At 37.3% G+C, this 144,179-nt stretch overlaps 3 protein-coding genes across 3 annotated transcripts; 2 read left to right on the top strand and 1 right to left on the bottom strand.

The window, feature by feature from the left end:
- Positions 1-14,145: 14,145 nt before the first annotated feature.
- LOC129232639 (ctenidin-3-like) lies at positions 14,146-14,730 on the top strand. Its single transcript, XM_054866770.1, has one exon. It carries the CDS (start codon positions 14,146-14,148, stop codon positions 14,728-14,730), a length of 585 nt encoding a protein of 194 aa, XP_054722745.1.
- Positions 14,731-28,446: 13,716 nt separating this feature from the next.
- LOC129232640 (uncharacterized) lies at positions 28,447-29,157 on the top strand. Its single transcript, XM_054866772.1, has one exon. The coding sequence runs from the start codon at positions 28,447-28,449 to the stop codon at positions 29,155-29,157; it is 711 nt and encodes a 236-aa protein (XP_054722747.1).
- Positions 29,158-35,099: 5,942 nt separating this feature from the next.
- LOC129232641 (WAG22 antigen-like) lies at positions 35,100-105,002 on the bottom strand. Its single transcript, XM_054866773.1, has 6 exons — positions 104,962-105,002; positions 94,248-95,714; positions 67,354-68,058; positions 52,484-52,917; positions 52,152-52,386; positions 35,100-35,622 (listed from the first exon to the last, which is right to left on the bottom strand). The coding sequence occupies exons 1-6, from the start codon at positions 105,000-105,002 to the stop codon at positions 35,100-35,102; spliced, it is 3,405 nt and encodes a 1,134-aa protein (XP_054722748.1).
- Positions 105,003-144,179: the final 39,177 nt, after the last annotated feature.

A 144,179-nucleotide genomic window follows, 5' to 3' on the forward strand; every position in this document is an offset into this window, starting at 1 on the left:
AGAGAGGGTGACAAGAAGTGACATCACACAGTTATTATTACAATATATAAAAAGTAGTCGAAAACTTTGTACTGCATAGTGAATAAAATATGACAACGTGTATAAAGTACAAATTGAGAATGAAAAAAGGTTAAAAAACCAGCAAACAGCTGTTTCGGCACTCTAAAATACAAGTGCCATCATCAGTGCAGTAAAACGAAGACAGGTTCACCCGACTAAAACACAGTCGAGGCAAACAATGGAATGAGAGACGAGTTGTAAAAGATATGAGAGCAGTACCGGAAACAATGACGTCAAGGTTACGTCAGAACTACAGAGGACAGTTGCACTCAGGAGAAAACGACACGGACAAAAAATAAATCAAATAACAGACTTCCAAACATTAGGAAAAGGGGGAGTGCTAGACAAATCATTGACGATTAAATTAGCATTTTTCCATATGTAATATGACTCCCAAAAATCTAAATCATGAATGGACGAACACTCGTGAATAACTTTAGCGGAAGAAAAAATAAAATTATGACCGCAGGACAAACAATGTTGAGCAATAGAGGAGCGTTTGAGATCCTGTTTTTTGACGTAATTTTCGTGTTCTTTTATCCGGAATTTGAGGGATCGTCGAGTCTGCCCAATGTAGGCCAATTTGCACTGGCAAGAAACACTGTAAATGCCCCATTTGTCAAGGTTCTGAACAGGGTGTTTAAGCTGTGAAAATTTTAATTTATCAACAGGAGAAAAAGTGACGGAAAAATGAAACTTTTTTAAGATGCTGTTTGCTGGTTTTTTAACCTTTTTTCATTCTCAATTTGTACTTTATACAAGTTGTCATATTTTATTCATTATAACAATATGTTTATAAAAATGACATGTGACAAGAGGAGGAGTAAGATGAAGCGTGACACTTTGTCACAAAGGGGGTAGAGGGTCAAAGATGTTGAAACAAAAAAGAAAGCGACAACATTTAAGGACAGCCCATTGGTATGTACTCCTTCAAATCCTCATTTTACTCCTTCAAAACTCCTCCAAAACTCTTCATTTAATTTCTGAAATTGAGTACGAACTCTGTTCGTGAGATGTGAATAGGGGTCCATTACCCTGAACCTTATTCAAGCAAGTTGTCACTGAGATCTGAGCATTCCAAATGGGCTACAGTAAACGAAATAACAGTTCTTACTTATTGGGCATTGACATAACGCCTATTTACAGTAAAACCCCGATTTTTCGTCCCCCGAGTCTGCGTTTTACCGCAGCATTTCACGTTTTTTCCGTCAGGTTTTCCGCATACGGATCATGTTAATTTAACCCGGACAGACGAATTTCCCGCATTTTACGTTTTCCCCCAGAAGTGGAAAGAAAGAAAGAAAAAATATTCTAAAATAAGCAATTTGTTTCCTTTGGTGCTTTTCTAAAGCTAATCCACGCTGTTGGAAGTTAGTCCATGAAAACAATTGCTGGTCCATCCCACTGCTCCATCCGTAGCCGACCTTATGGACTTTTCGTTCGCCAACGACCGTTGTTTTTTCAATTTTTCATTAAAGAGCTTACAAATAGTGAGAGGCTATTTTCTTAATCATTGAGACCAGGGAGGAAAAAACTTGCGAAGTATTTCAATCTTGGAAGATGCTGCATTTACTTTGAACTCAGTGACTAAACGAGCTGATGTGTGCATCACATGACTTCCTTTTACTCCAATTTAATGTCATTTGCACCATTTTGGCATTTTTAATGTGATTCAATAGTTTACTCTCTAATTATCACCAACAGTGGACAAATTGAAACCAGATTTGAAAAAAAAAATCCGCCAAATTTGTCGCCAAGTTAGTGACAAATCTTGGCGAAATACTGGCGATATATCGCCAAGTTATAACACCACTTGAGTTTACATCAGAATTAACAATGTTTTTCCCCCTAAAAAGAGACAAAAGACCCCTTTAGAATCTCCCGAATGCAACCAAAAGGGGAGGTGCACAACGAGACCCCCACTAGTAGTCTACGTACCAAATTTCAACTTTTTAGGACATACCGTTCTCGAGTTATGCGACATACATACGCAAATAGGCACATACAGACGTCACGAGAAAACTCGTTGTAATTAAAAATTCGGGAATTGTCAAAATGGATATTTCGCGTTTCTATACGTTCTTAGGCACTTATCCACGTGTGGTCGGGTCGAAAAAAAAACTCAACATTCATTCGGGGGTGAGCAAAATCGAAATGAAGGTCGATTTTTGAGTGAACATTTTTTCGCGAACACAATACTTCCTTTTATGTAAAAGGAAGTAAAAATAATCCCCTATAGCGGACTATATTAAACCTAAACGCAGGGATTCGCATGAGTTGAAATGATCCAAAATAGTATGCGCATAATACAGGGTGACAACAAACTGTCGTATGAGTTTGAGGTTTGCACCCTAATACTGTACAGGTTCAAGAGTTTTTATGACATCGAAAAAAAAAAAAAACGAGCTGATGTGTGCATCACGTGACTTCCTTTTACTCCAATTAAATGTCATTTGTCCGTTACTGGCATTTTTAATGGGATTCAATGGTTTACTCTCTAAATATCCCCAACAGTGGCCAAAATGAAACCAGATATAAAAAAAGAAAATTAATTTGAATTTTGACATCTTGAATTCAAATTATGTTTTTCGCAATCACAAGTGTGTGTATGTAGGCGGGTGTGTTTGTGTGTGGGTGTATATGTGTTTGTGTGTAGGGGTATGTGTATGTATGTGTTTGTGTATGTGTGCTGGCATAAGTGTGTGGGTAGTTGTGTGTATGAATGTGTGTGCGTGAATGCTGGGTATGTGTATGTGTGTGTAGGCATATGTGTTTGTGTCTGTGTGCAGACATGAATGTGTGGGTAGTTGTGTGTATGTTTTTGTGGGTGTATGTGTAGGTGTCTGTATGTATGCGTGTGTGTATGTGTTTGTGTGCATGTATGCAGTGCTGTGTGTAGACGTTCGTGTGTGTGTGTGTGTGCGTGTAGTTGTGTATGTATGCGCGTGTGTGTGATATATGGATGCAACCTGGAGACGGCTTTCGCTATAGGAGCAGCATCGTGAGGAGCCGGTCGACGGTGATGGTGCGGAGGGTGGCGGTGGGAAAATAAAATGATAGCACGCCAAAAAGAGCCAAATGAAAGCAATAAGCAATCGTGATTGCTCAAAAAAAAAAAAAAAAAAAAACACACCTGTGAACCGCTTCTTCCAATCAACTCTAATTTGAATTCTGAAACTTTGAATTCAAATTATGTTTTTCGCAAGTTGCGACAATACCCAACTCATTGGAGTTATTGTTTCTAGATACGGCTTCTCCCCCCCCCCAAGCATATCCCTCCTCCTGGGTGCTTACGTGTGTATAGTTGAGTGTGTGTGTGACTCACAATAAGCAATCGTGATTGCTCAAAAAAAATCGCCAAGTTGGCGACAAAACTTGACCTACCAAAAGACTGGCGATATATCGCCAAGTGTCAGCCAAATTATAACACCACGTGAGTTTACATCGAAATTAAGAATGATTTCCCCCCAAAAAGGGGCAAAGACCCCCTTTGGGGCATACGAATGCAGCCAAAAAGGTAGGTGCACAGCTAGACCCCACTAGGAGTCTACGTACCAAATTTCAACTTTCTAGGACATTCTGTTCTTGAGTTATGCGACACACATACGCACATATACATACGTGCATACATACGTCACGAGAAAACTCGTTGTAATTAACTCGGGGATCGTCAAAATGGATATTTCGGGTGTCTGTACGTTCCTAGGTACATATCCACGTGTGGTCGGGTTGAAAAAAAAAAACTCAACATTCATTCGGAGGAGAGCAAAACGGTAATTAAGGCCGATTTTTGGGTAAAATTTTTTTCGCGAATACAATACTTCCTTTTTTGTAAAAGGAAGTAAAAATGAAAAGGGGAAAAAAAGAAGAAGAAAATAGGCATTTCACGCAGTCAGGGTGTCAGTATATGCTATTTAAAAGTTACTTTTAAATCGTTTTTGTTGACATGGAAAACGCAAAAAGGAATGAAAATTACTAAACGAAGAATTACAAACATAGCATATACTCATACCATGGCTGCGAAATACCTTTTTTCTTCTTTTTTTCTTCCCTTTTTTTTTTTTGAGCAATCACGATTGCTTATTGTTCTCATTTGACTGTTTTTGGCGCCCTATCTTTTTATTTTCCCACCGCCACCCTCCGCACCCTGTCACCGTCGACGAGCTCCTCACGATGCTGCTCCAATAGCGAAAGCCGTCTCCAGGTTGCATCCATGTCCTACACACACGCGCATACATACACACACCTACACACACACACGCACGCACACACATATACACACGCATACATACACACACACACACAATTACATACTGACACCTACACATTCACACACACACAAACACATATGCCTACACACATACACATACCCCCAGGGGCGGCAAATAGGAGGGTCAAGAGGGGGCGGTTGCACCCCCAAATTTTTCCCTGAGAATAATAAAAAAATGGCTGAATTCAATTTTGATAACTTAGAAAATTATTTGCCTGCATTTTTAGAACAGAAAAAACTGATAGAGAATAATGGTTTGCCTTAACTAAAGTAATCTCTTCATATGGATTAAATATTTCAAAATTGTGTAATCTATGTTATGATGGTGCACCTTGTATGAGATGCCCGTACTATGTTGAGACTGCGCCATTTTTACACTTAAACTCCGTGTCATTTTACATAAATTTAATACTCATATTATAATTTAATGTTTAGCTAGTAAGTGTTTTAATTCCCTGTACTAGAAACAGGGGTGCCCACAGGGGGGGATTATGGCGCAAGTTGCGCCATCAAAAGTTTTGGGGGGGGGGGATTTTTTTCCCACAAGTTTTGTTTTTCTTTAGAACATGTAACTTTTGATTTTTTGAAATAAAATATATTTTAACTTATTCAACAAGAAATAGATGCATAAATAATACTCTTTCCACGTAATCTTTCCAAAATTTAATGATTGTGTCTCTTTTTACTTTCTTCTATATCTAATATATAGAAGAAAGTATTGGATTCGTGCAAATTTTCGAATTTCGAATTTTGACGGATTCGAACGTTTTGAGGTGTGCTGAGTTCATTTCGACTATTTTTGGAAAATGTCTGTCTGTCTGTGTGTGTGTGTGTATGTATGTGTGTGTGTATGTATGTATGTGTGTGTGTATGTATGTGTGTCACGTCTGTGTGTGACCAGTTTTTTGTGGCCGCTCTACAGCAAAAACTACCGCATGAAATCGAACGAAATTTGGTACACATATGTGCCCCTACGTGAACGTGTGCCCATTGGTTTTTGGCGCGAATTCCTCCAAGGGGGGTGGAGCAATGGGACGTTTTTTGAGTTACGCGTGCTTGCTATTCCTCAGGAAGTAACTGGCGGAATCAAACAAAATTTGGTCCATATGTTGCCATTAACAGGAGCAGGTGCTGATTCAATTTTGGTGTCAATAACTCAAAGGGGGTTGAGCTATAGAACGTTTTTTGTCGTCAATTGTGACTGCTGTATCTCAAGAAATAACGAACGGAATCAAACAAAATTTTTTTGACAAGTAGCCCATAGTGGGTATAAGAGCTGATTTTATTTTGGTGTCAACAGCTAAAAAGGGGGTAGCGCAATCGCCCGTTCTTTTTTTCCATTGTAAGTGCCCTATCTCAAGAAGTAATGCTACGTTCTGGTTGAAATTTGGAATATATGTGAATCCATACGTAAACAGGCTTTGGTTCAATTTTGACTCCAATCGCTCCAAGAGGTGTTGATTTTTTTTTTTTTTTTGCGAATAAAAATGGCTTTATTAATGCAACAATAAGAAAGATAAATCGTAATAGATTGTCGTCTGCGTATTTCTCGTGATTTTAATTGCATGGAAATGATCGGAAATATTATCTCAATGATTTAAAATTTTTAACTGCTGCCATCTTATGTTTGTTAATAAATAAAATATTTGTAATTAATTCAAGCAAGGCTTTTAAAATAACTTTCAATTTTCGCTCTTTGCTTTGCTTTTGCAATAATTCAGACATTGGGATGGTCGTCAAGTTTTTGCATGTGTAATTTTGTTTCTGTTAGGAATATTGCTTCCTCGTCAAGCATGGGGAGGGATCAGAAAAAGGAAAAATATAGAAGAAAGTTTCGTGATGGCCACAACATACTAGTTTAATAAAGGGAACATCAGAGACGGAATGGCGTTAGTGTCCGTTTCAAAGTTGGATCAGACTATTTGCTTTCTTCTTAATTTATTGTAAATTTTCTGGCAGTAGCAATTCTGCAAGATGAATACGTGTGACAATAATGAGAGGGAGAGAGATCAAAAATAAATATGAAAAAAAAAAGTTTTTCCCTATTCTTTATTTATTGTTTGTAATAATTCTGACCACTATGCTCTAGTCTTTGATTCATTTGCACCTTGACAATCGTTAGGAACTAGTTTTGAAGTTTGCGAATAACGTATTTTAAATCCCTCCAATCGACAATTACTACATTTTCTTCATGAACTAGCTTAAGTTTATGTAGAATTTTTCATTTCAATTTTATTGTCACCTTCTCTACCATTTTTAAACTGATTGTTTCAATTTGTCATTAGATGATTTTCATTAAAACTTTCAGTGATGTTGGTTTACGCTGATGGAAGCAGAACAGTCTGTTCTTAAGGTGTTTTAATTACTTTTCGTAAATCATTTTTACTTTCTTCTTTATCTTCACAGAAGGATATTTAATTCGTTAAAATCAGTGGCGTATATATATTAAAATTTTGGAGGGGTCGATATGACCAGAGACTTAGTCCCCCCTCTTTTCCCCCTTTTTTACAATCTAAAATTATTGGAAGGCTGTTGTGCCAGCTCTACAATTTTCCGGAGGTGGATAAATTTTTCCGAGGTCATAAAGAAAGGAAGAAAGGGGAGGTTTTAACTCCCTTCGGAACGTTTTTCAAAATTGAAGTTACCATCCGAAATTTCAAATTGAAGTCAATTCTATGCCATCTCAGGAAAGGAAGGGTTCGAGGACAGGCGACTCACCCCTCAGAGGTTTTCGATTTCTCAGTTTAAAAACGTAAGTTCTGGTTCAAATTTTCTTAACTGGAAACATAAAGGCGCTTTCAGCCCATCTTTGGTTGTGAAGTTAGAGCAATGGTGTTGGTTTGTAAACCTTCCTCCGGAATTGCTTTGGAATTGATGTCCTAAAAATGTATTTTAGGCTCTTTTAATGGCGTTAAGAAAAGGAATCAGGAGCTGCCTGCCGTAAATTTGATTACATTGAAGTTTTGAAAAACGCAAATGTTATGACTCGTTGAAAGGGTAAGGTGCTCTCTCTCGGAACTTTTTCGAAATTAAAGGCCTAAAAATTAATTTTTAGTCTATATTTGGTAATGTTAGGGGAAGGAAAAAGATTTAAGAGCTCTCCTGAAAATAAATTTTATTGGCGTTGAGGCTAAAAAATGCTATTTTAAATTGTCTTAAATGATGTTAGGGAAAAGGGGGAGAAATTCGGGATATATACATAAAATATATATAAAAACATATTTGGAAATTATCTTTGAATGCGTTGGAAACAGGTGACGGCAGGAGAGTAATCTTTACCAGAAATTGCTTAAATTTTAAGTTCCTTAAATGCGATTTTAGACTACTGACTAAATTATTGAAGAAGACGCGGGTAGATGAGCTCTCTCTCCCTAAATTTTTCGGAAATTGAAGTTGTAAAAATGGAATTTCTAGTTATCTTTGGTGACATTGGGGAGGACAGTGGGGATCAGGTGCTCTCACATGGACATTTTAAATAACAAAAAATCTAAAAGTGAATTTTAAGATCTCTTTGGTCTCTTGAAGGGGGTCAATGACCCATTTTTGCTTCCTTGCTTGGAGCCGCACTTAAATTTGTTGCCTTCTAAAATTTCCACCCGAGGTACTGGCCCCGAATTTCTGCCACAAAACCGACGCAGCGGCAGAGCATCTTTTTTTTTTTTTTTTTTCATTTCGCCACTGGTGAGGAAATAAAAAGTTGCGGACCACCTTTATCTCGGCTGCTCTCTCCTCTTGCCAATTTCTGTTCTTTTTTCATTTTTTTTTTTTTTTTTGGAGCTAAATGCTGGGAATTTATTTGAATAATCACCAACAAAATTATGTTTATTTTTGAAAAATTCTTGATTTTGGGAGGGACCCGGGCCCCCTGAGCCCACCCCTTACATAAGCCTTTGGTTAAAATTCTCGAGTTCTAATTTTTCATGTGTGCTGAACAGCTGAATCCATTTTTGAGGATTTCCAAAAAATATTTGTCACAGAGTATTTGTGTGTGATCCACTTTCTTCGGCTATGCGATTTCAATTTTGGAAAACTTCCAGGAGAGCTCCCAAACTCTAACGCCCGAATAACACCCTCTTTATCATGAAGAGTAATCTAAAACTGCCATTCTAGAACTGAAATTCTGAAAAATGTATAGAAGAGAGCCTCTGATTCTCTCCTCCCCCCCCCCCTCTCTCCTTAACACAATCAAAGAAAATCTTAGAATTGCGTTTTTGGAGTATCAATTTCGAAAAACTGCCGGGGGAATGGCACCAAAATTCACCTTCTACTAACATTATCAAGATCTATCAAAACTACAAGCTCGCAAATTTAAGTGGAGCGCATAGGCGGATTTAGAACCAAGTTCGAGGGGGGGGGGCAAGATTTTTTTTTAGTTGTATTGATTACAACTCGTTGGATTTAGACTCTACGTGTCCCTAAGCAATTTCAGGTTTTGGGTCTCTTTAGTAGACCGGACAACTTTTCTGTCGGTGACAAAAAAGGCCATTTTTTAAAGCCTCCTACTCCCCACTATACTTTAAACATAAGGTCTAAGGTGGATTAGAATATCCCTAATTTTAAGGGGTCCGGGGGTTTCTCCCCCAGAGGAATTTTTGTAAAACAGATATAAAATTCTGCTTTTTGAAGCCTTATAAGGGGTAATTGGAAGTACAAAAATATCGGAAACAAATAGCAAAATATTCTTTTTGCAAATTACAATAATACACAATAAAAATTGTTTTCGGGTTGACAAATCAATGACAGCAGTCCTCGGAGAGAAAAAAGCGAGAAAGAAGAGAAGATTATGCATTGTTATTTGCTTACATTGGTTGTCGGTTCAATTTAATTAGTTTTTGATCTTGCCTCCAACCCACCCACAAATACAACAATGAATTAAATACAAAATGATCAATAGTAAAAAATGCTTTAAAAGAAATGATGTATACATATAGGTAACAAGAGAGCAATATGCTTCCCATTTGGACAATTCATAATTTATACACTTGATAAGAAATAAAATTGAAGCACACTTTGCTTAGGAATTTCAAAGACTCATCTATAATCCGTTTCAAGGACTCGAGAACAATTAAATTATTAAAGGCACTTCATTTGCCCTTTCCAGTCCCTGAAATTTAGTATTAGATTGTAGTTTTCTATTTTAAATTTAAAAAGAAAAAAAAACTAGATTTCTCATTACAACAACTTTTTTTTTTCAACTAAAAGCAGTGCAAATAACGAAAAAAAAAAATAAATAAAAAAAAATAGAGGTAGGTTTTTCTCCCCCTGCGCTGATCAGATTAACAATATGCAGTAGACGCAAAGCAATACATAAGAATTTCCAAAATTACTCCATTTGGGAAACAGCAATATATGAAACATGTGAGCCACAAAAATTTATCTCAAGTAATGTGTTACAGAAACGTGAGAACCATGAGTTTTACATTTTTGATGCAGAATGTGGCAAGGAGCTAAATTTGACACATATCGACATTTCTCCCCTTACCCCCCCCCCCCCCCATATGTTATAAATTAAGTTTTTGGTTTGTAGACACACTTTTCCAAATTTTCAAGGTTTTCAATCACTTTAAAAAGAAATTTACTTTTTCAAGTACTTTTCTTTTTTTTTTTTTTAAGAACAAATGAAGAAATTTTCGGCAGTTGGGGACCTTCAACAAAACAGTTGCCCTAAACTATAGCTAGTTTAATTTACAGGTAAATCCGTTTTTTTTTTCTTAAATCTTTGTTTCAGTTTCTAATTTGTTGAAACAATAGTTGATTATTTTAAGTATTTTCAGCTGATTACATAGCTTGTTCAGCCGATATTTTTTACCCATGTACTTGCCCTAATGGTTTTCAATTCAAAGTAGTCGTTTTCAACACATTTCAGCAACCCGGTGACAGCTTTACTCTTTTGTAATACCAGTGTACGGTGCCCCCCCCCCATCAGAGAAGGACAGTCACTATTTTCTACATCTTCACTTCTGAACTATTCAAAAAAAAAAAGAAAATAAATCATGATTTTTTCTTTTATGATTTTGGAAGATGTGTTGTTACCATGTATCGAGTCCTTCCAAGACGGGGGGGGGGGGCATTGCCCCCTCTCGTCCCCCCCATAAATCCGCCCATGGTAGAGCGCCCCCCTCTGCCTTCCTCCACTCTCGTCGACATTGTTAAAGATCGTCTGAAATTTGACTTTCAGGGCTTCAATTTCGAGAAAATTCCGGGAGAGCTTCCGAAAATTCTTTTTCTTAACGTCACAAAGGTCGGATACAATTGCAATTTTAGAGGATCAATTTCAAAAAACTGCCTGTCTCCTAACCATAGATAGCGTAAAAGAGTGTTCTTAAAACTTAAAGCGCGAAAATTTTCTCGGGGCGAGTCCCCGAATCGCTTTTTCCCTTAACTTTACCACAGATAGTCGAAAACAGATAGTCTAGTTTTTAGAATTAAATTTTGAAAAACTTATCGGAGGAGAGTCCCGAACCCGTCCCCTGTCCCTAACACAACGGTAGATTATCTAAAATTGCGTTTTTGAAGTTTCAGTATTGAAAAATTACCGGGAAGGGGCCACCGAACCTTTTATCCCTCTAACATCACCGGAGAGCGCCTAAAACTGTGATTTTAAAACTACAATTTCGAAAATTTTCCGGGGGAGAAACCCCCGGACTCCTAGCTAAGTGACTATTATATTTCCGTTTCAAGGTTCATATTCAATACATCTAGTAATGACTCCATCTGAATCCAGAAAGCTGAATTCACTCTCCTTGTAATTATTCATGCATTTGCAAAATAAATAAATAAAGTGTAGCGAAACTCAGGGGTATGCAAAACTTGTTTACTCAAGGTCCACGTTGTAAATTTTGGGAAGGCGAGGCGGAACAATCCTACAATATTTCAGTTCAAATGGTATTTGTTAGTGCTACCCTCCCCCCCCCCAAAAAAAAAAAACTATGAATTTGACTGGAAATATAGACACTCTAAAAACTGTCATGTTTAACCAGATTCGAAAGCGAGATCATTTTTGGGGGGGAATTTGCGCCATTGAGCTTGGGGGGGATGGGCACCCCTGACTAGAAACACATTTTAGCAACTTGATGTATTATATGCTTTCATAGAAACGTTTTGTAAAGATATGCTATTTTTGAAAAACATCCCACATCAAAAATAGCTTCATATCAACAAATATATCTTGAGGCTCTTTAAAAATTTCAATCTCAATTATTCGATTGACAATTGAAACTCTTAGTAATTTTCGCACTAATGCATACTTGAACCAAGTGTGGAACTTTGTGACAGAGCTTTCTATAACAATTTTTACTGAATGCCAATGCAGAAGAGGTGACACAACTCACATGAGGTTGCAGTCAAAATATTAAATTAATATTTTGAATAAAACAATCAATTCAGTTTCTCAAGAAATTGAAGCAGGATTTGATGAGATGCATTTATCTTTGGTCTTAAGTTCAATATTATGTAAGTTGGTTATAGAAAACGAGAAAGAAAATATTACACTTATACACTAGCGCAGCCATAAATTCCTTCTGGAAGGGGTTTTTGATCAAAAATAACTTCTGGAGGGTGGATTTGGTGAAAAATAACTTCTGAAGGGGATTTTCTGATGAAAATTACCTTCTGAAGGGGAGTTTTTGATGAAAAATACCTTCTGAAGGGAATTTTTTTGATCAAAATAGCCCTTTCATATGCATAAACTACTGCATTAGAATTTGCGTTTATGTTAAAACCAATGGCTCTGGGGGGGGTATTTTCACGCCCCCCACCTTCTCTGTGCCACAGCACCAATGAGAAAAATTTATAGCATGAGGGAAGAGGAATTGTTTTGTGAATTACGACTATACTTTTTAATGAAGCAAAACAAACACCAGCCCAATTTAAAAAGCTTTCTTGGTTATTTTAAAGAGAGAAATCTGAAGGAAGTGCGGACGTGTGTTTTTTAACATAACTTTCTTGCTTCCATTGTTTTTTTTGTCTGTTTCAATCTGGTCAGTCATTTTAAAGATGACTTTTGTGTCTCAGGAGGTTAGAGAATTACTTTCGAAGCGCAATGTGGCAAGCAAGACCTTCATCTTTAGCTATACTGGAAATGAGGCAAACCACTGGATATTGATTAAGTATAGTTACAAAATTTTCTGTTGTTCCTGACCCCAAGAATAGCAGACTAAAACTTTACTAAAAAATAAAAACTAGTACCGATATATTTTTGAGATAACTTGTTACAAAATAAATTTAAAGCTTTGGTCGCAAAAACTTTGATTGTTCTTAACAAACTTAATTATTCTTAACATTAAAACCATTTTATTATTTCTTCCTGTTTACCAATATTTATTTTATACCGTACTGAGGAATTTCATGTTCAAGAAACTCGACCCCCCAAACGAAATGCTGAAATGCCGCCCCTGTATACCCCGCCCCCCACACACGCGCATACATACACAACTACACACACACGCACACATACACCTACACACACATTCACACACACAAACACATACACACACGCATACATACAGACACCTACACATACACACACAAAAACATAGACACACACATACACACAACTACCCACACATTCATGCCAGCACACAGACACAAACACACATGCCTACACACATACACATACCCCCTACACACAAACACACATTCCCCCACACACAAACACGCACGTCTACATAAACACACTCGTGATTGCAGAAAACATAATTTAAATTCAAGATGTCAAAATCCAAATTATTATTAATATTTTTTTTCTCGATGTCATAAAACATCTTGAACCTATGAAGTATTATGGTGCAAACCGCAAATTCATGCGACAATTTGTTGGTTTTCTATGAATTTTTTAAATGTGTCAAGGCTTTTTCGGACACCCTGCATTGTTCTTTTAGTAACATATAGGTATGACCAAAAGCAAAAGTTTCGAGTTTTTTTTTAATCTAGGTAATCGTTGTGTGTGTTTACATGGTTTTTGAAAACCTTGGAATTTTTGCTAGTAAAGATACATATCTAAAGTAATAGTTATTTTATTCAATAGTGTATATTTAGTAAACTGTGCTTTGGGTAAGCATTTTATCCTCTTCCAGAGCATGCTAAACAAAATATATGAAAGAATCTGCTTATTTTTTTTAACATAGTTGACTAAAAATATCCTCTACCAAATACGAAGCAAATAACAACAACGATTTGTAGGATTGATTTTGGGTTCATTTAGCGAAAAAATATTTCGAAATTTTTCGAAAAATAAATTGTTGATTGTTAAATTTATTTGGCGTGCAAAAAAGTCTCTAACTTTTCCTTTTATTTCACTCAATTTAAAAAACTTATGAGGGTCCTCAAAACTTGACGAACATAAAAAATCAAATTCTTCTATGCTATTTAAAATATAATTTTTTTCAACACTTATTTAATGCTGGAATATTGCCAGATTCCTATGTTTGTCGCGGAAGAGTAAGAAGTAACATTTTTCTTTCCTTTTTATTTTCCATCAAACATTGTTTAAAACTAAAATTGCGTAAAAATGTCAGCTTTGAATACAGTCATGAAACATGATCTTTAATTGCGTTTTTAAGACTTCAACATAAAAATTCTTCGGCGGAAGACCATCTAAGGTGCAACCACTTCACTATCGCCTCCCAAACAGCATTGAAGCTCATCGAAATTTTCGTCTTTCAGGACCTCGATTTCAAAAACTTCTCGAGATACGCCCCTCGACTTCCGCACTGCGCCAAAATTATTGAAAATCGTCCAAAAAGTACGTTTTTGAGGATTCAGTTTTGAAAATTTTCAGAAGGTAACCTGTATGTTCGTTTTCCAGGTTCGGGCCGATGACGGCATTAGTGGGACGAGCTGCAGGTGATGAAGTTAGAGAAGCAGTCGGTACAGGTGCAGAAGATGCTGGTACGCACTTCACACCTAGACACTCCAGAGTCCGCCGCTTCTACGCTGGTGGTGGAGGTCCTGGCGGTTATGGAGAATATGGCGGTTGGGGACCTGGTGGTCCTGGTGGTTATGGTGGCGGTGGAGGCCCCGTTGGTTATGGAGGTTATGGTTGCGGTGGAGGCGCTGGTTGGTATGGAGGCTACGGCAGTGGAGGCCCTGGTGGTCCTGGCAGTTTTGATGGCGGTGGAGGCATTCTCGGTTATGGAGGCTATGGTGCTGACGCCGGTAATGCCGGTGGTGCTGGTGGTGCGGGTGGAGCTGGAACTCCTGCTGATGCTGGTGGCGCTGGAGCTCCTGGTGGTGCTGGTGGAAGTGGAGGTTCTGCCGGCCACAGGACCGTAACAAGCGTCATAAGTGGCGGTTATGGAGGTTATAGTGCTGGTGACGCTTTCGGTTATCCTGGCGCTTACGCTGTAGGTTACCAATTCAGGAGGCCAATGCCCGGCAATCCTTGGTTTCCTCAACGCTAAAGAAGAAGCCGGAAGCTATTGTGGCAGTCCTGGAGGTCCTGCTTTGAGTCGCAACACACACACGGCGCTGGCGTAAATTATCATCATCCAAAGCGTTCGAACACCTCGGACCCCCCCTCCCCCTCCCTTGAGACGCCCAAGTACCAGGAGAACCAACAGGTTCTTCCAAGGACACTTCTACTTTTATGTTCTTTTACTGACTAATAAATCGATTTTTTGTAGTAGTATGTGTTTGCTCACTCATTCGTAAAACGACATTAACACGCTGTCAAAATGGATCGTTTTTTAAATAGGGTACTTTCAGTTCATACTGGCGAGGATTCGTGGGATGTGTCATGGGGTATCCCCAAATATTTCAAAAAATATATTTGAATTAACATGTTACAAAATCACAGGGAAAAAAAGTGATACTTTTGACACGTGAGACATTCCATGCAAAACAGATTAAACTCAACTTCGTAGATCGCAAATGGGTTTATGGGTTTCATAATCATGTGCGAAATTTCATGATCAAATCGCATTTACGAATTTTCATGAATTTTTAGGTGTTAAAAGGGGTGGCTCACCCTCTTACGAAATATTAAAAACTTTCGGAATAAATCCACATTGTGTTTTAAGATTTCTAGTATGGATTTGATTAACCCAGTAAGGATCTCCAAGACGAATCAGTTTTCATTAAGCAAAATAGACTTTTATTCTATAATTGTTTTAATGGGCCTTTTTTTTTTCAACAATAGCATGGATTCAATTGGAGTCATAAGAATTCCCAAATACCTGCTGTAAAAGTGTTCAGTATATAGAGAGGTAATAATTGAATGGGGTTAAAAATAGCGTTCATAATACTGGAGTGTTCATATAATAGGGTGTTCAGAGTACAGAGAGCCTATATCAAGTCTACGGAGTTTCGTCGGGACTATCAAAATGTGTTCAGAATATCGGGCTGTTCACCTTAGGAAGTGTTCAGATAGAGAGAATTCACTGTAATTCTGTATTGGCGACCTCAAATTGGTGCCAAGTAGATTGCGAATACGAATTCTTTTGGTTAACTCTTCTTTTTTTTTAAATTCTTATTATTCAAGAGTGACATAGCGGCAAACCTTTTGGTTGCAAACCTCTTTGCTTACTTTCGTTCTATGTATTTCATGAACAGATGGTAGATACTCTAAACTTTGAAGGGTTCAGCATGTAGAATATTCTTCTTAAATTTATTCAAAAAATTGAGCAGACTCACACTAAGACGGACTAGCTTCAAACACAACAAATAACATTTATTGACACATTACAAAGCAATGCATTTTAACCGCAAATGGTTCTTGCTGGATATAAGGCAAGCGACCCCCTCTCACGTTCAGAAATCAAAATCTTATGTGAACTAGGTTCTTTCAGCAGATACTTTTTTTCTTGGCTAAAAGACACTAAACGGGAGCTTTTACAGTCTGCAATATTTTATTTCAAGAGGTTTAATAGGTCCGAGCTACTTTTTCTGACTAATTCTCATGACATCTACGCAGAATCAGACGCTGCGAATTTGATCAATAATGCCTATTTTTGCCTTTCCTTCGAGTCACAAAGACGTTTTGGCCTGAAAGTAGTTCCCCTGAGCAATTCTTGCATGCGCCAATACTGCCAGGGCTAGAGACGTAATCTCCATGGCAACCTCCCAGAGCTAACACCAACAACCTGACCTTCATTTTATGTCTCCTAAAACCAGATTGGTCCAGTACGGTCACCAGCAGCATAACCTCCATAACTGCCAACATCACCATATCCTCCTTGACCGCCAGCGCCACCACGACCTCCACCACCACCAGGGCCGTAACCACCAGGGTCACCTCTAGCACCATAACCTCCTTGACCGCCAGCGCCACCATGATGAGAGAAACGGTGGACTCTGGAGTGTGAAGATGTGAGGTCCGAAACAGCAGCGCCTAGGCCTATACCTGCATCTGTTTCCGCTGATGACGTCATCTTTGGAAACCTGAAAAACAAATAAACTGGTTGTCGTAAGAAAGTTTTCTAAATTGAAGTCTCAAAAATGAAATTTCAGATCGTTTTTAATTATGTTGATGCAGGGCAGAAGTCAGGGGACTCCCCTGGGAAATTTTTGAAAATGGGGTGCTAAAAACAAAAACTTGGGCGACATTCAATGATGTTTATGTTATAATAATATGAAGGCAGCGCTTCAAGAGACACTCCGCCGGAAAGTTTTTGAAATGGGGTTGTTTCCTTCAGTCAAAAGTAATACTTTTATTCACTGAAATTGATAGAATAAGCAAATAATAATAATAACATGGAACCAGAAAAATACTTTTGATTTTCCAACAGTCATTTTTTATTTAAGTTTGTTAATTTTCGATTTTGTAAATAAGGCGTGTTCTTTATGACATCACAAGTGAAATACTTTGGCGTACCCTTTATTATCGTGCTAATCCATTGGTGCCCTGAATGTTTACGATTTGCTTTCAACCGCGCTGCTAGGACATGAAAATTTGGTCTGTGCGCCAATGGCATCAATGAATGGCATTTCATCACTTGTGATGGCATGTGAAGCAGTGTAAAAAAATTAATTTCATTATGAAGACCGATTAAAATAATTGTTAAAATGATTAAACTTTATCAAAATATTTGAACAATGGTTAAATCCTATAATGTTAAACAAGCTCTTTTAGAAAAAAGCTCTTTTAAAATTTTGTAAACAACCCAATTGAAGTAACGAAAACGCAATTGTATGACATCTTTATGCGGCCAAGAGAAGTGGTTTGGATTGCCTTTCTTCGGAAATTGATCGAAATTGAAGTCTAAATGCGAAATTCCAGAACAACTTTGACGACGTTGGGGAAATGGACGGAGTTTGGAAACTTTCCCTCCAGAAAGATTTTGAAGTTGAAGATTTTAAAAGGAAATTTTAAAATACCAAAATCTAATGTGGGAAGAAAACAGAAATGAATTTCTTGGAGCGATTGGCACCAAAATTTAATCAGCACCCTTTTCGTGTAGGTTCACTATTGTTCCAAATTTCATATCAATCGTAATATAATTTCTTGACTTATAGCAGTCACAACTAACGAGAAAGAATGTTTAATTGCAACTGCCCCCTCCCCCTTATATCAATTGGTGCCAAAATCAAATCTTTTCTTGCACCCTCTGAGTTCTGCCTACGGTCCAATTTTTGGGTGAATTCGCTTATATTTCTATTGTTACATTAAGCAAATGTAAACGATGACGTATCTATTTAATGAAGTAAGAAAATCGCTTATGGGAGTATGCTACGCAACTTCCTTGTATCCCTGTTGAATATTAGATGTATTTGAGGTAACTAAAAACAATAGCTGCGTTAACTCATATACGGGCATTGGAAATAATACGTCTTTAATTTATAATTTTTAACAGTAATAAAAAATGTATTGAAACGTAGAGTTAGATCCTTTACAGTTAGATTTCAAATTCAAGAATTTCGATGTTTTTCTTAGAGTCAGGTATACACAAATTCTGAAGGTATTCCGCTGAATTGTTTTGAAGAAATGATGTTCGCAACAACCAAGAAGTAAAACAATGCTGCTGATGTAGCACTGCGTTTGTACAATTTCTCGATTGCAAAAATTTCATTTTTCAGGTGAAATTGAAAAATAAATAAATGAAAAGTAAATTAGTAACAATAGTTTACGAAGAACATAAGTAAAATTATGATAAAAAGCATTTTTCGGAATTGTTTGTTCAGAGTAGATATTAATGGACAATGAACCAACACAATGTTCCCTAACATTCTATTTTTTTTAAAACTATGCTATGCTGTCGGGAAATCGACACATACTTTGACAAATGAACATTTAAAAATCAGCATATTTATTCTACTTATTATAAGTTATCTTGTGAAGAATTCTTGAGGAAGTTTACTTGATTATAAGAACTATATGATGCGGCCTGCGGCCGCCCCTTGCTTTGGCCGCCCTTGTGCGGCGCACATTCTGCACACCTGTTAGGATCGGCCCTGCCCGTGAGCCACAGCCACACATCGACCGTGCGAGAGAAGTATGACAGATTGCGTATTAAGAATAAGATTATTTTATACATTCGAAAAAAAAAGTAAGATACAAAAAATAATTACGTTCATCAAGTAAATACTTTTCTTAAATTATTTATTATTCACTGCTGAATTAGAGTCATTGTATGCTCGGTAATTGGGTATTTTCTGGCATATCATTACAGTCTGACCACCGAATGTATAGAAAGGCAAACTTCCGGTTTGCAGGAGGAAATGGACGCATCTATTAGTTTTCATTCAGTCTTAACTGGGCGTTTGCCAATTCCATATAATTCGCGAGCAAACTGTACAATTCCTTTTCCTTTGAAACAACGAAATCAAGTCAAAAAAAAAAAGAAAGAAAAAGATCAAAATATACTTTATCTAGGAAAAAAATAACTTGATACATTATTTTAAGTTCTTGCATATTATTCCAATAAGTAGTGTTATAAATACGCCCTAAAATCAACTAAATCTAGCATTTTTTGGTAAATTTTCGAAATTGTCTAAATTAAAGCCCTCGGATCCCTTGTTTGTCCTGGAAAGTGCCCTCCCTTCTCCCCCCCCCCACGGGTTCCCGTACTGTTGCACCTTCAAAATTCATTGGCAAAATTCGCCAATGGGCCTTATCCATTTCCTTCATCCCTAACGCATATTTCACAAGCTTCCGAAGTTTTTCCAAACTGAAGTCATTTTCAGGCAATTTTCTAGTGAGGTTAAAGGAGCCGGTGGCTCGTCCTGGAGATTTTGAAGTTAAAGTTTTAATAACGCAATGGTAGGTTATCGTTGGTAAGGTTAAAAGGAAATGGGGAATGCTCTGGGCTTTGTACGATTTTTATTTATTTATTTATTTGTTTAGCTCTAGAAACATAGTTTTAGGCTCTGTTTAGTCTTTGAGGAACTGTTAAAATGAAAGGAACCGTGCCCTCTCCTTGGAGGGGATACTGTTTCTCAGTTTGAAAAGATGTATCTAGAAGAGAAAATGTAAATAATACAAATTGTTCTGTGATTAAATGGCGTCTTTAAAGCTACAAATGTTTCTAGTTTATATTGTTTCCCTTTTATATTTTACTAGTGGTACCCCGCACGGTTTTGCCCGTAATAGAAAAATGAAAAGGTATTTTGGTTTGCCTGTATATTTACAAATAATGTATGGTGAATTTTCTCGCCAAGTGGCTTGTACCCATGTTACAGCTCCATGTTATGATAATTTCGTATCTCGCCAATTGGCTTGTGCCCATGTTACGGTTCCACGTTATGATAATTTCGTATCTCGCCAATTGGCTTTTGCCCATGTTGCGGTTCCACGTTATGAAAATTTCGTAATTTATTCGTCCGTCTTATGATAATTTTGTTCTTAAAATTGGAATAGAAAAAGAACAAAATCGAATTTTCGAAAAATCGCTTCGATGTGCACACCCTCATGCTACAAACTAACTTTGTGCCAAATTTCGTGAAAATCGGCAGAACGGTCTAGGCGCTATGCGCGTCACAGAGATCCGGACAGAGAGACTTTCAGCTTTATTATTAGTAAAGAAAATCATTGTCAATATTTTGTTCAACATTATCCAACAGCTATTTTTTTCTTCAAAAAAAAAAGTAAAAAAGAAAAGGATTTTTCTCGAAAGTACGGATTTATGTTACTATTCATTTGATTTTAAGAATTGGGGAGTGTTGTTTACCTTTCATTTTGGTGTTTATTTCACCCGGTTAAAACTAAACATGACTCAAATCTTCTGAGAACAGTCTTATGTGGATTTCAATCCTTTCGCAACGTCCAAAAATGAGAATTTAGTATTAAACAATTTCATAATTCTCTTGCTTCCAGTTATTTGGAGTAATTGCAAACACACTTACAATATATATAACATATGAAGGGAGAGAAATGGTGCTCGGACACATAGCGTGGATCCGGACCACGTCAAAATGAAATTCTTTCTCGTTTTCTTCGTCATCTGCAGCATCACGTAAGTTCATTGTCATTCGTTTCACTTCTCTGTACAAAGTACAGGAAGTACTGAATTCGCGAAAGAATGTCACTCAAATTTCGACATACACTTTTGTTTCACTCTTCCCATCACCAGCGAATTAATGCTAGGCAAAAAAAGAAGAAAAAAATGTGGGTTACAGTAAAATTTTGCTGCAATAAGTCCATTTAAAGCAGTGATTCACATGGATCCCCATTGGTCCACACTGGTCTCCAAGGGTTGCGTGTCAATAAAAGAAAATGATTCGGGGTTCATTAGATGTGAATAGGGGTCCATTAGCCTGACCCTTATGGTGACTAAGATCACTAAGATCTAAGTGCACCTTTTTGGTCACTAAGATCTAAGTGCACCAAAAAAGAGTTCTTACTTATTGTGCATTGACATAATGCTTATTTACAGTGAAAACCCGATTTTACGTTCCTCGAATCTGCGTTTTCCCCGCATTTTACGATTTTTCCATCAGGTTTTCCGGATACGGATCATGTTAATTTAACCCGGATAGATGAATTTCCCGCATTTTACGTTTTCCCCCCGAGAAGTAGAGAAAGAAAAGGATGTTCTGAAATAAGGAATATATTTTCCTTTGGCGCCTTTGGAGCTAATTCACGCTGTTGAAAGTTAATGCATGAAAACTGAAGTGCCACTGCTCCATCCGTAGCCGACCTTATGGACTTTTCGTCCGCCAACGAAGATGAACATGAAGAAGCAGAAGCACATTCTTTCAATTTTGCATTAAAGAGCTTACAAATTTTGAAAGACTCTTTTCTTTCTCATTGTGACCAGGGAAAAAAATTGCAAAGTATTGCAAAAAAAATTGCAAAGTAAATGCGGCAATCTTGGAAGATTGCCGCATTTACTTTGAACTCAATGACTAAGAAACAGTCCACTATTCCGGACTCTTTTTAACCTAAACGGCCGGATTCGCATATACTAAAAATAATATGTATGATAATGTTCTTTTCGTAAAATATGGGTGTTATGAGTGATTTCCGGTCACGCGCAGTAAATGACCCAAAGCAAAAGTTTAAAGTTTTTTTTTTTTTTTTAGATTTCAGTAATGTTTGTGTGCGTGTGTGTTTACATGGTGTTTGAATGCCTTGGAATTCATTGCTAGTAAAAATGCATATTAAAAGAAATAGTTTCGTTGTCAATAATGTATATTTAATAAACTGTGCTGTGGGTAAGCATTTTATCCATTGCCAGAGCAAGTTAAACAATATATATGAAAGAATCTGCTTGATTTATTTTTTTTTTTTATTTTTTTTTTACCGTAGTTGATTGCAAAATACCCTATACCAAATGCGAAACAAATGACGACACAGATTTGTATGATTGGTTTTGTGCTCATTAAGCAAAAAAAAAAAAAAAAAAAAATCGTTTTTTTTTTTTAATAAATTGTTGATTGCTGAATTAATTTGAATGCAAAAAAGTTTCCAAATTTTTTCATTTTACTTAATTTAAAAGGCTTATGAGGGTCATCAAACCTTGACGAACATAAAATTTCGAAGCATCAAGTTCGTCCAAGTATTAAAAATATTTCTTTCAACTCTTAATTTAATGCTAGAATATTACCAGATTTGTATGCTTGCTTCGTTTTATTTTATTTAATAAAAGTAATATGAGTAAAAAGTAACATCTTCGTCACCTTTTCATTTGCCACTCTGTAGTAAACCCATCAAACTGTGTTATTTATGCCACTGATTTTCAACGTGTGGTCTGCAGACCATTAGTCGAGTTTTTAAGACGTCAATTTTGAAATATTTCGGGGAAAATACCGCCGGAGTTCACTTTTTTAAAAGTTACAGCATTTTGTTATCCTTAACATTACCAAAGAAGCATAGAAATGTGATCCTTCAACAAACGCAGGAACAATTCCAGACAGAACTAGAGTTTCCAATCCCGAAATAACGATTATTAATCCTGTGATATCCCGTATGATATTTAGCGGGATTGCGGGGAAGATTTCCAATCCGGGAAATATTTTCCATGCAAACGTTTTCTAACTTTTGCCGCTCATAAAACAAATCTGTTCACAAGCATCTTGAAGTTTGAATCGCCATCCTCATTTCTGCAAGAAGAGCAAGATTTTTTTTTTTTTTTTTGAGCAATCACGATTGCTTATTGTTCTCACTTGACTGTTTTGATGTCCTCCGATTTTATTTTCCCACCGCCACCCTCAGCACCATCACCGTCTCCAGGTTGCATCCATGTCCTACATGCACGCGCATATATACACACACACAAACACATACACACAAACGTCTACACACACACGCACGCACACACTTATACACACAAACACATACACACACATACACACATACACACACAAATACATACAGACACCTACACATGCACACACACATAAACGCGTACACACACACATACAAACAACTACCCACACATTCATGCCTGCACACAGACCCAAACACATATGCCTACACACTCATACACATACTCCCCCCCCCCACATGCACACACATTCATACACACAACTACTCACACACTTATGCCTGCCTGCACACAGACACAAACACACCTGCCTACACACACATACATATACCCCTACACACAACACACATACCCCCCACACACATAAACATACACGCCTACATACACACACTCGTGATTGCGAAAAACATAATTTGAATTCAAGATGTCAAAATTCAAATTATTATTATTTATTTATTTATTTATTTATTTATTTTGTCTCATATCATGAACGGTGGATTTACCATTTAGGAACTCAAAAATCTGAGAGAATATTTTTCTGAGAATTACTTAGTATTATTCGGTTCGAGGTTTTTTTCTTCTTACATCAGCAATTCACGAAGTGAGTAAAATGTTGAAGCGTTTTCAAAAACCATTACAGAAGTTTTAAACACAGGTAATTGCGCTTTAGAAAAAAGTCAAGGAATTGCACAGCATTTAACTTACTAAAAAATGCACAATATTTTTTCTCCGAAGAAGCTCCGATAAAAAACCTAACATTATTTATGCTGCTCTCTAGCCTGTAAAAATGGACTGCCGATGTCTTTGTTACCATGAAGCAGTTATTATAATAGGGAAGTTTTCGATTTTTCAATTTTATTTTTATATGATAGAGTAACGTGTATGAACATCATTGGTGAAAAAATTTTTGCGATACGATAAGTAGTTTTTTTTAAATCAATTTTTTAAGTTCAAGCGCTTGTGACGTCACATGGCATAGGAAAAGACGTCATGCCCTCTTCCGATAGGGGAGAAGCCGAAGGTCACTCATTCGACTTCGAAGACGAAACGTAAAAGGCTTATCTCCTCGCATTTAACTCATCGCGTTTCTGGAACATTAAACCTCTCATCCTCTCGGAAATATTCGAATATCCTCATTGATGTTACATGAGGAAGATTATTAGATTGTGCTTTACCGAATCCGGCCTCCATAGCGTTTTTCAAAGGGATTTTTGAATTTCTAAAAAATAAAAATATCAGCGCGCTCAAAATGTCCCTAGCGAAAACAAGGGATCTTCGGCGGAATGCTGCCCATTCGCGCCCCGTGGCGTAGGCTCGTCACGTTTCAGAAGCGCGCACTTTTGCGCGTGGATTTTTAAAAATTCATTAAAAATCAACCACGGTGTTTTAAAATTCGGCGATGGTGAATTTTTTTAGTTTTGAGGATCAATTAACAATATCCAATAGCCAAAATATGAACATTTAATAGGTTGCAACTTCCCTATTATGCCACTGGCACTGTGAATGCTTTTGGAGAAGAAAATCTCCAGCGTACTTCTAATCGCAACCAGTTCACATGTGTAGTTGGAAGCTATTTTTCCTACTGGAATTGTTAACACTCGTGTTCATCGTCTGGACCTGTTTTAAATACCCCTGCACCTCCCCAATCAAGATTAGAGTCTGAGGAGCCGTCAGTGTAGGCGATTACTGGTTGGAGTTTTGTGGTGATTGTATTAATGGCATGGTCGCCTTTTTCTCTTAAAACTGAGGCTGGTTCTTTCTTAGTGCAGGGTCTTAGAAGGTTTAGATTTACAACTGTCTGCGGAAGAAGGTTCAAAGTGTGTGAAGGTTCTTTCATAATTTCAAGTGTATCATGCTAAAGGTTGATGTAATTTCTAATTTCTTGGTCTTGTTGCAAGGTTGAGGATCTTTTAAGCCTAGAATTTTCGCTCCATGCTCTGAAAGTTCTGCTGGAAGTATGGTTTTCAAGTAGGCTTCGTATCTTATTCGTAAATTTAACAACGGAGTGTTTTCTTCTATTATCCAAAGTTGTGAGGCCACATTCCTTTTCAGCTTTGATGTTATTTGTAGATGAGATAGCTACTGTAATGATTTTCGAGGACCTGTACTGAATCAAGTCTATCTTCACTTTTGAAGTAGGCTGGTGCCCAAAAGGGTGCAGCGTACTCCAGAATGGGTCTGACTATGAATGTACAGTGATCTCTCGCTTATACGCGACCTCTGTTATACGCGTTTTTCACTTATACGCGTTTTTCTCACGGACCCGGCCAGCGATATAGGAAAACAATGTAAACTCTTGTTCATTTATACGCGAAACCAAAAATGCACCTTTCACTTATGAGCGATAAAAAAAAATTCAAGTTTTAGTTAAATCGCCTATTCACGCTTTGCTTATCGGAAGATTTGTACCCTTCTTGATGTCTCTTGGAATGCTTTCACACACCTTTATTCCAATGTTCAAAATGTTTCCAAGAGCGCGTTTTTTTCGCGCAAGTGTGCGATGGGGGGTGCAGTTAGTCTTGTGATTGACATCGAGAGGGGAGAACGGGTAACATGCGAAAAGGTTGACCTTCCTAAAAGTCGTGGTGAAGCGGAAAGCATTGACATAGCCCATCGAGGATCTTTTGTATCCTCACAGACTATGACACTGATCACGCAAAAGTCTTTAGGTTTTGTGGAATTCGCTTACATACTGTACAGTGTATAAAAAATGACAAAACGTACAACTTCAAATTTTACATTTTTATTAAATTACAATACATAAATGGAAATTATGTGCGTATTTATTCATTAGTATCGGTTGTGTACTATTAGTACTACTATAACTGTTGATAACTTACTGTATTTAAGTTTATTTTTGGGATTTTTCGCTTATGCGTGAATCTCACTTGTGCGCGAAAATTTCGTTGTCCCCTTTGGACACGTATAAGTGAGAGGTCACTGTATGTGTAGTTTGGAGTGTCTTTGGATTTGATCCCCACGAGGCACCGCAAAGTCGCTTAAGAATGTTAAGCTTTTTTAGGGCTTTGTTTGAAATTTGAAAGAGATGTTGCGAGAATCTCAGCCCTGCATCAAGAATGAAACAGAGATACTATGGATTAGACATTTGTTTGATTTCCGAGCCAAAGAGCTTGATGGTGGGATGGAATGAATTTGGATTTTTCCGATCAGTTAAAAAAAATGCAAAAGTTTGTTTTATCCAGGGTTCGTACGCTCCTTCAAAACTCCTCCAATACTCCTTCATTTAGGAAATGTTTTTGAAGGACCCTTCTAACTCCTTCATTTTGGTTTTAACTCCTTCAAAACTCCTTCTCTTTTAGTTCAAGACTACATAATCTTCCTCTATGAGAGTAACTTAAAATACTTCGATCGACAACTAACTTCATCACAAGGGTGATTTAAATGTAGTATTTATTTTTTCATAAAGATATGATTAACAAATTGATTATAGTTGAGTCATAAAAGTTGAAGGTGAAAATATTACTAGATGACTAATACATTTCATATGTGAAGTTAACCATGCTTAAATGATGCTTGGACATTTTTTAAAGCTTTATGATGATTGTTATTCCCTCCACCATAGTAGCAAACGTCAGGTTGTCTAATTATTATTTAAATATTTAAAAATACATAAGCAGATCTACCATATTAAGTGGTTGTGTTAAAAAAAAAAAGATTTGTAGTTTAGTAAATCATAGTTATGATGTAGTAAAAAGGGTCACCCACATGTGATGTCATGTTTTAAGGAGGAGGCGGACTCATGAAATTATGACAAGGGGGAGAGAGAGGGTGACAAAAAGTGACATCACAGTTACAACAATATGTTCATGAAAAATATGACATGCGACAAGAGGAGGAGAAAGGTAAAGTGTGACGAAGGAGGAAGGGGATCGAATGTGTTTAAAAAAAGTGTTATTCCATTGGGCAGTTCCATTTAAGGATAGCCCAAAAGTACTCCTTCAGAATCTCCTTTTACTCCTTCAAAACTCCTCCAAAACTCCTTCATTTTATTTCTGAAATTGAGTAAGAATCCTGTTATCTGAATTAATAGTGAGGAACGCGTTTCAATACCTTGCATGCAAGCATTTAGCGCTTTTTGTGAATTTACCAAGTTTGCATGCGTATGCCACACTGCGATGTCATCGGCGTAGCACGCCACTTTAACGTCTCTGCTTAGGTTTGCGGTCAATCGCATTCATGTAGAGGAGTAAAAGAAATGGGCTAAGTACGGAGCCCTGGGGAACTCCTGCTTTCATGAGGTGGGTGTTTGAGAAGGTGCCATTCACCTTGACTCAAAATGTTCTTTTCCTGAGGAAATCGTTTATCCAGATCAGACCATTTGATGAGATGCCCAGTGAAAAATTGCGACTTCAATTTTGAAAATTTTGAGCAGGGTGGTTATAAAATAAAATAATCAGAGCCCTCTAAAGAGTGAAGTATTCGAAAAACCATTGCCAATTTTCTTGGACGTGCACAGTAGATCATGGGATTTTGATTTCTGAAGTAAGAAAATATAGTACGAAAAATCGCTAGGAGACACTGAAGATTAGACCAGTGATTTAACGATAATAATGAAAGAGTTTTAAGTTTTTTTTTTTATTTGATCGTCATTTGGTAAACAATTTTTCATCATTTTTTCCAGATAAGTAATCTACTTTAAGCAGCTTGATTTACTCCAAGGAATTAATTTACTAAATGGCTCATTAACTTTTATAGAGAATTTAGATTGGATAAATCCTTTGAGACATTATTTTAGAAGATGAAAAATTCTACGTCTAACGAAATAGACTTGAATTGAAAGCAACACGCCGTGGTGTTCGGTGTAAGAAACAAAAAATTGTCATTTGAAAGCACATGCAAACCTATATAATATTTAAATAAAATGCAACATGTATTTTTTTATTTATTTATTTATTTTTTTACTGTTAATCAGTTCCAAAGTTTGCGGGTTTTGAATTCAAAAACAAAAAGTGCTTTTATTTTATCATTAAACATTTCCATGTATTTAATACTTTTTTCTATATTTATCAGACATAAAAGAAATTTCATTTTAGGACTTCAATTTAGAAAACATTCCCGGGGAGAGTTCCCAAACTCCATCCCTTCCTCCAACGCCGTCAAAGATGCTCAAGCATAGCGCATTTAACACTCAAATTGCGGAAAATGTTAAGGTTCGAATTCAAGTCATCAAACATCTCTTCTTTAATTGCGTTTTTAAGACTTAAACATAAAAACCGTTCCGGCGGAGGACCACCTAAGGTGCAACCACTTCATTCTCGCCACCCAAACATCGTTAACGCTAATCAAAAGTTTCGTCTTTCGGGACCTCGATTTCAAAATCTTCGCGGAATACGCCCCTCGACTTCCGTCCTGCGCCAAAATTATTGAAAATCGTCCAAAAATTTCGTTTTTGAGGATTCAATTTTGAAAATTTTCAGAGGATAACCTGTATGTTTGTTTTCCAGGTTCGTGCCGATGACGGCATTGGAGGGACGAGATGCGGGGGATGAAGTTAGAGAAGGAGTCGGTAAAGCTGCAGGCGGTGCTGGTACGTACTTCACACCTTCACACTCCAGAGTCCGCCGTTTCTACGCTGTCGGTGGAGGTCCTGGTGGTTATGAAGGTTATGGCGGTGAGGGACCTGGTGGTCCTGGTGGTTACTTTGGCGGTGGAGGCCCTGGGTGGTATGGAGGCTACGGCAGTGGAGGCCCTGGTGGTTATGAAGGTTATGGCGGTGAGGGACCTGGTGGTCCTGGTGGTTACGTTGACGGTGGAGGCCCTGGGTGGTATGGAGGCTACGGCAATGGAGGCCCTGGTGGTCCTGGCAGTTATGATGGCGGCAATGGTGCTTGTGGTTATGGAGGCTATGATGCTGAAGTCGCTAATGCTGGTGGCGCTGGAACACCTGGTGGCAGTGGCCCAAGGACCGTAACAAACGTCATAAGTGGTGGTTATGGAGGCTATGGTGCTGACGCCGGTGGTGCTGGTGGTGCTGGTGGCGCTGGAAATCCTGGTGGTGCTGGTGGAAGTGGAGGTTCTGCTGGCGGCAGAACCGTAACAAGCGTCATAAGTGGCGGTTATGGAGGCTATAGTGCTGGTGACGCTTTCGGTTATCCTGGCGCTTTCGCTGTAGGTTACCAATTCAGGAGGCCTATGCCCGGCAATCCTTGGTTTCCTCAACGCTAACGGTGAAGCCGGTAGCGCTTGTGGTAGTCCTGGAGGTCCTGCTTTGAGTTGCAACACACACACATACCCGGCGCTGGCGTAACTTATCATCATCTGAAGCGTTCGAACACCTCGCCCCCCCCCCCTTCCATTGAGACGCTCGTGGTCCAGGTGAATCAACAGGTTCTTCCAAGGACACTTCTACTTTTATGTTCTTTTACTGATTAATAAATCGATTTTTTGTAGTAGTATGTGTTCGCTCACTCGTTCGTACAACGACATTAACACGCAGTCAAAATGGATCGTTTTTAAAATAGGGTGCTTTCAGTTCATACTAGCGCGGATTCGTGGGAGGTGTCATGGGTGTATCCCCAAATATTTCAAGAAACATATTTCAACTAACATATATTACAAAATCACAGAAAACAAATTGTTACTTCTGACACGCGAGACATTCCATGCAAACCGGATTAAACTCCACTTCGTAGATTTGTAAGAGGTTTACGGGTTTCATAATCATCTGTGAGTTTTCCTGTTCAAATAGCATTTGCGAATTTTCATGAATTTTCATGTGTTCAATGGGGGGTCTCGTCCCTTTGCAAAATATTAAAACCTTTTTGAATAAATTCGCATTGTGTTTTAATATTTCTGGTACGGATTTGATTAACCCAGTAAGGATCTCCAAGACGAATTAGTTTTTCATAATGCAAAATAGACTTTTTTCTTTTTATTTCAACAGGCCTATTTTTTTGTTAACAATAGCTACTCGACGTTAAATCTCGGTTATCACAAATTTGCCATTTCAACTGCGCTTGCGCGCGGACTTTGCTGATTTCAAAAATCTTGCTAAAATTAATTACAAACATTTTAAATTCGTTAATAATTATAAGATAGCAACAGATAAAAAATAGAAATCACAAAGCTTTCTCTGGTTTAGTTTTTAGGCCTCGGTGAAGATTGAGTTTTGCGTCTTAATTATCAATGGATTCGGAGTCTGATTTTTTACCAAACAAAGACCCTTTTCAGGGCCAAATTTTTAACCTCAGAAGAGCGTACTAGAATTGCAGCATCACTTCTAATACAAAGCCGAACGCACAACCTAAATAAAAATGTATAATACTAAGTTGTTTACGCCTGACCTAAAATATTCGCGAAAGACAGATATCTGTACTCATATTCCAATCATTTTTGAAGTACACAATGTGTTTTACGTTTATGTTAAATAAATATTTCCTAACCAATACATATTGAAGTGTCATTTTTCTCTTTACATTATAAAGATCATCAGTTAGTCATATCAGTAGTTTAATATATCACGAAATCGCTGTGAAAATATTCTAATCGCATTCATTAATTTGTTGGGACTCTAGCTCAGCCTAAAAGCAACACGAAATCTTAAAACAGAAAGCTCAAAAAGCTAAGTCCGCGCGCAAGCGCAGTTGAAATGGCAAATGTGTGATAACCGGGATTTAAAGTCTAGTACAATAGCATGGATTCCTTTGGAGTGGATTTTACACCCCCTGAAATTAGCGTCATATTCTGATTTTGTATAATTTCTAATTGCTCTAGAGCCTTACTCCTTGCTGAAATTAGTGGCTCGCAACAATCCTCATATTTATGATAGCCAATGATCGAGTAACGTGCGTGTTTCAGAAATGAAAATCACGCCACGGCGCGATAATTTGATAATGTGTTCTGATAATGTTTAACATGCAGGAAAGATTTTATTGTGACTAGGCTGGACTCGATCCGGTCACTTAACTGTTTTACCGGTAAGACTGTGTCATTTCAGGGTAATGAAGAAACGAAAAAACAGTCAACAGTGAACGCTACTAACTTCAGATTAAGGTTAAACCCATAGACTAATAATAAGAATAGACCGAGTTATGGCAACCCTTTTGCTGCTCATAAACCAAACCATGTGACTGGTGGATATCCTAGCAACAGCGGGCGTTGATCGTAGCAGACGATCAACGCCCGCGAGAAATAAAATAAATAGAATTGATGGAACACGGAAGAATGATCTTTTATGGAGTCCGATTTGTAAATTTGTTATTCTAAGTTGTAAATATTTTGTTAACATAGTGAGTTTTTCGTTCAGATAGTACTGTGCATTTTCTTCATTCAATTTCAATAACTCTCTAAGCAATTAAAGATGCAAGCGCCCAAAAAGAATCGGCAAACGGTAAGATTTTTACCTACAATTTCAATTTTAGATACCGATGAGTACATTTCTGCGTTAACGCAAAACGTTTACGTCATTACGTTCACGCCAACGCTGACGTAGCGGTTCCGAATGAAATAAAATTTACTGAAAACTGTGATCAAAAACTAATGTCAAAATAATGCATAAGTAAAAGAAAAACAGTTCAATCTCTGCACCTGGAAAAGAATTATAATGAAAACACATTGCGTCTTAAAATACATGTCGAGTGCCAAACTATAGATAATGTTGCCATCTAGCAACCATGCTGCCAAAGTTTTCGCCAAGCCTCCCACCAGTCACATGATGTATCCATAAACCAATTTTTTCATCAGCAAGTCTGGGAAAGCTCGGTCTACTCTTATTAGTCTATGGTTAATCCACTGATTTTAGGGTTAAAATCTCAACTCTCAAAATATCACCAAACAAGCAATTGCTTCGTTAAAATGTAGAAGAGAAGCAATTTTCATCCGTCATTCCTTGACCGGCGACTTTCTAGTAATTTAATAAGAGCAATACAAAGGCCTTATGCGTATTTTTAATTGTTGATCTGGCACAACCCCACAGGTAGCCGGCCAATCGCTTTGAAATTGTCATTCCATTGGAACAGCGTTCAACCATTGAATCCCCAATAGGGAAGTTGCAACCTATTAAATGTTCATATTTTGGCTACTGGATATTGTTAATTGACCCTCAAAACTAAAAAATTTACCATCGCCGAATTTTAAAACACCGTGATTGATTTTTAATGAATTTTTTTAAACCCTCGCGCAAAAGTGCGCTTTTCTGAGAAGTCACGAGCTTACGTCACAGGGCACTCATGGACAGCCTTCCGCCGAAGATCCCTTGTTTTCGCTACGGACATTTTGAGCGCGCTGATATTTTTATTTTTTAGAAATTCAATAATCCTTTTGAACACACTATGGAGGCTGGATTCGTTAAAGCACAATCTCAATAATCTTCCTCAAGTAACATCAATGATTATATTCGAATATTTTCGAGAGGATGAGAGGTTTAATGTTCCAGAAACGCGAGGAGTTAAATGCGAGGAGGTAAGCCTTACGTTTCGTCTTCGAAGGCAACTGCATTTCCTTCGGCGTCTCCTTGTCAGCTAAGCGTGGCGGAAAAGCGCATGACGTCACTTCCTGTGCCATTTGACGTTACAATAGCTTGAACTTAAAAAATTAATTAAAAAAAAAACTACCTATCGTATCGCAAAAATTTGGTCACCTATGATGTTCATACATGTTACTCTATCATATAAAAATAAAATTGAAAAATCGAAAACTTCCCTATTTAATTGTCAAATGTAGAGCCCAAGTATTTAAATTCGTCGGTAGCAGTGATGTTCCCATCAAATTTTCTGAGGGTATACTCCCAGTAATCCATTGCGCACAATACAGTGAAATCTCGTTACAACGAATACCAATACAACGAAATTTCCGTTTCAACGAAATGAATTTTTAGTCCCAATTTAACTGTTGTTACATTAATTGGATTCCATTACAACTAAATTCCTGTTACAACGAACAAAATAACGGTCCCTTGAAGTTTGTTGTAACGGGATTTCATTGTATGTGTATGTAATCATATAAGGCAGTGAGATGCAAAGGGATGCAAGTGGACATTTTCAAGTTTTGAGTGAAATACGTTTAAAAATTAGCTCCTAGGTATGCTTTCATTGCTTTTTTTTTCTAAATCATGCTGTATAGCAGCAACTACCAGGGCTACTAGTTCCATATCTTGTCCCAAGACAGAGGATAGGTTCACCTACCGTGTGTGTACTGGTTATCTCCAAATTTTTAATTTTGCCACTTACACCCCTTTGCTTCTCACTGCTTCATCTTCTTTACTAATAATAAAGCAGAAAGTCTCTCTGTCCGGAGGATGTCTGGATGTCTGTAGGATGTGTGTGACGCGCATAGCGCCTAAACCGTTCGGTCGATTTTCATGAAATTTGGCACAAAGTTAGTATGTAGCATGGGGGTGTGCACCTCGAAGCGATTTTTCGAAAATTCGATGTGGTTCTTTTTCTATTCCAATTTATAAGATTAAAAATTAACATCCGATGGACGAGTAAATTACGAAATTATCATAACGTGGAACCGTAGCATGGGCACAAGCCAATTGGCGAGGTACGAAATTATCATAACATGGAACCGTAAGATGGGTACAAGCCAACTGGCGAGAAAATTCACCATACATTATTTGTTAATATACAGGCGAACCAAAAGACCTTTTGATTTTTCTATTACGGGCAAAGCCGTGCGGGTATCACTAGTTACTAATAATAAAGCTGAAAGTCTCTCTGTCTGGATGTCCGGAGGATCTCTGGATCTAACCAACAATTCGATTAAAAAAATACATTAAAAAATGCTCTCAAAAATTATTTAAAAATATCCACAAAAAACCTTAATTTTTCTGCATCAGACAAAATTTGTTCCAATGTTCCAAGGAAATTAGAACATGAAATATAATTGTTTTTAACTGATTTCATGCCAAAATTTAGGTTAGCCTTCAATTGGAAATTCATTGCTGATCAGACTATTGTTGAACAGAACTTTTATTCAAATGCATCTCAAATTTTCAAAGTAATATAAATATGATTTCCGCAAACATACATCGATGGCTCACAGTAGCTTCCCATCGGTGTGCCCTTGGCTTAACTTTAAGAAATTACCTCGCACTCGTTTTGTAAATAATTTCGTCGCCTGAAAATTCTCCAACATAAGATTAAAAAACAGAAAAATAAAATAATAGTTTAAAAAATTAAAAAAACACGCTTTCGTAGCAAAATGAACTAAAAAGTGAAAAATAATCTTTGTAGTAGTTGACCAATCACTTAATTTAAATGTAATACAAAAAAGCGTGGGGGGCTTCTTATCAGTTGTCTTGAATTTCTTCCATTTGTTGTCCGAGCAAAAATGTAAATAGACAGCACCCCACGCTTTTTTGTATGACATTAAAATTAAGTGATTGGTCAACTACTATCATCCAAAGATTATTTTTCACTTTTTAGTTCATTTTGCTACGAAAGCGTGTTTTTTTAGTTTTTTAAACTATTATTTTTTATATTAATGCATGTGTTGCTTAAAAGCTATTACGATTCAAATAACTACGTTCTTTGTAGGGTTGGTTGGGGTAAGTGTTACCCCTTTTGAGAATAGTTCGTTTTTGAAACCTCGTACTAAAGTTTTGAAACAACAAAAAATTTAAACTTATTGTCTTATTTTATGTTGCACGTTATTAATAAAAAAAGTTTATCATTTTCTAAAATAATGCTTTAAATATTCTTAAAGGGTTGTATTTTTTAAAAATCACACTTACCCCAAAGTCAGGGGTAAGTGACCCCCCTTTTTTCAATTTAAATGATGCGTATCTAAAAAAGGTGTGAGGAGGCCAAAAATGATAAAGTATATAAATTTTTAGTGTGAATTACTTTGTTGTAAATGCAAATTTTGCTACGAAAGCGTGTTTTTTTAGTTTTTTAAACTATTATTTTATTAAAAACGATATACTTTGGCTGCGTGTTAATGTCGTTTTACGAATGAGTCAAGAAACTACTAAAAATCAATTTATTAGTCAGTACATTAACATGAAAGTAGGAGTGTCCTTGGGAAGTGCTGCTGGAAGTATCTGTTGGTTGACCTAGAGCAAGGTCGCCCGAGGGGTTCGGACCCCTAGAATGATGATTCTTGATCACACCAGCACACTAAAAACGTGACCTCCAGGACTAACACCAGCGCTACCAACTCCACCTTTAGCGTTGAGGAAACCACGGGTTGCCGGGCATTGGCCTCCTGAATTGGTAACCTACAGAGTCAGCGGGGCTAGGATAACCGTTAGCACTATAGCCTCCATAGCCGCCACTGATAGTGTTTGTTATGGTCCTGTGGCCACTAGAAGTCCCACCTCCACCACCACCACCACCACTAGGAGCTGGATCAGCAGCAGGAGGAGCAGCACCAGCATCAGCACCATAGCCTCCATAACCACCAGGACCTCCACCGCCATAGTTTCCATAACCACCAGGACCTCCACCGCCATAGTTTCCATAACCACCAGGACCTCCACCGCCATAGTTTCCATAACCCCCAGGGCCTCCACCGCCATAACCGCCAGGTCCTCCAAAATCACCAGGGCCTCCACCACCACCGTAGAAACGGCGGAATCTGGAGTGTGTAGGTGTGAAGTCCGAACCAGAACCGCCTCCAACTTTACCGGCAGCCTCTCCAACTCCTTCACGTACATCTTTTCCCTTTAATGCCGTCATCGGCCGAAACCTGAAAAACAAATAAACAGGTTATCCTCTGAAAATTTTCAAAATTGAATCCTCAAAAACGAAATTGGCCGAAACCTGAAAATAAATATTCCTGAATTATCAAATGAGGCAGTGAGAAGCAAAGAAGCTGGGGAAAACATAAAAATTTGCAGATAAACATGACCAGGAGCGCCGATTTGTCTAAATTATTGGGGGAGGGGGGCTAGGCGTCTTTGGGGGTCTAAGTCTATGTAATCCTATGGGGCATCTCCCAACACCCAAAAAAAACGGATTTTTGTAGCTTGAAAATGCTAATTTACACATTTTCTCGTGCATAATTTTTCAAACCAGCAACATGTTACATGGTTTTTTTCAAGCAAAAAGCTAAATAATCTAAAAATTGGTATACAAACTTTCTAGTTCTATCAGACCATTTCATTTGTCTTACTTGACTAGGATTGGGTCATTACTGAAATATGAGCACAAAAATTCCGGAGAATGGGGTCGTCTCCAAAATGTTAAATGTATTTTTTTCTGAAAGAGCATACTTAGAAACATAGGATCTGACCATATTTCGAATAATTTGTTACGTTTGATGTTTTTAAAAAATTACTTAAATCGGAGCACTTTCAATGTTTACACTTCTGTCTGATGACATCAAAAATGATGAAATGCCATTAACCCCTTCAGACCTGGTGTCCGGTATACCGGACATACACTTTAAACAGCTGCTAATCATTTAATAATTGATTTAATTAGTTGATTTTTTTTTTTTTTTTTGTAGTTGACTCTTTACATTCTACTTATTATAATCTGTGAAATAATTTTTCGTTTTGGGATTGACAATACTGACATATAAGGATTGAGAGGTAGACAGTGGCACATTTTTCCAGCCATTGATTTTCATCTGAAAAACAAGGTTTTTTTCCTGATTTTTTAAAAAATATATAATTTTTAATTAATCGTTCCAAACGCTTATATTATGTTTTATAATTGTTTGTAGAACATTTTATAATGAAGTTTGTTCGGTATTTTATCGGTTTTGTGTATGAAATATTGATTTCAAAAATGTCCGGAATATTGGACGTGCCATAACTCTTTTAATTTTTCTCCTACAAACTCAAAATTTTGTCTAAAAGATACCCTTTACCATAGTCCACTGTGTACCAAATATCAACATTTTTGGTCCAATATTTTATAATTCCGACTGAAGGGGTTAAGTGTCGACATTCACAGAGCAAAATATTTAATTTGCATCTTTACTCACGTGTATTGGCAACGATAGGGTTGATAGCAAGCGTAGAGCGCAATTTTAATTCGCTTCTTGATCATTATGACGTGGAAACTCGGTGAAAGATGCGCCTAAGTTCATCATTTGCGACGTCATCAAGACATTTGTTTGAAATATCGGACATTTTAAAAAAATAATTAATAAATAAGTGTTGAGAAAATAAAAGTATTTTTGGGTGCATGTTTTTTTTTTGAGAAATCACGATTGCTTATTGTTCTCACTTGACTGTTTTGATGTGCTATCATTTTATTTTCTCGCCAGCACCCACTGCAGCATCATTGTCGACCGGCTCCTCACGATGCTGCTCCTATAGCGAAAACCGTCTCCAGGTTGCGTCCATATACTACACACACGCGCATTCATACACAACTACACACACACACTCACGTGCACACACAAATACATACACCTATACACACATACACAAACACATACACATACACACACAAACACATACATACACACACACGCATACATACAGACAACTACACATACATACAGACAGACACCTACACATGCATACAGGCAGACACCTACACATACATACAGACACCTACACATACACACACACCTACACACTACCCACACAGTCATCACACTCATGCCTGCACACAAACACAAACACACATAACTACATACACATACCCCCTACACACAAACACACATGTCCCCCACACACACATAAACACACATGCCTACATACACGAACACACTCGTGATTACGAAAAACATAATTTGAATTCAAGACGTCAAAATTCAAATTATTTTTTCTTTTTTTTTGCTTATTCTATCAATTTTAGTGACAAAAAGTGCTACTTTTGACTGAAGGAAACAACCCCATTGCGTGAGACTAAATATGTGCGGAGAAAGAGAATGGACTGGTTTGCTACTAAAACGGGGTAGCTCCAATTTCAATGTTTTCAAAAGGTTTGCATAACACCAATATCCTTCTCGTATTTTTTCGTATTTTAATAACTCTCCTTGAACGTTTCTCAATCCAGTTTTTCATGAGAAATCATAAACATTTTAAAAGTTCAGAATGTGATTTAGTGCTTTAAGCTTTAATGCGATTCGTCTGAGGAAAGATATTTGTGTATTGGAAAGGGTTCAAAGAAGGGTAACTAGACTAGACACTTGACACGCTCAGAGACCACCCGCACCTACCAATTACTTGGTTTATCGGTTTTAAATGCTCAGATAAATCTGAGCAATCGGGTCTCTGAGAAACTTATTTAATTACATAAAAATACAGGAAAAATACATTATTATCTGTTACAATTTTGATTTGCTTTTGGCAAAAATTTTGGTAATTTAACATTATTATCTTTACTAATAATAAAGTTGAAAGTCTCTCTGTCCGGAGGATGTCTGGATGTCTGTAGGATGTCTGTGACGCGCATAGCGCCAAAACCGTTCGGCCGATTTTCATGAAATTTGGCACAAAGTTAGTATGTAGCATGGGGGTGTGCACCTCGAAGCGATTTTTCGAAAATTCGATTTTGTTCTTTTTCTATTCCAATTTTAAGAAAAAAATATCATAAGATGGACGAATAAATTACGAAATTATCATAACGTGGAACCGTAACATGGGCACAAGCCAATTGGCGAGATACGAAATTATCATAACGTGGAACCGTAACGTGGACACAAGCCAATTGGCGAGAAAATTCACTACACATCATTTGTAAATATACAGGCAAACCAAAAGACCTTTTAATTTGCTATTACGGGCGAAGCCGTGCAGGTATCACTAATATGTAATAATGTAGACAAAACCAATGCATAAAAGCTTTACAATGATAAATTAAACATAAACCACATTAGAGAGTTGTTGCGTTACAGAAGATAACGTGTTAAAGTGTAGAAAAAACCCTGAATTTAAACGGTATTAACTATTGAAGAAAGAAAAAATGTGTGTATTAATCAACGCCTTGAAACATGAAGCCTTCATTAGACAATAGACTGAAAATTGAGTTAAGTCTGATGCGGGTATGATGTTGTGAACAGGCAATTAATATGTTTTTATTGAGTGAAAGCAAAAAAAATAACTAGACTAAGTAAGGAGACCTTCATTTTTTCCTCATTTTTTGATAACCGAGAAAAGTAGATTGTAAATAGAGCCATGGTTCGCCTTATTAACACTTGTCCTTATAATATAGCACTGGACACCAGAGTATTTGGGAGGAGGACATGATTCTGTGCTGCATATGCTGCAAAAACTGTGCACAGGTGTCAAAAATAACAGCCTGAAAATACCGACTCATTCTTATTGTTTGTCTATATAATAGAGATGGTGCCGTGACCGTGAGAAAATTCTGAATCTTTAAAGGGAGCCGAGAGTAGTGCCCTGTAGATTAAAAAATGTTGTCACAGATTGGAGGGAAAAGGGGGGGGGGTCACGATTCCCATGCCCCCCCCCCCCCTTTCTTTGTATTCACCACTTCAAATAGTGCCCAAAAAATTGAAATTAAAATGATATTTACCTTTTCTCATAGCTTCGACATTTTTTTTTTCCTCGCAACCATTCACTATTTCACCCGCGGTTTGGGGGAGGTCATGACCCCTGTGACCCCCCTATTTTTATCCACCACTACTTAATTTCAAATTCGCCCCCCCCCCCCCTTTAACTGAAGGAACTGCCATTACCATAATAATGCTGAAATAAAGGAGTTATTTGTTTTTATTTCATCACGCCAAAAAATCAAGTTCTTCTAGTCCGGGTAAGTAACAAGTAACAAGTGTAGTAGTAACAAGTCCGGGACTTATGCCCTCCCTGTACAAAGCGAAAAATGTGGATCCTAAATAAAGTGCTTTGTTGTACAAGGATTGACTTCCCTACTACACTAGTCGCTGTCTTCTCATACAAATATGGTAAAACTTCAGCTAACTCAATTTTGAAAAAAAAAAAAAAAATGGGATTTATGCTCTTTCTGAAATAATCAATTCAAATAATGTCAGCCTAATGGACCCCTATTTACATCTCATGAACCCCGAATTTATTCTTTCGTTGACACCCACCCCTTGGAGACCAGCGTAGACCAATGAGGATGCATGTGGACCCCTGCTTTAAAGGGACTAATTCGCGCAAAATTTTACTTTAAGCAAAATTTTACTTCGAGCAAAATTTTACCATCAATGTGTTTAAAGATGAAGGAATTTTGCGAGTCAAGCCAAAAGTAAGGTATAATACCCATGGTATAATTTTAAGATGAAACTACTTAGAGACATTAATTTTATCATTAAAGTTCAATTTGGTAACACATGAAAGTTTTTAATATTTTAATGAGTTTTGATTTTATTTGTCAGATGAAAAAAAGAAAAAAAAAATCAAAAGGTGGGAGAATGTTGCAAGCCTTTGCTTTATTTTCCCATCCTTTAAGAGTTTGTACGTTTTTGTATGGCAACAGTGGATATGTTTTGTTAGAACAGCTAAGTTTCGATTTGAAATGTTTTAAGCAGTGTTTTAAGAAATATTATAAGAAATATTAAGGGATAAAACTATATGAATGGACAAAGTGGTGTACACTTAATGTCGTATCTAACATGTGGTGACCCGGACGTGATTTTTTTTTCTTGGCATTCATTCGCAGGTGATGGAAAGGGTGAAACGAAATTGTGTGTCGAAATCTGAGTGAACATTCCTTCGCGAATTCGGTACTTCCCGTACTTTGTACAAGGAAATTAAAAAAAAAAAAAAGCATTGAACTTACATGATGCTGCAGATGACGGGGAAAATGAGAAAGAATTTCATCTTGACGTGGTCCGGATCCACGCTATGTGTCCGAGCACCATTTCTCTTCCTGTATATATACACATACAGATTGCAATTATCCCAAATAACTCGAAGCAAGAGAATTACGTAATTGTTTAATTCAAAATTGTCGTATTTTTATTTGACGTTGCGAAAGGTTATGAAATCGGCACGCGACTGTTCTCAGAAGATTTGAGCAAGCTATGACTCATGTTTAGAAAATGAAACTCATGGTTTAAATTAACTGGACGAAATAAAAACGAAAATAAATGATAAATATCACTTTCCAATTCTTAAAAAATAAATAAGTAGCAATATAAATCCGTACTTTCGAGTAAAATCCTTTTTTTTTTCTTTTTTCGCCTTCGTTTCGAAATAAAAAAGTAGTCCTTATATAATGTTGAAAAAGAATATTTAATAATGACTTAAAAGTATAAAAAGGAAGTTATAAAACCGGAATAAGTAGAATATATTCCTCTTCAAAAATCCCGACTGAAACAACACATCAGAAAAGAGTGGTATTGATGTGATTGCTATAAAATTCTAGTTTAACAAATTTTGACAAGCAATACGAAGCAAATGAACTTTTCTGCGGAGTGTTTGTTATTGCAGAGAAACTTTGCAAAATGTGGAGTAAGTTGGCAATTCTGCTAATGCATAAAAGCTGGTAAGTGTGCAGTTATTGAAATTTCTTCCGGTGTACCGAATACCGGTATTTCGAGCAATTTCGGAATGCCGGTATTTATTGAGGTAAAATACCGGTATTTTTTGTGTTAGCTGAAAATAATAAATAGTTTCAATGGGGTCATTTCCAAAATTTTAAAAGTATTTTTTTCTGAAAGAGCATGTTAAAAAACATAGGCTCTGACAATTTTTAAATAATTTGTTTAAGTTTAATATTTTTAAAAGAATACATAAATCGGTGCGATTTCATTGTTTATGCTTCTGCCGATGACATCACAAATGATGAAATGCCATTCAGTGTTGCCATTCACGGAGCAAAATATTTAATTCACATCTTTACTTATGCGTATTGGCAACGACAGGGTTGATAGCAAGCTTAGAGCACAATTTTAATTCGCTTCTTGATTATCATAACGTGGAAACGCGATAGAAAGATGCGCCAAAGACCATCATTTGCGACGTCATCAAGACCACGCTTTGTTTGAAAAATCCGACGTTTTAAAAAATTAATTAAAAAATAACTGTTGGGAAAATAAAAGTATTTTCTGGGTCCATGTTATTATTATTTTTTTTTTTTTTTGCTTATTCTATCTATTTCGGTGACAAAAATTATTTATTTTGACTGAAGGAAACAACCCCATTTTAAAGAATTTTTCATTTAACTTATTAAATATCTACTGTACATTTCTTTTTCCATGATACAGAACCAAGATCAATCTACTGATGCAAAAATTTGGCTGCAAAAGCACGATTTACAGTAGTGATCAGAATTATAAAGGCAGCAGAAAATTGCATAGAAACAAGTTATTTCTGTAATAATTCAGTGAAATTTATACACAAAGTGCATTTTTATGCTAGAAATCGTTGTGGGAAACAAAATATTTAAAAATATTAATTATAAATGTTTTGCCGTGATTAGTAAAAAAAAATATCACCGTTAAAACTAGACAAAGGTATAAGGACAACGGGCATTTTGCCCTGAAAAACCCTAGTAATTAATAATTTTCCCCTTTTTACTTCCTTTTACGAAAAAGGAAGTATTGTATTCGCGAAGGAATTTTCACCCAAAAATCGGTCTTCATTTCCATTTTTCTCACCTCCGAATGAATGTTGAGTTTTTTTTTCAACTCGACCACACGTGGATATGCGCCTAGGAACCTACAGACACCGAAAATATCCATTTTGACGATCCCCGATTTAATTACAACGAGTTTTCTCGTGACGTCTGTATGTACGTATGTATGTGTGTATGTTGCATAACTCAAGAACGGAATGTCCTAGAAAGTTTAAATTTGGCACGTAGACTCCTAGTGTGGTCTAGTTGTGCACCTTCCCTTTTGGTTGCATTTGGATGTTCCTAAGGGGGTCTTTTGCTCCTTTTTTTGGGGACATCATTGCTAATTTCGATGTAAACTCAAGTGGTGTTATCATTTGGCGGACATTTGGCGATATATCGCCAGTCTTTTGGTCGCCAAGTGTTGTTGCCCATTTGGCGACAAATTTAGCGATTTTTTTTGAGCAATCACGATTGCTTACTGTTCTCATTTGACTATTTTTGGCGTTACGCTGATTTTATTTTAACGCCAGCACCCTCTGCAGTATCACCCGTCGACCGGTCGCCTCACGATGCTGCTCCTCTTGTGAAAACTTTCTCCAGGTTGCGTCCATATCCTACAAACTCACACACCTACAAACTCACACACCTACACATACACGCATACATACACAAACTAATGCCTGCACACAGACACAAGTACACATGCCTACATACGCACCTACACGAACGCCTACACGCACACGCACAGCACTGCATACACAACACTCACACACATGCATCCATACACTCACACACACGCACCCACACACACGCGCATACATACACACACACGCTCGTGATTGCGAAAAACATAATTTGAATTTAAGATGCCAAAAATTAAAATTAGGATTTTTTTTCTTTTAAATCTGGTTTCAATCTGTCCACTGTTGGTGATATTTAGAGAGTAAACAATTGAATCACATTAAAACTGCCAATAATGGGGAAATGACATTAAATTGGAGTAAAAGGAAGTCATGTGATGCACACATCAGCTCGTTTTTTTTTTTCAATCACTTTCATCAGTCTTGATGTCAAGGAAGTTGAAGAACGTTCTTGAAAATTTTTATCCTGGATTTTTCGATGGAGAAAATAAATTCTTGCTTGTTTCGACATTGAATTCCATTTTTTCATACTTCAGGAGCCAGAATGCATCGCAAAGTCGCCATTAAATTTAGATCGAGCCTTTTGCCGAGCTATTACAGCAATTTCATGGAATAAGCATTAAATGATGATTTTGAGGTTGAAGAAACATGCAATTGGGCGTGATTCTGTCGGAACAAATTGTTTAAAATACAGTAAAACCTCAATAAGTAGTCAACGGTTTAAGTGGTCACTCCGCTTAAGTGGTCGTTTTCCTTTGGTCCCGACAAGGTCTCATTCACAGTAATGTAGAATGATCCTCTTTTACTGGTCACCAAATTTAATTTTACCCCGGTTAACTAGTCACTCAAAAGTTGTTTTCTAAAATTCCCTTTTCTTATCGGATCTTAGAAAATAGCGTTAGACTTAGTTGAAATGCTGAGTGACAGTCATTTTTCCTTGAAATCTCGCTTCTCACTTCTGGTCATTCAAAGCATACTTCTTGCTGCGACTCTGTCTAGTACCAAGCATAAGAATCAAACTCCACCCAGCAAGACAGACAAAATTTAATACCTGTAAAACGTTTGTCAGTATTTAACATTCGTTAAAGGTACAGCAGACGCAGAATTTAAAGCTTGAAGCACGTTAGAAGACAGAGTTATTTTCAGTAAGCAACAACTTCATTAGTCAACACTGATGGATTGTTTTAATAAACAGTAAGAACATTAAAATGAGTTATTATGATTAAGTAATGTATAAGTGAAAGAAAATAAAACTAGGTAACTATAATGAGTGTTTTTTCCTTCTTTTTAATATTTCCACTAATTTATAGACGTGAATTACACAAGATTTTGGTTTTTCTCACTGAATTCTACAGCTATTCATGAAAGTACTTGTGAGAAGTTTTTTTTTTTCTTCATTTTTTCCGACTCCACATAAGCAGTCACTCCTAAGTGGTCAAAATTTTTTCGTCCCTCGAGTGACGGCTTAACGAGGTTTTACTGTAGTAATAATGGTGTTTTTGGTTTAAAAAAAAATACTGCTCAGTACATCAACATCACTCTCAGAATTAACTCTGTTATGCAAAAAAAAAAAAACATTGGTATAGTTTCCGTCCGTTGCGAAACTTCCACAGACCATTACTGAGCCGCCTCCAAATGTACGCGTTAAGATGTTTTTTTTTTCTCCTTCACATAGATCGCACCAGAAGTAGCAAAAACCATCTAGTCCATCCTAATTCAACTTTTTCGCATCAAAAAAGATTTCATGAACCCACTTTTTACCCATAAAAATACATTTTTGGCAACGATCTACCCTTGGTCTCTTATGATTTATTTTAGAGTCTGTAGTGACATTAGTTTCACATCATGAAAATATTTTTTTTGCTTCCTTTTACAAAACGAGCTGATGTGTGCATCACATGACTTCCTTTTACTCCAATTTAATGTCATTTCCCCATTATTGGCAATTTTAATGTGATTCCATTGTTTACTCTCTAAATATCATCAACAGTGGCCAAATTGGAACCAAATTTAAAATTAAAAAAAAAAACACATCGCCAAGTTCGTCGCCAAGTTGGCGACACAACTTGGCGACCAAAAGACTGGCGATATATCGCCAAGTGTCCGACAAATTATAACACCACTTGAGTTTAAATCGGAATTAACAATGATTTCCCCCTAAAAAGGGGCAAAAGACCCCCTTAGGAACATCCGAATGCAACCAAAAGGGAAGGTGCACAACGAGGCTCCACTAGAAGTCTTCGTACCAAATTTAAACTTTCTAGGACATACCGTTTTTGAGTTATGCGAGATACATACACACATACGCACATACATACGTACATACGGACGTCACGAGAAAACTCGTTGTAATTAACACGGGAAACGTCAAAATGGATATTTCGGGCATCAATGCGTTCTTAGGTACATATGTACGTGTGGTCGGGTCGAAAAAAAAAACCTCAGCATTCATTCGGGGTGAGAAAAATGGAAATTAAGGCCGATTTTTGAGTGAATATTTTTTCGCGAATACAATACTCCCTTTTTTGTAAAAGGGAGTAAAAAGGAAGTATTGTATTCGCGAAAAAATATTCACTCAAAAATCGGACTTAATTTCCATTTTGCTCACCCCCAAATGAATGTTGAGTTTTTTTTTTTTTTTTTTTTCGACCCGACCACACGTACATATGTACCTAAGAACGTATAGACGCCCGAAATATCCATTTTGACGTTTCCCGTGTTAATTACAACGAGTTTTCTCGTGACGCCTGTATGTACGTATGTATGTGCGTATGTACGTATGTGCGAATGTACGTATGTGTGTATGTCGCAGAACTCAAGAACGGTGTGTCCTAGTAGAAAGTTGAAATTTGGTACGTAGATTCCTAGTGGGGTCCGGTTGTGCACCTCCCTTTTTGGTTGCATTTGGGTGTTTCTAAAGGGGACTTTTGCCCCTTTTTGGAGGGAAATCATTGTTAATATCAAGGCAAACTCAAGTGGTGTTATAATTTGGCGGACACTTGGCGATATATCGTCAGTCTTTTGGTCGCCAAGTTTTGTCGCCAAGTTGGCGATAAATTTGCCGGATATTTTTTTTTTTTGAGCAATTACGATTGCTTATTGTTCTCATTTGACTGTTTTGATGTCCTATCGTTTTATTTTCCCACCGCCACCCTCAGCACCATCACCGTCGACCGGCTCCTCACGATGCTGCTCCTAGAGCGAAAGCCGTCTCCAGGTTGCATCCATGTCCTACACACACGCGCATACATACACAACTACACACACACGCGCACGCACACACACACACAACTACCCACACATTCATGTCTGCACACTGACACAAACACATATGCCTACACACATACACATACCCCCCCACACACACACATACACACATTCATATACACAACTACCCACAACTACGCACACATTCATGCCTGCACACTGACACAAACACATATGCCTACACACACATACACATACCCCCCCCCCACACACATACACACATTCATATACACAACAACCCACACACTTATGCCAGCACACAAACACACATGCCTACACACATACACATACCCCTACACACAAACACACATACCCCTACACACAAACACACATACCTCCACACACAAACACACATACCCTCACACACAAACACACACGCCTACATACACACACTTGTGATTGCGAAAAACATAATTTGAATTCAAGATGTCAAAATTCAAATTAATACTTGAATTAGAAGTTATCTTGAATTCTGTACAACAATTGTAAACACACACTACAAAGTGAGATCCTAATTAGCGACTATCGTTTGGTAAGCAAAAGTGTGCCGCTCGCAGGGCCAGATTTGGAAGTGTGGAGGCCCCGGGGCAACGAAGGAGTGGAGGCCCCTAATCACGGTTCGAAATGATAATCATATTTTCGAAAATATCCGATACTTTGATAGATTATAGCGGTTTCATCAACTTAAAGGGCTACATCCTTTCTTTGGTAAAGAAAAAAGAGCGCCCCCATGCAATCTATTGCTAATAGAAAATTATAACAGATTTTTAATGATTAAATCAGAATTCTATGTCATTATTAAAAAATGTTAAAAGGGGGGGGGGGGAGCGGGAGAAAATCGACTTGTTCAATAGATATTTTCGTTAAAAAATTCCCATTCAAGTCATTTCGTCAAATAATTTTTAAATTTTTGAGCTCAAGAAGCGAGAAGCAATGACCTGCAAAGTTAACCATTTTTCGGATTTTTTTTTTAACTTACTTTATTTCTCTTTAACTTATAGGAACAAACTACAAATTAAATGAATAAAAAATATATTGCCACTGAAATGCTCGATCAAATAAAAAATTGATAGTCAATGGATACTTGCAATCAGGGCTTTCTGATGTATCGATAATAATATTTTTGTGCAAGCATTCTTTGTAGACATTCCAAAAAAAAAAAAAATGTCGGGGAGAAAAAACGTAAAATTTGCTGCCCCGTGAAAGTTAGGATATTTTGTAAAAATTTTATTGTGGGGGGCCCTTTGTTGTGGAAGCCCCGGGGCAGTAGCCCCGCCTGCTCTCCCCTAAATCCTGCCCTGGCCGCTCGTGTGGGGGGTGGTAAAGGATTTTTACTCTAAAAATAATACGCATGATGAAAACACGCGCTGTGGCTCCACTGCAATTGGATTTACTAAAATTAAGAAATTGTGGACAATTAGAAAAAGATTCGAATGACCTTTCATCAACTTCTGAAATAGATTTTTCTTTTCTGGTGCTTGGTTTTTGCTCAACAACTGCGAACTCCGGACAATGTTGGATGTATCCAATTTAACTTACATTGATAATACTGTTTGACCGTGGATTGTATGTAATTTGGCAATCTGCCAAGTAAAGACGATTCCATCTGAATGAATCGAGCAGGGGAGAAGGGAAAATAACGATGGGATTTTGATGCACGTGTTTTATAACGTCACTAGTGCCTTATTCATTTATTGCATTCTCAAAAATAAAATGAGGGGAAACAAAAATAGTTGCCATGGAAACAACAAAAAGAAAAGAAAATGTTTTCATTTCGTTCAGGAACGTAAAAGCAAAATGGTAAGCTCAAAACTGTATTGTGAATAAATAAATTAATTTTTGCCGCGAGAATATAGATCGAATATACTTTAGATTTAAAAAATGTTGCTGTGAGCAAATTTTCATTTTTACGAAACTAAGGCTAAATAATAGAGAAGCAAAAGTGCACATCTGAAACCAACTAACATCCCTATAAACTAATAGATACTTCCATTTCCGCCTATAAACCGGGTATTAACCTTTCCATGTAATCGATGGTCAAACAGTGTTGCTTCAATAACGTTGTTCACTGTATCAGTGAATTTGATTCATTACAGCAATTGGTGAATACTGCTTGATTTCACCATTTCACCGAGTTGAAGTCTCAGTCAAAGTGTTTGGATAACTTCGCTAACTGTACCTCTCACTTTAAAGAGAAATTGAAAAACATGAGCAGCTTCAGGGGCGTGCTCAGAGGGGGGGGGGGGGGGGGATCCCGAAGCTGAAGGCGGCCAAATATTTTTTAAATGATGGGTGAAATAGAGGGGTAAGCAATATAAAGGCGGTGCCGTAAAATTTATATGTGACGGGCCCCAAAACTTGTACGCACGCCCCTGATGAACAACTTAACTTAATGCACTGTCATGAGAGCCATCCTGTGTTTCGTACAAGTTTATTGTCAACCCTTTTAAAGTCGTGCCGAATACATAAATAATGTCAGATTTTTCATTGCTTTCTTCTTTGGAGTGTAAGTTTTTTGTAACTTTTAGGTTTTGAGTGCATTACTAAAGCATACAGAAGTGCTTCAACATTACATTCAGGCTACTCAGCGGGTTTTAGAATGTGTAAAACACTTTCTCCATTTTTATTTCCTTTTACAAAAAAAGGAAGTATTGTATTCGCGAAAAAAATTTCAATCAAAAATCGACCTTCATTCCCCCCCCCCCCTTTTTTTCCTGTCTTTTCAATCGACGATTTTGCTCACCCCCGAATAAATGTTGAGTTTTTTTTTTCGACTCGACCACACGTGGATGTATGCCTAGGAACGTACGGACACCCAAAATATCCATTTTGACGATCCCCGAGTTAATTACAACGAGTTTTCTCGTGACGTCTGTATGTACGTATGTATGTGTGGATGTATGTCGCATCACTCAAGAACAAAATGTCGTAGAAAGTTAAAATTTGGTACGTAGACTCCTAGTGGAGTCTAGTTGTGCACCTCCCTTTTTGGTTGCATTCGGATGCTTCAAAAAGGGTCTTTTGCCCCTTTTCGGGGGGAAATCATTGTTAATTCCAATGCTAGCTCAAGTGGTGTTATAATTTGGCGGACACTTGGCGATATATCGCCAGTCTTTTGGTCGCCAAGTTTTGTCGCCAACTTGGCGACAAATTTGGTGATTTTTTAAATTTATTTTTCTTTAAATCTGGTTTCAATTTGTCCACTGTTGGTGATATGTAGAGAGTAAACTATTGAATCACATTAAAACTGCCAATAATGGGGAAATGACATTAAATTCGAGTAAAAGGAAGTCATGTGATGCACACATCAGCTCGTTTTAAGCGTAATTTATTGGATTTTAAATTTTAGTTGTGGTTTTTAAAATGCTTATAGGTTTTACGCATTTTCTCAATGGATGAAAGTACGAAAATTAAAACTTCGAATGAGAATACCAATTCATTCTCAGACAAATATACTCTTTATTTTTATTGTGTTTTTAAATGGTAAATCAATTGTTGGTCATATGAGACACAAAGTTTTACTTGCTCTTCTTGCAGATATACGAAGAAGAAGATTCAAACTTCGGATGATGCTTGTGAAAATAATCGTTTCATGAGCGGAAAAAGCTAGAAAGCACTTGAATGGGGGGAAAAATGCGGGATCGGGAATCCTGCTGGATCCTTCGGGATCGGGATTTCGGGATTGGAAACCCTAATTCACATCCCAAGTTGCAGATCATTCGTTTTGCACACGCTTTTGAGGTTAAATGTAATTGTCAGTTTTCAGGGATGATTTCATGTTTTTTTTATATGGTACAAGATTCGAAACAATGTTACAAGCATTGAGCAGTAAGTTACCATTCTTTCGCCAGGCCTACGCAGGGCCTGGTTACGTCACAGGCTAACTAGTCCTGGGCCTAGGGCCCCATCTTCCTCACGGGCCCCGATTTTTTAAAAACGTATGCATAGCATTACAAAACCACGCATTTTTGTGAAAATAATGAAAATTAATGATTTATTAATTGAAAACTTACCTCTTTTAAATAATGTTAAACATCATTTTGCATTGACTTAAAGTAACAGAATAGGGGGAAGGTGAGCCTCCAAAGCATTGTGGGCCTTGGGCCTCACATTTAGTTAGTCGGGCCTTGGGCCGACGGCAGAACTACGTGCGCAATATACCGACAATACGGTCGTACCATCCAGAGACTGCAGTTACGTCCTAGTTATAGACTCATCAGTCTGGAATCGAAAAATAACCAAGCCGGAGGCAAATGTCATTTCATTGGAGCTGAGAGTGACAACAAGCTGGTGGATGAAGTAAATGTAGCACAAACCAGCTAGAGTAAGACAAAACAACGTTAGAAGAAGCACAAATTTGCAAATTACAGCAGACACGTGTTTAGAGTCTGCAGCAATGGTACGGTTCAACTCGTCAACTGAAGGTAAAGCTCAAGTACTGGGCAGTACGTTATTACCCTTATGCCAGGGCTACGGCAGAACTGTAGAACAGCAGGCTCTGGATGGTATAGTCGAGCTGTCGGTTTATTTCGTTCTGCCTTATCCCTGGCTTAAGGAACTACAGTACCTCAAAAATGATGAAACGGTCAAAAAAAAAATTTATTGCTTATTTCAAAACTAAAAACTATTCTGAACACAGGGGAAAAAGTTTCATTGCTTTACTTCAAATATTTAAAAAGTTATGAGTGGTTTTAGGCCATGCTCGCCATGTGTTCTTATGCAAAAGAAAAACTTTAAATTGCTTTTTCTCGATGATGGTTTTTTTTTTGTGTTTTCATGGCATTAGAATCCCTAAGGATTTTTTCCTATTAAAGATACAGCTTTAAAGTAATCCTTTTTGCAATTGGGATAACCTATTTGACAAAACTGTGCATGGGATAAGCATTTTATAAATTGCTCAAGCGTTTAGAGCATGTTAAACCCTTAAAAACCAAATTTTTTTTTAAAAAAATTTGATTTTTACATAATGAATCACAGAAAATTTTCTAATAAACTCTTAAGCAAATGAATGCACAGATTTTTAGAGATGATTATAGTGATCGTTTAGCAAACAAAATTTTTTTAATTAGTTTAAAAATAAAAAAGCCTTGGGGATTTTAAAAAATGAAATTTTCTTCAATTTTTTGAATTTTCAAAAAAAGTATGCAATATTTTTAAATTTTGAAAATAAATTTTTGATTACGAAATAAGTATGCATGTTATGGTTTCAAAGAAAGATTAAATTTACTTAAATTTAAAAAAAATGTTTGAAAGGTGCTGTGACCCCCTTAAGGGTGGTAATTTACTACTTAATAATGAAGCTTTGCCACCAATTGACGAGTTGAACCATACCATGGCGGCGGACTCTCACCGGTGCGCTAGATTTACTTTAGCGACCAGTTTGATAGTACCTTCAACTTCAATGAGATGACATCTGCCTTCAGCCGCGTTGTTGTCTATCACAGACTAATGAGTCCATCACAAGGATGAAACTGCAGTCTATCTGGATGGCATGACCGGGCAGTCGGTGTATTGCATGAAATGTTTTACGTGTGAGAAGTATAAATTTGTGACACATTTTGCGGTGATTTTGAAAAATGTTTGAAAAGTATACTTGGGGATACCCCCATGACTCATCTAGCATGAACTGAAAGTACCGTATTTTAAAAACGATACATTTCGGCTGCGTGTTAATGTCGTTTTACGAATGAGTAAGCGAACTACAAAAAATCGATTTATTAGTCAGTAAAAGAACATGAAAGTAGAGTTGTCCTTGGGAATCGCTTTTGGAAGTACCTGTTGGTTGACCTGGAGCATGAACGTCGCAGGGCATGGGAGGATAAGTGGGGTTCTGTCCGCTCTGATGATGAACCTTGATCACACCAGCACACTAAGAACGTGACCTACAGGACTAACACCAGCGCTACCAACTCCACCTTTAGCGTTGAGGAAACCAACGATTGCCGGGCATGGGCCTCCTGAATTAGCTCCAGGATAGCCGCTGGCGTCACCAGCACTATAGCCTCCATAACCGCCACTGATTGTGTTTGTTATGGTCCTGGTGCTACTAGAACTGCCACCAAATTGACCAGCACCTCCACCACCACCACTAGAGCCTCCGTCGGTTGGAGGAGCACAAGTACTATCAGCACAATAACCTACATAAACACTGGGGCCCCCCACCACCGCCATAACCGCCAGGGCCCCCACCACCAAAGCCTCCATAACCACCAGGGCCTCCACCGCCATCAAGACTATAGCCTCCGTAACCGCCACTTATGGTGGATGTTATGGTCCTGGTGCCACCAGAACCTCCACTTATGGTGGATATTATTGTCCTGGCGCCACTAGAACTGCCACCAGGAGCTCCATTGCCACCACTAGAACCTCCATCACTAGGAGAAGCAGCAGTACCATCAGCACCGTAGCCTCCATAACCACCAGGGCCCCCATCACCATAGCTTCCGTAACCGCCAGGGCCTCCACCACCGCCATAGCCTTCATAACCACCAGGGCCGCCACCACCGCCATGGTGGTAGAAACGGCGGACTCTGGAATGTGAAGGTGTGTAGTCCGAACCAGCACCGCCTGCTTCTTCAACTTCTTCACCTGCATCTTCTCCTTCCAATGCCGTCATCGGCCGAAACCTAAAAAACAAATAAATAGGTTATCCTCTGAAAATTTTCAAAATTGAATCCTCAAAAACGAAATTTTTGGACGATTTTCAAAAATGTCGGCGCAGGGCGGAAGTCGGGGGCGCATCCTGTGAAGTTTTTTTAATCAAGGTCCCGAAAGGTGAAATTTTGAATGAACTTCAATGAGGTTTGTGTGGTGATAATGAAGGGCCTTAGGTGGTCCTCCGCGGAAAGTTTTTGAAGTTTTAAGAGTTGAAAACGCAATTAAAGATCATATTCGATGATTTGGGAAGAGAAGCAGTTTGGACTCTGTCCCTCCGGAAATTTTTGGACAGTTATAGCTTTAAATGCGCTATTCTTGGACATCTTTGACGACGTTGGAAGAAGGGATGGAGTTTGGGAACTGTCCCCCAAAACTTTTCCTAATATGAAATCCTAAAATGAAATCTTAAGCTTTTTTTTTCTTAAGTTTTTCTTTTTCTGATAAATATAGAGGAACGCATTGGATACACGGAGTTTTTGAATCATAAAACATTTGCACTTTTTGTATTTGAATTAAAAATCCGCAAACTTTTAAACTGATCTGTAGTAAAGAAAATTATTTTTAAATAAAAAAAAATCTCCTTCAAAAAACACCTAGAAACTAAAAAGCAAAAAATAACTGATTACATTTACATACTGTTTCCTACCCTAATCTAGAAATGAAATTCATTTTACAATTCCAGTACAAAAATCAACTAAACTAAACACCTAATTATTAAAAATAAACGTTGATTTTAATTACTGTACGGGAAACTATTTTAATAACTAACTAATTACATACCATTTCTTAATTACCCTTCTTAATTTTACCTATTTAATTAACCTTCTTAATTTTTGTTCTCTTTTTGAAGTCGGTGCCTCCTATAAACTACTTAACTAAACCGACTACCCATCGAATCCTAAGTTAAACACTAATTGAACTATATACGGAATTAATTTTTAAAACCAAACTTAATCAGTTACGTTAGGTAGTAGTTTTAAAGTTGCAGTAAATTGTAAATTATTAGTCGTAAAATTTTAAATTGAAAGTTGTAAAACTGTAAATAGAGTAAAATTGTAACATTGTAAATGATAATTTATATTTTACAATAATACGTATCACACAACCCTCGACAGAGCTGTCATAGATTTAGGAAAAAGGAACTTCGCGTAAAGACGAGTATACGTAGCTCTCAGCAAAGACTGAGATTGATGGACGAGTAACGATATTTTAATTCAGAAAGAAATCACATTTTTGAGGATTAAAAACGTTCATGCTTTCTTAAGTACAGGCTGAACGCAGCTATTAAATATGATACTTAGATTTCGGCATAAAATCCCTATTTTTCGAAGTCTTTCCTCAAAATGTTACTGATTTATTTTTTTATTATTTTTTATTATTATTATTTTATTTATTTATTTATTTTATTTTATTTATTTATTTTTTTTCTTTTGTTAAAGCGTGATTGTTGAACACGCGTCACTTGACATAACTTTTATTTTCGAGGTGGACCGTGCAAAGCCGGACGACGCAGCTCGTAAGAAAAATAAATGTCGTGTTACCGGGGTAGTCGAGTTACCGAAGTTTCCATGTATTCACATTTCGTCTTACTATTCCTTTATTCGCGTTTAGTGCAGAAAGGGCATAAGCCCGGGGCTAATGCATTCCGTGCAAAAAACGAACAATGTGACCTGTAAATTAAGTGTTTTGTTGTTCAAGGATTGATCCTGCTACACTAGTCGATTTCTCTGTATACAAATACGGTAAAATCGCAGTTAACTTAATTTTGAGAAAAAAAAAGGGGGGGGGGACTTACACCCTTTCTGAAATAATCGATTCAAATGCAATTCAGGCGAATGGCTAATGAACCCTTATTTACATCTCATAAACCTCGAATTTATTCTTTCATTGACACGCACCCTTGGGTAGTTCAAAATCACATGTAAAAAAAATATATATATATTAATTTGAATTTTTGGCATCTTGAATTCAAATTACGTTTTTCGCAATCACTAGCGTGTGAGTGTCTATGAATGCACGTATGTGTTTCTGTTGGCGCATGTGTGTGTGTTTGTGTAGGCGCATGTGTGTGGGTGCGCGTGTGTGTGTGTGTATGCATGTGTGTGCGTGTTGTGTATGCAGTGCCTTGTGTGTGTAGGCGTTCGTGTGTGTGTATGTAAGCATATGTGTTTGTGTCTGTGTGCAGGCATGAGTGTGTGTATGTGTGTGTGTAGGAGTGTGTGTTTGCGTCTGTGTGCAAGCATGAGTGTGTGTTTGTGTGGGTGCGTGTGTGTGTCTGTATGTATGCATGTGTGTGTGTTGTGTATGCAGTGCCTTGTGTGTGTAGGCGTTCGTGTGTGTGTATGTAAGCATATGTGTTTGTGTCTGTGTGCAGGCATGAGTGTGTGTGTGTACGAGTGTGTGTTTGTGTCTGTGCGCAGGCATGAGTGTGTGTATGTGTGTGTAGGTGTGTCTGTGTGTGTGTGTGTGTAGGACATGGACGCAACCTGGAGACGGTTTTCGCAAGAGGAGCAGCATCGTGAGGAGCCGGTCGACGGGTCATGGTGCAGAGGGTGGCGGTGGGAAAATAAAATGATAGGAATTCAAAACAGTCAAATGAGAACAATAAGCAATCGTGATTGCTCAAAAAAAAAAAAAGTTCCTCCTTGATACCCCAGGACACCCCTCAATATTTTTATACTTGTGGATAGTTATGTACAGGAAGAATTTTAGTTTCCTATTTCAACTGAAAGGGGGTGCTCAATCCTATGCCCCAACTTCATTAGTTTGGGGAGGGGGTTAAAAAATGCATTGAATTGAAAAAGCAACGCTACATTGTATTGTAATATACACTAGTACAGTCGAACCTCCATATATCGAACTTCCACATATCGAGATTTTCTATATATCGAAATCCTAGCAAATTTCTATGTTTATTACATAGAAAAATTGTTTCTCTATATCAAAATATTGCTATGTATCGAAATTTTTTTCGAGACATTCGTAGATTTTTTTTTTCCACTTCAGACTGTATCATGAAAAATGAAGGTTAGGAGAGAATATTATGTTCACTAAAGGTTGCTACGAAACCTCAGAAGGAATCTGGGGTTGAGGGGTGTGTAGATAGGTCGTTGTTTCGTTCTTTGTTCTTAAATTCCCTCAAGTTTATTTCAAATCTATGTTGTTACCAGCAACACTGTAATATCCGTTCTCAGTTTGTCCCTTTTGTCTTTTAATTGTCATTCCTAGTCTTTTTAGCTTCAGTAAAAATTATTCAAGTTAAGTATTGATTTTTACTTTTCTCTCGATTACGTTGTCAAAACGAAACACTCCTAATGCTGCGGATCAAGTTAGTTGCCGAAGAATGAATTTAATCCGATGCTCGTATACATTAGAAACTGGGTTTCGTACACGAAAATTAGCTTTAATTTTAATATTTTAGGAGATTTGTACGATATAATAAGATCTTTTCTATATATCGAATTTTTTCCGGTAATTTGCTGCTTCGATGTATGGAGGTTCGACTGTAATATGCATATACAGTATACTCCCGATTATCCGTGCTAATCACCGGGCGGCGTAGCACGGATAATCGAAAAACACGGATAATCCGGAAAATCATTTAAGGAATATGCAGGTTAACTATCTACGGGGAAATTAAAAAAAACTAAATAATATATATATATATACTCACACAAACCAGGAACTTTTCTTCGAAATTTATTTTGCTTAAAAAAAATCGGTGATACATTTTTTTTTCTTTGTTTGTTTAAATTGTTGCTTATGACCGTACGATTTTTTTTTACTACAATTATTTCTCCGTAATCGTAACTTCTTTCACTCATGTAATCCAATAAATGTTCTACAGATTGTAGAGCAGTAGAATGTGAAATTGTATTTTCTTCATATTCTTCATCTTCGTTATCATCACTTGCGTTTGATTCAGTAAGTAGTTCAACGATATTTTCGTCAGTTAGACATTGAAATCCTGATTCACATTCGTCGCTTTTAAACCACTCTTCGACATGTTCAGCGTCAAATGATTCGAAACGTTCGATTTCTTAAACTTCCTCAATGATGTTATCGATAACATCATCGAAGCTTTAGAAAAGTGTGATTCCGAAATGATGCACGGATAATCCGCAAACCGGATAATCCGCACACGGATAATCGGGAGTATACTGTACGTTGCAATAAAATATAATTATTTACAAAAAAAATCAGCTGGGGAAATTACATGTTTCTAAACTTATGGCATTTTCTGTGCTACGGCTAATGTTAAATGAAGGGGTCATTGAGCACTGACTTAAATTTGAGTTAGAAGCTGAAACTTTTACAGCACAATACTAATAGTAAGTCTACAAAAATAGAATGTGTCCTGGGCTCTTGCTGAAAAAAAGTTCTTTTGAAACACCCTAACACACCCCTTGGAGACCAATTTGGACCAATGGGGATCCATGTGCACCACTGCTATATTGTACTTATTCGAGCATAGTTTTACTGTAATCCTTGATTTTTTTTGAGCAATCACGATTGCTTATTGCTTTTATTTGAGTGTTTTGATGTGCTATCATTTTATTTTCCCGCCAGCACCCTCTGCCAGCACCACCGTCGACCGGCTCCTCACGATGCTGCTCCTCTAGAGAAAGCCGTCACCAGGTTGCGTCAATATCCTACACAAACACTCATACATACACAACTACACACGTACACGCACAAACACATACACACATACACCAACACACATACATCTACACACACATACACAAACACACAACTACCCACACATTCATGCCTGCACACAGACACAAACACATATGCCTACACATACATACACATACCCCCCCCACACACATTCATACACACAACTACCCACACACTTATGGCAGCACACAGACACAAACACACATGCCTACACACACGCCTACATACACGCACTTGTGATTGCGAAAAACACAATTTGAATTCAAGATGTCAAAATTCAATTTTTTTTTTTTAATTTAATTTTATTTATTTATTTTTTTTCGCTTAACAATCATTCGTGGGTGACGGAAAGTGTGAAAAAGACTGCACATTCCTTCGCGAATTCAGTATTTCCTGTACTTTGTACAAGGAAAAAAAAAACATTGAACTTACGTGATGCTGCAGATGACGAGGAAAATGAAAAACAATTTCATTTTGACGTGGTCCGGATCCACGCTATGTGTCCGAGCTCCATTTCTCTCCCTGTATATATATATGTATATATTGTATGTGTGTGTGAAATTATCCCAAACAATTGGAAGCAAAAGAATTATGTAACTGTTTAATACTAAATCGGCGTTGTTTTTTTATATATTTTTTTTCTTTCTTTTTTCTTTTTGACGTTGCGAAAGGTTTGGAAATCAACATGCGACTGTTCGCAGAAGATTTGAGCAAGCTATGACTCATGGTTGGCTGAATCAAGTTGTGCTAAGTTGTGAAATGTTCTGGCATAAAAAGCGTAAAAATAGAAATCGGTCAGTTTAATAATTTAATACGAAATACTGAACTTTGATCTTTGTTTCTCATGCTAAACACAATAGAATATAAGTTAGTTCCAACGTTAGATAATATTCGTCAAAAAATTGTTATTGAAGTTGTTTTCGTTATGCGAACCTACGCGCACGGGACGCGTTGGTGCGCTTTACAGAGTTCCGTTAAAAAATGTAATGTAGAAAAAGATAATGAATTGAACATCTTTAAAAACGAGCTGATGCGACAAAACTTGGCGACCAAAAGACTGACGATATATCGCTAAGTGTCCGACAAATTATAACACCACTTGAGTTTACATCGAAATTAACGATGATTTCCCCACAAAAAGGGGCAAAAGACCCCCTTTGGAGCATCCGAATGCAACCAAAAGGGAAGGTGCACAACTAGGTCCCACTAAGAATCTACGTACCAAATTTCAACTTTCTAGGACATACCGTTTTTGAGTTATGCGAGATACATACACACATACACACATACATACGTACATACAGACGTCACGAGAAAATTCTTTGTAATTAACCCTGGGGTCGTCAAAATTGATATTTCGGGTGTCTGTAGGTTCTTAGGCGCTTATCCACGTGTGGTCGGGTTGAAAAAAAAACTCAACATTCGTTCGGGGGTGAGAAAAATGGAAATGAAGGCCGATCTTTGAGTGAAAATTTTTTCGCGAATACAATACTTCCTTTTTTTGTAAAAGGAAGTAAAAAAAGCTGGAAGCATTTGGAATATTTAGTAAAGTTTATGAGTGTGAGAAAATTTGTAAAACGCTATGGATTTAAGAAGTATTGCTTCTAACGCTTGTACATTACATGCATCCATTCTTTTGAATTATTTTAAAAAATGATTATTTAATAATCGGAAAAGGAAGTAGTGAGGGGTCCACACTAGATTATAATTTTTTGCTATAATTTAGCTGTTAAGTTTTTTTTTTTTTAATTTGAGGCATAAATTAGAAACTTTATCAATTGCAGTCATGTAATGGTCATATGTTTCATTCATAACTTTTGTGCAACTTTTGATTCTTGGTTTAAAAATTCTGCTTTGAAGGTACAGTGGAACATAGTGCTTTGCAGTTGCTTACATCCTCAGCAGTCCACCGCAGCCGCCTTCGGCTGCTAGTTATCTTATACAATTAAAAACTGAGCGTATGTACCTATGTATCTATGTCCAAGCTTCTTCTCCCGAACGACAGTGAACTGGCCATCGAACCAGGTATCGATAGATTCGTAATCTTCCCGTCTTTATGTTTGGCTTTTTAACATACTCCCCCGATAATAATTAGCGGAGATATCTATTAAAAACTATTAATTATGACACTTAGATTTTGACATAAAATCCCTATTTTTCGAAGGCTTTCCTCCATTTAAATGATTATTCAGTGCTTCATCTCAACTTTCTACAACAATGCTTTTATTAAAATTTATAGTGTGAAGCATAGACTAATAATAAGAGTAGACCGAGCTATGGCAACCCTTTTGCTGCTCATAAACCAAACCATGTGACTGGTGGATATCCTAGCAACAGCGGGCGTTGATCGTAGCAGACGATCAACGCGAGCGAGAAATGAAATAAATAGAATTGTTGGAATACGGAAGAATGATCTTTTAGGGTGTCCGATTTGTAAATTTGTTATTCTAAGTTGTAAATATTTTGTTAATATAGCGAGTTTTTCGTTTAGACAGTATTGTGCATTTTCTTTATTCAATTTCAATAACTCTCTAAGCAATTAAAGATGCAAGCGCCCAAAAAGAATCGGCAAACGGTAATATTTTGACCTACAATTTCAATTTAAAATACCGATTAGTACAATTTTGCGTTAACGCAAAACGTTTACGCCATTACGTTCACGCCAGCGCTGACGTAGCAGTTCCAAATGAAATAAAAGTGACTGAAAACTGTGATCAAAAACTTATTACTAATGTCAAAATAATGCATACCTAAAAGAAAAACAGTTCAATCATCTCTGCACCTGGAAAAGAAATTATAATAAAAACACACTACGTCTTAAAATGCATGTCGAGTGCCAAACTATAGATAATCCTGCCATCTAGCAACCATGCTGCCAAAGCTTTCGCCAAGCCTTCCACCAGTCACATGATGTATCCATGAACCAATTTTTTCATCAGCTAGTCCGGGAAAGCTCTGTCTACTCTTATTATTAGTCTATGGTGTGAAGAAAATCATTGAGGCGAAAGATCCGTTGCCATTTTTCGTCTCGAATATGAGCAAATAAAATTCTAGGTTTTTTAAAAAAAACTTCTCCTGTATTTGGGGGATTTAAAATGTTTACTTTTTGGTTATTGTTCCGCAATCTGCCGCAATTTTTTTTCCCCCAAGCCTAAGTGCTGAACACGTGTCGCTTGACATAACTTTGATTTTCGAGGTGGACCGTGCAAAGCCGGGCGACGCAGCTGGTAAACATTATAAGCAGTGATGTCCCCATCAATTTTTCTGAGGGTATACTCTCAGTAATCCACTACGCACAATATGCGTACGAGGGCCGTTCAGAAAGTATCGAGACTGAATGTATTCTATTTATTACAGAAAACCCCTAGCGGGGGGACTGTGCGCATCACGCACGCGCATGTTTCACCTATTCCTATTCCTATTCAGAGTCACAACTGACTACAACTGTATTTATGTCGAGGACTGCATACTAAGTGCCTTGCCTCCGTTATTTTATATACCGATAGATGGCAGCACCATCACCGGATCGAATAGTTAATGAGAATTTAGAACTAGTGCAAGAGCTAATAGCTACCTGGTGCTAGCACCCCCAGAGGTATCGTTTCACTTGGAGGACATGGAGACCACGAGCCTATTTAACGTCGCCCAGTCCCCTTTAATGACGACGGTGGGTCTTCGACCATCGAGGTTCGAACTCAGGACCCTCCGGCCCCGAATCCGACACTCTACAGATCGGGCTACCACGGCCCATGTATTCTATTTATTCCAGAAAACCCCTAGCGGGGGGACTGTGCGCATCATGCACGCGCATGTTTCACCTAGTCTCACAAAGATCGGCAGGTTGCACAGCGAACTATTCAGTCACGCTGACTTCTTTCATGTGGAGTGTTTGCGTGCGGTCGTCGAAAACGGAAAATGTGTGAAAACACGGAGCTGCGAATCTGCATCAATTTTCACTTTAAGCTCGGTAAAACCGGCAACAAAACCTACAAGATAATGAAAAAACGATCTGCAGAAAACGACCAGTGTTGCGGGCGTCCTCTCGCTGGATGCTTCACCTCCAGACTTCTTCCTCTTTCCCAAGATCAAGAACACCTTAAAATGACACCGGTTTCAGGACATTGAAACCATGAAACAGGACTCGACGCAGCAGCTTCAGGCCATCCCAAAGTCTGAGTTCCAGAAATGTTTCGAGGGACTGGAAACATCGTTGGGTCAAGTGTGTTACTGTCAAAGGAGCATATTTCGAAGGAAATTGACTCAAAACCTTTTTATGTATGTGTGGAAAACACCTCAGAACTGAACTGAACTGAGTAGTTAAGTTTCTATAAATTAGCCGGATTCGGCCGTGGTAGCCTGATCGGTAAGGCATTGGACTCGGGCCCGGAGGGTCTCGGGTTCGATCCTCGATGGTCGAAGATCCACCGTCGTCATTAAAGGGGACTGGGCGACGTTAAATAGGCTCGTGGTCTCAATGTCCTCCAAGTAAAACAATACCTCTGGGAGTGCTAGCACCAGGTAGCTATTAGCTCCTGGACTAGTTCTAAATTCTCATTAACTGTTCAATCCGGTGATGGTGCTGCCATCTATCGGTATATAAAATAATGGAGGCAAGGCACTTAGTATGCAGTCCTCGACATAAATACAGTAGTAGTCAGTTGTGACTCTGAATAGGAATAGGAATAGGAATGTATGTGTGGAAAACACTTAAGAACTGAACTGAACTGAGTAGTTAAGTTTCTATAAATTAGCCGGACTTGCGCACCTCGTGGCAGTTGTTCCTAGTATGTGGCAGTCTTTAGAATTTTATCGCTGTATGTAACAGTTCACAGTCCTTCACATTTCGCGCGAGTTCGTTATAAAAATCTTCATGTTGTATTTATTAACTAACAAGTTTTGTTTGCAACTAACATTGCAGTTTATGCGCTATAATTAAATTGTTCTCAGCTAAAAGTTCAAGTGTTTGTCCAAGTTGCTTGTGTCACAATTTCTACACGAAGAAATGGAAGGAATATCTGAAGACCATAGTTCATTGCCCCGCGACTTTTGGAAGCGTTGAAGAAGTTAAATGTATGGTAAGAGTTTTTGAATTTAGAAACTTACTTTGACGCCCAACAGTATGTATGTTTTTTCATGAAAAATTCAGTCTCAATACTTTCTGAGCAGCCCTCGTATGTGATCATACACATAGTATGTCAATATATGAAAATTTATGAAGCTTGAGGGTACGCGCTATATGTCTAAAAAAAATGTTTGAGAGAGTATACGGCGCATATGGAGTTATACCCTATGGGATTACCACTGATTATAAGATGTCGTCAAACCGGTTTGCCGGTTGCAGTACAAGGGCGCCCATAAAGGGGGCAGGGGGGCTTGAACCCCCCTTTAGAAATTAGAGCTTCCTTGCTTTTAGTACTTTTTTCTTTCCATAAATGCAAAAGCATTTCTTCTCCAGCCATTAATGAATTAGTTATTAAAAATGTCAAATTTAAATGACTCTAATATGTCTTTAAATCGGCTTCCACGGGAAAAATATCCTGCTAAACCATGGTTAAAAAATCTTAGCCCCCCCCTTACAATTTTGCATATGGGCGCCCATGTTGCAGTAAGGCGGAAATAATAAAACTATCTTGGTGTAAATATAGACTAAAATTGGAGTGGTTCTGGGCTTTGCAAAAGAGATTAAATTTTCTAGAAAATTAAGAGATTAAATTTTATAGAAAAAGAGGATTTTTTTCGTAGATTTAATATTGACATCTTGCTTTTTTGTGCGATATGAAATGAGTCCAATTATAGCTTCACTTACAGGCTTGGTGCGCCCCTAACGTTGGTGCCCTGGGCCTGTGCCCCATGGGCCTTTAATTTCGCCTTGATTCTTGTCGTTTAAAGACTGCTTCCATATGTTTTGCGTACGATGTGCATTCGAAGCTCTATTTAATAGAAATAACATGTTGCCGTGATACAACTTTTTTTTTTTTTTTTTTTTGAGCAATCACGATTGCTTATTGTTCTCACTTGACTGTTTTTGATGTTACGCTGATTTTATTCTCCCACCAGCACCCTCTGCCAGCATCACCGTCGACCGGCCGCCTCACGATGCTGCTCCTATAGCGAAAACCGTCTAAAGGTTGCGTCACTTACTTGCCTACACTTACACATACACCTACACACACACACACGCACACACATACACCTACACACACAAACACATACACACACGCATACATACAGACACCTAAATATACACACACAAACACACACCTAAACATACACACAACTACCTACACTTACACACACACACACATACACCTATACACCTACACACACAAACACATACACACACGCATACATACAGACACCTAATTATACACACACAAACACGCACCTAAACATACACACAACTACCCACACATACACATACCCCACACGCACAAACACACATACACACAACTACCCAAACACACAAACACGCATGCCTACAGACACCTAAATATACACACACAAACACACACCTAAACATACACACAACTACCTACACTTACACACACACACACATACACCTATACACCTACACACACAAACACATACACACACGCATACATACAGACACCTAAACATAGACACACAAACACGCACCTAAACATACATACAACTACCCACACATACACATACCCCACACGCACAAACACACATACACACAACTACCCAAACACACAAACACGCATGCTTACACACATACACATACCCCCCACACACACAAACACACGGGCCTACATACACACACACACACTCGTGACTGCGAAAAACATAATTTGAATTCAAGAGGTCAAAGTTCAAATTATAATTTTTTTTTCTTTAGAGCGTCTCCCAATATCCCACTGTTCCCTTACCAGTGGCCCATTCATAGAGAGGAAAAAATGATTCTTGTTGTAAATGTACCAATCACGTTCAACATGGTGAAAATTTCAATCCATAAACGAGAACTTGATCCCTCTCAAGACTGATTCACCGTCTCAAGTTTCGAAACCGCAATAATACAAAATTTTAATAAAATGGCAACGTTAACGAACAGCCGTGGTAGGTTCACATCCCAAGTCTCAGATGATACGCTTTTGAGGTTATGTGCCATTGTCAGTTTTTAAGGTTGATTTCATTTTTTTTTTTTTTTTTTTGAGCAATCACGCTCATTGCTTATTGTTCTCATTTGACTGTTTTGATGTCCTATCATTTTATTTTCCCACCGCCACCCTCCGCACCATCACCGTCGACCGGCTCCTCACGATGCTGCTCCTATAGTGAAAGCCGTCTCCAGGTTGCATCCATGTCCTACACACACGCGCACTCATACACAACTACACACACACACACACAAACACATACATACAGACAACTACCCACACATTCATGCCTGCACACTGACACAAACACATATGCCTACACACACATACCCCCCCCCACACACACACATACACACATTCATGCCTGCACACTGACACAAACACATATGCCTACACACACATACCCCCCCCCACACACATTCATATACACAACTACCCACACACTTATGCCAGCACACAGACAAACACACATGCCTACACACATACACATACCCCTACACACAAACACACATACCCCCACACACAAACACACACGCCTACGTACACACACTTGTGATTGCGAAAAACATAATTTGAATTCAACATGTCAAAATTCAAATTAATTTTTTTTTTTTTGAGCAATCACGATTGCTTATTGTTCTCACTTGACTGTTTTGAATTCCAATCATTTTATTTTCCCACCAGCACCCTCTGCCAGCACCACCGCCGCGTCGATTGGCCTCACGATGCTGCTCCTCTTGCGAAAACCGTCTGCAGGTTGCGTCCATATCCTACACTTACACGCATACATATACACACACACTCACGCCTGTGCACGGACACAAACACACACTCCTGCACACACACGCATACACACACTCATGCCTCCACACAGAGACAAACACATATGCCTACATATACACACACACACACACGAACGCCTACACACACAGCACTGCATACACAACACGCACACACATGCATACATACACACACACGCACCCACACACATGCGCCTACACAAACACATGCGCCTACACAAACACATGTTCCTACACAAACACACACGCGCATTCACACACACACACGCTCGTGATTGCGACAAACATAATTTGAATTCAAGATGCCAAAAATTCAAATAATTTTTTTTTTCGCTATGTTAGAAGATTTGAAACAATGTAACAAGCATTGAGCATTAAGTTACCATCCTTAAGCCCGACCTACGGCCCCAGAACTACGTGCAATATACCGACAGTCCGGTCGTACCATCCAGAGACTGCAATTACGTCCTTGTTATAGACTCATCAGTCTGGAATAGACAAATAAGCGAACCAGAGGCAAATGTCATCTTATTAGAGCTGATAGTGTCAACAAATTGGTAGATAAAGTAAATCTAGCACACACCAGCTAGAGTCTGCAGCAATGGTACGGTTCAACTCATCAATTGAAGGCAAAGCTTGGGTATTGAGCAGTAAGTTATTACCCTTAAGCCAGGGCTAAGGTAAAACTGCTATTACATGCAGAACTGCAGTCTCTGGATGATATAACCGGGATGTCGGTTTATTGCGTGTAATTCTGCCTCAGCCCTGGCTTAAGGGTGGTAACTTACTGCTTAATACCCAAGCTTTACTCCCAATTGACGAATTAAACTATACCACGGCGGCGGACTCTTGCTGGTGTGCTAAATTTACTTTAGTTACCAGTACGTTGGTACTTTGACAACTTTGGCTGTGATGTTTCACGTGTGAGAAGTACCAGTTTGTGACATCCTTTGCAGTAATTTTGAAAAATGTTTGGAAAGTATATTTGTTGATACCCCCATGACTCGTCAGACGAAGACGTGGCTTACTGCCACGCTAACATGAACTGAAAGTACCTTATTTTAAGAAAGATTCATTTCGGCTTCGTGTTAATGTTGTTTTTCGAATGAGTAAGCGAACTACAAGAAATCGATTTATTAGTCAGTAACTGAACATGAAAGTAGGGTTGACTTTGGCAAGCGCTGCTGGAAGTACCTGTTGGTTGATCTGGAGCATGATTCTTGATTCCACCAGCGCCGTTGCCACTAAAAGCAGGACCTCCAGGACTACCACCAACGCTACCAACTTCACCTTCACCGTGCAGGAAGCCAAGGATTGCCGGGCATTGGCCTCCTGAATTGGTACCCTACAGCGTTAGCGCCAGGATAACCGTAAGTGTCTTACATGTGAGACAAAATGTGTGACAAATTGATACAATTTGTGACACATTTTGCAGTGATTTTGAAAAATGTTTGAAAAGTATATTTGGGGATACCCCCATGACTCGTCTAACATGAACTGAAAGTACCGTATTTTAAAAACGATACATTTTGACTGCTTGTTAATGTCGTTTTACGAATGAGTAACCGAACTACAAAAAATCGATTTATTTATCAGTAAAAGAACATGAAAGTAGGGTTGTCCTTGGCAAGCGCTGCTCGAAGTACCTGTTGGTTGACCTGGAGCATGAACATCGCAGGGGATGGGAGGATCTGTGGGGTTCGGACCCCTCTGATGATGATTCTTGATGACACCAGCACACTAAGAACGTGACCTCCAGGACTAACACCAGCGCTACCAACTCCACCTTTAGCGTTGAGGAAACCACGGATTGCCGGGCATGGGCCTCCTGAATTGGTAACCTACAGATTCAGCGGGGCTAGGATAGCCGTTAGCACTATAGCCTCCATAGCCGCCACTGATAGTGTTTGTTATGGTCCTGTCGCCACTATGACTACCACCAGAAGCTCCACCACCACCTGCATCGGCAGGAGGAGGAGCACCAGCACCATCAGCACCATAGCCTCCATAACCACCGGGCCCTCCACCACCGCCACAACCACCAGGGCCTCCACCGCCATAACCACCAGGGCCTCCACCACCACCATAACCGCCAGGTCCTCCATAACCACCAGGACCTCCACCGCCATAACCGCCAGGTCCTCCATAACCACCAGGACCTCCACCGCCATAACCGCCAGGTCCTCCATAACCACCAGGACCTCCACCGCCATAACCGCCAGGTCCTCCATAACCACCAGGACCTCCACCGCCATAACCGCCAGGTCCTCCATAACCACCAGGACCTCCACCGCCATAACCGCCAGGTCCTCCATAACCACCAGGACCTCCACCGCCATAACCGCCAGGCCCTCCAAAACCACCAGGGCCTCCACCACCACCGTAGAATCGGCGGACCCTGGAGTGTGGAGGTGCGAAGTCCGAACCAGAGCCACCTCCACCTTTGCCGGCTGTCTCTCCAACTTTTTCACCAGCATCTTTTCCCTTTGATGCCGTCATCGGCCGGAACCTGAAAAATAAATATACCTCTGAAATATCAAATATCCTCTGAAATTTTTCGAAATTGAACCCTCAAAAACGGTATCTTTGGACGATTTTCAATAATGGTGGTGCAGGGTGGAAATCGGGAGGGCGGATGCATCCCGCGAAGTTTTTAAAGTTCAGGTCCCGAAAGTTTTGATGAGCTTCAATGACTTTTGGCTGGTGATAATGAAGCGGTTGCAACTTAGGTGGCTCTCACTCGGAGAGTTTTTTGAAGTTTAAGTCTTGAAAACGCAATTAAACATCATCTTTGATGACTAAAGAAAAAGAAGTAGTTTGGGTTCTGTCCCCCTGGAAATTTTTCGACAGTTAATGTTTTAAATGCGCTAAACTTGAACTAATATTTGACGACGTTGGAGGAAGGGATGGAGTTCGGGAATTCTCCCCCAGAACGTTTCCTACATTGAAGTCCTAAAAAGAAATTTTAAACTCTTTTTTTTTATTTCTTCTACTTATGATTAATGTAGAAAAAAAGTAGCATAAAACATGAGCACGCATTTTTGTATTCCAGCATTAAAAAAGCTTTGAAAAATAAATGTATTTTTAATAGCATGGATGAATTTGATGCTTTGAATTTTTATATTCGTCAAGGTTTGAGGAACCTCATAAGTTTTTAAATTTAGTAAAATAAATAATTTTTTGAAACTATTTGCATGCAAATTTGTTGCAAGCAATCAACAATTTATTTTTAAAAAAAATCAATGGATGTTTTTCGCTAAATAAACACAAAACCAATCCTACAAATATGAGCAGTCATTTGCTTAGTATTAGGTAAAAGATGTTTTGCAGTCAACTGCATTCAAAAAAAATCAACTACAAAAACTATTACTTAAAAAAAATGTCTTTACTAGAAAAAAAAATCCAAGGTATTCAAAAACAGACACTCACACACAAAGATTACCGAGATCTAAAATGGGACTAAAATCATGGACGCAACCGTCTCCAGGTTGCGTCCATGTCCTACACACACGCTCATACATACACAACTACACACACACGCACGCACACACACATATACAAACACATACACCTACACACATACACACACGCATACATACAGACACCTACACACACACAAAAACATACACACACACAACTACCCACACATTCATGCCTGCACACAGACACAAACACATATGCCTGCACACAGACACAAACACATATGCCTGCACACACATACACGTCCCCCACACACACATGCACACACAACTACCCACACACTTATGCCAGCACACAGACACAAACACACATGCCTACACACACATACCCCCACACACAAACACACATACCCCCACACACACCCCTACATACACACACTCGTGATTGCGAAAAACATAATTTGAATTCAAGATGTCAAAATTCAAATTAATTTTTTTTTTAATTGGAAAATGCCACGACACCGTAATTTACCGGATTCCATGGCTTGACGTTTTATCGGGGGACTGGAACCCGGACAAACGCAAAGAACTGTAGCAGACGATGTTGGAGAGGCATCATTTCATGTTTGTTAAAAGTGAAGTTCCCAGTCGAATGTTTTCTGCTTCTTTTTTGCTGTATTGCATCTTAACACACTTGTATGGGTCATTCTCCAGAAAACGTAACATTTGAACGCAAATATTTTTCAATTTCGAATCCTTTTGTTATCTTTTTTTTTTTTTTTTTTTTTGAGCAATCACGATTGCTTAGTGTTCTTATTTGACTGTTTTGATGTCCTATGATTTTATTTTCCCCCCGCCACCCTCTGCAGCATCAGCGTCGACCGGCTCCTCACGATGCTGCTCCTCTTGCGAAGACCGTCTCCAGGTTGCATCCATGTCCTACACACACACGCACGCACACACACATATACAAACATATACACACATACACCTACACACATACACACACGTATACATACAGACACCTACACACTCACAAAACCATACACACACACAAACACATACACACATGCATACATACAGACATCTACATATACACACAACTACCCACACGTATACATACAGACACCTACACACTCACAAAACCATACACACACACAAACACATACACACATGCATACATACAGACATCTACATATACACACAACTACCCACACACTCATGCCTGCACACAGACACAAACACATATGCCTACACACACATACACATTCCCCGCTCCCACGCACACAAACACTGATACACACTACTACCCACACACTCATGCCTGCACACAAGCACACAGACACAAACACACATGCCTACACATACATACACATACCCCCCTACACCCAAACACACATCCCCCCCTCCATACACACATGAACACACACGCCTACATACATACTCACTCGTGATTGCGAAAAACATAATTTGAATTCAAGAGGTCACAATTCAAATTAATTTCTTTTTATTTCGTTCTTACGTGAACGTGTTACTCACTAGAAGTTACCATAAACAATGGCCCAGCTAAGTTCCAATTATTTTACTCATCATTATACTTAAGATAACTTTAAAAAATGCCTTGTTCATAGAAATTTAAAAAAAGAAAAAAACATTTAATATTTAAAAATCGAGGCTAATTTAATAACAAAGTAGTCATTTTGTTAATTGTGCAAACAATCAGCTATTTTAATGATTAGTGGGAATATAATATTAAGGTCTCAATCAAAATACGGCTTAATTAGTAGTTTCAAATGTATATTAAAAATATTATTTAGTAAATTTAAGGATATACTGGCGATTTTTAATTTTGGTAGAATGCCTATTATTGATGTATTTCTTTATGACAGTGCACTGATAAACGGATCTAAAGGCGTGTTCTTTAATTCTATCTCAGACATTGCTCTGTTTTTTTCCACATATGGATCATCATCCAGAAAACGTTACTTTTGACGCAAATATTTTTCAATTTCGAAATCTTTTTTTTAAATTCTTACATGAAAGTGTTACCTACTAGAAGCAACCATAAACAATGGAGCAGCTAAGCTCCAATTATTTTACTCATAAATAAAAAAAAAATTAAATGCTTGCTCACGGAAATAAAAAAAGAAAAAAAACTTTTAATATTAAAAAATCGAGGCCAATTTAATATCAAAGTAGTCATTTTGTGAATTGTGCAAACAACCAGCTATTTTTATGATTTGTGGGAACATAGTAATAATAAGCTCTCTTAATTGAAGTACGGCTTAATTAGTAGTTTCAAATGCATGTTAAAAATGGTATTTAGTAAATTTGAGGATATACTGGTAATTTATAATTTTTGTAGAATGCTTCATATTGATGTATTTCCCCTTCATCATTTATTTTCACCTCAGAAATTATGACATTGATGAGGTCTGTCACGGAGGTGAGATTCACGGAGATGAAGAATTTTCCAAATGGATACATTTTTCAGTGAAATATGTTTTTTTTTTCGTTGCTACAATCATACATGTTGAGCGTATGAAAACATGTTCACTTCTTTTTTTACATTAACTTACATCCCAGAAATTCAAATACTAAGCTTTTGAAGCAAAATCTATTTTTTTGTTTTTCGACAAAAATCTCACAACTTCAACTAAGGCTGAAAATAAACAAGGGGGCTCCCTTGTGTCATAGAAAATAAAATGTGATGTCATTACTGTCACGTGTCAACGAGGAATGGCATTTTGTGTTTAGGTAACGGAGGTAAGCATTTATTGTGTGACTTCTTGTCCTACTGAAACGAGCTAAAACACAATATGAAAATATTAAATATACCTAAACAATTAGTATTTGAGACACTTGTAAAAAGAATAATCAATAAATAAGTATATACTTTTAATGAAACAAGTTATTAAGCAACATTAACAGTCACACAAGGTGTGCGACATGCCACGGAGGCGAGAATTCGCATGTTGTGAACCAAAAATATACTAAGATAATGTATTAAAAAACTGTTGGCAGGTTTAAATAGATATATTTTTGAAGAAATTAAAAATCATTGTGAACTGAATTGTTCCTTAAAGTTTTTACTGTAAAAGGCGTGTGACAGAAAAGTTACACTTTGTAAAGAATGACCCGTATACTCTATTTTATACCTTGCAACGCTACACAATGGTTTCTTCACGTTAGTGTGATTGCTCCCCTACTTGTTTTGAGCAGTGAAGTTTGAATATCAATAATCAACAAATCTAAAGTGGGGGCATTTTTTCTATGTTACCACTACCTTAATTTTTCTGAGTTGTCACTGCGTTTGATGACTGAAATGTTAATTAAATACTAGAGACGTATCGAGTAGCACTTTGGCCGAGTAGCCGAGTACAGAGTACTCGGTCTTTCACTACTCGGCCGAGTACCGAGTTACAGAGTACTCGGCTTTTCACTACTCGGTCGAGTTACCGAGTACCAATTATGTTTTAAGAAGAACCACCGACACACACGTAATCAATTTTGAACTTATTGGAATAGTAGTATAGACCTCTTTGTATATATAAAAGTTTTTAAAACTAAATTCCTGCTGAAATTTAATTTCGCATTATTTAAAAAATTTTGTTTTTGTCAAAAATTTTAAAATTAAAAATAAATAAATAAAAGGTATGATTAATCAAGTTGGAATTAAGACAAACTATACCTATCTATTTTAGTTCTAGTCCGCCAAACATAAATAATTTTTAAAAGCAAATAAAACAAATGTGCAGGAACACTGCACACACGTGTTTCTGCGTTACAAGGAACGTCTTTATCAGTGTATAAAATGTGAGCTAAAGAATGTAAAGACATTCGACAAAAAAATCCGACTTTTGTCGGATGCCTTTAAATCTACAAGTTCACATTGAAAAAGGAATTCCCTGTAACGCCAAAACACGTGTCTACAGTGTTCCTGCACTATGCTTTTAACGTTGTTTTATTTCCTTTTATTTTTTAAGCAAAGGAATTTTTATATATCTTATAACTAATTTTTGTTTGAAGCAAAAATCTATTTTTAATATAAAAATTCCATATTTTCTATACTTACCTTTTTGCACAATTTTTAATAAATAAGTTTTATTAACTTTGGAGACATTAAAATAAAGATTTATTCCGTTGAAGCATTAAAAACTTCATTATTCTCAAAATTTAAATTTGAATTGTAAATGATTGCAGAATATTAAATATGCTTGCGCTTTTTTATAAATTTTAATATCTGTCTTGGACAATATTCAATTTTTTGCAACTACTCGGTATTGGCCGAGTATCTGATCAAAATTTGACCGAGTACCGAGTACTCGGCAAATTGGCCGAGTATGCCGAGTACCGAGTAGTTACGGAGTACTCGGTACGTCTCTATTAAATGCAGACAAAAATAACGAAAACATATTTTTTCCCTTAAAACGAGAGGGATAAAATGAATTTTCCCCAACTTAGAAATAACACTTTAAAACTAATTTTGGCTGAGTTTGTTTCCTGTCATGTAGCATCTTCTGTTCTTATATTATACTGTGAAACTCCGATTTTACGTATCTCAATGGACTTTATTTCAAGAAAACATAAAATCCGGGAAATACATATGGGAAGCAAAAATCAAATAGAAAAATACTAAGGTAGTCAAGATGACTCTTGTAATTTTACGAAAAGAGAACATTACTATGCAGACCATTTTAGATCATTTTAACATATGCGAATCTGGGCGTTTAGATTTATAGTAGTCCACAATAGTGGATTGTTTTTCAGCCATTGAGTTCAAAGTAAATGCAGCGTCTTTCAAGGTTGAAATACTTTGCATTTTTTGAGCAATCACATTGCTTATTGTTCTCATTTGACTGTTTCTGGTGTTCTATGATTTTATTCCCCCCCCCCCCGCCTCCCTCTGCAGCACCGTCGACCGGCCGCCTTACGATGCTGCTCCTTTGCGAAAGCCGTCTCCAGGTTGCGTCCATATCCTACACACAAGCGCATACATACACAACTACACACACACACGCACACACAAATGCATACACCTACACACACATATACAAACACATACACACACACAAACACATACACACACACAAACACATACACACACACAAACACATACACACACACAAACACATACACACACACACCAACACATACACACATGTCATCTAAAGACCCTCAGATTTTGACGCAACCGTCTCCAGGTTGCGTCAATATCCTACACTTACACGCATACATACACGCACGTACACACACACATACACAAACACACATACATACATACATCTACACATAAACACACAAACATACACACAGACACAACTACCCACACACTCATGCCTGCACACACATACACATAGCCCCCTACACACACAAACACTCATACACACAACTACCCACACACTCATGCTTGCACACAGACACAAACACACATGTATACACACGTACATATACATACAAACACACGTACCCTCCCACACACACACACACACACACACACACACTCGTGATTGCGAAAAACATAACTTGTATTCAAGATGTCAAAATTCAAATTATTTAATTTCCAGATTGCGTCCATACCCTACACACACACACACGCATACATACACACACACATGTCTGCACACATGAATGCCTACACACACAAACACGCCTACGCACACACGTGCGCAAATACACACACACACACAAACGCTCGCATACATACACACGCACACGCCTACCCAAACACACACGCCTACATACCCACGCACATGCACATGCCTACTTAAGGACACACACGCCTACATACACACAAAGACACACACCTTGCTTAAATGAATCGATTATTTCAGAAAGGGCATACGTCCCACTAACGCAACATTTCCGGGATCAACAAAAAATAAATTGTTTCATTCATAAATAAACTCAATTCTGCAAAAATGTTTATGACTAATCTAGCAACAAGTAGGACCATTACCTCACGTAAAATTACGTTTCATTTCGTCACTGAAATTGATTAAAACTTTAAAAAATTTGGACTTATTCCCTTTCTGCAATGAATATCCTTAAATAATAGTTTAGAATGATGAAAATGTAAATCAAGTGAAACAGGTTTGTTTCAAACTGATTTATGATAATGAAAAATAATGTAGCAAAGTGACAAAAATAAGTAATGAAGCCCGTATGCATAAATTCAATATCTTAAGAAAATACATCTTGTATTTTCCTCTTTCTCCCGTCTTGTTTTTGTCAAATAATAATGTCTGGTGCAAAAATATATTTAAAAACGAGCTGATGAACATCACACGACTTTCTTTTACACCAATTTAATGTCATTTCCCCATTATTGGCAATTTTAATGTGATTCAATTGTTTACTCTCTAAATATCACCAACAGTGGCCATATTGAAACAAAAAAAAAATCTCAAAATTTGTCGCCAAGTTGGCGACAAAACTTGGCGACCAAAAGACTGGCGATATATCGCCAAGTGTCCGACAAATTTTAACACCACTTGAGTTTACATCGAAAAATTAATAATGATTCCCCCCCCCCCGGTGATGCTGCAGAGGGTGCTGCTTGTGGGAAAATAAAATGATAGGACGCCAAAACAGTCAAATGAAAGCAATAAGCAATCGTGATTGCTCAAAAAAAAATCGCCAAATTTGTCGCCAAGTTGGCGACAAAACTTGGCGACCAAAAGACTGGCGATATATCGCCAAGTGTCCGACAAATTTTAACACCACTTGAGTTTACATCGAAAAATTAATAATGATCCCCCCCCCCCCCGGTGATGCTGCAGAGGGTGCTGCTTGTGGGAAAATAAAATGATAGGACGCCAAAACAGTCAAATGAAAGCAATAAGCAATCGTGATTGCTCAAAAAAAAATCGCCAAATTTGTCGCCGAGTTGGCGACAAAACTTGGCGACCAAAAGACTGGCGATATATCGCCAAGTGTCCGACAAATTATAACACCACTTGAGTTTACATCGAAAAATTAATAATGATTCCCCCCCCCCCCCCCCCGTGATGCTGCAGAGGGTGCTGCTTGTGGGAAAATAAAATGATAGGACGCCAAAACAGTCAAATAAAAGCAATAAGCGTGATTGCTCAAAAAAAAAATCGCCAAATTTGTCGCCAAGTTGGCGACAAAACTTGGCGACCAAAAGACTGGCGATATATCGCCAAGTGTCCGACAAATTATAACACCACTTGAGTTTACATCGAAAAATTAATAATGATTTCCCCCCCGCGATGCTGCAGAGGGTGCTGCTTGTGGGAAAATAAAATGATAGGACGCCAAAACAGTCAAATAAAAGCAATAAGCGTGATTGCTCAAAAAAAAAATCGCCAAATTTGTCGCCAAGTTGGCGACAAAACTTGGCGACCAAAAGACTGGCGATATATCGCCAAGTGTCCGACAAATTATAACACCACTTGAGTTTTCATCGAAATATACGATGACTCCCCCCCCCCAAAAAGGGGCAAAAGACCCCTTAGTAACATTCGAATGCAACCAAAAGGGAAGGTGCACAATTAGGCCCCACTAGGAGTCTACGCATCAAATTTCAACTTTGTAGGGCATACCGTTTTTGAGTTATGCGAGATACATACACACATACGTACATACAGACGTCACGAGAAAATTCGTTGTAATTAACTCGGGGGTTGTCAAAATGGATATTTCGGGTGTCTGTAGGTTCCTAGGCACATATCCACGTGTGATCGGATCGGAAAAAAAAAAAAAAAACTCAACATTCATTCGCGGGTAAGAAAAATGGAAATTAAAGCAGATTTTGGAGTGAAATTTTTTTCGCGAATACAATACTTCCTTTTTTGTAAAAGGAAGTAAAAAGTTAAAATTTATAAACTGAGAAAAGAAGCAAAAGTTTCACATGAGTATGAAACTATTCATATTCATCAAATACATCCTCCGTGGAATTCTTCTAGACAATCTAGTTTTGTGTCCCAAGTTCGATGTACATATTAGTACAGTTCAAAATTTTACTTAATAATCATCTTGATGTCTGTCATTTATGCCTACAGTATGAAAATTTTCCTTTTTTACTCAATATTAACAAAGGACATTCAGCCGACTGCCGACAAGCGTTACTGTGCAGTATGCTCTTGAAAACCGTCTATGAAATAGTTAGTCTGAAGTGTCCTCCCATCCTTCAGGCTGTCGTCACCTGTGGTGTTCTATGGAATATTTAAATATCATGAAAGTCGAGAATCGAAAATATTCGACGCCCAGTAGAACCTTTTTCCAAATTCTCAGTTTGGAAGATAAGTCCTCTTAAAAAATAAAGGGCACCTGTTTTAACAGTTACAGATTTCATTGTTTTCAACAGATTTGATGGTTAAACTTGATTTAGTTTCAGAATTTCCCAGAAAAGGAGTGCATAAGTCCGGAACTTATGCCCTCTCTGAACAAAACGAAAAATGTGAGGCCCCTACACTGTAAAAAAAATCCGTAAAATTTACAGAAAAAAACTGTCAGCCAGGACGCCAGTTTTCTTCCCTTTATTTTACAGAAATCTTCCGTATTTTTATTATTTATTCAAGCTGATTTATTATTTTATGAAGATTAAAAAAAATGAAACTATACTTTCATAAATCCTTTTCAATATTTACTATACTACTACGAAATACATGTATACAAAGGTAAATTTCCGAATATGCCTCTGTAACAGATGACAAAAAAACATAATAATAAAATATTGATTAGGATGCAATGAAATGGAAGTTGCAAACGATTTAAGACTTACTTGCTTTAAATAAATATAAGATCAAAAACTCGAGCACGAGAACGAAAATCCAAACACGCGGGCGAAATTTCGAAGATTCGAAGAAAGACAAAGTATAACCGGTTACAGATTCAAAAAAAAAAAAAACAGAGAGATCCTGTATTTTATTACGAATAGTTTTTTCTGTAAAAAATACGGATAACTTCTTCAAAATTTACAGTTTTTTTTACAGTGTAAATAAAGTGCTTTGTTGTACAAGGACTGACTTCCCTGCTACACTAATCGATTTCTCAACATACAAATATGGTGAAACCACATTTAACTCAGTTTTGAAAAAAAAAAAAAAAAAAACGAGCAGATGTGTGCATCACATCACTTCCTTTTAACTCCAAATTAATGTCATTTTCTCATTATTGGCACTTTTAATATGATTCAATAATTTACTCTCTAAATCAGTAGCCAAACTGACCCAGATTTTAAAAATATAATTTTTAAAAAAAATCGCCAAATTTTTCGCCAAGTTGGCGACAAAAACTTGGCGACCAAAAGATTGGCGATATATTGCCAAGTGTCCGACAAATTATAACACCACTTGAGTTTACATCGAAATTAACAATGATTTCCCCTAAAAAAGAGGGGCAGAAGACCCCCTTTGGAGCATACGAATGCAACCAAAAAGGAAGGTGCACAACTAGAACCCACTTGGAGTCTACGTACCAAATATCAACTTTATAGGGCATTCCGTTCTTGAGTTATGCGACATACATACACACATACGCACGTACATACGTACATACAGACGTCACGAGAAAACTCGTTGTAATTAACTCGGGGATCGTGAAAATGGATATTTCGGGTGTCTGTACGTTCCTAGGCACACATCCACGTGTGGTCGGGTTGAAAAAAAAAACTCAACGTTCATTTGGGGGTGAGCAAAATGGAAATTAATTCCGATTTTGGGGTGAAAATTTTTTCGCGAATACAATACTTCTTTTTTTTGTAAAAGAAAGTAAAAATGGGACTCATGCCCTTCCTGAAATACTCGATTCAAATAAGGTTCAGGCGAATGGACCCAAATTTACAGCTATTGAAACCCCGAATTTATTCTTTCCTTGACACGCACCCATTGGAGACCAGTGTGGACCAATGGGAATCCATGTATATCACTGCTTTAAATAGTAATTTTTTTCAAGGAGAATCTTACTGTAATGTTTTTATTTATTTATTTTTTCTTTTTTTAAAGATTCATTCGCGGGTGATGGAAAGGGTGAAACGAAAGTTTATGTCGAAATTTGAGTGAACATTCCTTCGCGAATTCAGTACTTCCTGTACATTGTACAGGGAAAATATAAACAATAACAATGGACTTACGTGATGCTGCAAATGACGAGGAAAATGAAAAAGAATTTCATCTTGACGTGGTCCGGATCCACGCTATGTGTCCGAGCACCATTTCTTTCCCTGTAAATATATATATAGAGAGAGATTGTAAGTGTGTATGCAACTATCCCAAATAATTAGAAGCAAGAGAGAGTTATGTAATTGTTTAATACTAAATTGTCGTATTTTGTTTTGACGTTGCGAAAGGCTTGAAATCATTACACGATTGTTCTCAGAAGATTTGAGCAAACTGTGACTCATGTTTAGCTTTAACTGGGAGAAATAAAAACGAAAATGAATGGTAAATATCACTCTCTCAAATTCTTAAAAAATAAATAAATAGCAATATATATCCGTACTTTCGAGTAAAATCTTTTTTTTTTGGTCTTCGTTGAAAAAAAAATAGTCCTTATATAATGGGAAAAAAATATATTTAATAATGACTTCTTTACAAATAATAAAGCTAAAAGTCTCTCTGTCCGGAGGATGTCTGGATGTCTGTAGGATGTTTGGATGTCTGTAAAACGTCTGGATGTCTGTAGGATGTCTGTGACGCGCATAGCGCCTAGACCGTTCGGCCGATTTTCATGAAATTTGGCACAAAGTTAGTTTGTAGCATGAAAGTGTGCACCTCGAAGCGATTTTTCGAAAAATCGATGTGGTTCCTTTTTTATTCCAATTTTAAGAAAAAAACTATCACAAATTACGAAATTATCATAACTTGGAACCGTAACATGGGCACAAGCCAATTGGCGAGATACGAAATTATCATAACGTGGAACTGTAACGTCGGTACAAGCCAATTGGCGAGAAAATTCACCATACATTATTTGTAAATATACAGGCGAACCAAAAGGCCTTTAATTTTTCTATTACGGGCGAAGCCGTGCGGGTGCCACTAGTGAAAGTATAAAAAGGAAACAACAAAACCGGAATAAAAAGAATATATTCCTCTTCCAAAATCCCGACTGAAACAACGCATCGGAAAAGAATGGTATTTATGTGATTGCTAGAAAATGCTCGTTTAAGAAATTTTGACAAGCAATGCGAAGCAAATGAACTTCTCTGCGGAGTGCTTGTTATTGCAGAGAAACTTTGCAAAGCACTTTAAAGTTAAGTAAAGAGAAACTCTACAAAATGTGGAGTAAGTTGGCAATTCTGCTAATGCATAAGCTGATGACTGTGCAGTAATTAAAATAACTGTCAATCAAACTGAAACATTAACGACCAGTTCTTCTGAGCAATTAAAAATAAATGATCAGTTTTTAAGAGAAAACGGGAGCAGGGAAAGCTTTAAAAAAATTAATAAATATTTTGGAGAAAAAATAATTTGAATTTTGACATCTTGAATTCAAATTATGTTTTTCGCAATCACGTGTTTTTTTTGCGTGTGTGCAGGCATGTGTGTGTGTATGTATGTGTGTGTGTGTGTGGGTATGTGTGTGAGTGTGTGTGTGTGGGTATGTGTGTGAGTGTGTGTGGTGTGAAGTTTTGTGTTTGTGTCTGTGTGCAGGTGCAGGCGTGCATGTCGGTACGTGTGTGTGTGTGTGTAGCTGTGTGTGGGTATGTGTGTGAGTGTGTGTGTGGTGTGTGTTTGTGTCTGTGTGCAGGCGTGCATGTCGGTACGTGTGTGAGTGTGTGTGTGTAGGTGTGTGTGGGTATGTATGTGTGTGAGTGTGTGTGTGGTGTGTGTTTGTGTCTGTGTGCAGGTGTGCGTGTGGGTACGTGTGTGAGTGTGTGTGTGTAGGTGTGTGTGTGTGTGTAGTTGTGTATGTATGCGCGTGTGCGTAGGACTTGGATGCAACCTGGAGACGGCTTTCGCTATAGGAGCAGCATCGTGAGGAGCCGGTCGACGGTGATGGTGCGGAGAGTGGCGGTGGGAAAATAAATTGATAGGACGCCAAAAACAGTCAAGTGAGAACAATAAGCAATCGTGATTGCTTAATAAATTCGTAACATTCATAAAGATGAGCAGTTTTCTTTAGTCATTCATCAAATTTCGTCAAAATGCTTTCATCATGGGCTTGGAAATTAAAGAGAGAGGTGACTGAAAAAAATAATATTTTTTAAGTTCTTGCTTTAAAAAAGAAAAATAAATAAATAAAGCACATTGTCAAATAATGTGCTTGAATCAAAAATTTGTGTTCAAAATTAAGCACTTTAAAGGGTCCCTTGCAACAGGTCCGTAAAGTAAAGCACTTTTAAGGACCCGTGGGAGCCATGATATATGTCGCTTGTGATATGCAAGTACAATAAAAAAAATTTTCGTTTCACTGTATGGTATGAGGGGGGGAGGGAGGGGGCTTAAATAAAGTTCGTGCTAAGTGCTTTCAAAGCACTGTTTCGACCCTGCTTATATCATTAATTTTAATACAGTTAAGATTTTTTATTTTAATTTTAGACCAAGAAATAGTCCACATAGTCCTACAAATCCTATAACAAATTCACGTGGTACAGTTATATTGAACAAATGTTGTTTCAGAAATAAATTTTTGAGCGATCACGATTGCTTATTGCTTTCATTTGACTGTTTTGATGTACTATTATTTTATTTTCCCGCCAGCACCCTCTGCAGCATCCCCCCCCCCCTTTATTTGTAAAACCTATACATTTCAATTTAAAGGGTGGGTAAGTAGGCAGTTCAGTATCTCTCTTTTCTCAAATGCCATTGGAGAAAAATAAATTGCCTTGAAGATTAAAGAAGCTGGAAAAAATCTCTGAATAGAGAAGTATATTGGAAATTTTCATGCATAAATCATTTGCTAAAAGTTTACGAACTCAGGTTTCCAGGGATAGCAGTTCATGCGACAGAAAGAGCTAATGTTGAGAGAGAGCATGGAACGCAAAAAAAAAAGTTTTGGAAGTGACTAAAAATTCAGGATTCTTTGTCTTACGAATGGTGTTATTGGTGATTGCAATACATGTATACCGGTATACCGAATACCGGTATTTCGAGCTATTTTGCAATTTTGTAATACCGGTATTTACTGAGGCAAAATACCGGTAGTTTCGATATTAGCTTAAAACAATTATTATTTTATTAACACTAGAACGGCTAGACCGGTCATTTTGACCGTAAAAGAATTTAAGATGCACTTTTTTTTTTTTTTTTTGAAGACTAACTCGTTTGATGTGCTATGGCTTTGTCTACAAATTGATGAACATCTTCCACTAAAAAATTCATCCATTTATCTTATTTTGTTTCTTTGCATAGTTCGAATACACCTAGAACGGCCGACAGCGGTCAAAATGAGAGTGAGTTTACTTTGTTTATATTTTTGTTGGATAAACGAAAAACGAAAAAAGGAGGGATATTAAGTTCTTTGAATCAGGGCTGTGTTTAAAAAACACGCCTTGTTTGAAAAATCGGATAGTTAAAAAAATTAATTAAAAAAAAACTGGTGGGAAAATGAAAGTATTTTCTGGGTCAATGTATATATATATATATATATATATATATATATATATATATATATATATATATATATATATATATATATATATATATATATATATATATTTATTTATATTTTATCATTCTATGCATTTCTATGACTATAAATAGTACTTTTGACTGAAGGAAACCACCCCATTATTAAGTATTGTAACCAAAAGAAATCATATACTTATTTTATTTCATATTTTTTAGTGAGAATCAAGAGATCCATTCCTTTTACAATTTTATAACTGAGATCCAAGTTTAAAAAAAAGGTTATTATTTTCGTTTAAAAGTGATCATCATAAAATGTTAGGTAACAAAACCATTTGCTGACAGTTCCTATTAGTTCAAGAATGTTCAAAAACAAGCAAACTTGGGAACAGCGTAGGTAGCTATTACAGAAAATTCGATAAACAATCGAGACCGCTGGTTGCTAATGACGGTTATTTTCTTATTAGTAGAGTTTTGAACATGTAATAGAACCAATTAGTAGTCAGTTTTTAAAAAGCAAGGAGAGTCAGTAAAAATTAAAGAAAAAAAAAGCCCGGAGTCGGACTCGACATGTTTTCTAACGACTCCGACTAATTTACCCCAAAATCTTCCCGACTCCGACTCCACAGCTCTGCTTTGAACTTCAGTCATTCGTTTTTAATAGAAATATTCGCTTGCGCAAAGTTTTGGAACTTTTTGAGCAATTACGATTGCTTATTGCTTTCATTTGACTGTTTTTGACGTTCCTTTGATTTTTCCCACCAGCACCCTCCGCAGCATCACCAAAGACCGGCTCCTCACGATGCTGCACCTCCAGCGAAAACCGTCTCCAGGTTGCATCCATGTCCTACACACACGCGCATACATACACGCACCTACATACATATACATATATACACCTACACACATACATACACGCACCTACACACATACACACACACCTACACATTCACATACACACAACTACCCACACACTCATGCCTGCACACAGACACAAACACATATGCCTGCACACACATACACATTCCTCCCCACACACACCTACACACAACTATCCACACATTCATGCCTGCACACAGACACAAACACACATGCTTACACACACACACACATACCCCCCGCACACAAACACACACGCCTACATACACACACACACACACACACACACACTCGTGATTGCGAAAAACATAATTTGAATTCAAGATGACAAAATTCAAATTAATTTTTCTTTTTTCTTTTCTTGTTCTCTAACGTTGTAAGTCACGTTTCCTCCATTGGATTTGAGTTAAGCGCACATGAAAGATGTTTGAAAAATATTTTTTATTTGTTTTATCTAAATGCGTCTAGTTAAACAGTATGATTTATAATTTGTATTAGAACGAAAATTAATTGCTTTTCTTCGTTATATGCATTTTTATACAAGGTTTAAAAATTATTGAGCAATCACGATTGCTTATTGTTCTCATTTGACTGTTTTGGCGCGCTATCATTTTATTTTCCCACCAGCACCCTCTGCCAGCACCACCGTCGACCGGCTCCTCACGATGCTGCTCCTCTAGCGAGAACCGTCTCCAGGTTGCGTCCATATCCTACGCTTACACGCGCACATACACGCACTTACACACACACTCCTACACACACACACACACACGAACGCCTACACACACACACACACGAACGCCTACACACGCGCGTGTACACACACGAACGCCTATGCACACACATGCTTACACACACACACACAGCACTGCGTACACAACATGCACACACATGCTTACACACACACACAATCACGCACCCACACACCTGCGCCTACACAAGCACACACGTGCATACATACACACACACGATCGTGATTGCGGAAATCATAGTTTGAATTCAAGATGCCAAAAATTCAAATTAATTTTTTTTCTATTTTTAACTGTCATTTTGACCATTTCCGGCAGTTCTAGGTATAAATGCCGTTCTAGTGTTAAAAGAGATTTTAATTTAACTTATTATATATCTACTGTTACTTTAAAATGTACATTTCCTTTTCGATGAAACGGTGCCAAAATCATACTATTGATGTAAAATTTGGCATGAATAAAAGAAGCGAAAAGATTACAAAATGATATTTTCATCATTAGATGGTGTGATGAAATGCATTTTCGTGCATTTATGTGTGTCACATGTTTTTGTTTTTCAAATATCACTCGCTTTTGTAAAAGTTAATTTCAAGCGTAATTACGAAAGTATTTGTGCTATGAGTAATTTATTCTAAACTAGCAAAAATACCCGGCGTTCCCTGGGTCAGTAATAATTATGAGAAAAAATCGTTACTTGCTTTTGTTTTCTGGTTTAAGTGAAAGAATTTAAAACACATCTTTTTGACGTGATTAAAAATCGAGTTTCTTCCTTACCCATAAAAGTAAAATAGCAATAAGTATAAAGAACAAAATAGTATTGATTTTGAAACGAAAGCACTATATTTAAGCATATGCAAATTTCCAAAACATGAAATTATTCTTCTCATGTTTAAAAAGATTAATCTGTTGATACTTTTTTTTTTGTTACATGGAGTCTAAAACCTTTTCTGTATTGCTATTGAAGTTGCTCGTAATCCCCTTATACTTGCTTTAGTTATTTTGGGAAATTTCAATCATTGTGGGTCCTTGGTGCGATTTTACTGAATTTGCGGGAATCGTTTTGGGATACCTTCGATGATGCTCCCTCCTTCTTTCCTTACTTTGTAAAACGATCTATTAATTTTCGTTACAAAGATATTATCGCCAGGTGCTGAGATACTTTTGGTCACCATAAAATGGTGCTAAAGAGTTTCATTCGAAATGCTTCCAAAATAAGTAGTAAAATTTGGCGATTGTTTGAAATTGTGCAAAAAGGAAAATTAATGGAAGTTTTTGTGCTGTTTATGGATTTGCCTAATTTAGTTGCTGGATTATTTAACACAGTAAAGAAAGTTTTTTTAAAGATTCTTTGATTGGCGATATTTTGTTTACATGGTGAAAGCTGAGAAACATTATGACGTAGTCTTCGGCTTCAAAAACAGCGACGTTGAAAAAAACTGCCAAATGCATCAGCTACGGAAATCTTTCTGCAAAAATTTTGGCGATCTGCTGGTTGAATGAATAATGAGTAAGTGTTCAATCAGCATAAATAATAATAAAAATCATTAATTACATTAAAGTTCCGTTTAAATGGAAAATGATCAGCCAAATCATGTATTATTTGCCAATCTTGTGCAAAAATCTTACTTCAAGATTTGACTTGAGAAAAGCCTTGAACAGTCACGAAAAGCAAGATAGTCAACAATACAACAATTGTCGCTATCGACAGGGAGTTGAGATGATACACTAAATACTGTATTAAGTTTAGGAAAGCCTTCGAACATGGAACTAAAAAGCTCATAACTCGTTTTTTATTCTACTTAAAAATTTCGAATAGGTGCCATCTTCAGCAGAAAAATCAGAGCTTTAGATGGACATATAATGTAAATATGTGCAAGTATTTTTTTCATCCCTATATTAGAGAATTTATACGAAAATTGTATTTTATTGCTCCCCTAAGGGGGTTTTGTGCCCCATAACGGGACAAAAACTACCCTATGTGTTATTCTGATGCATAAGCTATATTATTGTAAAGTTTCATCAAAATCCGTTCAGTAGTTTTTGCGTGAAAGAGTAACAAACATCCATACATCCATCCATACATCCATACATCCATACAGACAAACTTTCGCATATATAATAGTAGTAAGATAATAAATTGCAGAAAAATTTTATGATATGTTTTGTTTGTTTTTTTAAATATTTGACTCCACTTTACTGTATTTTGAGAACCTCCCTTTTTTTCTCCCTTTTACAAAAAAGGAAGTATTGTATTTGCGCAAACAAAGTTTACTCAAAATCGACCTTCATTTCCATTTTGCTCACCCCCGAATGAATGTTGAGTGTTTTTCTTTTTTTTTTTTTTTTTTTCAACCCGAGCACACGTGGATAAGTGCCTAAGAACGTACAGACACCCGAAATATCCATTTTGTCGATCCCCGAATTAATTACGACGAGTTTTCTCGTGACGTCCGTATGTATGTACGTACGTATGTGTGTATGTGCGTATGTATCTCGCATAAGTCAAAAAAGTTATGTCCTATACAGTTGAAATTTGGTACGTAGACTCCTAGTGGGGTCTAGTGGTGCACCTTCCTTTTTGGTTGCATTCCGATGTTCCTAAGGGGGTCTTTTACGCCTTTTTCGGGGGGGAATCTTTATGAATTTCAATGCTAACCCAAGTGGTGTTATAATTTGTCAAACACTTGGCAATATATCGCCAAGGTTTTGGCCGCCAAGTTTTGTCGGAAACTTGGCGAAAAATTTGCGTTTTTTTTTTTTTTTTAATTTGGTTTTGATTCAGCCAATGTTGGTGATATTTTAAGAGTTAACTACTAAATTACATTAAAGTTGGAAATAATGGGGAAACGAATCTTTATAAAACTTTTTTTTTTTTTTTTGAGCAATTACGATTGCTTATTGCTTTCATTTGACTGTTTTTGGCTTCTTTTGATTTTTCCCACCGCCATCCTCCGCAGCATCACCGTCGACCGGGTCCTCACGATGCTGCACCTCTAGCAAAAACCGTCTCCAGGTTTCGTCAATATCCTACACTTACACGCATACCATACACGCACCTAAACGCATATACATCTATACACCTACACACACATATGTACACACACAAACATACACACTCATGCCTGCACACAGACACAAACACACATGCCTACACACACATACCCCCTCACACAAACACACACGCTTACATATACACACACACTCGTGATTGCGAAAAACATAATTTGAATTCAAGATGACAAAATTCAAATTATTATTATTATTATTTTTTTTTGAGCAATCACGATTGCTTATTGCTTTCATTTGACTGTTTTTGGCGTCCTATCATTTTATTTTCCCACCGCCACCCTCCGCACCATCACCGTCGACCGGCTCCTCACGATGCTGCTCCTACAGCGAAAACCGTCTCCAGGCTGCGTCCATGTCCTACACACACGCGCATACATACACAACTACACACACACACGCACACACACACATACACTCACAAACACATACACACGCTCAAACACATACACCTACATGCACAAACACACACACAAACACATACACACAACTACCTACACATTCATGCCTGCACACATACACAAACAAATATGCCTACACACACATACACTTATCCCACCTCTACGCACACAAGGACTCATACACACAACTACCCACCCACTCATGACTGCACACAAACACAAACACACATGCCTACACACGCATACACATACCCCTTACACACAACCCCCCCCCCCCACACACACACACTCGTGATTGCGAATAACATAATTTGAATTTAAGATGTCAAAGTTCAATTTTTTTTTTTTTTTTTTTGAGCAATCACGATTGCTTATTGCTTTCACTTGACTGTTTTTGGCGTCTTATCATTTTATTTTCCCACCGCCACCCTCCGCACCATCACCGTCGACCGGCTCCTCACGATGCTGCCCCTCGAGCGAAAGCCGTCTCCAGGTTGCATCCATGTCCTACACACACGCGCATACATACACAACTACACACACACTTACACACACATACACATACACACACGCATACATACATACAGACACATACACAAACATACACACACACAAACACATACACACACATACACCTACAGACACATACACACACCTACTCACACACATACATGCAGACAACTACACATACACACACAAAAACATACACACACACATACGCACAACTGCCCACACATTCAAGCCTGCACACAGACACAAACACATATGCCTACACACAAATACACATACCCCCCCACACACAGACACAAACACACATGCCTACACACAAATACCCCTACACCACAAACACACATACCCCCCCCCCCCACACAAACACACACGCTTACATATACACACACTCGTGATTGCGAAAAACATAATTTGAATTCAAGATGACAAAATTCAAATTATTATTATTTTTTTTTTTGCTTCGGTTTGCAAGAAACTACCGGTGAAAATATTTAGTGCTTCCTTGCTTGCTCCAAGGAGTTATTATCAACAAATGGGTGTAAAAGAAAGTCATGTGAAGCTCACATCAGCTCGTTTAGACCGTAGAAGTTAACTCCATGCGGAAGAAAACAATGAAGTTTTAAAATTTTCATTATAAGAAAAAGTCAACACTGGATTTAAAAAGAATTTTCTGAAAACCTAGAAAAACCTAGACTCCTAGTGGGGTCTAGTTGTGCACCTCCCTTTTTGGTTGCATTCGGATGCTCCAAAGGGGGTCTTTTGCCCCTTTTTGTGGGGGAAATCATTGTTAATTTCGATGTAAACTCAAGTGGTGTTATAATTTGGAGGACACTTGGCGATGTATCGTCAGTCTTTTGGTCGTCGAGTTTTGTGCCAACTTGGCGACAAATTTGGCGATTTTTTTTTTTTGATCTGGTTTCAATTTGGCCAATGTTGGTGGTACTTAGAGAGTAAACGACTGATTTACATTAAAACTGCCAATAATCACCTACACTAGTGAAACAAAAACTTTTTTTTAACTTTAGGAAAATGGTAACAAGAGTAAGAAAGGAGGGCGGGGGGAGGGAGAAAAATGGTACACGAAACAACTTATTGCTCATCACAGGGGTGGCTTTATATGTTGCAGAGTTTACTTTTATTTCTCACTAGTGGTACCGGCACGGCTTTGCCCGTAATAGAAAAATTAAAGGTCTTTTGGTTCGCCTGTATATCCACAAATAATGTGTGGTGAATTTTCTCGCCAATTGGCTTGTACCCATGTTACGGTTCCACGTTATGATCATTTCGTATCTCGCCAATTGGCTTGTGCCCAAGTCACGGTTCCACGTTATGATAATTACTCGTACATCTAATGATAATTTTGTTCTTAAAATTGGAACAGAAAAAGAAACACATCGAATTTTCGAAAAAACGCTTCGAGGTGCACGCCCCCATGCTACAAACTAACTTTGTGCCAAAATGCATGAAAATCGGCCGAACGGTCTAGGCGCTATGCGCGTCACAGAGATCCTTACAGACAGAGATCCGGACAGACAGAAATCCTGACAGACAGAGATCCAGACAGAGATCCTGACAGACAGAGAGATCTAGACAGACAGAGATCCAGACAGACAGAGATCCAGACAGACAGAGATCCTGACAGACAGAGATCCAGACAGACAGAGATCCTGACAGACAGAGATCCAGACAGACAGAGATCCAGACAAACAGAGATCCTGACAGACAAAGATCCGGACAGACAGAGAGACTTTCAGCTTTATTATTAGTTAAGATTCATTACAAGAGTTCTCTGTTTCAAAAGAAGTAAGAGGTATTTCTGTTTTCTCTGTTTTGAGAGTAGAAAATCTATCCGACAACGTTGGATCACATGGTTAGTGTATTCCTTGTGGAAGGTAAGCGATTTTCCTTTTCCATCATTTTGTTTGGCCCCTTGACTTGGACAAAGAGTGAAATTGTTTTTTAGCGTATTCAGTTTGAAATAATTCCGGTTGGGGTCCTCTGCTCCTACCACCAATCGAACACCGTGAAAGATAGCTTCAAAATGTTTTTTCGAGAGAGAGCTCTCGAATTTTTCCTCCCTTTTCCTGATATCCCCAAAGATATAGCTTAGAAATACGGTTTTAGACATCAGTGTTTAAAAATTTCTGGGTAGAGCCCCGAACCCTGTCTTTCCCTCTACCGTAACAAACACTGCCAAAAAGTACACATTTAGGCCTTTAAATTCTGAAAAATTTCCTGGAGAAAACTCTTCCCCTTTCTTCTAAGGTCTCAACATATTGAATAAAATTTGGAGGAAGTTGCCTTTGTTGCTTATGGATATTTTACTGTTATTACTTTATTTTAAACTCATTTTGCGTATGTTAATTGATTTTCTTTTTAATTGGAAAGTCACTTGGCGAATTTGGCGATGAACTATGGAGTTTTTTACATTTGAAAGCTACTGCAAATGTAATTTTGATGTAATTTGTTTTTTTTTTTTTGTTTTTTTAATTCAACGGATATTCTTTAAATTTTTAGCACAGGCATCTGTGCTAAAAATTTAAAGAATATCTGTGTTTTTAGCAGCCCGCTGTGTGGGTAATGTATTGGACATAGCAAGATACGCAATTCAAATAGACCTATCGTTTTTGTCCGAAATTTGCAGTTCTTGAACAAAATCCAAACATGAACTCCATTGGGAAAGAAAAATTCATTTTAGAAGGTGGATCTTTTGCTGAATGTCCACAATTATTTAATCGCTATATAAAACCAATTGCAGTAGAATCACAGCACACGTTTTCATCAAGCTCATTATTTTTTGAGCAAAAATCCTCCCCTCCACAATCGATACTTTATTAAGACGCATTGGACTTTTTAGGGAGTACTTTTGCGTTCCAATTGGGATGTGAATTCTTCGAGGAAACTACTAATTCAAGCAACAATCATTTCTTCCAAAAAAAAAACACAACTACTTCTATTTGAAGTTAAAACCTAACTTTTTGAATATAAAGTCAATCCCGCGGGATCCGAAGAACCCGGTATTCGGATTCTAAAATAATTCGATATTCTAAAATTGGAGCGGTATTGGATCCCTAGTATACATCTAGTATTACCAAATAGACCACGTATAACGAAAAAAGTAACATCAAATACATCGGTAGCTCAGACGGAGTACTGGATAACTTAATTTAGAAAAAGACTCGCCTAAATATTAGGGAGCTTCAAAATTATTCCACAGTAACCGATGAGAACAGAAAAAAAACGAGCTGATGTGTACATCACGTGGCTTCCTTTTGCTCCAATTTAATGTCATTTTCTCATTATTGGCAGTTTTAATGTGATTCAATTGTTTACTCTCTAAATATCACCAACACTGGCCATATTAAAACCAAATTTTTAAAAAAATCGCTACATTTGTCGCCAAGTTGGTGACAAAACTTGGCGACCGAAAGACTGGCGATATATCGCCAAGTGTCCGCCAAATTATAACACCACTTCAGTTTACATCGAAATTAACAATGATTTCCCCCAAAAAAGGGGCAAAAGACCCCCTTTGGAGCACACGAATGCAACCAAAAAAAGAGGTGCACAACTAGACCCCACTAGGAGTCTACGTTCCAAATTTCAGCTTTCTAGGACATTCCGTTTTTGAGTTATGCGACATACATACACACATACGCACATACATACAGACGTCACGAGAAAACTCGCTGTAATGAACTCGGGGATCGTCAAAATGGATATTTCGGATGTCTGTACGTTCCTAGGCACATATCCAAGTGTGGTCGGGTTGAAAAATAAACTCAACATTCATTTGGGGGTGAGCAAAATGGAAATGAAGGCCGATTTTTGGGTGAAATTTTTTTTGAGAATACAATACTTCCTTTTTTGTAAAACAATACAATACTTTTGTGTATGTATGTCGCATAACTCAAGAACGGAATGTCCTAGAAAGTTGAAATTTGATACATAGACTCCTAGTGGAATCTAGTTGTGCACCTTCCTTTTTGGTTGCATTCGTATGCTTCAAAGGGGGTCTTTTGCTCCTTTTTGGGGGGAAATCATTGTTAATTTCGATGTAAACTCACATGGTGTTATAATTTGGCGGACGCTTGGCGATATGTCGCCAGTCTTTTGGTCGCCAAGTTTTGTTGATAACTTGGCGACAAATTTGGCGATTTTTTGAGCAATCACATTGCTTATTGTTCTCATTTGACTGTTTTGGCGTCCTTTGATTTTATTTCCCCCTCTCCCGCCTCCCTCTGCAGCACTACCGTCGACCGGCCTTAACAGTGCTGCTCTTCTAGCGAAAACCGTCTCCAGGTTGTGTCCATATCCTATACACACGCGCATAAATGCACACCTACACACACACACACCTACACGCATATAAACACACCACTACACACATACACACACCTACACATACACCTACACATACACATACACACACCTACACATACACACACCTACACACACACACCACTGCACACACACACATACACACACATTCATGCCTGCACACTGAAACAAACACACACGCCTACATACACACGCAAACGTTATTGCGAAAAACATAATTTCAATTCAAGATGTCAGAATTCAAATTCTTTAATTTTTTTTTTTTTAATCTTGTTTCAATGTGGCCACTGTTGGTGATATTTAGAGAGTCAACTATTGAATCCTATTAAAACTGGCAGTAATGAGAAAATGACATCAAATTGGAGTAAAAGGAAGTCATGTGATGCACACATCAGCTCGTCATTTTTTGTAAAAGGAAGTAAAAACCACACGACTACACTTTTTTAAATGGGAAAAAAATTAGACGGCAATAATCCTTTTTAAAATCCCTGGATATTGAATGCGACTTAGAAGTCGTCAAGTAAGTTAAAAATAATGCAAAATCAATATAGATGGTAGTTAATATGGATGTAATAGAAAAACAAAAGTGTGTCCAGAAAAGTGATAAAAGGAATTTTTAGAAATAATTTTAGCGACAGAAAGCGTGAGAAGAATTTTGGAAGTTGCGTGGGACAGAAAGTGGGCATCTTATTAGTAACCCTAACATTCTGTTAGTAGCCCAAAAAAGTTACACACAATATTACTAATAGATAAATTGGAAAATTGATAAGGAATTTCAACGGTTGAAGAAAAATCTTCTTTACTAATAATAAAGCTGAAAGTCTCTCTGTCCGGAGGATGTCTGGATGTCTGGATATCTGTAGGATCTCTGTGACGCGCATAGCGCCTAGACCGTTCGGCCGAGTTTCATGAAATTTGGCACAAAGTTAGTTTGTAGCATGGGAGTGTGCACCTCGAAGCGATGTTTCGAAAATTCGATATGGTTCTTTTTCTATTCCAATTTTAAGAACAAAACTATCATAAGATGGACGAGTAAATTACGAAATTATCATAACGTGGAACCGTAACATGGGCACAAGCCAATTGGCGAGAAAATTCACCATACATTATTTGTAAATATACAGGCGAACCAAAAGACCTTTTAATTCCTCTATTGCGGGCAAAGCCGTGCGGGCACCACTAGTGATGAATAAAAAGCAGAAAGAGAGAAGGTTTGAAATGATATACTGTACTGCACTGAGAAAAAGGAAATTTGAGATTAAATGAGAGTTAAATATTTGAAGATTCATGTTTTTTTTTTAATTCGATTTTATCACAAATACATCAATATAACGTTCCAAACTGCTCACCATTAAAAAGATCTGTCGTTCCTTTTAAAGGATTCGTTCTTTTTGACCAGTTCGTTCATCTCTAATTGTATGCAATGTTTCACGTGTGAGAAGTATCGAATTGTGACAACTTTTGCTGTGATTTTGAAAAATGTTTGAAAGGTATATTTGGGGATACCCTCATGGACAAATCCCATAAATCCATGCTAGCATGAACTGATAGTACCCTATTTTAAAAAAGATACATTTTGTCTGCATGTCAATATCGTTTTACGAATGAGTAAGCGAACTATCAAAAATAGGTTTATTAGTCAGTAACAGAACATGAAAGTAGGGTTGACTCTGGCAAGCGCTGCTCGAAGTACTTGTTGGTTGATCTGAAGCATGATTCTTGATTCCACCAGCGCAGTTGCCACTAAAAGCAGGACCTCCAGGACTACCACCAACGCTACCAACTTCACCTTCACCGTGCAGGAAGCCAAGGATTGCCGGGCATTGGCCTCCTGAATTGGTAACCTACAGCGTTAGCGCCAGGATAACCGTAAGCGTCGCCAGCATTATAGCCTCTATAACCGCCAGTTACTCGTAAGGTGGCTGTAAAGGTCCTGCCGGAATTACCACCACCAGAAGCTCCACCACCACCACCGCCATAGTTTCCACCACCACCATCGCCATAGCTTCTACCACCACCAGAAGCTCCACCACCACCATCGCCATAGCTTCCACCACCACCAGAAGCTCCACCACCACCAGAAGCTCCACCACCACCACCGCCATAGTTTCCACCACCACCAGGGCCTCCACCACCACCACCACTATAGCCTCCATAACCGCCACTGATGTCGTTTGCTATGGTCCTGTCGCCACTAGTAGTTCCACCAGAACCTCCACCGCCATCACCATTATATCCTCCATAACCACCAGGGCACCCTCCAGCATAGTCTCCATAACCGCCATGGCCTCCTCCGCCAACAACTCCATACACTCCATAACCACCAGGGCCCCCTCCACCATAGTCTCCATAACCGCCAGGGCTTCCGCCGCCACCAACTCCATAGACTACATAACCACCAGGGCCCCCTCCACCATAGTCTATATAACCGCCAGGGCCTCCTCCGCCACCAACTCCATACACTCCATAACCACCAGGGCCCCCTCCACCATAGTCTCCATAACCGCCAGGGCCTCCTCCGCCAACAACTCCATAGACTACATAACCACCAGGGCCCCCTCCACCATAGTTTCCACCACCACCAAAAGCTCCACCACCACCACCGCCATAGTTTCCACCACCACCAGGGCCTCCACCACCACCACCACTATAGCCTCCATAACCGCCACTGATATCGTTTGCTATGGTCCTGTCGCCACTAGTAGTTCCACCAGAACCTCCACCGCCATCACCATTATATCCTCCATAACCACCAGGGCCCCCTCCACCATAGTCTCCAAAACCGCCAGGGCCTCCACCGCCACCAACTCCATACACTCCATAACCACCAGGGCCCCCTCCACCATTGTCTCCATAACCGCCAGGGCCTCCTCCGCCACCAACTCCATAGACTACATAACCACCAGGGCCCCCTCCACCATAGTCTCCATAACCGCCAGGGCCTCCTCCGCCAACAACTCCATACACTACATAACCACCAGGGACCCCTCCACCATAGTCTCCATAACCGCCAGGGCTTCCGCCGCCACCAACTCCATAGACTCCATAACCACCAGGGCCCCCTCCACCATAGTCTCCATAACCGCCAGGGCCTCCACCGCCACCAGCTCCATAGACTCCATAACCATCAGGGCCTCCACCACCACCACCGTAGAATCGGCGGACTCTGGAATGTGAAGGTGTGAAGTCCGAACCAGCACCGCCTGCTTCTCCAACTTCTTCACCTGCATCTTTTCCCTCCAACGCCGTCATCGGCCGAAACCTGAAAAACAAATAAACAGGTTACCCTCTGAAAACTTTCAAAACTGAATCCTCAAAAACGAAATTTTCGAAAGATTTTCAAAAATGTTGGCACTAAGCGGAAGTCGGGGGTCCGAGAAGTTATTAAAATCGAGATCTCGAAAGGCGAAAATTTGGATGAGCTTCAATGATGTCTGGATGGTGATAATGAAGTGGCTGCACCTTAGGTGGTCCTCCGACGGAAAGTTTTTGAAGTTTAAGTCTTGAAACGCAATTAAAGATCATCCTTGATGACTTTAAGGGAAATAGGAGTAGTTTGGGTTCTGTATCTCTGGAATTTTTTGGACCATTGTAATTTCAAATGTGCTATTTTAGGACATCTTTGACGGCGTTGGAGGAAGGGATGCAGTTTGGGAACTATCCTCGAAAACGTTTTCTAATAAGAAGTGTTAAAATGAAATTTTAAACTTTTTTTTTAAATTTCTTCTATCTTTGATAAATATAGAATTATACGTATTGGATACATAGAATTTTTTAAGTATAAAACATCTGCACTTTTTGTATTTGAATTTAAAAAACACAAACTTTGGAACTGACCTATAGTAAAGCAAAGTAATTATATTTTGCATTTCATTTAAAGCTTGTATTTAAAAGCTTTTGCTTTCAAATGAAAATTTGTTTCTTAAATAGATTGCAATGGCGTGTTGCACTCAATACAAATCTATTTCGTCAGACATTGATTTTTTTCAGCTTCTAAGGTAATGCCCCAAAGGATTTGTCCAATCTAAATCTATCTACATAAATGGCTATGTCTGTATGTAAGTATGTCCGGGGTAAACTTCAAATTTACTGGACCGATTTTAACCATTTTTCACCACGGATAGCTACATTATCAGGAAGCAACATAAGCTATAATTTATTTCTAAAAAACTTAGTTTCAAAAAGTTATGATGGAAAACAGTAAATTTCATGTAATTTCCCAATTAAATGATGAAGTATAAAACCCATTGCAACCGAAATTCGTTGCCTTACAACAGCAATATTAATAGTAATCATAATGAAAATTTTTAATCAAGGCTTCTCCGGAACAAACATAAATTTAAAGTTATTTAAATATTTGGAAACTCTACTTTTTGCACTCTTTGGAAAACATTGTAGAGACTTTGTGTGTGTGTGTACTATTTAATTAAATAAATAAAGCACACTTTTTTTAATGATCTTTGTTTTTGTTAGTTCATATTTTGGAAATTATTCGAATTTTTATGCTTCAATTCGTGCTTTCGTTTCTAAATGAATACTCGTTCGTTCTCCAAACTTATTGCTATTTGATTTTTATGGGTTTAAGGAAGAAGCTCGATTTTTAATCACGTCAAAGCGGTATGTTACGAGTTCTTTCAGTTAAAACAGAAAATGAATGAAAGTAGCGATTGTTTCTCACAATTATTTCTGACCCAGGCAACGCCGGGTATTTTTGCTAGTCTTTTCTTTTCTTTACTAATAATAAAGTTGAATGTCCCTCTGTCTGTCAGGATTTCTGTGACGCGCATAGCGCCTAGACCGTTCGGCCGATTTTCATGAAATTCGGCACAAAGTTAGTTTGTATCATGGGGGTGTGCACCTCGAAGCGATTTTTCGAAAATTCGATGTGGTTCTTTTTCCAATCCAATTTTAAGAACAAAAATATCATAAGATGGACGAGTAAATTACGAAATTATCATAACGTGGAACCGTAACATGGGTACAAGCCAATTGGCGAGAAAATTCACCATACATTATTTGTAAATATACAGGCGAACTAATAGACCTTTTAATTTTCTGTTACGGGCAAAGCCGTGCGGGTACCACTAGTTATCTATAAAAGTTAATGAGTGTTTTAATAAATCAATTGCTGGGTGTAAATGAAGCTGCTTAAAGTGGATTACTTATAGGGAAAAAATGATGAAAATTGTTTACCAAATGACGATCAAATACAAAAAATTAAATGATCGTAAATTCACTGATCTCTCTAGTGTATATATATAGTTATATGTATTTCCAACCGTTTCCTGAATACTTAATAAAGCATAGTAAGTATATTTTATTTAAAAGTTATACATTTGAAGGATCTCTACAACTCTTTATTTCGTTTTTGTTATTATAACTCACCAAAAAGTATACGGTGCCAGGGCCGTATTTGGAAGTATGGAGGCCCCGGGGCAACGAAAGAGTGAAGGCCCCTAATCAGGGTTCGAAAAGATCATCATGTTTTCGAAATTATCCGATACTTTGATACATGTCCGGATATTTTGATATATTTGTACTGTCTGACCATCGTTTTCGTGGAAAGGCTAATATCCGGTTTATAGATGGAAATGGATGTATCTTATTAGTTTACAGGGATGTTAGTTGCTTTGTTTCACATGCGCACTTTTGCCTCTCTATTATTTAGCCTTAATTTTGTAAAAATGAAAATTTGCTCGCAGCAACATTTTTTACATCTAAAGTATATTCGATGTATATTCTCACGGCAAAAATTAATAATTCATTTATTTATTCACAACGAAGTTTTGAGCTTACCATTTTGCTTTTACGTTCCTGAACGAAAAGAAAACATTTTCTTTTCTTTTTGTTGTTTCCATGGTAACTATTTTTGTTTCCTCTCATTTTATTTTTGAGGATGAAATAAATGAATAAAGCACTAGTGACATTATAAAATGCGTGAATCAAAATCCCATCGTTATTTTCCCTTCTCCCCTGCTAGAGTCATTCAGGTGGAATCGTCTTTACTTGGCAGATTGCCGAATTACATACAATCCGTGGTCAAACAGTAATTTCCTTTAAAATCGGGATTTCTTTGATGGAGGAGCTTGACTTTGCTAAAACCTAGAGCCGCTATATAGACAGGCCGAATTACATACAATCAGTGGTCAAACAGTATATATCCTATATTTTCGATCAGCACTTTAATAACCCCATGCAATCTATTCCTAATAGAATATTATAACAGATTTTTAATAATTAATTCAGAATTCTTTGTTATTATTTTAAAATGTCAAAAAAAGGGGGGGGGGGGGGGTAGCGGGAGAAAATCGACGTGTTCAATAAATATTTTCGTTAAAAAATTTCCATTCAAGTCATTTCATCAAATAATTTTTAAATTTTTGAGCTCAAGATGCGAGAAGTTGTAAGGACAGACCTGCAAAGTTAACCATTTTTCAGATTTTTTTAAACTTACTTTATTTTTCTTTAACTCATAGTAGGTAAAAATTACAAATTAAATGAATAAAAAAATATATATATTGCCACTGAAATGTTCGATCCAATAAAAAATTGATAGTAAATGGATACTTGCAATCAGTGCTTTCTGATATATCGATAATAATGTTATTTTTGTGCAAGCATTCTTTGTAGAAATACAAAAAAAAAAAAGTCTGGGAGAGAAAAATGTAAAATTTGCTGATCCGTGAAAGTTAGGATATTTTGTAAAAATTTTATTGTGGGGGCACCGTTTGCCCTCCCCTAAATCCGACCCTGTACGGTGCGCAGAAATGCGTCAGAAGAAGGTATGAGGCGAGGATAGCTTCTCTGAAAAAGTTTCGAAATCGAAGATTTAAAAAGTTGTAGTACAGCTTTGTTGGTGATAGAAGAAAAGGTTCTGGTGGGAGGGAGAGTAAATTCCCTTCCCCGGAGAAATTTTCGAAACTGAAGTAAAAAATGGAATTTAATTCAATATTTGTAGCGGTAGAAGAAAGGGAAGGTTGGGATCCTTTCGATTTTTTTCTCCTCAAAATTGAAGTTACTATTAGGCTGTTTTTGGTGACTGACTAAGAATTTGGGCTCCTCCCGGAAATTTTCAAAAATTGAAGTTTTAAGAACGTAATTTGACTATGTTCGGTGACGTTAAGAAACTTGTGATGGTTCGTGGGTTCTGTCCAGGGTTTCCAATCCGTAATTTGACTATGTTCGGTGACGTTAAGAAACTTGTGATGGTTTGTGGGTTCTGTCCAGGGTTTCTAATCCCGCAACGAATTCATCCCCGTGAGATTTCGGGATTGAAAGGACCCAATACCGCATGATTGACTTTGTTCCTCTAAAAGTTAAATTTTAGTATCAAATACAGAAAAAGTTGTGTTTTTAAGGTTGTGGTTTTTAATAACTATCGTTTGGAAAGCTTAAAAGCGCCCTTAGGAGAGGGGAGGATTTTTGCACAAAAAGTAATGCAATTGATGAAAACGTATGTTGTGACTCCAACGCAGTTGGTTTAACAGAAATTGTGGACATTTAGCGAAAAATCCCGATAAACTTCTGATCTTTTTTGAAACTTTTTGGTTAACTTTGCTAATTTTATTGTCACTTAAAAGAGAAATGCAAAAACTTGAGCCTCTTAACGTACTACGCGTCATCCTGCGGTTCATCTAAGTTTCTGTCGCCTCATTTAGAGTCGTGCCGAATGATACAGATTCGTCAGTGAATTCATCCAACGTATTTTTTTCAAGGTACCACTCGCATTTATAATATCAGCTTCATAGTGACAAAGGCGCCGACGCCATCAGGCACTACCTACAGGTCGATTCCGAGTCACATCTGACTACAACTGTATTTATGTCGAGGACTGCATACTAAGTGCCTTGCCTCCATTATTTTTTATACCGATAAATGGCAGCACCACCACCGGATGGAAACAGTTATTGAGAATTTAGAACTAGTCCAGGAGCTAATAGCTACCTGGTGCTAGCACCCCCAGAGATATCGTTTCACTTGGAGGACATTGAGACCACGAGTTTATTTAACGTCGCCCAGTCCCCTTTAATGACGACGGTGGGTCTTTGACCATCGAGGTTCGAACTCAGGACCCTCCGGCCCCGAATCCGACACTCTACCGATCGAGCTACCACGGCCCATATTCTACAAAAACATAACGACAGAACTGATGCCAATCGACTTCTCGGAAGCATGAAACTTTGGTGTTGCCACACAACAACTTCAAACTTATCTTTAACAGACAGAAACCTCAAATGAGAATACCAGTTCATTCTCAGAAAAATATACTCTCATTTTATTGTGTTCCTAAATCCAGGGTTCATTCTATGAGGCACAAAATTTTTCTTGCTCTTTTTGCAGAAATGAGGAAGGCGATTCGAACTTCAAGATGCTTGTGAAAAGATTCGTTTCATGAGCGGCAAAAGTTGGAAAACGGTTGCTTGGAAGTTATTCGCATGATTGGAAATCTTGCGGGATTTTGCTCTCGATCCAGCGAAATATCATGCGGGATATCGCGGGATTCGTGATCGAGATTTCGGGATTGGAAACTCTAGTTCTGTGTGGAAAATTTTCCTGCATTTGATGAAAATCATTGTTATGTGAGGGATAAGAAAATGCCCTAACTTTAAAAAAAAATAAATAAATAATTGAATTTTGACATCTTGAATTCAAATTATGTTTTTCGCAATAACTAGTGTGTGTATGTAGGCGTATGTAGGCGTGTGTGCTTGTGTGTAGGGGCATGTGTATGTGTGTGTAGGCATGTGTGTTTGTGTCTGTGTGCTGGCATAAGTGTGTGGATAGTTGTGTATATGAATATGTGTGTGTGGGGGATATGTGTATGTGTGTGTGGGGGATATGTGTATGTGTGTGTAGGCATATGTGTTTGAGTCTGTGTACATGCATGAGTGTGTGGGTAGTTGTGTGCATGTGTGTGTATGTTATTGTGTGTGTGCGTATGCGTAGGTGTCTGTATGTATGCGTGTGTATATGTGTGTGAGTATGTGTGTGTGTATGTGTGCGTGCGTGTGTGTATGTGTAGTTGTGTATGTATGCGCGTGTGTGTAGGACGTGGATGCAACCTGGAGACGGTTTTCGCTAGAGGAGCAGCATCGTGAGGACCCGGTCGACGGTGATGGTGCAGAGGGTGGGAAAATAAAATGATAGCATGCCAAAAGCAGTCAAATGAAAGCAATAAGCAATCTCGATTGCTCAAAAAAAAAGTGAAATCCGGCGGCGTTTTCCCAGAAATATTTCAAAATTGACGTCTTAATAAGTCGACTAATGGTCCACAGGCCACATGTTGAGAGTCACTGGCATAAGAAACAGAAGCTTGATGGTTTTATTGCAGAGTGGAAAAGGAAACGGAAATGTAACCTTTTACTCATACTTTTATAAATTACTAGTCGCACCCGCACGGCTTTGCCCGTAGTAGAAAATTAAGAGGTCTTTTGGTTCGCCTGTATATTTACAAATATGATGAATTTCACGCCAATTGGTTTGCCCATGTTACGGTTCTACGTCATGATAACTTGGTAATTTACTCATCTGTCTTATGATAGTTTTGCTCAGGAAAATGTTCTTAAAATTAGAATAGAAAAAGAACAAAATCGAATTTTCGAAACATCGCTTCGAGGTGCAAACCCCCATACTACAAACTAATTCTGTGCCAAATTTCGTGATAATCGGCCAAACAGTCTAGGCGCTATGCGCGTCACAGAGATCCTGCACTGTTAAAAATTTTCCGGAAAATTTACGGTAATTGTTACTGGCATCCATGTTGCCAGTAACTATTACCGTAAAAATCAAATGTTACTGTAAAATTTTGCGGTTTCCTCGGTAGGCCACAGCAACCAGTTGGCGCTGGGATCGCTTATTTCTCCGGTATAAATTACCGTAAAAATCAGCGATGCGTCAGCGATGCAATTTTACAGTAACAATTACCAGAAAATCTTCCTGAATTTTTAACAGTGTGACAGACAGAGATCCGGACAGAGAGAGATCCAGACAGAGAGACTTTTAGCTTTATTATTAGTAAAGAAAATAAAACGACACAAACGTACGAATCCGGTAATATTCTTGCATTTAATAGGCGTTGAAAAAAATTACATTATGAGTTCGATGGTTTGTAATTTTTTCATTCGTCAAAGTTTGAGGACCCTCATTAGTGTTAAAAAAATTAAGTAAAACAAATAATTCTTTTAAACTTTTTTGCATGAAATTTTTTCTAGCAATCAACAACTTATTTTTCAAAAAATTTCGAAATATTTTTTCGCTAAATACACACAAAACCAATCTTACAAATCTGTGCCGTCATTTGATCGCACATTCGGCCGAATCTGCGTTTTCCCGGCATTTCAACCGGAAGAAAAATAAATGCCTGGGTAGTCGAGTTACCGAAGTTTTAATGTATTCACATTTCGTCTTACTATTTTTTATTCGCGTTTAGTGCAGAAAGGGCATAAGTCCGGGGCTTATGCCCTTTCTGCACTAAACAAAAAATGCGGCCCCTAAATAAAGAGCTTTGTAGTACAAGGATTGACTTCCCGGCTACACCAGTCGATGCCTCGACGTACAAACATGGTAAAACAGCAGCTAACACAAATTTAAAAAAAAATTTCAAAAATTGGTTAAAAATTCAAATTGACTTCAAAAAGGAGGCGGTTATCAGTTCATACCGTATGTATGTTTTTTTTTTTTTGTTTGTCCACTCATAGCGTCTCACCTAGTGAACCGATTTTGATGATTCTTTTTTTAATGGATAGGGGATGGCTCAACTTAGGTCCCATTACTTTGTTTGACCATATTTGTTCTTTAGAAAAAAAGTTATGGCAAAAAACAGTAAATTTCCCTATTAAATGATTAAAATGATATTGTAGCGAAGTTCGCACTTTTCATCCGTGGATAACGGTGGCTCAGTGGTAGAATTCTCGCCTTCCACACGAGCGACCCGGGTTCAAATCACTTTTAGGACAAAGTGAATTTTACTAAAATTTCGTTTCTACTGTTTCCCGTATTTTCTCGAATGTTCTATTAATTTCTGTATCTTTCCGAGTCCGGAAAGTTCCAGCACTTTCTCAAGTTGTATATAAGGAGATGTAACGTTCATTCGTGGTTCTGAATAAAGATCTCGAGTTGAGACTAAAGAGTATTCGCTTCATTTGGCTTTCACATTGTCTTCGCTATCTTCATCTACGCGACAATTAAAAACTCATTGTTATAAAAGTTTTGTGCCATATAACAGTAACATTAATAGTAATTGTAATGATAATTTTGAATAAAGGCTTTTCTAAAGCAATACAGTGATATGGAGCCGAACTTCTTACTAGGTAACTTTTTACTTTTACTGAAATATCTACATTTACACTAAAAAGAATGAAATAAAAAAATTTTGAAAAAAAAATAGAACCGACTTCAAAATTGCTCTAAAAAGTGAAAAATAATTTTATTCTTTAAACACCATCGATACTACTTTTAAACATAATTTTTAAATTTGGCGCAAAAACAAAAAGTAAAATCCATTGTAACCATGCTTCGTTCATATTTTTATCAAAAAATCATCCAAACTTAGGAACGAAACATTTATATCGTTACTCAAATATGCTGTCATCAATGCGTAATGCATGTGGTAGTGAAGAAACTGGGCCTGATTTAAGTTATAGTTGTAACTGAGTTATGGCTGTGAATGATTTTATCGATCGTTTTTGCGCCAACTTCAAAAATTATGTTTAAAAGTATTATCGATGGTGTTTAAAGAATAAAATTATTTTTCACTTTTTAGAGCAATTTTGAAGTCGGTTTTAATTTTTTTTTTTTTCAAAATTTTTTTGACATCTTGAATTCAAATTATGTTTTCCGCAATCACGAGTGTGTGTATGTAGGCGTGTGTGTTTGTGTGTAGGGGTATATGTATGTGCCCAGGCATGAGTGTGTTTGTGTGTGTGTGCTGGCATAAGTGTGTGGGTAGTTGTGTGTATGAATGTGTGTGTGGAGGGGGTATGTGTATTTGTGTGTAGGCATATGTGTTTGTGTCTGTGTGCAGGCATGAATGTATTTATATGAACATGAATGTATTTCTGGTGAAACAATACTTCCTTTTTTGTAAAAGGAATTAAAAAAGAAAAATAAAACATGTCTCGGGGGGCCGTTTGCGTCCGAAATGATACTTTACAATTTAAATAGGGAATAAAACCTAATTTAAACGGAAGTCTTTTATTCAAATATTTAAGAATTTTTAGAATGGAAAAGATTCGTTTATTATCCGTCAAAATAGTAACGGATGCGGATACAGATCTTTACTTTTCCTCGGATATCCGGAACATCACTAATGAGAACCACTGCTTTAAATGGATTTATTCGAGAAAAATTTTACTGTAATAAAGGATTATTTTTTTACCTAAGTATTTATTCGCGGGTGGCGGAAAAGATAAAACGAAGGTTTATGTTAAAATTTGAGCGAACATTCTTCCGTGAATTTAGTACTTCCTATACTTTGTACAAGAAAATAAAAATAAAAACATTGAACTTACATGGTGCTGCAGATGACGAGGAAAATGAGAAGGAACTTCATCTTGACGTGGTTCAAATCCACCCTATGTGTCCAAGCACGATTTCTCCCCCTGAATGTATCATATAAATCGTAAGTTTGCTTGCAATTACTCTCAAGTAACTGGAAACAAGAGAATTGTGTAAAATTGTTTAATACTACGTTATCGTATTTTTTTTGACGTTGCGAAAGGTTTGAAATCAACACACAACTGTTCTCAGAAGATTTGAGCACGCTATGACTCATCTTTAGCTTTAACTGGGCGAAAAAACACCAAAACAAATGGTAAATACCACTCTGCAATTCTTAAAAACAAGAAAAAAAAACCAGCAAAATATAAATCCGTACTTTCGAGTAAAATCTTTTTTTTTCCCCTTCGTTTTGATGGAAAATAGTCCTTGGCTAATGTTGAAAAAAAAAATTGACAATGATTTTAAAATATAAAAATTAAACAATAAAAAAAAGATATCTTTGTAGCGTTAAAGATGCCATTTAATCACCGAACAATTTGCATTATTTACATTTTCTCTTCAGATACATTTCTTCAAAGAGAGGAACAGTATCCCCTTCATAGAGAAGCAGGTACGGTTCCTCAAATACTTCAGGGAGCATAAAATTACGTTTCAAGAGCTAAATATATAAAAAAAAAGATCATAATAAACCCCGAGCATTCCCCCCGAGCAAAGCCTACCATTGCGTTATTAATACTTCAATTTCAAGATCTCCAGGACGGGTCACTGACCTCCTTTAAGGGGAGTCAGTACTAGTGATGTTCTGGACATCCGTCATTCGTGGATATCCGAGGAAAAATAAAGATCTGTATCCGTATCCGTTACTTTTTGACGGATCTTAAACGGATCTTTTCTATTCTAAATTTTTTTTAAATATTTGAATGAAAGACTCTTAAATTCCGTTTAAATTAGATTTTATTTCATATTTAAATTATAAGGTACCATTTCAGAAGCCAACGGCCCTCTGAGACATGTTTTTTTTTTTTTTTAATTTTTAGTTTAATATTAGTTTTTTTTATTTATGGGATTTCTGTTTTTCTTCATTTTGGTTTTTCCCGGCATCCTTCAAAAAAAAAAAAAAAAAAAAAAGTGAGAATAAATACTCTATTTACTGTTTGTAAAGGTGTTTCCGGCTCTGTTATTTCGTCGGTCGGAGTCATTTGGGTGGAATGGGTCAGCGCTGCATTTTACGCTGAAATAAAATGGGAAAAAATATTTCTAGCCTATCCAGTAGCAGCTTTACATTCTTGCTCCTGTATCCTACATCTACCGAGCAAGCTAGAAATAATTTTTCACATTCCATCTGAGCATTAATGCAGAGCTGACCCATTCCTTCCAACTCTGCCTCAATTTTAACGGAGATTTCTTTAAAGAGTAAATCATAGTCTTGATTATATTTTTGCCGCAGTTGACATTTTTTGAAAAAAACTGCCATTATTCTGACGGGAATACCTTCCGTAACAAATTTTACACTTGGATAGTTGAATTGGGCAAAAACATTTTGAGATCCGTATCCGTATCCGCGGATATACTTTTTTAACGCTCCGGCACATCACTAGTCAGTACCCTCTATGCCGTCAATGTTAATTTGTAGAGGTTTATATACCTTTTTCTGAAAATGTATTAAAGACACAATTATGAAATTTTTTTCTGTACCTTAAGTATACTCTTTTCTTTATACTGAAGTAATATTTTACAGAAAGAAAGCTTAGTTTTTTAAAAAGAAATTCTAATGTATATGTCACTGTATTTTTTTTTTTTTTTTTTTTTCAAAAACTGCCATTTTGCCACACAAAATCAGCGATATAAAAATATATTTTTCGAATATGAGAAAAAATTTACTTCAGTATTTGCAATTAGATGTATGGAATAGGTGGTAAAAATTTCAAAGCCTAGCACAATTTAGTTTCTGAGAAAAAAGAACATTTAGTTTCAAAAATACCATTTCGAGATATTGCAATTTAAAGGGGAAAATCATACTTCTTCAAAATAGCTTTTACATTTTTTAAAGCTTATTTTAACTTACTTCTAATATGAGCACGTTCAAGATGTTTGTATCATTAAAAAGGTATCGAAATGGAGTTTCAAATTATACAAAAATCAAATAATCGAATTTTTGAAAGTATTTAGGGTAGGAGAGACGGGGGTTAGTCGTTACAATTTTTTTTTACGCTAAACTATTTCAATTATTTACACGAGTGAAACTAAATTGTTTAACATTCATAACACTTTTTTTTTTTGAATGATTAAAAGCCACTACTCCAAAGTATTTCAAGTTTTTTGAATAGATGTAGATTGTAACAACTTACCCCACCACGGGGTATGTTGTTACAGTATATGGGGTTAGTTGTTACATGAGATATATATTTTAGTAATGAAATGAATTTTACACATTTTCTGGTTTATTCTGTTAAATTTAAAAAATTCTTAACCACGTTAAAAATCAAAAACTTTTTTATCTTTACCGATTTACTTCATTAATGACTTATTCTAATAAACTATCATCATCATTATCATTGTCCGCGCACGCACGCGAATTACAATTTTTGCAAGCATATAATTTATGAAACTTAGCACATTGGTCATGTGCTCATTTGTCACAATTACGACATTGAAGCCGTTTAGTTGTTTTTTGGGATTCTGAGTACGGTTTAGAGCACTCTATGCAGAACCCGTCTTCATCATCTTCACCCGAAGAACGTACTGTTTGAACGCACCTTTTGGCTTTTTTTTTTTTTTTTGAGCAACCACGATTGCTTATTGTTCTCACTTGACTGTTTTGGTGTCCTATCATTTTATTTTTCCACCAGCACCCTCTGCAGCACCACCGTCGACCGGGTGTCGCACCTTACGATGCTGCTCCTCCAGCGAAAACCGTCTCCAAGTTGCGTCAATATCCTGCACTTACACGCAAACATACACGCACGTATACACACACATACATACACCTACACACACTCAAACAATACACACACGCATACAGACACCTACACATACACACTTAACTACCCACACACTCATGCCGTCACACAGACACAAACACATATGCCTACATACACATCCCCTCCCACACACACAAACACTCATACACACACTCATACCTGCACGCATACACATGCCTACACAAACATACACATACCCCCCACACACAAACACACATACCCCCACACACATAAACACACACACTCGTGATTGCGAAAAACATAATTTGAATTCAAGAGGTCAAAAATCAAATTAATTTTTCTTTTTTTACTTTTGTGTTTATTGATTTCTTCTGTGTTGGACACAATTACCTTTTCACAGATTTTTGTTTCCCAGCTTCGCTTGCAAAACATTTTTTACTAGTGTATCTGTTGGAGTGGTGCTGACCTATGGTTTCCGCTTGCGAACCGTTTTCACTTCTGCACTGCCTGCAGCGTTGGAGAAAGACCTACATTCGAATAATACATCATTTATTATTATTTATTCAACCATACATATTAACAATTAATTAAATCATAAAATGAAAGAAATCAGAATTATTATTATTATTACTATCGTCACCCAACTACAGTATTTTATATGAATTAAATCATGCAATAAAACAGATCAGAAATAGACCACCACTAGCATTTTTTATCTTACTGCAGAATCGCTCTAGTGTCATGAAATTCATCGGCTGCCTTTCGTAATGAACTCCCTGCAATTACTTTTTTAGCCACGTATGTTTCTTTAGGTGTTTTGCCCCTCTCTGTCTTGTTTTTATAGTCTCCCGCCATATCACATTTAAAAAGAAAACATAATATTAAATTAAAACTTGCAGGGGGCAAGTTGCTCCTTGTAACAACTAACCCCAACAAAATTGTAACAACTTGCCCCATACGACGCCACTTTAGTTCTTGGCACATATTACTGGTATTATATATTTGTACAAAACTTTTAAATATGTTAGCACTTACCTAAAAATGTAGGCTTTCACGTGGTATAGAAATAAATTCGTTATCTGCAACAGCTTCGTCACAAATAGAAAAATAACAGCTGAAAGAAAAATTACTTCCAGACTCAAAAAACCGTTTTCCTTGAGCACTCTCCATGTTACTGACCGCAAGCTCTCCAGTGATGGTCAGGGAATGCAGATGGGTGAGTGCTATCATCTACTGCAAGGAAATTCAGTTTCTCCAGGCGGTTAATTTTAAATTCGAATGTAACAACTTACCCCGTGTAACAACTAACCCCGGTCTCCCCTTAACCTCACTAGAGATGTCCTGAAAATGACTTCTGTTTCGAAAAACTTCGGGAGGTTGTGAAATATACGTTAGGGATGAAGGGAGTGGATAAGGCCCACTGGTGGATTTTGGCTATGAATTTTGAAGATGCAACAGTACGGGTACCCGTGGAGGGCTTTCCTAGGGCAAACACGGTTTCCAAGGGCTTTAATTGAGAACATTTACCAAAAAAAGGCTAGACTTAGTTGATTTTATAACACTGCTTACTGGAATGATGTGCAAGAACTTTCGACAATGCATCAGATTTTTTTTCTTTTTGATAAAGTACATTTTAATCTTTTTCTTTCTTCTTTTGGACTTGATTTGCTATGGTTGTTTTGAAACAAAAGGAACTGTACAGTTTTCCCACGCATTATATGGAACTGGCAAGCGTCCAGTTAAGACTGAATGAAAACTAACAGATACGTCCATTTCCGCCTGTAAACCGGATGTTTGCCTTCGGTGGTCAGAGTATATAATGATATGGTAGAAAACAAGAGCGCCCATATAGGGGGACAAGGGGGGCACAAGCCCCCTCCCCCTTAGAAATTAAAACTTCCTTGCTTTTAATACTTTTTTCTTTGCAAAAATGTAAAAAAAAATTCTTCTCCAGCCATCAATGAATAATGTAACGGATCCGCTGCGGCTTCCAACTTTCTCGAAAGGATGACAGTTCTTGATTAAAAATACAGGAAATTTATTTACACTATGTCCAGGAAAGAGCGTCAACAACTGCTAAATTAATCATCAGCAATTAAACCAATATCACTCAACACCGTAAACTCAACGTTTACACACGTATTTACTTCCAAATACGAAAACAACACAGCGAAATGCCTCGCAATAAACAGAGCTAATACACTCTCAGTGCAAATTCTCAATCGAAACTGAACTTTTTATCACGCGGGACGCCTTTATAAACATCGAAAGAAATCTCTCAAATATTCTAAACGCTTCTGGAAAATAGTAAACCGTTATCAAATTTTATCAATGAACAAAAAAGAAATAGGGGGATTGTATACTTTAGCCATATGTATAGGGGTTGTATATTAATTACGGGAAACTATTTACAAGTTACGTTACTACAATAATTACTATTTACAGGATTTGTAACAATAATTTATTCAAAATGTCAAACCTTAATATCTCTAATCTGTACTGAAACCGGTTTCTATGGGGAAAATATCCTGCTAAACCATAGTTAAAATATCTGAGCACGCCCTTAAAATTTTGCATATGGGCGCCCGTGGTAGAAAATACCCAATCACCGAGTATACACTGACTCTTTAATTCAGCACTGAATAATAAATGATTTAAAAAATGTGTTTACTTGATGTATGTAATTTCTTTTTAAATCTCTTTTTTTCTTCAAATGGATAAAAATAATCTTATTCTCTCACTATCGGTGTCTGGTGACACCCTCGTGTCACACAACAAACTGTTTATTATTCCTTTTTTTTTGGGGGGGGGGGGCTGCTTTTATGAAAAATTAAGTTGCGTAGTGGCTGTCGAAAAACATGTTATTTTCGAAAAATCTGTTATTCTCCAAACCACGTTTCCTGATGAAATATAAATTTTAATGTATATCCCCCTCCGAAGTCCAACTAAAATTGTTCGGGGTTCAAAACAGTCATTTGCGACAGGCCCCAAAATGTCTGTGCTCGGACATGAAGCAGGCCAACATCTTGTACAACAGCATGGGCATCTTGTTACATCGTGAGGTGATGTTAAATCTTTGTGCAGACGTAACTTAAGTTAGAATCGTCTCAGGACTCGTAATTTGTAGGAAAGAATCATTTGGGGCAGTGTTGCCAGATTGGGGGGAATTTCCCCATTTTGGGGAAATGGGTTTTGAGGGGAATTCTTTGGGGAAAAATTTTTTTCTTGGGGAAAAACCTGGGGAAATTTTTTTTGAGCAATCACGATTGCTTATTGTTCTCGTTTGACTGTTTTTGGCGTCCTATCATTTTATTTTCCCACCGCCACCCTCCGCAGCATGACCGTCGACCGGCTCCTCACGATGCTGCTCCTCTAGCGAAAGCCGTCTCCAGGTTGCATCCATGTCCTACACACACGTGCATACATACGCAGCTACACACACACACACACACACATACACACAACTACCCACACATTCATGCCTGCACAAACACATATGCCTACACACACATACACATACCCCCCCCACACACATACACACATTCATATACACAACTACCCACACACTTATGCCAGCACACAGACAAACACACATGCCTACACGCACATACATATACCCCTACACACAAACACACATACCCCCCACACACAAACACACACGCCTACATACACACACTTGTGATTGCGAAAAACATAATTTGAATTCAAGATGTCAAAATTCAAATATTTTTTTTTTTTTTTTTGTATTTAAATTCACGTCTTGATATCTGGTAATCACATTGTTGGAATCAAAAAAACGTTGTTTCAGCATTGCTCAACTTCATGGACTTCGCATTTCGGATTATGTAGAATATTATGCTACGGAATTCGCATTAATAGTTAAAATATTCGGTTATTTCTTATTTCTCGGTCAGGCGCTTTGTATTTATGACTAGTGGCACCTGCACGACTTTGCCCATAGTAGAAAATAAAAAGGTATTTTGATTTCCCTGTATATTTACAAATAATGCACTATGAATTTCTCGCCAATTGGCTTGCCCACGTCACGGTTCCACATTATGATAACTAGGTAATTTAGTCGTCCATCTTGTGATAATTTTTCTGGGGAAAATGTTTTTAAAATTGGAATAGAAAAAGAACTAAGTCGAATTTTCGAAAAATCCCATAAAGGTGCACACCCCCAAGCTACAAACTAATTTTTTGCCAAACTTCATGAAAATCGATCAAACGGTCTAGGTGCTATGCGCGTCACAGAGATCCTGACAGAGTTCCGGACAGAGAGACTTTCAGCTTTATTATTGGTAAAGATTAAAAAAAAAAAAAAGAATAAAGATAAAGAAGACAAAAAAAAAAAAAAGCGAAAATGGGGAGAAAAAAAAGAGTTGGGGAATTTTATAAGAAAATTTTGCTATTTGGGGAAAAAAAATTTTTTTCAAGAGACAAAAATATCAGAGGAAGTCGATTCATTTTATGAAAATATTAGTGTAAAAATAATTTTTGAATTTGGGGAATTTTGATAGAAAACATCGCTTTTTGGGGAAAAGTTGGAAGGGAATTGGGGAAATCTGGATTTGACCATCTGGCAACACTGATTTGGGGTCAGGCGGGTATGAAACGTAGCAGTGTTTAAGCATTTAACACAGGGCAGTTTCCCCCCATGGAAACATTTTACTTTCAAGAACCATTATCATTCTTTTTCATCATGAAATTTCTCGTACTTTGATTTCACTCTCGTAGTTTTGTAATGCTTTGCCTTTTTTTTTTTTTTTAATATTTTTACATCTTTTTTAGATGGTAGCTTGGTAGCTTAAAAACAGTAATAATATTAAAAAACTGAATAGACTCGCTCGTGTAGGAAAATGAACTGAAAAATAATCTTTGAATGTAAAGTATGTTCAGCAGCGAGAGGATGCCCCACAGCTAACTTCCTTTTTTTTTTAATTAGCTTGAATTAATCGGAATAAAATAACTGATCAAACAATAAACTTTAGAGTAATAAAAAAAAGCGTGAATAGCTTTATTAAGAGCCAATATTAGATGCCATAGATTTCTCATCGCTAGCTTAGACTCTAGTGCGTAGGCACTATACTAGACGTTTGAGTTTCCCAATAATGCAGAATCCTTGTAAAAATCTAAACAGCGAGCACCCCACGCTTTTTTTTTTTTTTTTTTACATTTCAGTTAATTGCTTGATTAGTTATTTTATTCCTATTATTTTAAGCTTTTTTTTTAAGTAAGTTAGCTGTGGGGCATCCTCTCGCTCCCAAACATACTTATCATTCAAAGATTTTTTTTTTTACTTTTTAGTTCCTTTTGATATGAGAGCGTGTGATTTTAGTTTTTTAAACTAATATATATTTTTTAGCCTTACTTGTTTCATGAAAAATACTTATTTTAATATAATTCACGACTTTTTTGCATGGAATTTCACAAAAAAATGACTAAAGGGCTCGAACGCCTGTGAGCTCTCAAACTGTAAAAAAAATAATTATTAAGGTATAACAGTCGAACTGTAAAAACGTTCAACTTTGTCGATCAACTGATGGTTGAGCGATTATCTAATCCAGCTCATCGGTACTTGTTTTCATAAAGTACTTCTTTAATACCAATTAATTTGTACTGTTACAAATTCTGTAAATAGTAATTATTTTTGTGATTAATTTGTAGTAATCTAGCTAAATTAGGCGTTTACTAAATTATCTTTCATCTAAAATTATTGTAGTAACTTAACCTGTAAATAGTTTCCTGTAATGAATATACAGCCCCTATACATTCGGGTTAGGTATACCGGCCCCTATTTTTCATTGATAAGGTTTGTGAATGAAAAGAAAATGCTAGAAGCATTTGGAAAATTGTGGAAACTTTTCGATGTTATAAAAAGCCGTTACGCATGATAAAAAGTTTAGTTTCGATTGAGAATTTGTACTGAGAGTGTATTAGCTTAGCAACTGCAGGCAAGATTTTGAAAATTTGTGAACGATCATTTACGATCTGTCTGAGAATAATAAAGTGCGACTCTTTAAGTCGCTATTGTGCTTCCAGTTTTTGTGATATTCAACTGAAAATTTTTATCAGTTGCCAAATCTATTTGCCTATGAAATTTTGAAGTTAAAATTTGCTATCTTTTGAACATGCGAGGTGAGAAATTGATTGTTTAAGCGTTCATATTTCATCACATTTTCAAAATTTTGATGGAAAACTTTGTGTGTTGAAAGCCAAAAGCATGCAAATAAAATTGATATTTTTCAAAAACATTTCGCGAATACAATATTTCCTTTTGCAAAATAAGAAAGTATTGTATTCGCGAAAAAATTTTCACCCAAAAATCGGCCTTCATTTCCATTTTGCTCACCCCCGAATGAATGTTGATTTTTTTTTTCAACCCGACCACACGTGGATACATGCCTAAGGACATATAGACTCACGAAATATAAACTTTGACGATCCTCGAGTTAATTACAACGAATTTTCTAGTGACATCCGTATATACGTTTGTATGTGCGTATGTCTGTCGCATAACTCGAGAACGGTATGTCCTAGAAAGTTGAGATTTGGCACATAGACTCCAAGTGGGGTCTAGTTGTGCACCATCTCTTTTGGTTGCATTCGGATGTTCCAAAGGGGGTCTTTTACACCTTTTTGGGATAAAATCATTGTTAATTTCAATGTAAACTCGAGCGGTGCTATAATTTGGCAAACACTTGGCAATATATCGCCAAGCTTTTGGACGGCAGGTTTTTTGCGAACTTGGCGACGAATTTGGGGGTATTTCTTTTTTAATCTGGTTTCAATTTGGACATCTTTAGAGAGTTAACCATTGAATCACATTAAAACTGCCTATATTGAGAAAATTTATCTGTATAAAACGTTTTCTTTGCTTCGGTTCGCAACAGACTTCAAATGAAAGTATTTAAAGTGTTTTTTTGCTCACTCCGAGACACTATTATCTTGAAATTGGAGTAAAAGGAAGTCATATGATGTACACATCAGCTCGTTTGTAAAAGGAATTATTTAAAAAAAATTAAAAGAAATAATTAAACTGAAGAATATCAACTGTTTTTAAGTAAAAAATACGATGTACATGTAACATTCAATACAAAACACACTTTCATGGAAACCCAGAGAGCTTTTGTTGGTGAGCCCAGCTTTGACAGCTTTCAATTTGTCAACCTTGGTGTATGCAAAATTTTGTGATTTTGATACAGTTGCTGAAAATAAATTAATTAATCAAGTCCCTTTTCACTTCCTTTTACAAAAAAGTATTGTATTCGCGAAAAAAATTTCACCAAAAAATCGGTCTTCATTTCCATTTTGCTCACCCCCGAATGGATGTTGAGTTTTTTTTTCGACCCGACCACACGTGGAACATACAGACACCCGAAATATCCATTTTGACAATCCCCGAGTTAATTACGACGAGTTTTCTCGTGACGTCTGTATGTGCGTATGTATGTCGCATAACTCAAGAACGGAATGTCCTAGAAAGTTGAAAGTACGTAGGCTCCTAGTGGGGTCTAGTTGTGCACCTTCTTTTCTGGTTGCGTTCGTATGCTCCAAGGGGGGTATTTTGCCCCTTTTGGGGGGGGGGAAATCATTGTTAATGTCGATGTAAACTCACGTGATGTTTTAATTTGGCGGACACTTGGCAATATATCTCCAGTCTTTTGGCCGCCAAGGTTTGTCGCCAACTTGGCGACAAACTTGGCGATTTAAAAAAAATAATTAATCTGGTTTCAATTTGGCCACTGTTCGAACGCCTGCCTGCCTAGGAACGTACAGACACCCAAAATATCCATTTTGTCGATCCCCGAGTTAATTACAACGAGTTTTCTCGTGACGTCTATATGTACGTATGTATGTGCGTATGTGTGTATCTATGTTGCATAACTCAAGAACGAAATGTCCTAGAACGTTAAAATTTGGTACTTAGACTCCTGGTGGGGTCTCGTTGTGCACCTTTCTTTTTGGTTGCATTCGGATGTTCCAAAGGGGGTCTTTTGAACCTTTTTGGGGGGAAATCATTGTTAATTTCGATGTAATCTTAAGTGGTGTTATAATCTGACGGACACTTGGCGATATATCGCCAGTCTTTTGGTCACCAAGTTTTGTCACCAAATTGGCAATAAATTTGGCGATATTTTTTTTTTTTTAATCTGGTCTCAACTTGGCCACTGTTGGTGATATTTCGATTCGATTCGATTCAGAGTCACAACTGACTTCAACTGTATTTATGTCGAGGACTGCATACTAAGTGCCTTGCCTCCTGGTGATATTTAGAGCGTAAACTATTGAATCACATTAAAACTGCCAATAATGAGAAAATGACATTAAAATTGGAGTAAAAGGAAGTCATGTGATGCACACACCAGCTCGTTTGGGCTGTATATAGGATGTTTCAGTTAACTGTTTCAGAACTCCTTAAGAGAGGTAGGGTGCATCGTGACCGATTCGAAATATCGGAAATGTTTTACGACTCAAGAAATTTGAGATATGCCGGGAGTATTCTAGACTCTCCGCAGTTCCATGTGCGGAAGATGCAAGGTGTGTGTTGCAGATGGTTGAAAAATCTTCCAACACTTATTTAAACCCATGTACCTTTTCCTTGTTTACACATAGTATTATTAAAAAGGTTTTTTACTTTCAGACTTTTTTTTGAGCAATCACGATTGCTTATTGTTCTCACTTGACTGTTTTTGACGTTCCTTTGATTTTTCCCACCGCCACCCTCCGCACCATCACCGTCGACGGGCTCCTCACGATGCTGCTCCTATAGCGAAAGCCGTCTCCAGGTTGCATCCATGTCCTACACACACGCGCATACATACATACACAACTACACACACACGCACACACAAACACATACACACACAAACACATACACACACAAACACATACACACACATACACATACAAACACATACACACACAAAAACATACACACACACATACAAACACATACACACACAAAAACATACACACACACATACACACAGACACAAACACATATGCCTACACACACATACACATACCCCCCCATACACATTCATACACACAACTAGCCACACACTTATGCCCGCACACAGACACAAACACACATGCCTACACACACATACCCCTACACACAAACACATACCAACACATACCCCCACACACAAACACACACGCCTACATACACACGCTCGTGATTGCGAAAAACATAATTTGAATTCATGATGACAAAATTCAAATTATTATTATTATTATTTTTTTTTTTTTTTTTTTTTTTTTTTTATGGTGCATTTGTGTTCATCACTGCTTCAGGAAAGGGTCATTCCATGTCAAGTGATCCAAAATTTGGGAAATTTTTTCCCTCACCCTTTTGTATTTCTTTGAAATTCGGCTCATCGATTGTACCCTTCGAGGTAATCAAGTTAGAAGTTAAACTAGTTAGAATCTGAAAAATGTCATTATTTCATAAGTCAAATTTCATTTAAAAATTCATAAAAATATGATCCTATCGAGATCTCAACTTGAAACTTTGCACAAATAAAGATAAAATACACACAAATTTGAGAATTTTTTTTTTTAATTCATTATACCTTTCCTAAGAGATTTAAATTTAAAAGTTAAATTTCATTTTTTAAAAATTAAAACTTTTCGGAATTTAGCCATGTTGCATATCCCATTAAGCAGCAACTAATGTACTTTAAAATGCTTTTTACCAAATCTTTCTATCTATATTTGGTGCTGAGTTATCGTCCATTTTATGTTCAAACATCCATGAAAAAAAGAGGGTTTTTCGAAAAATCAAAGTGTCATAAATAAAAAAATAATAGAGATAAAAATCTAAAAATTTGGACTTTTGATTACCTCAAAGGGTACAATTGATGAGCCAAATTTCAAAGAAATACAAAAAGGTGAGGGAAAAAACTTTGGATCACTTGACATGGAATGACCCGAAAACATTTCCGACCCCGGGTCATTCCATGTCAAGTGATCCAAAATTTGAGAGATTTTTTTCACTCGCATTTTTGGATTTCTTTGAAATTTGGCTCATCGATTGTACCCTTTGAGGTAATCAAATATTCAAATGTTTATCTCTTTTATTATTTTTTTTGTGAGACTGACTTTTGGAAAACCCCTCTTTTTTTCATGAATGCTTGAACATAAAATGAACGACAATACAGTACCAAATACAGATAGAAAGATTTGGTAAAAAGCATTTTAAAGTACATTACAGACCGTTATAACGCCGACCTGTATAACGCAATTCTCTATAAACCGCACAACTTTTCAGAAGTAAACAATAGGTTTTGAAGCGTGAAAAATCCCTCTGTTTTGCTTTGCAAACATAAAAATTTTCAGGCAAATTAAATTTTGAAAGTTTTTCATCTTTCCATCTTAATTCAAAGCTTTTAAATTTAAAATTAGTAATCACAATAAACAAAAAATACCAGATGGCTCTTTAAAATGCAGCTGTTATGCAAACCATGAAGCAAGCAGAAGTGCAGGATAATGCACTTTCTTTTGATTGTGAAACATAATTATTTGTGAATAACTGATTGCAATATTGGTGCTTTAATACTCATTGCAGATAAAACTCATTCTGAATTGCTAATATATAGATATTCTGAATATTAGTTTCAAAATTTGTGAAATGATCTATATAACACAAAAACCTGGATAACGCAAAAGCTCTGGCCCCAAGGTGTGCATTATAACGGTCTTCTACTGTAGTTGCTGTTTAATAAGATATGCAACATGACTAATTTTGTAAAAATTTTCATTTTTAAAAAATTAAATTTAAAATTTAAATTTCTCAAAAAACTTTTTTTTTTTAATCTCAAAAAATTTTGTGCAATTTATCTTTTATTTGTGCAAAATTTCAATTTGGGATCTCAATGGGATCACAATTTTATGAATTTTTGAATAAAATTTGACTTCAGAAACAATGATATTTTCCAGATCATACTTAGTTAAATATGGGATTCTCTTACAAATGAGTAGTAACTAAACATGACTATATTCAGTAAGTTACCGCCCTATAGCCAGGGCTGAGGTGGTGCCCTGGCGGCTATAGGGCGATTTCATGTATGAACATGAATATGCTTGAAATGAACTGGCATGAACTTGTATATTGGTAAAAATTTAAGTACATCAGATTTCAAAATAAGGGTTGAAGCCCCAACATCGTCAGTTGGCTGCCATCATTGAAACATGAGAATTAGGGAGACTTAGCATAAATAAATTTAGTAACAGAAATTTGATTGTAAAAGAGATTTTTTTCGCGAATAAAATACTTCCTTTTTTGTAAAAGGAAGTAAAAAAGGTTTCCGGGTCAAAAATCAGCTAGAAACTGTGTTATAAGTTATCACTATAATAATTTCTGGATAAAAAATCATCCAGAAACTGTATAACTGTATTGTGAGCAGGTCCGTAATTTACGGAGATCAGGAAGGTCATCCCCCCCCCCCCTCCCGACTTTGAAAAATTATTGTTTTTGCATGTAGGTGTAAGTAGGTTTTGTTATGTTTTCCGGTAAAATTTGCATTGAGTGTTTGTGTGTTAAGCCCTGGTTTCCTAGAAGCGAAATCACCGAGCTTTGGCGTCGCTACTCGGCGAGACGCTGAAATCAAAGTCAAGTGATTCCGGTGTGGCCACTCACGACGTAGATTTAGCTCGGACGCGCATGCGCAGAAGAATCAAGTTTTCCTCTCGGCGAGAAGCGACGCCGAAGGTCGGCGATTCGCTCCTAGGAATCCAATGCTTTACGCGTACTGGTAAGTCGTCCTGTTGTCGGCGGTTTGTTGTCATTTTTAAAAATACTGCACTCGTATTACCTACCTGGTTAACGCAGTTCCAAATCTTGATGAGTTTGGGTTTATTTTCATACATTCTTCATCGTTGTACGTGCAATACTTTTGTATATACAGTTGAGTCCCGACTTACGCGAGGGATGCGTTCCAAGACCCTTCGCGTAAGTTGAAATTTCGCGTTGTGGAGAAGGGTATGTGTAAACACTTTTATAAACATACCCATATACGATTAAAGACACTTGTAAACACCACCTCAAACTGTTAAAAACCATTTCTTAACTATACATTACTGTTTCTTCAATAAAAAATTGAATTTTTATTTATTGTATTTTTAAAAAAAAAACGTTTTATTTAACATAAATAACTGCTACGATGCACAAAATCAATGATCAATGGGAAAGGAAGACGTAAACTAAACCACTACGGTACGTACATTATGTTGTAAGAAAAACAAATACACCATAGTTGTTGAAACTTTCCCTTTTTCCTTCTATCTTCACAAACTTGAAATCAAACAGCGGTATTAGGTGTCATTACATTTCATCAACTTTCCCATATAGAATGGAAAATGAGGAGTAGTTATTTGTATAAGCGATGTTCAGACTAGTCCGGTATGGGAACTTTCGCTCTCAGTGGTGCCAAAGGGATGAACGATTCCCTTCGGAAAATTTTTGTGTTGCGGGTAAAGAATTCGCGTTAGAAATAAAATTCTTTACCGGGGACAAAATCGCGTTATAGCCATTTCGCGTAAGTCGGATCGCGTTGTAGCGGGAGTCGACTGTACAGTAAAAGCTGTAAAGTTGACCATCCTTGTAAGTTGACCGCTATTTTCAAGCACAGAATTAGATCTCTATAAGTTGACTACTAAAGTAGTACACCGCAAGTGGTCAACTTACACAGATTTCATTGTATAGCGCTTCGGAAGCGAATGAATCATTTGTAATAATCCTGTATTGCAAATAGTGCAAATTTTTCGCTAAGTAAACCCCGCAGCAATAGGGAAGTTGCAACCTATTAAAATGTTCATATTTTGACTATTGGATATTGTTAATTGACCTTCAAAACTAAAAAATTCACCATCGCCGATTTTTAAAACACCGTGATTGATTTTTAATGAATTTTTTAAAATCAACGCGCAAAAGTGCGCTTTTCTGAAACTTCACGAGCTTACGTCACAGGGCACTAATGGGCAGCCTTCCGCCGAAGATCCCTTGTTTTCGCTACGGACATTTGGAGCGCGCTGATATTTTTATTTTTTAGAAATTCAATAATCCTTTTGAACACAGTATGGGGGGCGGATTCGTTAAAGCACAATCTAAATAATCTTCCTCAAGTAACATCAATGGTGGTATTCGAATATTTCCGAGAGGATGAGAGGTTTAATGTTCCAGAAACGGGAGGAGTTAAATGCGAGGAGGTAAGCCTTACGTTTCGTCTTCGAAGCCAACTGCACGTCCTTCGGCTTCTCCCGCGGCGGAAGAGCGCATGACGTCACTTCCTTTGCCATTTGACGTCACATTCGCTTGAACTTTAAAAATTAATTTAAAAAAAAAAACTACTAATCGTATCGCAATTTTTTTTTCACCTATGATGTTCATACATGTTACTCTATCATATAAAAATAAAATTGAAAAATCGAAAACTTTCCTATTGTACATTATATCCGATCATGTATTCCGTTTACCTGTGCTCTACGTTAAATTCCTTAAATGCAACTTCAATCTGAGAAGCAGACCCGTCATTTAGAGGGGAAGGGCTGTCATTAAACCCTCCCCCCTGGCTTTGAGAAATGAATGTACTAACATGTAAGTGGGAGTGGTTTAGGTTGTTTTTCGGTATAACTTGCATTGGGTATGCACACGTTGACCCCTCCCCCTGGAAAACACCGAAATGACGGGCCCGCTGAGGAGTCGAGGAATGAAATTGCTGAGCCAATTGCTCTTAAAGGTACTATGTACTTTTTCATTCCTCCGTTTTTTTGAGCAATCACGATTGCTTATTGTTCTCACTTGACAGTTTGGGTGTCCTATATGATGTTAATTTCCCCCCGCCTCCCTCTGCAGCACCACCGTCGACCGGCCGCCTCACGATGCAGCTCCTATAGCGAAAACCGTCTCCAAGTTGCGTCCATATCCTACACACACACCTACACTCACATACACACGCCAACACGCACATACACACGCCTACACACACGCAAACAAATACATACATACACATACACAAAACACACACATTCGTGATTGCGAAAAACATGATTTGAATTCAAGATGTCAAAATTAAATTTTTTTTTTCTTTTCATGAGTGACTAAGATTGCTTATGATTTCATTTCGTAGTGGCTTCACGTTTCTCAACCTCGTCATCGTAATAGGTAGATAGCGAGTCACGTGATCCATTGCTTACTGGCGTTTCTTATTTTATTATTTGTTTATTCATATATTTATTTTGAAGACGGTGAATCTTTTCGCATCTTATTGATGCTTTTTTAGTTTCGATTTATATATTTGCTTCTCGCAATATCTTTTGCATTGGATATTCTGCCGAGAATTATCCTTATACGTTTTAAACATTAGACGCGGTTATTATGATTTATATATATAATTTTTAAAAATTCTTACAATAAAGGTATTTAATTGAATTCCTTTAAAATGCGTTTTTCATTTTGTCACTTTTTTTTAAACTTTTAACAGTTCATGCCATAGTTCTTGATCTAGAGAGGCAACAAAAAGAAAAAAAAAATGGCATCTACTTTCAGAAAGTCGGATATTTTCTACATGGTCAAACTGATTAGCACATCTTAAATGTGTAAGTCGACGAAATTAGACATCAAATATTACCACAACTCCACCACTTTCTTGGACAGATTGGGCGAGGAAAAAAGTAAGAATCAAGATTTAAAAAAAAAAAAAAAAAACTGCGAATAGTTTTAATGCAGTGCAGATTATTTTAGACAAATAGATGACGACTCCGAGATAAATTTTGTCACATGCACATGATATTTCACCACAGATTTTTGTGTGTTATCTACCTGTATATGGTCAACCCTGCCACCTCTTTATGAAAATGTTAGCGGGCTAAAGACAGGAAAGAAAAAATAAGTTCTTAGCAACAAGCAATTTAAAATAGTGCATTTAAAACTGTTGATGCAGATAAATGATGATGATCGAAAATTTGTGACTTAAATTTAAGAGAAAATTATTTTATTAATGACCAACTTTAGGAAAGATTAGGTTCAATAACAAGGAAACGAAAAACAATTGCCTTATTAAAATAGGTTTATTATCCGAAAGAGTAAAAAACTAAATAAAATGAAAATCTTCACAAATGAAGCTTTTTGATCCAAAACAGTGTTTTTTGTAAGTTATCTTTTGCATCAGAGGGGTCTTTTAATTTTTTTTGCTTACGGGAGAAAGAAGAGAGATCCTTGGTTTGAACTAGAAAGCAGCCATCACAGGGGAAAATAAGAGTTCGCCACATTACATCTTCAGTGATCATGTCACAGTCTCTATAAAGTCTTAGTCTGTAAAGTCTCAGTCAGTAGTCAAAGACAGTTGTCGTAGTCATTAGTCATAGTCAATTGTCTCAGTCAGTAGTCGTAGTCAGTTGTCGTAGTCAGTTGTCGTAGTCAGTTGTCGTAGTCAGTAGTCTTAGTCAGTTGTCTCAGTCAGTAGTCGTAGTCAGTTGTCTCAGTCAGTAGTCGTCGTCAGTGGTCATAGTCGAGTATTGATTTGAGATCTTCGCCTTTTCTTACATTTTAATCCAGGCGTCCCAGACGGTATCTGGTTTCTTGTGCTTGTATACGAATCTACAAATTTTAAGAAAGACTTTAGTTAGTCATGCTCAGATTTAATACAATAAGGTTTTAGAGCAGCAGAAAAGAAGAAATTTGTAGACCACCCCACTATTCTTGGTATCGTTTTCAGGCAAATCCATTCCCAAATCGATTGGCAGAGTTGCTGAACAACCTTGCTTACAATTTTGCTAGCGGGGGGGCGCACATAAAAGTATTAATATTTGTAGTTTGCCGAGTGCTAACCATGGTGAGGCAGACTACAGAAGTAAAATAGGCTTTCGAGATTCAAATTATGCAAAAGAAATTGACGAAATGCAAAATCCTTGAGCTATTTGTTAGGCTTTTCTTTTAAATACTAATTAATCTCATTAAGGAGATACTGCTTGAAAAGACTTCTTTTTTTTGAGCAATCACGATTGCTTATTGCTTTCACTTGACTGTTTTTGGCGTCCTATCATTTTATTTTCCCACCGCCACCCTCCGCACCATCACCGTCGACCGGCTCCTCACGATGCTGCTCCCATAGCGAAAGCCGTCTACAGATTGCATCCATGTCCTATACACACGCGCTTACATACACAACTACACACACACTTACACACACATACACACACGCATACATACATACAGACACATACACAAACATACACATACACAAACACATACACACGCATACATACAGACGCCTACGCATACACACAAAACATACACACACATACACACCACTACCCACTCACATGCCTGCATACAGACACAAACACATATGCCTACACACATACACATAACCCCACACACATTCATACACACAACTACCCACACACTTATGCCAGCACACAGACACAAACACACATGCCTACACACACATACACATACCCCCTACACACAAACACACATAACCCCTACACATAAACATACACGCCTACATACACACACTCGTGATTGCGAAAAACATAATTTGAATTCAAGATGTCAAAATTCAAATTATTATTTTTTTTTTCATGGTTGTCTTTGTATATGGTTACAATGCGTTGTTCTATTATTACCTCTCCATCTTTAGTTAGAACACTGATATACATAACAGAGGGTTTTTTCAACCGTACCAAACGCAAGGGTTGATTAGTTTGAAAAATGAAGTTATAAACATATATAGAAAGAAAGTAGCGGAATGGTGGGATAAAATGCAGACGGGAAAGCTGTCGCGAGTAACTTTATGAAAATTTTGAAAACGACTTACTTTTTGAAAAGTTTTCTCAGGCGTGACATTTTGTTCCACTTTTGTTCACACGTTTTTCTCCATTCTTTTTCACGATCAAACGAACGTTGATTGTTGATGGCGGACTCAGTTGGAAAGATAAATAGTGCGAAGTCAAAATCTTCGTCCAAGTAATCCACCGGAGATGGTCCCTGGGTGATTTGGTTGTTTGTAGTGATTTTCTTGCGAAAAATGGTTTTGGGAATGATGATCTTGGGTTGATCATGAGGGAGATTTCTAAAGGAAACAGAGAGAGAGTTAAATTAAATAATGAGGGGCAAAATGCTATTGAATATATTGATCTGTCAATGTGAAGGCGCGTAAACGTGCTAAAACACATATTTGCACAGAATAGTTAAGTGAATGAGACAAATTAGTTTCTATACTGACTCCAGGTTCCTGTTATCGCCAAGCATCCGGTGTCCCAAACATTAATAGGGTTGTCCAACCAGAGAGTGAACACACTTCAATCAATATCGCGTTTTTTTTTCTTTAAATAGGTTTCAAAAGTTTTTTTTCCTCTGAGTGAATAGACAACGATATCTTTCATTTTCAGAATTAAATAACAGAATTAAAAAAAAAAAAATAGAATTTTGACATCTTGAATTCAAATTATGTTTTTCGCAATCACGAGTGTGTGTATGTAGGAGTGTGTTTGTGTGGGGGGAGGGTATGTGTGTTTGTGTGTAGGGGGTATGTGTGTGTAGGCATGTGTGTTTGTGTCTGTGTGCTGGCATAAGTGTGTGGGTAGTTGTGTGTATGTGTGTGTAGGCATATGTGTTTGTGTCTGTGTGCAGGCATGAATGTGTGGGTAGATGTGTGTATGTGTGTGTATGTTTTTGTGTTAGTGTGTATGTGTAGGTGTCTGTATGTATGCATGAATATGTGAGTAGTTGTGTGTATGTATGTGTGTATGTTTTTGTGTGTGTATGTGTAGGTGTCTGTATGTACGCTTGTGTGTATGTGTGTGCATGTGTATGTGTGTGCGTGTGTGTAGTTGTGTATGTATGTGCGTGTGTGTAGGTCATGGATGCAACCTGGACACTGTTTTCGCAAGAGGAGCAGCATCGTGAGGACCCGGTCGACGGAGATGCTGCAGAGGGTGGTGCCGGTGGGAAAATAAAATCAAAGCACATCAAAACAGTCAAGTGAGAACAATAAGCAATCGTGATTGCGCAAAAAACATACTAAGCACTTTTCATAATGCTCTCAAAAGGAAAAAATAACTTGTCTGGGACAGAATGGACAAATTAAGTATTCCTGTAGTTTTCAATTATTCTAAGAAAATACACAAAAAACGAAGAAAAGTGCGGCTCAAGTCAGAGAGAGAATTTCTTATTATATTATCTTACTATAAATTTGAGTGTTGAAACATGCATATTTTTCGGCGAAAGTTTAGTCTCAAAGAACTTGAGCCGCACTTTAAGTATAATAAGAGTGCTTAAAAACTAAAGGTAAATCTTTACTAATAATAAAGCAGAAAGTCTCTCTGTCCGGAGGATGTCTAGATGTCTGGATGTCTGTAGGATGTCTGTAGGATGTCTGTAGGATATCTGTAGGATGTCTGTGACGCGCATAGCGCCTAAACCGTTCGGCCGATTTTCATGAAATTTGGCACAAAGTTAGTATGTAGCATGGGGATGTGCACCTCGAAGCGATTTTTCGAAAATTCGATGTGGTTCTTTTTTTATTCCAATTTTAAGAAAAAAACTGTCATAAATTACGAAATCATCATAAGGTGGAACCGTAACATGGGCACAAGCCAATTGGCGAGATACGAAATTATCATAGCGTGGAACCGTAACGTCGGTACAAGCCAATTGGCGAGAAAATTCACCATACATTATTTGTAAATATACAGGCGAACCAAAAGACCTTTTGATTTTTCTATTACGGGCAAAGCCGTGCGGGTATCACTAGTTATTACTAATAATAAAGCTGAAAGTCTCTCTGTCCGGAGGATGTCTGTAGGATATCTGTGACGCGCATAGCACCTAGACCGTTGGGCCGATTTTCATGAAATTTGGTACAAAGTTAGTTTGTAGCATGGGGGTGTGCACCTCGAAGCGGTTTTTCGAAAATTCGATGTGGTTCTTTTTCTATTTCAATTTTAAGAACAAAACTATGATAAACTACGAAATTATCATAATGTGGAACCGTAACATGGGCACAAGCCAATTGGCGAGATACGAAATTATCATAACGTGGAACTGTAACGTGGGTACAAGCCAATTGGCGAGAAAATCCACCATACATTATTTGTAAATATACAGGCGAACCAAAAGACATTTTAATTTTTCTATTACGGGCAAAGCCGTGTGGGTACCACTAGTTAATAATAAAGGAAAAAGAATATTTGAATTTTTTTTTTTTAAATTTAAAATAAAAAGTTAGAAACCTATAAAATAATTTTTTTTAAAAAAAGTGCAGTCCTCACACGATAGTTCGAAACCTCACAATTCGAATATTCCTTTGACCACGAAATTTTCACTGGGTCCCAAACTCTTAAGAAGATCGTGGGAACTTCCTTTAAATCTACCAACAACTCGAAGGCTTTTGCCGGTCTCTTGGGACTTCGAGCTTTCCAGAGTAGTTGTGATAAGTAGAGCAGATAAATCCAGAGCCGACTACGAAATAAAAAAGGACTATTAAACCTAGGTTTAGAACCAGCTGGATGACTGCTCCATCACGTTTTGAGCTCTCAGAATCCATTCGCAAACTCTATGAGGCGTTTGAGCACTAAGGATCTACTTCGTGCAGTTTTTTTTTTTTTTTTCTGAAACTAATTTTAATTGAGTCTGGAACGGGATGCTATGGGAGAAATAAATATAACTTTTCACCGACAATGTTTTTTTTTTTTTTTTTTTTTGAGTTACGCTGATTTTATTTTCCCGCTAGCACCCTCTGCAGTATCACCGTCGACCGGCTCCTCACGATGCTGCTCCTCTCGCGAAAACAGTGTCCAGGTTGCGTCCATATCCTACACACACACGCATACATACACACACTTACACACGCACACACACACACTCCTACACACACACATGCACACACTCATGCCTGCACACAGACACAAACACACATACCTACATACACACACACACGCATACATACACACACACACGCATACATACACACACTTACACACGCACACACACACACTCCTACACACACACATACACACAATCATGCCTGCACACAGATACAAACACACACACGAACGCCTACACAACACTCACTCACACACATGCATGCATACATACACTTACCCACACACGCACCCACACACATGCACCTACACAAACACACACGCGCATGCACACGCTCGTGATTGCGTAAAACATAATTTTAATTCAAGATGCCAAAAATTCATTTTTTTTTTTACTAGTGGGGCTGCGGAGGAGGCCATTTGGCCTTTACCACCCCTAGTGCGCTAACCGATAAGGCGTCCGTCTTTCATGTGCCACCAGTAAGGCACTGATGCATGGACACTAGTAGTTTTTGACGCTCAGTTTGCGAAACTGCACCAGGAATTTAATTCTGCCGATGGTATTCAAAGCCAAATGAATATCCAAGGGATCTTTTACGTGCCGCATAACCATACGACATGGGAGCTGACGATTTTCTGCATCTCGAAAATCCACCGACTCGCCACCTCAGGTCAGAACCCGGGGCCAAGGCGTAGAAGGCCATCGCCTTATCACCAACAGCTTTGACAAAATCATCTGCTGTGTTTTGTGTTTGTATTTTTCGGTTTTTGATACACCATGCATCACGAAAACAAGTGAGTGAAAAGGACTGTGTGTGTGTGTGAATTTCTTATCGACTTTTGCAAAAATCAAAATTAACTTCAGTACAATTAGTTAAAGTCTATGAAAAAAAATCTAATTAAAATTAATTACTTAGAGTATTCCTTCATGTCTTGAGATGGTTTTGAGAGATCCATTTTCAGTCAAAGTACCTAAAATAAAGCAACAATAAAAAAGTTAGAACACTAATACTGCTGGTAATAATAGTTATGCACTAATAGAGTAATGAAACAATAAAAGTATCCTTGTTCGTAGTACCGCGTGGCACTTAAACTAGTGAAGCAAGTGTAGAAGAAGCGATGGGGGTATTCAAATGATCGCAGTGCTTCGCTTCTGAGCAGTGATCTATAGAAAATTTTATTTTATATTATCTTTCGTAAACTAAGCATTCACTTTCCTTGCTTAGAACTCGGAATACAGAAACCGAATCAATTACATTCATATCTTTGATTAGCTCATGAAAAAAATGCAAATATTTTAAAATGAAGGATCAATATACTCTTTGTTTAGTGAGGAGAAATGATCCTGAAAAAAGGACTTTTTTTTTAATTCTGCTTTTTTCATTACTCAATTAGTAATTAAAATATTTCTAAACATGTGTACATTTTTTGAAATATTATTAAAATATGTTTGCATAATGCCTTTTAACTCCCCTACACATAACATAACAAATGCCTTAGTGCCTTTTCATAAAATATGCGAAACGGAATAGTACTTAATCACTAGGAATTTAACACTTCCCACGAAACTGTCCTGAGAACTTAGTTAATTCTGTTTCTCGAACCATCTTCATCCGCACAAAAAGTTCGATAGCTGAAAGATAGGTCATTAAACGTAAAAACAAGTTCGTTTTGAAGTTATCACACACTGCAGAAAAGTGCATCATGACGTGGCATATATTAAGACGGATGTTAATTCTAACTAGGGGACCACACCTGCTGGCCAATCAAACACGGGCGAAGTTTTTCTTAAGTTGTTGGGGATGACCCGGCTAAATGGATGCACATTTTAGTTTCAAATTTCATTAAAATGGCGTTTATATCGTCATTCCTCAAACATCAAATTCCCAAGCTAGCACAATCATACTTGATCCTTCTTTGACTGGGATTTAATTTAAAAAAAAGAGCAAATCTGATTATTTTCATGACCCGGTACTTTACAGTTAAAGGTACGTCACTTGGCGCATTTTTTAATATTTTGGCGGTTTTAATTCATTAATCCGCGATATATTAATCTAAATATTTCGCAGTTTGCGACATTCAACAATTTGAATTTTTAAATTCTACGGTTGCCATATAGTCCTTGTAGGTATCGTTAATTGCTTTAAGCACTTTTTCTGTTGTCGCCAAGGTCGCCAAAACAAGTAATTCACCTGGAAAAGTACCAGAAACATCAACTGTATTAGTACTGGGATAAATTTTTGAATTCATATGAAATTTGCCATCTCTGTTAGTCACTCAGTTTGTACGTTACAAAACCACCAAAGTTTTAGCACCAAAAATATCACCACATTTGGGGGAATCATTACTGTTTCGCGAAAAACATAATTTATGATTTAATCTTTTGAAAGAGAGCAACTCCATCATCATACGAAATATGAACAGAAGTATTGACTTACTTTTCGCAGAAATAGTTCGCAAATTTTCGTCGAAAAACTGAAATTTGCTGATAGCGGAAGCAGAATCCAACCTATACGGTATCAAATCGGCTTCGAAGTGAAATTTTGCTGCTGCGTTCGCTTTGTTGTAGAGCAGTGGTTCCCAACCTTTTCCCCCTTGCGAACCCCTTCCAAATCCGAAAGAAGTTGGCGAACCCCTTGAGCACTAAGTAATAAATTACAAGCAGAAATAAAATAAAGAAAAAAAAACGCACACATACACACACAAACATAATAAAATTTGGGAGATTTTTTTATTTTGATGCTGCTCCATAATTAATTACAAGAACGAAAACATAATTGCAAAATATAGAATTTCAAATATTGCAGCGAACTAAAGTGATAGCTAAAAATATATATGTAAGCAAAACAAATTCACAAAAACACCCAGTGATTACTCTTTTTGCGCTTCAGTAAACTTTGAAAATGTTTTTAAAACGGGATATTTGTGGACAAAGAAGTTCAAAACGTTTGGCTTAGATATCTGACAGTTTCAATCTTACCTTAGGTTTATATAGCATTCAATTTGTTTCAGTATTTATCTCTGTTTATAATGAAAATCCTTCTGCACATAGAAAAGTAGTCCAAAGAGTAATAAAATTTAAAGTATCTTTTTCTGACACAGGGATATATGTATCTCTATCACTAAATAAATTAAAGAATTATCTTTAGAAATACATTTCAAAGAACTGTCTAAGATTAACTAAATGGTCTGAAGAGGAAGGTCTCTAAATATGTTCTCTTGAAAAGTACTATAATTTCTGCTGTCGTATAAGGATATTACTGCCTACATTAATCGTTTGATCGCTGAAGAATTTTCTTGTCCTTATGATATAATTGAGGAATAAAATACGTATAATTAATTCTTTTAAAACACAAGTCATTTTCACTAAAACAAATATATATTTTTGGCTCACTTACAAGATGAAATTTCTGTACAAATTTCATGAATTCCTTATTTACATGTATCAAATTAAATTGCGTGATTGCATTCAGTTGATATTTTTTTACTCCGTTTTACTATGCCTCACACTGCCAAACTTCACCTATGAAAATTTTCTGAAGTAACTTATTTTAGCATACTTCCTGTGGTATTTTTGGGCTACTAGCCATTCTTTTTTAGAAACAAAGCTCGAAGTAAATTGTAGTTTATGCAGTGTGAAATTTATAGCAGCAAATAACAACGTTATCGTATTTCTACGCATTTTCGGCACACCACAAAAGAGGTGCCATAGCTCGTCGTTACAGTCATATGGTAAAGAAACTGAACTTCAAAAATTAATTAAAGATATACGAGACGCTCGCATATGCTTCATGTAATGTTTATGAAGTTAAACCGATTTTTCCGATTAAAAGCCACTGGGAAAACCAACGCCTTCATATTCTGTCATCTGTATTCAAAAGCGGAGCCTTTTTTAGAACGGGTTCAATGCTATCATTCTCAATGACAGTTGTAAAGCCGCTGCTTTGACGTAATAATTTAAGTGTAAAATATGTCAGCAAGTATGCTAACAATTCAATGCTAAGATTATGGAATGAGCCAAAGACAAATGAATAACTGTTGAACAAAAGCCGCTTGAAACCGCCTTAACAGGAGACTTCATCTCAATCAAGCATGTGAAATTCCGCCATTACAATATTATTTTCGCGAACCCCTTTCATGCTTCTCGCGAACCCCCAGGGGTTCGCGAACCACCGGTTGGGAAACGCTGTTGTAGAGGATACCATTGTTGGAACAATGAAATTTTATTTGTTACTTTACAACTTTTTCCTCAGTTGATAACAATACGAAAAATTTACATTGTTGGAATACATTGAAATAAGAATTTTCACACCATTTGTAGCATCGTACTTGATTAATGAAAAAAAGAACACACACACACACAAAAAAAAATTATTTGAATTTTGACCTCTTGAATTCAAATTATGTTTTTCGCAATCACGAGTGTGTGTGTGTGTGTAGGCATGAGTGTTTATGTGTGTGTGGGGGGTATGTGTATGTGTGTGTAGGTATGTGTGCAGGTATGAGTGTGTGGGTAGTTGTGTGTAGGCATGAGTGTGATGAGTGCGTGGGTAGTTGTGTGTAGGTGTTTGTGTGTGTAGGTGTGTGTGTATGTATGTAGGTGTCTGTATGCATGCGTGTGTATGTATGTGTTTGTGTGTGTGCATGTGTTTGTGTATGTGCGTGTAGGTGTATGTATTCGTATGTGTGTGTAGGTGTATGTATTTGTGTGTACGTGTGTGTGTAGTTGTGTATGTATGAGCGTTTGTGTAGCATATGGATGCAACCTGGAGACGGTTTTCGCTATAGGAGCAGCATCGTGAGGAGCCGGTCGACGGTGATGCTGCAGAGGGTGCTGGCGGGAAAATAAAATGATAGCACATCAAAATAGTCAAATGAAAACAATAAGCAATCGTGATTGCTCAAAAAAAAGGAACTAAAATTGACCCTTGATAAGTTATCGAACACATAATACACGATTAAATGAATAAACAGATAGCTTTTTTCTGCTCAGTTAATCTATACACTGCACGCAACATCAGACTTTTGCAAATACAAATGTGATGACCAGAAACAGGCTCTGGTTCCAACTAGGTTGGTTCTTAGCCGATCCAAGTGCCCACAACCCAATCAAATTAGCTATTTTCCCTAATTTCCTGGTTAAAGCAACGACACCTGCTTACAGTGCAAAAATTTTTTCTATTAACATCTTCAATTTAGATACATTTAAACAACTGAATCATGTCCCTTCTGACCAGAGCCGTGTCCAAGAGGTGGGTTTTAGAGGTTAAACCCCTTCCATTAGGGCAAAAGTCTTTCATTAAAAAAAAAAAAAAATTCTCTCCGGAGTTTTTCCGTAATTTACGCCTGTGGAGATGCATTAGTAATTGTGTTTGGTAATGAAATTTTGCAAATACGCTATATGCTCTCAATTTATGGTTGTTGCATTATGAAAACATACAAAAAACTATTTTTATTATTTTCTAAAAAATAACAATTTTTAGCATGTTTTTTTAAACTTTCAGCCTCATGCGCGCGCGAACTGTAAATGTCAGTTAAGAATTTTTTAATTATTTTTCTCCAATCGAGGATACCAAATTAAAACTTTTGAGAGGTAATGCGAGTCTGAAATAATTTTTTCGAACCACCCTACTTAATATCCCTATAAGAAAAATCCCCAAAAAGGCTCATCAAAAAGAAAAAAAAAATGCCTAACTTACGTCGGCTACATAGACGAATTTACGGGGGTGCCAGGGGGTGCGCCGCACCCCTAAATCTTTTGGTTGGGTTTTGAAAAAAAATTAGTTTAGTATATTTCACTCAGAAACGCAGTTGGGGGAAAAAAATTCATAGCTGCTATACTAGTAAATTTACGTGAATCCAGTGTATCACCACACGTCGCCAGTGCAAGAATAACATAATTGTGCTCATATTAAGAATTAAAGTAATTTTATCCATTTGGAAAAAAAAACCCTAATAAATAATTTCATGCAAATAAAGAAACTTCTCAAACAATTTATTGTTCAGTGCTGTGTTGTTGTATAAAATAATTGCATATTCTGTAATTGGGTGTATATCAATACAAATTCTTCTATTTTAAAACAACAATGGCTAATAGGTCAAAAAAAAAAAAAAAAAAAAAAAAACATGGCTATTGCAAGAAACTTGATCAATAAAATCTACACCGAAATCCAACAATTTTAAGGTAAATAAATCAAAATTTTTTGAAGTAAGACTACTTCCGGACATTTTGCTGCAGTTGTGCATCCAGGGGGGAAGGGGCACAAGACTGGTGACCCTTCCCACAAAATGCTGAGTAGATGTTTTTAAAAAATATTCTTTATTATTAAAGAGAAGAAAAGATCTCATTTTGGGAAAATGCAGTTATTTTACGAAAAAAAAAAAGAATGTTGGGAAAAAATCTTAATTTCTCTTTCAAAAAGAAATATTGACATATAAATTTTTCATCAGCTTCAGATTATTGGTGGCGAATTCGGTGTGCCTTCTCGCACAATCCTCTTTCTTTCATATCTCCCCCTCCTTTCTTTTTTTTTTTTTTTTTGATTTTTTTCTATTTCGTTTTCATTTTTTCTATTAGTCCTCAAAATGTTTCTTCTCCAAAACCCTTTCTCCAGTTAAAGTTATTACAAAGTACCTCAAATTTCGTTTCTTGGGCTTCACTTTCGCAAAATTTCCAAGGAAGATCTTCTAATCACCTAAATACATCGAAAATCGTTTAAAATTGCGTTTTTGGAGCTTCAGTTTTGAAAAACTGCAGTGTCCCTAACGTTACCAAATATGGTCTTACACTCATGTGTTTAAGACTTTAATTTTGGAAAATATTCGAACAAGGGCCTCTGACCCCGCTTTCTCTATTATCAAAGAGTGTTAATATTTTGGTTTTGAAAACTACTATTTCGAAATATTTAAGTGGGAGAACCCTTTTTTTTAATACCATGGATTATTGCAAAAGAACTTCATATTTAGGACTTAAATTTCGAAAATTTTCCAGGGGAGAGCTCTAGAACACCCCGTCCGGTAACAGCAGCAAAAATTGTCCTCCGTAGTATTTTTGGAACTTCAATTATGAAAAGTTAAAGAGGTAGCGTGGGGAGGGGGTTACGTATTTCTATCTGCTTTTCAAAACATCGATTGGAGACAGTCTATGAGTCCCATTCATAACCCAAACTATAAATATGGACTATAATCACATTTACAAGACTAAAATTTCTAAAAATAGCCTTAGAGCCACACGTACCTTTCTTGCCTCTAAAATATCACCAAGAACTGTAAAACTGCGTTTTCAAAACTACTATTTCAAATTTTTTCTGGCGCGTGAATCCCATTCTAAACCAGTAGCTAGATTCACCCATTGCTTCTAATATCGACTTTCGTTTAAGAATTTTTCTGCAGTTTGAAATGTTAAGAATTGCTCATCCACTAATCTTACTAAATATGGTTTACATTGCGTTTTTTAGACTTAAAAGTATCCCGCCCTAAAATTATTTTCTGATTTCGCCACTGCCTTGTTATTCCGGGAATACCCCCCCCCCTCCCTCCTTAGATCCCTGTTATTGTTGCACCCCCAAATATTTCGGCCTATCGGCTATCCCATCAGATCCCCTTCAGAACGAAGACAGCAGTCCCTAAAAGTTCCCTATTAGCATTAAAAGAATATCCAGCCTCTAGGAAAAATCCGTCATGAAATGACAGGCACCCGTCTCTAAAAACAGTGTGTGGAGGGGGCGGGGGTATTTATATACTCGCACACAAATATTCAGTTTTGTTTCAATATTTTTTTTTTATTTGCTGTGAGACATCTTGAAGTTTTGAGCGAACTTTACTTTTACGGAAAGTAGGTTAGAAAGAAAAAAAAAAATTTTGAATTTTTGGCATCTTTAATTCAAATTATGTATTTCGCAATCACGAGCGTGTGTGTGTATGAATGCGCGTGTATGTTTGTGTAAGCGCATGTGTGTGGGTGCGTGTGTGTGTATGTATGCATGTGTGTGCGTGTTGTGTATGCAGTGCTGTATGTATAGGCACGTGTGCGGATAGGCGTTCGTTTGCGTGTGTGTATGTAGGCCAATGACTTTGTGTCTATGTGCAGGCATGAGTGTGTGTGTGTGTGTGAGAGTGTGTGTTTGTGTCTGTGCGCAGGAATGAGTGTGTGTATGTGTGTGTAGGCGTCTGTGTGTGGGACATGGATGCAACCTGGAGACGGCTTTCGCTATAGGAGCAGCATCGTGAGGAGCCGGTCGACGGTGATGGTGAGGAGGGTGGCGGGGGAAAATAAAATGATAGGATTTCAAAACAGTCAAATGAGAACAATAAGCAATCGTGATTGCTCAATAATGATTTAATCAATTAAAATAATAATCTTTTCATAACTAAGAATCAACAAACCATGAGAATAATCTGCAAGAGTTTCATTAACATTTTCCCCGAATAACCGTAAGCTTTTAATTAATTCTTCTTGTACCCCCTTCCCGCCTTTTCTTCAGTATTAAGTTCTTCGGGAACTCATCTCAGAAAATTGTTCTCCCACTTGACAGCAGAAATCTTTTTTTACATGTTTGCTTTAGTTGACTCCTGGGTTTAATTTCTTAAAAAGATCGGGTCTTCGTATGAAATAAGCCTGAATTCCGCCAGACGCGTAAAAATAATCATTTATTTTTTTAAAAGCCCTGGAATCGAGTTCTCTTGAGTAAGGCTACGTTCGCATAAAGCAACCTGTCTATACCACGGTTATCCAGTGTCTATAACCAGGCGCATTCTCATAGAGCTAAGTGAAAATAATTAAATTATCATACGGAAGGGTCGTGGTAGCCCGATCGGTAGAGTGTCGGATTCGGGACCGGAGGGTCCTGGGTTCGAACCTCGATGGTCGAAGACCCACCGTCGTCATTAAAGGGGACTGGGCGACGTTAAATAGGCTCGTGGTCTCAATGTTCTCCAAGTGAAACGATACCTTTGGGGATGCTAGCACCAGGTAGCTATTAGCTCTTGCACTAGTTCTAAATTCTCATTAACTATTCGATCCGGTGATGGTGCTGCCATCTATCGGTATATAAAATAATGGAGGCAAGGCACTTAGTATGCAGTCCTCGACATAAATACAGTTGTAGTCAGTTGTGACTCTGAATAGGAATACTTGGGGATACGCGTGGAAAAAAAAACTTTCATTTCAGGCTTTAGAAGGAACAATTTATGTGATTAAAAAAAATATTGTGAAATCATTGTTAAATTTTGACATTTTTGGATTGAAATAAAGCCGATTGCTTTTAATTTTCCTTCTTTATTCTTGAAATGCGTCTGGCGCCCAATCGCAGGAAAACAGAATGGGCGCATGCGCTCATAATTAATGATCGCGGCGCTCTTGAAGCTAACTCCCGTTTCTTATCTGTCGATCTTTAGAGCTGTGATGTTTTTTGCAGAATTTGATTTCGGCGTAGTTTTTAGAGCGGTAAATATTTGGATTATACTACAACCAGGTTAGAACTTTTATTTCTTTTTCTTATATTCATTAATAAAAGCATAGAATCATGATGTTCATTAAGACAAACTCTTTATTCGTTACTAACACCTTCTAATTGTGTAGGAAGTCTTTTGGTGAAATGACTATCGTATTTACAACGTTTCTTAGTGCGCATCGGAACTTGAAAAGGTTTTTACAGGGTTTTAGTTTTGAATGACATTTTGTTAGCACTTTAAACTGATGTTTACATAAGTGTTTTTTTAAGTGTAGAAGTGCAAAATTAATGCAGTAGTCTGGCCAATGTATTTATTGGCATTCAGAGGCCAAGTTGCGTATTGGACCCCATGGGAAGTCACGGTAGGTCACTGAGACCTCCCAAAAGAATCTTATTTGGCAGTTTTTTTTTTTCTGGTGATTCGGTAAATTTGGAAAATACTTGTGCAGAATTGGAGTTTTTCCCCCTCTATGCTTATATCTTCTCATAGGATAATCGCATTTTATCATTTGGTAAAATTTGAAGCTTGAATTTTCGTTCGGCAATTTTGGAAATTATCTCCTCTCAAAAATTTAGGTTCCGGGTGCCCTTGTTATTACGGCGACCTTGTGCGTTTATTGTTGAAAATGCATTTTTATTTTATCGGATAGAAATAAAATTAAATATGGTCATGGAAAATTTTACTTTATGGTGCACGAAGGGTCGATCAAAAACTACTCTATGCATAAAGTGGAGTTGTAAAAAAATATTAGTCGTTACTCACGAACAGCTTTGACATTTGGCATTGACTTAGCGCCCATTGTTTTATTTGCTGTTTTACATGCATTATTCAGTAATTTTTTTATACTAGTAATACTATTATTCCTAATTTATTAGGTTATACTATTCATTCAAGTGTTGAAAAATATGAATTGTTTGCTTAGTTATCATAACTGTAATTTTTATTTCTCGCCTTTTTCTCAGCCTCTGGTTTTGCTGCTGTTCATTTTCGGAAGGGGGTCATAAGGGTCTTCTACGCATAATTGGGGTCAATTTTTTAAGTAGAATTCTGTAAAATGCTGCTTTTGGCCACCTTTTGTTCATTAACGGAGGAGGTCGTGAATCCTCCCCCCCCCCAAACCGTCTCTGGATCAGCACCTGACTTTTTTTTATGTATAGGGGAAATAGGGCGCGTTGGTCCGTTTTATATTTTTCATTTTACATTTCATTAAAAAAATAATGAGCATTTCAATTTTCTACAATAAGTTTCACTAAACTTTTCTCATCTCAGATTTTTCTTGAAAACGTTGAACTGATTAGCTTTTTTTTATTTGCTTTCTACACACCGTTGATGACTAATTTATATTAATTTCAAAGAATACATAAGAGTACATTTTTTTTGTAGAGTGTTTTGGAAAAAAAAACCTAGAATTCCCTGATTTTTGGTGCTGTTCAAAACCAAATTTCGTTTGAATATCCGATTATTCATTTTTTCGCCCTATTACTATTGTTGAACAGGAGATGAATTTAAGTGCGGGAATTTAAAAAAGTGCTTTTAAGAAGTCTATTTTTCTTTTTTTTTAAATGCGGGTTTATTTAATTTAACTTTCTAAAGGCTCGCTTTAGTTTTGTAATGGACGAAGGGTTTTACAATTCCAGTTCTGATTGGCTAAGAGGTAGGCCTGTGCAAATTTATTAATCCTCAATTGGTTTAATGCAGGGGAAAAAAAATTAAGCGCTTTTTGCCGTTTCCGCCCCACTGTGCCTTGGTCCGCCTCCTTAATAAATCCTTCAGTATAAGTTTTGTTAAAAAATTCTATAATATAACTTCGCAATTTTTATACCAACGTGCCCGACGTTCTTGATCTGAAAAAGAAATGTTTTTTTTTTCCTTTGTGGCAAAAAGTAAAAAAAAAAAGGCAAATAATTGAACTAAACGAACTTACTTCAAGAAAGAAGTTCATTTTATTTGATACTAGTGGTGCCCGCACGGCTTTGCCCGTAATAGAAAAATTAAAAGGTCTTTTGGTTCGCCTGTATATTTACAAATAATTTATGGTGAATTTATCGCCAATTGACTTGCCCATGTTACGGTTCCACGTTATGATACCTTGTTAATTTACTTGTCCACCTTATGATAATTTTGCTCGTGAAAATGTTCTTAAAATTGGAATAGAAAAAGAACCACATCGAATTTTGGAAAAATCGCTTCGAGGTGCACACCCCCATGCTACAAACTAACTTTGTGGCAAATTTCATGAAAATCGGCCGAACGGTCTAAGGCGCTGTGCGCGTCACAGAGATCCAGACAGACTTTCAGCTTTATTATTAGTAAAGATTTTGATGAAACAAATGAGAGGAAAATAAGTGTTTAATTGTGTCCTCCTCGATTAGTTTGATCTTGCGCAACCTGACATTTTCCATGACTCGTGTAAATATATTCAAAGTATCAAGGAATAGTCTGCCGTGTGCAGGTAAAGGGCAGTAACTGCATTTTTTTTTTCTTTTTGCATTTTTGTCATTTGTAGTACGTTAGCTTTATTGTACAAGTTCTTATTTGGTTTCCGCTGAAGAAAAGGCGTCAAAAAGACGTATGATTCCAACATTTCCCTATCGTTAGTCCGTATTGAATCCAAACCGCGTTTCTTCAAAAATCTGGAAAACTCATTTGAACGGTAAGATTTACTTCTGACTAGAAAGTCGCCCGTCGAGGTATGACGGGTGAAAATTGCTTCTACATTTTAACTAAGCCGTTACCATTTTGGTGATAGTTTGATAGTTGAAATTTTAACTAATTGGATTAACATTAAACTGCAGTAGATAGCGTTCATTGGTGACCGCTTTTTAAGTTCCTTCATTCCACTGAAATGACGCAGTCTTAACAGTTAAGCTGTTAAGTGACCGGATCGAGTTCAGCCTTGTCACAATAAAGCCTTTCCCTGCATGTTAAACATTACCAACACACATTATCAAATGATCATGCGGTGGCGCGAGTTTCATTGTTGAAACACGCGCGTTACTCGATCATCGGCAACTATACATGTGAGGATGCTTTTGATAGACATCGGTAAACGATATTTATCCGCGTTCTCATTCCTAATGTAATGTAATATAAAATTAACTTTATTCAAATTAGATTAACTTCTCAACTCTTTCGGCTCGTGTAAAGTTTCAGTTTTAGGTTGGCATCCTTTGATGCCCAATCATATGCAAATGAGGCAAGTATAAATAGTGAACGATTCCAATCGTTCTCTCTCTCTTCTTTTGTGTTCGTCAGCCTCTTGTGAGTTAGGTCCGATAGGTGTTGGGGAGTTGCGAACTCCGCCTCCACTTATGGCCGGGTTTTATTCTTAAAAACTTATTTTTGTTAGTTATATTTATTTTAGTTACAATTGACCAATAAATTCTTGGTAAGATTTTAACAAGTTTCCAATGTTCATTTCTTCACATTAATATTTGATTCTGCACCTTCCACTGTGTGATATTATCTCTGCTTGTATAAGTATGTAACATTGTTGACTGACTGACGAAATTTAGCCCTTCGGCTTTTCGTTTAAACATCGTAAGTTATCATAAGGGTTATGGGCCCAGCCCTACCCAATTGTATCATAACAATTACGTGTTCAGTATCATGATGTATTAAGATGTTTTCGAATTGTCAGCAGAGTAGAGTATTAGACTTCGTGTTTTTGTGATGAAATGGAATGTTGTAACTGACTTGTCTTTTTGCTGAATCGGTAGATGACAAGTGTTTGGAAATCTTTTCAAATTGTTTTCCCCGCATCGGCGTTGAATGAAAACTGTGAAAATAGAAGTTTTTCTTTTGCTTTTTGGAAATTTGTATCGAATCTTTAAGCCATGTGTAGTGTAAACTTTTCTCAGACGTTTCGTTTGCATTTTATGGGGGGATATAGTTGGTTTGATGTTAGGCAGAATAGTGGCTGCTAAATTCAGCGGAAGACCTGGACTTGTTCCAGGGGGGAAGCTGTAACAGTTGCACTATTTAGGTTTTTTTTCGGGGATATTTTGAGATTTTGTTGGTTGTTTTTTTGAAATTAGGTTTTTTTTTATTTTTTGGCGTTTTTCATATTCTTATCAATCATGGCATCCCAGAGTGTTCCTATCGAAAAATTAAGGTCTGACAACTATGTGAGTTGGTCATCTGATATCAAATTTGTCCTAATGGAACGAGGTTTATGGATGATAGTTAATGGAATTGAAAAAGAACCTTTTTCTAATGATGAAAAAAAGGCTACTGAGCAAGAGATTCGTAATTTTCAAAATCGACAGGATGTGGCTCTATCCATAATTTATTTGAATTTGGAGAAAAATTTCAAAAAGATAATAGAAAATCAGGTCAACGCGGCTGATGCCTGGAAGGCTTTGAAAGATCACTTCTTTCCTGACAATCGTTGTCAGCACATGACATTGTTTTCAGAGTTATCCCAATGTCGTATAAAAGAGGGAGAGTCGATAAATCTTTTCGCTGCCCGTACTCGGCAAATTTTCGAAAGAATTAAGGCTATAGACGCGAATTTCTCTGAAAATTATTTGATTTTTCAAATTTTGCGTCATTTGCCCTCAGAATTCGACAATATTTGTCAAGTTATTCTTAGAACTACTGCACAGGAATTCACATTTAATAAAGTAGTCAGCGAACTTATTGCCGAGGAATCGCGAATTCGACTAAAAGATGAGGACGATAAAATTATCGGCAGAGCTAACTTTGTAAAGAAACCGGGTAATTTTGACAAGAAAGGAGTAAAAGGGAAACTAATTTGTTTTAACTGTAATAAACCCGGCCACAAGCGGAATGTGTGTCACTATAAGAGGCTTGACAAGGACCTCGAACAACGTAACAGAAAGTCAAGATCACCAATCCGGAACAAGAGGAAGGCGAACAAGAAAACTGCGAGGTGCAGTTCCCCATCAGTGGAAAAGGAAACATGTGAGTACCAGAACTTTTTCATTTCCGAAGTACATCTAAATGAAGTATCAGAAGACCCAAATGAATTTATTTTTGACACTGGTTCCACCCATCATTTCGTCAACATTCGTAGTGCGTTTGAGGACTTTAAACCATTACGAAACAAAGAAATGGCTGTAGCCGTTAGAAATGAAACTTTCCCCATTTTGGGGATGGGAACTGTGAAATTAAAGTTTGATGATACTATCATTGTTTTAAAAGATGTAATGTACTCTCCTAATCTGCGTCAAAATTTGTTATCGGGTACTAAATTCGATAAGGGGGGTGCTAAGTTTGAAGGGGGAAACGGCTCCGTGGCGATATCTGGTCGAAATGGATTTATATTTAGAGCAATTTTAAGAAATGGCATTTATTTTGTAAAACCTCAAATTTTGTATAATAAATCGTATCAAGAAAGTATAAAACTAAATAAAAGTAATGATCATTTCGAAAATGAGAAAATTGAATGCTCTAATGTAGAAAAATTAGAATTGTGGCATAGAAGGCTGGCACATATTAACACCGATAGTATCAGAAAGAGCGGTGAATTTGAGTGTGTCCATGGCCTGCCTAAATTCAAAAATGTAAAAATAGATTGTGAAAATTGTAAAATTGGTAAATTTAAACGCGTTTCATTTAAACCAATAGGTAAGATACGGTCTAAATGTCCCCTTGAATTACTTCATGCTGATGTGTGGGGTCCATGTAATATTAAGGGAAATAAGGGGGAACGTTTTTATTTATCAATCATTGATGATTTTTCACGTAAATCTGCTTTGTATCCAATTAGTGAAAAGAGCAAAGTACCAGAAATTTTCATAAGGCACATAAAGCGTGCTGAAAGATTTTTAAATCTTAAAGTAAAAGCTGTTAGAACTGACAACGGGGGAGAATTCGTAAATAAAGTTTTTGACAATTATTGTTTGGATAACGGTATAAAACACGAGTTAACCAATATTTTCAGTCCAGAGATGAATGGTTTGGCCGAAGTGTACAATCGCTCAGCCGCTAATGCTGCAACAGTATTATTGGAAGAAAGCGGGCTAAGTAAAAGATTTTGGCCGGATGCTATGCTTTATTTCAATTATACTTGGAATAGGATTTGTCACTCAGGACAAACTAAAACACCTTTTGAGTTATATGGTGGACGTAAGCCAAGTGCTAGGCACGTCAAACCTTTCGGTGTTTTGTGTTATCTTGGAACACCCCGTCAGCAAAGACATAAACTTGATGTTAAAGCCAAAAAAGGTATATTTTTGGGCTATGCATTTAACACTAAGGGTTTTCGTATCTGGATTCCCGAAAGCGGAAAAATTTTTGAAAGTATAAATGTAAATTTTAATGAAAATGTTTATTACAAAGAAGCTTTTAAAAATATATCAGAGAGTGACTCTAGTGGAGCTGTGCTGGGTCCCTGTCTCAAATGGTCAAATATTCAATCAGATTCTCAAAATTCAGAAAATGAATCGAATTCCGAATCGGATAACGGAAGTGAAAGCCCGAGTACGCCGTCTAAATTCTTATCTTCTGATGAGAGTGAAAGCGAGACGAGCGGGGATGAATCAGATTCGAATTCTGACTTGAGTGAAAATGGGGAAAACCCACCACGCCGCACAGCTGCGTGAAACAGAATGGGTGAGGAAAGCAATCCCAAGGTCAGATAAATCTCGTACTGATATTTATTTTTATGAGAAACATTCTTCTAAACGATTACGTTCTTTAAATGATGTTGAAAAATATTGTTCTAAAAATGCTATTTTGTTTAAGCCACATTTATTTGATTTTTAATGGTAAAAATTTATATCAAGGTGAAATTTTCTGATCAAACTGTTCATTTAAATTTATGTAACTTATGACTAGATGATGAAATTGTAATTCCTAAGAATCACAAACAGGTTCTTAAATCTAAGCAGAAGGACCAGTGGTTAGATTCAATGAGGGATGAATTAGAGGTTATGCATTCTAGAAAAGTGTGGGATTTAACACCTTTGCCTGCAAATGAAAAACCAATCGGATCGAGATGGGTTTTTCAATGTTAAAAGAGATGAATCGGGAAAAAT

This window comes from Uloborus diversus, unplaced genomic scaffold (genome assembly GCF_026930045.1).
Source record: "Uloborus diversus isolate 005 unplaced genomic scaffold, Udiv.v.3.1 scaffold_13, whole genome shotgun sequence".
NCBI lineage: Eukaryota > Metazoa > Arthropoda > Arachnida > Araneae > Uloboridae > Uloborus > Uloborus diversus.

Bases quoted from the DNA above. Each gene is read 5' to 3' on its own strand.
- LOC129232640 (XM_054866772.1), top strand. From the start codon at position 28,447: ATGACGGCATTGGAGGGACGAGATGCGGGGGATGAAGTTAGAGAAGGA.
- LOC129232641 (XM_054866773.1), bottom strand. From the start codon at position 105,002: ATGAAGTTCCTTCTCATTTTCCTCGTCATCTGCAGCACCAT. The intron at 95,715-104,961 runs GTAAGTTCAATG...TTTGTTTTTCAG, and splicing joins CTCGTCATCTGCAGCACCAT to GTTTCGGCCGATGACGGCGT. The intron at 52,918-67,353 runs GTTTCCTCAACG...TTTGTTTTTTAG, and splicing joins CCCATGCCCGGCAATCCGTG to GTTTCGGCCGATGACGGCAT.
- LOC129232639 (XM_054866770.1), top strand. From the start codon at position 14,146: ATGACGGCATTAGTGGGACGAGCTGCAGGTGATGAAGTTAGAGAAGCA.